The 126,359-nt window shown below is 48.7% G+C and overlaps 5 protein-coding genes across 5 annotated transcripts; all 5 read left to right on the top strand.

The window, feature by feature from the left end:
• Nucleotides 1-29,457: 29,457 nt before the first annotated feature.
• Nucleotides 29,458-36,845, top strand: KRT78 (keratin 78). The gene is made up of 9 exons (XM_044226539.1): nt 29,458-29,870; nt 30,280-30,494; nt 31,473-31,533; nt 32,013-32,108; nt 32,950-33,114; nt 33,505-33,630; nt 36,012-36,232; nt 36,467-36,501; nt 36,583-36,845. Exons 1-9 carry the CDS (start codon nt 29,502-29,504, stop codon nt 36,843-36,845), a joined length of 1,551 nt encoding a protein of 516 aa, XP_044082474.1. The 5' UTR covers nt 29,458-29,501.
• Nucleotides 36,846-42,165: 5,320 nt separating this feature from the next.
• On the top strand, nt 42,166-53,704 carry KRT79 (keratin 79). Its single transcript, XM_044227595.1, has 9 exons — nt 42,166-42,701; nt 44,899-45,119; nt 46,157-46,217; nt 46,340-46,435; nt 50,670-50,834; nt 51,033-51,158; nt 51,827-52,047; nt 52,728-52,762; nt 53,037-53,704. Exons 1-9 carry the CDS (start codon nt 42,219-42,221, stop codon nt 53,222-53,224), a joined length of 1,596 nt encoding a protein of 531 aa, XP_044083530.1. The 5' UTR covers nt 42,166-42,218; the 3' UTR covers nt 53,225-53,704.
• An 11,664-nt stretch (nt 53,705-65,368) lies between these two features.
• KRT4 (keratin 4) lies at nt 65,369-71,483 on the top strand. The gene is made up of 9 exons (XM_044229172.1): nt 65,369-65,857; nt 67,442-67,656; nt 68,605-68,665; nt 69,054-69,149; nt 69,704-69,868; nt 70,128-70,253; nt 70,685-70,905; nt 71,152-71,186; nt 71,296-71,483. Exons 1-9 carry the CDS (start codon nt 65,369-65,371, stop codon nt 71,481-71,483), a joined length of 1,596 nt encoding a protein of 531 aa, XP_044085107.1.
• Nucleotides 71,484-87,583: 16,100 nt separating this feature from the next.
• On the top strand, nt 87,584-93,291 carry KRT3 (keratin 3). The gene is made up of 11 exons (XM_044229171.1): nt 87,584-88,001; nt 88,038-88,243; nt 89,304-89,524; nt 90,093-90,153; nt 90,495-90,590; nt 90,860-91,024; nt 91,447-91,572; nt 91,875-92,095; nt 92,442-92,476; nt 92,927-93,104; nt 93,183-93,291. The coding sequence occupies exons 1-11, from the start codon at nt 87,584-87,586 to the stop codon at nt 93,289-93,291; spliced, it is 1,836 nt and encodes a 611-aa protein (XP_044085106.1).
• An 11,390-nt stretch (nt 93,292-104,681) lies between these two features.
• On the top strand, nt 104,682-112,773 carry LOC122892531 (keratin, type II cytoskeletal 2 oral-like). Its single transcript, XM_044229170.1, has 9 exons — nt 104,682-105,299; nt 106,374-106,594; nt 107,976-108,036; nt 108,711-108,806; nt 109,420-109,566; nt 109,668-109,793; nt 110,395-110,615; nt 111,915-111,949; nt 112,367-112,773. Exons 1-9 carry the CDS (start codon nt 104,682-104,684, stop codon nt 112,771-112,773), a joined length of 1,932 nt encoding a protein of 643 aa, XP_044085105.1.
• Nucleotides 112,774-126,359: the final 13,586 nt, after the last annotated feature.

The raw sequence follows: 126,359 nt of genomic DNA, 5'->3' as shown, positions 1-126,359 counted from the left end.
CCTGGGGGTGGGGGGTGTCGGGCAGTTTGGGCCTGATTGGCCTCTGCCTGCTGCTCAGGCCTCCTCCTGGCCACCCTCTCCTGTGTTCTCTTTCATTCTGTGGTGCAGGCTTTCAAGGGCTTGGCTCCCATCACATCTTTTTCTGCTCGGGCCTACTGCACAGGCTGTCCTGTCTTCTTGGAACACATTCCTTTTCTACGCACATTTAGGAGTTTCATATCGTCCTTCACAGGGCCCTCAATGCGGCATCTGCAGGAAAGCCTTCTAGACACCACAGACTGGGTGGGCTTGCCTCCTCCTACCTTCCTTCCTTCCCTCTTCCCTCCCTCTTTCTTTCTTCCTCCCTCCTTCCCTTCCTTCCTCTCTCTCTTCCCTTCCCCTCCCCCGCCCCCTCCCCTCCCTCCCTCCCTCCCTCCCTTTCTCTTTATTTATTTATTGTTAGTAATCTCTATACCTAGCCCAATGTGGGGCTTGAACTCACAACCCTAAAATCTAGAGTCACATGCTGTTTGGACTGAGCCAGCCAGGCGTACCCAGGGTGGGCTACGTCTATAATAAGTTCTCAAAGTAGCCTGTATTTTTCTCCTTGTAGAATGAAACCGTCTGTTCATCCCCAATGCTGTCTTATTCATGGGAGCCATGCCTGATGGACTGTAAACACCATAGGGACAGAGACCCCATTGCACCTGCCTAGTTTCTCATGATCTTCAGGACTGAGCAGAGTGGTAGGCACACAGCCCGTGGTCCAGGAAAAAGTTATTAAATACAAGAATAAATGAGCCATTTCATGAGTGATAGTCATCTATTTTGTATTTTATTATTATTATTATTTTTTGCCATTTCGAGACTTCAAAATTCCTTCTTCAGGGGCACCTGGCTGGCCCGATTGGCGTGGAAGGTGCAACTCTTCATTTCACATTGTGAGTTCAAGCCCTATGCGGGGTGTAGAGATCACTTAAAAATACAGTTTTAAAAAAAATATTTTATTTATTTATTTGACAGAGAGAGACACACACAGCGAGAAAGGGAACACAAGCAGGGGGAGTGGGAGAGGGAGAAGCAGGTTTCCCACCGAGCAGGGAGCCTGATGTGGGGCTCAATCCCAGGACACTGGGATCATGACTCGAGCCAAAGGCAGACGCTTAATGACTGAGCCACCCAGGCACCCTAAAAATAAAATCTTAAAAAAAAAACAACAAAACCCCAACCAAAGAGACCCCTCCTTCCTTTTGGGGAAAACCAATCAATTTTCTCATGCCTAGTCCAGAAGCTGCTGATGTACTGGCTTTTATTTTAATTTATTAAAAAAAAGAGATTTATTTATGTATTTGAGAGAGAGACACTATGAGCGGGAGGGACAGAGGGAGAGGGAGAGAAGCTCACTCTCTGCTGAGTGCAGATCCCGATGCCAGGTTCCATCTCTGACCCTGAGATCCTGAGCTGAGCCTAAACCAAGAGTCAGATGCTTAGTTGCCTGTGCCCCACAGGTGCTCTTGTATTGGTCTTTTAAGGCATCTACCTGTAAAAAGGCCTTGGCCCCACAGCAGCAATCAGGACTTCTGTAAGTGCCTGGGAAAGGAGGGAAGGCAGACTTGGGGCCAAGTTTGACGCAGATGTGCCTACCTGTGTGTGGCCGGTGCCTGGAGGATGGGAACAAGGATGGCAGGAGTGAATCCACAGACACCCAAGACAGGGTCCTTGGCCTGAAACGACTTCCAGCTTACTGGGAAAACAATGCACTACCCAGAAAAGTCAACTTCCCTTGCTCAGTCAGCAGTCACTGGTCACCTGGGATGAGGAAGACACTGTCAGGCTCGGGGTGGAAGGGGACTAGATGTTTGGCACCTGGCAAGGTGAGGAGTCGCTGTGCACGATGGACTCAGTGATGACTTAGGGCAGCATTGACAGTTGGTGGTCCCCCAATTCCTCCGTAACTAGAACTCCACTTTTAGGCTTTGGGCACTTGGTTACCTGAAATAAAAACTACATACTTTTGTTGTCCTAGTGGGTAGCTGTGGCCATGCAACAAAGGGCTAGAAGAGGAAGTATCCTAAGAGGAAGAGAGTGTGAGCTGCTTCTTTCACTCCTCCTTTCTGCTGGTGTGAATGCATATGGAATGGCTCTAGTTCAGCAGCTATCTTGGACCATGAGGTGACCTCCAGAATAAAAGCCGTTCTGGGCAGAGCAAAGGAGAGATGAGACCTGGTCCATGTACCATGGGATGCCATACTGGCCTTGGACAGATGATTTCCATGCCTGGAAATTGGGAGAGAGATAAACTTCCATCTGCACTGAGGCAGTGATCCTGGGTTTTGCTGTTACTATTAGCTGAAGCCAGTCTTTGTAGAGTCTCAGGTGCCTCGCTTCCAGAGGAGCCAAGAAGATGAGCAGAGAGAATGCTGGCTGGAGAAAGCAAACTGGCTTCTAGCCCCGTCTTGCCCTTGACTTGCTCTGGGATGTTTGGAAAAAGCTCTCTCTTTTTGGGCCTCGGTCCCCTCTTCTTGGACCGAGTTGTCGGACTCTGGTCACCAAGATATCTTCTCACCCTCCTGTTTTATCTTCTGGATATTTTGATGAGTCCTGGAAGCCCAGCATGCTAAGCTGAGAAAGTTGTACTCGATCTCAGAAACCATGGTGTCCCTGGAGAATTTTTCTGAGGAGGGGTGCAGGGACAGGAAGTGGCGGAGGTGCTGCTTTAGGAAGAGAAACCTGGCTTCTCCTGATAGGGACGCCTGGCTAAGCCGGGGTGGGTCCTGGGTGAGCGTCAGAAGACGGCTCTGTCATGCACTGGGTCTGTGACTGTGGCATACTGCCTATCCTCTCTGAACTTCAGCTTGCTGCCAGTGATGTGGGGACGATCCGCCCCGTCCTAGGGCCTTTGAGGCTGGGGCACAGTAATGTATGTGAGAGAGTTCTATGAACCCTAGGTGGTGATGCTTGCCCTTTCCCTCAGGAGTCCTTCCAGGATGAATTCTCTGTTGTCTTCCCTTCCGTGTCTGTGGCTCACCCCAGTGTGGGCACTCCCCATCAGACTGTGCCCCCCGCCCCCCGAAGCAGGTGGCTCAGGCCTTAAGGGAGTGGGGTCCTCAGGCACTTGCCTGCTCGGGCCCTACCCCTGCTCCACGCAGCTTTTTCTTCCTCTCTTGCATGTGTTAAGTGCTTACCCCACCTCGCCTACTTCTCATTGTTCTCTGTGGGAAGGAAGGTTGTCTTTCTATAGGTGAGAAACGGGGTCCGAGGCCCTGCCCAGGAGGGGAAGTCATTTTCTCAGGGTTGCCTGGCATGGGGTGGCAGCCTGTGGCTGGAAAAAGAGACTCTAAGCCTAAAGTTTTTCCCAGATTATTTGACCTGCTCAGACCCTTTGAAGCTAGGGGAAACTTGTGGGATGAGAGAGGAGAGAACTGAGGAGAGGGCCAGGCTGGTGGGCACACAACTGGGTGGGGGACAGAGGCGGGCAGTAGAGCTTCGGTCACCTGGGTCCCGTGCGTCACGTCACTCAGGCTTCAGGTGCCCCCTGGTGGACATTGTGGGGAGTGCCCAGCCCATCGCCTTCCCCACTGTAGCCCGCTTTGCACAGTTCCCTGACTCTCCCTCTCCTTGCTACCAGTCTGCCTGTGGGGCTTACTGGAACGATAAGAATGTGAGCAACTTGGAGATCTTTTATTATTATTATTTTTTTGGTTTAGGAGGTTAAAATTCAAGCACCTACAGGGGCCAGGCAGCTAAGGTAAAACAGAAAACTTGGTGTGGGGTCAGAAGTTGGGGATAGTCAACATGCCGTTGGCGCATAAAACATGCTGGGATGTTCTTCACAGTCACAGAGACTTACACTCTACCATGGTCTTTTTTTTTTTTTTTTTTAAATATTTTTAATTTATTTATTTGACAGAAAGAGATGACAAGCAGGCAGAGAGGCAGGCAGAGAGAGAGGAGGAAGCAGGCTCCCTGCTGAGCAGAGAGCCCGATGCGGGGCTCGATCCCAGGATCCTGGGATCATGACCTGAGCCAAAGGCAGCGGCTTAACCCACTGAGCCACCCAGGCGCCCCAACCATGGTCTTTTTTGAAACATGCCGGCCTTTCATCCTCCCCCTGAAGACTGAAAGATAAACAGGGTGGTTTACTTTTCTGTTCTCTGTCTCATCTTTTCTCTATTTCATCTTTATTAGGAGATAGCGTAGGTGTGGAAAAGACCTCTGACACTTGGCCTCATTGTAGGAAGAGTAAAAGGTGGTGGTGAGCACAATGGCAAACTAGAGCCACTTTGAACACCTGGGGCCCAGGCACCCCTGCTCTGTTACCCTCTGGCTGTGCCCTTGCACCCCTGCTGAGGAGCCCAAGGGGCCAAAGGGACATGGCCACCCCCAGAGCCTGCGTCTTCCCATCTTTTTCAGTCTGCCCTAAGTTCACTTCCAGGAACGGCTGGGGCTCCTTCCCTGGGTCCCACCTCCTTCACACCTCCTCCCAGCAGCTGAGGGGGGGCTGATTTTGGGGCTGGGGATCTCTAGAGCAGCCCTGCTGAGAGTTCTGAATGTGGCCAGTCTGAATTGAGATGTGCTGTGATTATAAACCCACAGCAGATCTTCAAGACAGTAGGAGATGAATATAAAATACAAATAATTTAAACACGATTTACATGTTGAAATAATATTTTGCATATGTTGGGTTAAATACATACACTATTCAAATTAGTTCTATTTCTTTGTACTTTATGAAGGTGACTACTAGAAAACTAAAAAGTATACATGGCTTGCTTTTGTAGCCCACACTGTATTTCTGTTGGGTTGGTACAGACAGCTCTTGGAAGAATTGTCCTGGTGTTCATGGAGGTCCCTCCAAATGTCGATGAAGTAGGGGATGGAGCTGGGTCAGAAGGAGAGGGAAGCTGTGGGCCTCCTTTTGCCTGTTCTGTGCCTGTCCACATGTTGGGGCCAGGCCCAGGGCAGCCTCTCTACTCAGACCCTCTCTACTCAGACCCTACCTACTGTAGATGGGCAAGGTCTAGAACTTTCACCCAGTTTCCAGAACTTTCCACTTTGCAACAGAAATTGGAAATCTGAATTTTTACATGAAATATCCTGATTTTTAAATGTTCACAGCTAATTCAAATGTTTAGAAAAAAACACACTCTTGGCCAAGATCCCACAAGCCAGGAAAAACATATCTTTGAGCTTTGGTTCAAAGTTAGGGAGACTGAGGTCAGAGAGACAAAGTTTGAATTGGTTCCCACAGCAAACGGGCACATGCCATGGTGCAAGGGACTGAGGGAAGGGGATAAAAGGAACCATAAAATCTCCAACACCAGCATCCATCCCCATTTGCCAGACTTTGAGAGTCCAGTATTGGGGTCAGGCACCAGTGCAGTGGTGGGGACCCGAGGGACACAGAAAGCCTTGGATTTTCATCTTTTCCTGAAGCATGCGGCTCAGCCTGTGTGGACTCCGCAGGACTGGGCACTAAGACTGGGCCATATCCTGAGGGAAGGTCGGGTTTGAGCGAATAGAAGTACTCCAGATGTCCACTGCGGGGCAGCAGAAGAACAGGGATGAAGCCGCTCTGCACGCTCTTTGGAGAGGACCGGGTGGGCAGGACGGGCGGCTTCCTCCCCCGTCGAGGAGCTGGATCTGGGAGGCCCCTGTGTTGCAGGCCACCACAAGCCCACAGGTGCTTGTGCCAATCGAGAAAGCTCCCATCCTCCTACAGGATACAGCCGTGGGTATGGCTCGGTGAGTGGAGCTTGGGGTGGATTTTAGTCCCCATCCACTTGTGCCTTACACATCTGACCACCCAGGGGCCAGTGCTGTGGTGGTGGGGAGCTGGGGGCACACCCAGGAGCTGAGTGGGGCAGCTCTATTTCCACACGGGTGTGTCTCCTGCTAGAGCGCCCTGGAAGTCTGAGTTCCTGCAGAGAGGTGGCAGGGTCTCCCCTAGAGGGCGCCATACTGTCAGGTGCCAGTCGGCGGGCTCTCCTCTTTCCAGCAGGTGGCAGGCTCGCCGCTCCATCAGCAAAGCAGGGGCCGGGGAGGGTGGAAGGACTATGCTAATGAAGCGTTGGCAGGTGAAGCTGGAGACAGGCCGGGAAGGATGTGCACAGCAGGGGTCAGAGGGGGTTCTTGGCTCTGAAAGAAAGGACACCTGCTTTATGAGAACATGGGTGGCACCGTGGGTCAGTAGCTCGGAGGCCGGGTGCTCTCTTGCTCTGAAGGCTCTGAGAGGGAAGTCACTGAGTGTCTCAGCAGAGCGGGGGCGAGAACTTGGGTGTCCACGTTCCCTGTCGGTCCTCCTGTCTCTGCACTCCCGGTTGATTCTGATCATGTCACACCCTGGCTAATCCCCTTCCTTAGGGGAAAACCAAGTCCCTGAGCCTGGCACTCCATGCCCTGCCTGACCTGGCTGAAGACCACCTCTGCAGCCACAACCCCCATCCCCCACCCCCTGCATCCCCCTCTCTCTGCCCATGAACTCCTTGCACATTCCTGGAGGAATCCACCCGGCACTTCCCAGCCTTAATGTACACTCTCCCCCTACCCTCAGTGTGTGTCTCCTATCTGGCCCCTCCAAGGCTGGGCTCCCCCACTTCCCTGTACTCCACTGTGGTGTCCTATCCACTGGATTGCAGCTTCCCCAAAAGACGGTGATGCTGGTGAAGGCCATCTGCCTGGAAAGCATGGTGTATCCCTGGGCCTGGCACAGAGCCAGGGGTGGGAAATATCTGTTGTTTAGATGAAAGGGAGTTCTGCCCACCTCCTGCACCCTGCCAGCTGCAGCCTTGCCAGCACAGAGGGAAAACGGTGTGTGTGTGTGTGTGTCACAGAGGTGTGTGTTTGTGAACATGTGTGCGTGTGTGAGCACGCACGTCTGTGTTGCGCACTCATACAGAGGGCCTCAGGCAGCCGCGATAAGGCCTAATTCATGGGGGTGGTTGTATGGACACAGGTGCAGACAGGCACCAACAGGCACCAACAGGCACAGACAGACTGGGTCAACCCAGAAAGACAGCATTCTGTACACAGCGGGGGATTTACTTTTCCAACAATATTTTCATTCAAGTATACTATACATGCAGAGGCACTCCGGTCCTAAGCCTATGTACGGCTTGATGCGTTTCCACAAACTGAGCACGGCAAGGTACCAGCAACCTAATCAAGAAGGAGCAGGGCCAGCTTCCCAAAACCCATGGTGGGAGCCTTCTAAGTGCCTGTTGCTTGACTCTCAAGCAAGGAGAGGGAGGAGGAGAGGGACACAGAGAGGAGCGAGTCTGGGGCTTTCAGACCTCTGCTTATCGCCCCTGTGGGGTCTGGGCCTCCCCAGTGTGGCCTGAGGAGCTTTACTGCTCTTTGGACCCCGGCCCTCTCCCTGGGGCCTCTGCCAGCAAGTTGTCATTGTCTCTCCTCCGCTAGCGCCCCATCGGCCAGGCCCTTGCAGGACTTTCTTCTTGGGCAGCAGGCCCACGGCTTACTCCTGCCTGCCCACCTCAGCTGCCAGAAGCTGCCTAGGGTTCTGTGTAAATCAGCCACTGGGCAAGTTTGCTTTTCTTCCTCACTCCTGGAGGGGGGTGTGGAGGACTGCTGTGAGAGGGCATGGCTTCTGGGGGGCCATCTCCCAGCCTCCTGGCCAGGCCAATCATACCTGCAGAATAGGAACAAAGTAGGGAGAAAATGAAGCCCACCCCAATGTCTTGGGTCTGTGAACACCAGGGGCATGTGTGGGCGGAGACCTGCACCCCGAGAACCCCTCTCTCGGGGCACAGCTGGTGTGACTGAGTGGGACAGTTATCAACCCCTGGTAAGGCTGGGCCAGTCTGTGTGACCGGCCACGCTCAGGGCACGGTTTCCTCCAGCTGTGGAGATGGCATGGAGGCCACATGACACCGTGTGTCTGTCACAAGGCTCTGTGTGACTGGCAGTACGGGGGGCACGGGGGGTAGATGCCTGAGCGGTTGCACGTGTGGGGCTGCGTGTGTGGGGCTGTGAGAAAGAGTGCTGGCCGGGTGTATGCTGGACAGCCCGCGAGGATGGCAGACGTCCGTGGGTTAGGGGACAGTGTGACAGACTCACAACTCTGGCTGTGTTTGCTCCCTGCCACCGGGAGGTCACCAGTTACTGGGGGGATATCCGGTATTGCTGGGGAGGGGTCAGTGTGAAGAGGGAGAAGGGACCAGGGGCCTCTGGATGGGCTGTGCCTTCCTCCCAGGGTCTGGCCCCTCCTCTTGGCCCCCAGCTCTGAGCGTCAGGCACCCTGCCTACTGCCTGCAGAGATGGGCGAGGTGGAGCCCCGGCTGGGGCCCAGATGCTGAGGTGGCAGGCCCAGGAGGAGGGGGTGGGGCGGGGACATGCCGGAGCGGCAGCCGGGAGCCCAGGCACCCTGCCCTGTGCTGAGTTGGCAGCTGGCTCTGGGAGCAGGTGGGGCCCCACCCGAGCAGGCTGAGGCAGGCCGGGTGGGTCTCTCCCTGGCCAGGGACAGGAGAGAGAGCTAATGGGGCAAGCCCGGGCCTTGTTTTGCCAAGACAGAAGGTGGAGGGACAGTGGTCTCTGCTGGGGGAGCTCCTTTTGTTATGGGGGTGGTGTGTGTGCACACACCCGTGCTCCTACTGTTGTGTGTCTGACTGGCGTGTGTCTTTGTAGTTTCTTCTTGGTGGAGGCACGTATCCACGGGTCTGCATGAGGGCCGTGGTGGTGGTAGTGGTGGTGGTGTGTGTGTGTGTGTGTGTCTGGCACCTGGGCATGTTTGTGGGAGGGTCTCGCTTGGAAGTGTGTGCCCACACGACTGCCGTGTGTGCGCCCTTGTTGTGAAGGCCTGCGTGGCTTCTGTGTGTCGTGTTTGTGGAACATCGGTGTCAACTTTCTCTGAGGCCTGTGTGTGTGTGCACGTGTGTTTCTTTGTGTACATGATTCATTCACGTTCTAGGTGCAGAGGGCAGAGGGGTCGTGGTGGGCAGTGGCCTGTTGGGGGTGGGGGGGGAATGGGTACAGGGGGGTGGAGGGCTCCGTGCTTCCTGGCTTGGGGTCTGGCCAGGCCCTGGAACCAATTCATTTCCACGACAAATCTACATGCCCTTCCTGTTCCCCCGTCAACCCCTTTGTGGGGGTCTGGAACAGTGTGTATGTGCGATGACCTACAAACTATTTACCGCCGTGTGTAACCATGCTGTTCCCCTAAACATCATATGTGCAGCACATGAAATATGCAGGTATAGGGTGACATGGACTCCTGTGCGTCTATGTGCCCAACCCCCACCAGGCATTAGGTATGTGCATTTGTGTGTGGGGGTTTCATGATCACTGTGCGAGTGTGTGTGTGTGTATGTGTGTGTATGTGGGTCCCACGAAGTTTATAGATCTAGCTGACAGTGTCCCCCTCAGACCTCTCCCTGCTGGGGATCTGGCATGTACATTCTGTTACCTCCAAAGCCCGCATGTCCTGACCCTCAGCATCTTTCTGTTCCCCTCCCGGGTCCCCACCCCGCTCCTTCCCACAGCCACCAAGAATCCTCCCCTGGGACAGGAAATCCTGCATAAAGTTGAGAATTGGGCCTTTTTGTGGAGTCAGTGGTTTTCCCCAAGGTTGCTGTGGTACCAAGCGGCCAAGAGGAGGCTTCCACCAGCTAGGGGTTGTGACGGGGTTGGGAGGGCAGCTCCAGCCAGGGGCAAAAGCATAGGTTTTGAAGCCAGACAGACCTGCGGTCAAATTCAGATTCTGACAAGCTACACATGTGTAACCTACATGCTTCGGTGTCTCCTCTGCTGATTTTTGGAGTTGCTAGGAGAAGGAATGGAAGAACATAAAGCTTCTAGCATAGGGCTTGGCACCCAGCGGTCTTCTGACATGGGTCCTTTCCTGCTCAAGGGATGGTTTTAAGATCACTGTGAGCTGCTGCATCTAAGGCTCAGGGCTTGGACGGGTGCTTTGAGCCTGATGCGCAGGGGAGCGTCTGGTCTCTGACCTTCGGAGGCTCTGCAGTGTGGACATGGGCAGAGTCCGGACTTGAGGACTCTCTAAATGTAGCCACTGACACACAGGTGTGGGCCTCTCTGAGCTCAGGCCTAGCATCCCTTCAAGAAAGAGGCGTGGATGTGGCATCCAGGACGTGTTTGGAGGGCATGGAGTGCGGTGGGCAGTGCAGAGATGATCTTGAAATGGTGGTCGTGGAAGGACACCCTAAATGAACCAACGTGCAGACTCTAAAAGATAACCAGAGTGCCATCAGCAGGACATGCAAAAATCCAGAAGAGGGAGGAAAAGAGACACTACCAGAAGGACAGGCAGGGCTTCCCACTTCAGAGGGACAGAAGTCCCCACCACCCCAAGGACAGACACTCAGATCCCCCGAAAAAAAGGGACACCTGACCGTACCCCCTAGAGAGCCCCCTGCCTCCCGCCTGCGCCCCTCTTTCCCGCCCTGCTCTTCCTGCTGAGTCAGGCTGTCCCAGCTTAGCGGGGCGGGTCTTAGCTGGAAGCAACTGGGCATTCGTCCAACTCCAGGGTGGTGGTGGGGGGAGGGTGAGTCACCGACAGGGGCACAGCTGGAGCCGCCCTGGGCTGACGGGCCGCCGCCGCCGTGGGAGCGCTGGGGCCCAGCCAATCGGCTGCTGCCACCCGGCCTGTCGCTCTGGCCCCGCCCCCGCCGCGGACCGTCGGCTTCCCAGTTCCCAGGGCCCTTTGCAGCTGAAGGGACCCTTGACCCGGTGGCACCCAGCCTGATCCCGTGGTCTGTGCTTCCGGAGGGAGGCTGTGGGAGACAGATATCCGCACTGGGCTTTCAGGGAAGAGAGCTCCCAGCCAGAGTCAGCTCCTCCCAGGGGCCCCCTTGCTGTCCCATTGACTGGTTAGGGGCAGGGGTGGCCTCCCAGGTGACAGGGGGGACTGCCCCCTTCTTGCTGTCCTCTGAGTCCTTCCCAGGTTGTCTCTGCAGGGCACTCTGCCTCTGTGGGAAGGGGACAGACTGCGCTGGTTTCCCAAGCTAAGGGCGTGGGCAGGCCGCCCACTGTCTGTCCTCTAACAGTCTCTGTGGCCAAAGTTCCTGGTCCTCAGTCCGGCACACCGTACGTTGTTGCCAAGGCTCTGGTGACACTAGCTACTGAGCCTGGCGGGGCCAGGGTCTGGCCCTTGACACTGACACTGGTGCAGAGATGCAGAGACTGGCCCTTGACACTGACACTGGTGCAGAGATGCAGAGACTCATCTGAGCAGGTACAAGACCGTGCAGAGGCATGGACCCATACAGGCAGGCCGGCCAGTGTCTTATCCAGATTTTCACATATATATGAGAACCCCCCCCCCCACAAACCCACACACATGTCAGTGTGAGAGGCAAGCGTCCCAGCTTGATCGCTTACTAGTTACCTGACTCTGGGTGGGTTATCAAATCTGGTTCCCTCTCTGTAAGACAGAGAGAGCTAGGATAACTTCCTGAAGGGTTGTTGGGAGAATTAAAGGCACTAACAGCTGGAAAGCGCCTGGTACACTGTAATAATTCGTAAATGGCAGCTGTGATGATCGCCCAGACCCACGTGGATGTAGCCACACAAACACACTCACGGACTCCTATCACGGCACTTGGACACACCAAACCTCAGACGGCCGTATGCGTGAAGGGACCGGGTGTGTTTGCACATAGATACACAGACACAAGCAGCACCCCCAAGGAAAACAGCCACCCCCACAATAACCATACAAGCAGGTTTTACTGCTTTGGGTGTGATGGGAACAGCAAGCCCAGCTGGGTGGGGGGGCGGAGGCCTCCGCGTCGGGCGGTGCCCGCTGTGCTCCCGCTCCCACTCAGCCCCAGGGAGAGGACGCTTTCATTCTTCCAACACGCCCCTCTTTGTCCCCCTACAGCAGTCACCCCATCCCTTCTCCACTGTCGTCTGCCATCAAACCCCACCTTTTCCTCACAGCCTGAGTCCCGGGGTGGGGCCCCCAAGGATTTGGGCTCCCTGTGGTTGGTGGCCAGGCACAATGGTCTGGCTTTCTGCGGGAGGGCTTGGGAGTCATCCTGGGGGGTGCTGTTCCCACCACTTCTCTGGGCTGGTGGATTCTGGAGGGTTGGGGTGGTGAGGATTTGGTTGCTGGGCCCAGAAAGGAGCCAGTGGGAATATTCCTGTGGGCTCAGATCCCCCTGGGCATCTGGACAGGATTCAGACAGCTTCTCTCTACTTTTTATTTTATTTTTATTGTGGTAAAAACTCTCACCATGAGATCTACCCTGTTCAATTTTATATGTCCCATATAGTGTTGCTAACTACAGGCCGAATGGTGTGCAGCAGCTCTCTAGAACTTTCTCCCTGGCACAGTGGAGCCACTCTCTGTTTTGTTTTGTGCTCCCCATCCCCAGCTCTTGTCTGACCGCCAGCCCTTCCCAGGGATGGGGACATTGGAAAATGGGTCTTTAGTCTCAGGGAAAGCTAGAAGGACTCCCTGTCCCTCAGCTTGGGAGTGAGAGTCCTTTCCTATCCGGCCATGGGCACACCAGCCCGGTTTCCACTTAGCGCTTTGCCATTTGCCTTAAAGTCCTCTCTCCTCATTCACACATTAGGATACTGGATAATTCCAGTACCATAGGCTGTCAGAGCTGGAAGGAACCCCTAGAGTTACATGAAGTCAGAACCAGAGATGGAGAGTCTCATGTCTGAGTTGACACAGTGATTCTGTAAGAAGTAGCAGTGGGGGGTGCCTGGGTGGCTCAGTGGGTTAAGCCGCTGCCTTCGGCTCAGGTCATGATCCCAGGGTCCTGGGATCGAGCCCCGCATCGGGCTCTCTGCTCAGCCAGGAGCCTGCTTCCTTCTCTCTCTCTGCCTGCTTGTGATCACTCTCTGTCAAATAAATAAATAAAATCTTAAAAAAAAAAAAAAAAAGAAGTAGCAGTGGGATCGAACTTGGGGCTCTTGCCTCCTCATCCAGAAGAGAGCCCCGTTTCTCAATTCTCCCATCTCCCCTGCCCCTTGTGTCCATTTTCACAGGGAACAGGTCTGAGCTCCTCCCGTGGCCCCCTGGTCCTAGGAGCTGGGGTTGGAGACTAGAGCAACCAGAGGACACAGGCCCTGTGCTCTGGAGCTCCAGCCTGCTCTGGGAGGAGGGAGTCCCTGATCTAGGGAGCAGAGGCCCGAGCCACAGACGGGGCCTGAACGCACATGTCTCACGGCCTTTGGGAGGTTTATCAAGCAGTTGCCTGGAGGAGGGTTTTGAGGGAGAGGAAGGACATGGACACGTCCAGGGGGTGGTCTCCAGACCGTGAGGCTGGAGGTCTTGAGGGAAGATGGATGAGGCTTGTTCTGTCCACTTCAAGGACTAAATGTACTGCTTCCACCCCGGGGGACTAGATTTGGGACGTTAGCTATGAGTGACCAGGTAACTCTTTGCTTCCAATGTTTGGCACTACTAAAATGGCCAAAGACAAGCCTGTGTGTCTCGCCTAGGCCTGGACCTGGGTGTAATGCCCTACAGTGTAAACTTCTGGCCACTTTCAGGGATGGGTCTCCCTGGGGGAGCTGGGGGCCAAGAGATGACGGCTCCCCCAATGCCCTGCCAACCTCCACTCTCCTGCTCCAGAAAAAGCCAAGCCAAACTCCTCAGAGGCCAGAGAGTCCTGGAGTGTGGCCCTGCCCTGCTGATGGGTCCCGAGAGGACTGTGAAAGCCTCCCAAACACCCAGGTGTTCAAAAGACCCCTTCCTTTCTGGCTCTCAGGTTTCCTGCCCCCTTCTGCCCCCAGGGCCTCCATGAGCCAGAAGGGTGGGGCTCTCAGTTGGCAAGACCCTATTTTGCTGGCTGGGAGTTTTTCAGGGTGCTAATTAAAAGGAGCCACCCAGAGAGAATGACTTCACTTGTTCGCACACACACCCTTCTGCCCTGCCCTCTCTTCTGCCCCCATTCACACGCCCAGTCAAGGCACGGGTGGTGGGCAGAGGGAGCCCCGCGGCAAAAGCCTGGGTTGTGAGCAGAGGTGGATATCAACAAGCAAAGTGCAGGCTCAGAGCATTTTTGACATTTTTTTGGAGAGTCAAATGTTGCAGTCACTGCATTTCTCCAAGGTTCTCCTCCCTGCTGAACTGAAAGGGCAGAGCTGACCTGGACGGGGAGTGATCTAGGTGTCTCCCAGAGGCCCCGAAATACCCCCGCTCTGGGGCGGGGAACCCTTCCCTGGCTCGACCCTAAACCAGCCAGCGGGGGGTGGGGGTTTCCTGGTGGCTTCATCCCCCGTGGCTGAGGCCTCTGCCCCTGCCCGGGAGACCTTGGCGGCTCTGTCTTTGGTACAAGCTGCGAGCTGCGTGAGGTTCTCCCACTTTGTCACAAGTCTCTATGTTCCCCCAATCCTTCCATTCTGTAGCCGGGCTCCCGATCCCTTCTGTGGCCGTGGCCGCGGGATGGGGGTGCAGTGCAGAGGTGGGCACTGGTGCGGATCCAGTGGTGTCTGGGGCAGGGGGGACCTGTGTTGCCGACAGCGGCAGAGCTCCCAAATATTTCTGCTTTGGTGCTTGCCACAGCCCCCGTTGAGCCCTTGGTCTCGGTTCAAGGTCTCGGGGGTTTGTTTCCAGACTCTCTGAGGGTCTGATAGGGGACGACCCTCAGATTCTTTGCGGCTGCAGAGCAGCAGGACGCGGGGAAGGCAGAGAAGCTGGGCGGCTGCGTCCCACGTGGAGCCGGGAGGGGTGGGGCGGAGCGGGGCGCCCGCTGTCCTCCTCCCGCTCTATTCTGGGAACGCCCTGCAGGGGTCGCCCTAAGCCAGGCTTCCTGTCGGAGGTGTGCGAACCGGCCATCTGGGGAGGCGGGGTCCTAGCTCAGCCCCCTGTCGCCAACTCGGGCTCCCATCACCTCCTAGGGTCCTCCAGCCCTCGGGAGTCTAGAAACGGCCAGAGGAAGGGCCAGAGGCAACGTGGGGCCCAGAGGCTCTGAAGCGACAGGAGTGACAAGTGTGGCTAGACAAAGTGCATGCAAATGACATGCAAATAAGCCTGATTAGCACGCCCTGGCCTGAACCAGAGGGAGTTTGGGCCCAGGTCCCTCTTCTGTACCCCGGGGGTGTGGGGAGAAGGTGCTGGCCGGCTTTCCACCCGTCTGGGGGTGTTAGGGTCCTCTCTTTGCTGTTTGCACTCACTGTTCCAGGCACGCAGGTGCTAAGTCCTTTAGCTAGTGCACTTAATCGCCACAATAACCTTGGGGAAGGGACCATCAGCCTCATTTACACACGGTCCTTATGGGGTAGGAATATTTGTGTCCAGTTTCTCCCTTTTTTCCTCACAAATCACCAGCAACCAAACCGGGTTCTCCTGGGAGATCCCTGAGGAAGGGGGCTCTGGCTCTCAGTTTGCTGCACAAAGCACAAAGTCTTCTGGGAGAGTACTCCACTGTCCCACTGGTCTTTGACCCTGATCTTTCCCCAGTGTCGTCGGTGCAGCACTAGCCCTTTACCCTGGTAGGACCGGGCTTTCCAGGGAACTGTCAAAGGGGTTTTTGATAGACTTTTCCTACTTTCCTCTCGCAAAAGGCCTTCGTGAGGCCTGGGGAGCTTGGGGTAGCACAGGTTGCTTTCCTGGAGTAGAGTCCCAGAGAGAGGGTTGAGGGGACCTGCCGCTCTGCCTCCCTGCCTCCCTGTGTTTCCCACAAGCATTCGCAACCCTCCCCCCCACCTTGGTGGGGCCTGGAGAAGCTGGGAGGGGCCTGGGGTGAGGCCAGGTGAGGTGTGCTTAACCCCTCTCTCCCCACACCAAGTGCTCTGCCCCAGCCTTGCCTCAAAAAAGAACCCGTGCCAGGCTCCTTTGGCATCCCTAATCCCCATTCCTGCCCCCCACTCACCCTGCCTTGCTGTCCCTCCAACTCCCAGTTCCTCTATGGCCCCCGTGGATCTCCTCTCTCTGGAATCTTTGCCAGGCAGCCCCTCCTCCCCATTGTCCCTCTGGGCACTTTGGCTGATTACTCTGGAGCCCCACTGAGTTTCTCTTCCCCACCAGCCCAGGGGCTCAGGGGATCCTCCCTGTTTCTGGGAATGAGGCAGCTAGAGGAATGAAGACCTGGCACATTCCAGAGTCTGAAGATGCTCAGTGGCTCAGCGCTTAGGCTCCCTGCGGTCTGAGACCCCTGGCCCAGCAGGGCTCAATAGGCAGAGAGCCCAGGCCTCCCTGGGTATAGTGATGGTGCAGGGAGACAGGTACTTTGGGGGCTCAGCACTAGGCCCCAGTTTTTACCATCTCAGTTCCTGCTCTCTGCCACCCAACAGACAGCCATGCACTTGCCCTCCCGAGTCAGGTGTCACAGAGGCCAGAGTCCCCCTTCCCATTCCTTCTTTCCTCCACTCAAGTCTTTCCCCCTTGCTTCTTGAGTTCCCGTCATGCTCCCATCCTCCGGAAGTCTTTACCAACACCTCCAGCCCACCATTCTCCCTAGCTCTTTTGTCTAGTCTGAGCATGTTTCTGTCTTTCTTTGGAAGAGGAAAAACAGAGGTGCCCATTCTGGCTAAGAACAGGCAGGGAGATGTAGGCATAGACCTAAGAAAGGGTCCAGACTTTACAGACAGACCTGGGTTCAAACCCTGACTCTGTCACCACTGGTTGTGTGATCTAGGACAAGTTATTTAACCTGACCGAGCCTCAGTTTCCCCCTCTATAAAATGGGGTTAATTAGAGGTACTGTATGTAAATCACCTGACATGTAGTGCTCTTGGATTAAGTGGTGATTATTGTTAATACACATAATGCTATTAACAACTGAGACGACTTTTGGAAGAGAGGTCTTCTCTGGAACCCCTAAATGAAAGTTAGAACCCTTCTTGACACTCAGCCTCTGCATCCAAGTGGCCCTTCTTTCTGATATATTCTCCCCACCCAGCCCTCTATCATGGTTTTGCCTTATTAGGAGACGCATGGTGGGGTGGGGTGCCTGCCTCCTGGGTGGGGGTTGGTTGTGGGCTCTGAAGTTGGTCCCCCCTCTCCAGCCCCCAGTTCCGCTCTGGCAGGGAGTTACTGGCTGCCCCTGGGTGAGGCCTGCCTGGGCAGGTAAGCAAAGTGCTCTCACAGCATGGAGAGGGGCTGAAGCTTTCAGCCAATGGCTGGGAGCTACCCCAGGTTCCCTTAGAGGGGCTCGGGAAATCAGGGAGAGCAGGGAGAGGGTAAGGGCGAGTTGTGGGTCCTGTGCCACCAAGAGCCTCCCCACCCCCCCACTGCCAGGAGCATTCCCCGGGCAGGGGTTGGGGCGCAGGGTGGGGACAGCTGGCATGATTTCCTTCCTGAGTTTCGATCAGTGGGGCGGGTTTAAGGCTGGGCTCTGTTGAGCTAGCAGCTTTTCTCTAGGAAACTCAAAAGCTCTTGAAGAGAGAAAAAACATCCAGGTTCTCCCATCAGGTCAGGGGCACCGTCGCCTCAGCCTGGGGAAATTCTGTCTCAGGTAGCCTCCTCCCTGAGAGACAAGTGCCAGGGTGGGGCTGGGGGAGCGAGGACATTCACACACCACCTTCCTGCACACGCATACTCTTACGCATTCACAACATACAACCCAGTACACATTCACACCTGGTCCCCCTGCTGGCCCCTTACACACTGATGTGCACGAGTGTCTTCTACGTTCCACATTCGTGGAGCTCCCCATCCTCATTCGCCTATATGAACTACGCTTCCATGGCCCCTACACTTGACTTGTGCACACACATCCACACTCCGCACATCTGACCTCCGCACATTCTCAATCATGCCCCCACATTCAGCTGGAAGCTTCTCACGATACACTCCCCACAGGTACCCACATGCGTGTCCGTACTCTCTCTGTCTCCTGCCCCACTCACTCAGATGACAGGGGAGGAGTAGTCCCAGGAGAGCTGGCCTTTAGCAGGCCAGGCCTGGCTGCTGAGTGGGGACCGAGAAGTTAGTAAGAATAAGAGCCAATAGTGGGTACACACTACCCTGTGTTAAGTGCTGTTCTGGGCACTATGTGTATCATCTTGCTGGAAATATACAGCAACCCTATGAAATAGGAATTATTATTCCCTTATTATAGTTGTGAACATGGAGGCTCAGAGAGGTTAGGTCACTTGCCTGAGGCCACAGAGCTTGTCTGTAGTGGAGACAGAATCTGGGAACCCAGGCAGTCTGACTCATGCTTTTAACCACCACCTATAGATCCTCTCTCCTCTTTTCTCAGTCTCACTCTTGTGCTTTGCCCCAGGCACCCTGGGACCCCAAGAGCTAGCTTCCAGGGAATCCATGTACAGTGGATTTTCCCCGCTTGGCCTAGGGCCAGCTGGGACTTCACAACATCCAGAAAAACGCCCAGGAATCACTGGTGGTTTACGTTCCCATTTGGGGGCCGGTTTGGGGGCTCTCGCCTTATAACCCCAACAGGTAGCAGGGAAGTGGTGGTAGGGGAGGGACTTCAGGGAGGTCCTGCTCACCCCTACTCCTGTTTCAGGAATTCCCAAAGGGCTGGTTCTGGCTTGGCTCCCAAGTCCTGTTCCAGTTGCAAGCCCTGGCTGCCTGCAGGGGGAGTCAAGAGCAGGAGAATCTGGGCTCCTGCTCCTTCTCCTGCTTCCGCTCCTGCTAGCAAGGTAATGCCAAAAATGGGTCTGTGCCCTGGAAATCCCTGGAAAGGTATCTGGAACCAGGACTGGATTAGACTGCCCTGTCCAGTGACCTGATGGCTGGCCCCTGTGGGAGTCAGTGGGTGCATGTGTGTTCATGTACGCATGTATACGTTTTCAGATATGTCCTCTGGGAAAGAAAGAAATCAGATGGTGGACTTGGTGAAATGCCCTGAGAATCCACGAAGAGAATATGCTGAACCATTTATAACATACCCCTTCCCTTTTAAAAAAGATCTTATTTATTTATTTGACACTGAGAGAAACTGAAAGAGGGAACACAGGCAAGGGGAGTGGGAGAGGGAGAAGCAGACTTCCTGCTGAGCAGGGAGCCCGATGTGGGGCTTGATCCCAGGGCCCTGGGATCATGCTTGAGCCGAAGGCAGAGCCTTAATGACTGAGCCACCCAGGCACCCCTGAACCATTTACAATAATCCGATCTATACTTACTGACACTGCCAGGGCGAGTGTCATACATATATATAAATCCATATATGTAATCTGATCCCATTTCAGGGAGATACATATCTATATCCATAAGGAGCACCTATGCTGAAGTAGCATCTGGCACTTTGAAACACGACTATACACATATACAGTCATATAAAATCATAAAACGCAAACTCTGTAAAGGCATGGATTTTTATCTGTTTCATTGGCTACTTTATCCCTAGTGCTTGAATGCTACCTGGCCCAGGAAACATGGGTTGAATGGATCATGAAAGATATTTACAGGTGGAGAAGTCTGGAAGGTTTTGCACCAACCTGTTGATAGTGACAGCTTTGAAGTTGTAGTTTTTGGAAGAGGTTTATTGTTCCTAATTTTATTTTATTATCTGTGGTTCTAAATTTTTCAACAATGACTTTGTTTTCTTTGTATAAAGAAAAGGAAGTGCCACGAGCCTTAGACCCTTCTTCCTCTGCATCTTTAAGTCATCAGCCTAGACTTTAAGAAGTCAGATGGCAGGTGGGATCTGCGTTTTCTTTTCCTCCGCTTCCCCACCCAACATCTTCCTGCTGGTCTTCTGCTCTCCCTGCCCCCTCCCTGCCCACGAGCTTCTGCTGGCACAGCTCCTGGGACTCTTATGCCACCTCTTATGTCCTTGTATCTGACGCACCCAGCCCAGTGCTTGGTGATGAGAAGAGCCCAGTACATGTTATGGACGCATGATAGCCTTCATGAGCTTGCTGGGATGGCGGAATGGCTAGGTGGATGGGGGCTTAGAGTCCTCTTCCATGGGTCTCTATCCTAGCCTCATGGCTCCCTATGATGCAGGATGACATGAGTCCTGGCTTAGTGGGGTCTAGTCTTATTTTTGCTGTGTGCCCTGGATAGGTTGCTTTCTTTCCCTGGGCCTGTCTCTTGTGCTGTTAGATAAGGCTGCTGAACAAGATGACCTCTTGGGTCTCTCTGCTTGGACATTCTTCGTCAACGGGCAGGGGTCGTGTGGGGTCTTTTTGCCGTCGGGTCACTCTCCGGTTGTGCATTATTGTAGCCTTGACTAAAGTCTATGATCCCCAGGGGCAGCTGCACAGTCTGACCTGGTCTGTGCAGCTCACAGAAGGGCCACCATCAGGTCTCCTGTCCTGTCTGCACTCAGCGTGCTGCTGTCTGCTCTCCCCAGCTCCACCAACCGCATTCTTCCTGGACCCAACCAGGGGTTCCTGTCCTTGTCATTGTCATGACTCAGTGGTTCCACAGAGGAGGGGCCATAGTTCTTCCCTTTCGGGAGCCACAGCCCAGAGCATGCATCAGTGGGTTTAAGGATTAGATTAGGTATTAGGAAAATTTCCTAACCCTTAGGATAGACTGGGAGAACTCCTTACCCTCAGCTTTCCCCCTTCTCAAACCTGCTTTCATTCTCTCTCTCTCCCCGAAGAGTTCCCAGAGGAAAGCTCTATTTTCCCATCCCCCAGTCTTGACAGCTAACACTGTTGCTGGTTCTGGTCTTGTTTCTTGGGTTTGTATGTGTTCAAGAGTGGGACCACTTCTTCTATTGGAGGGTTCCTTCCTTGCTTCCTTCCTTCCTTTCTTTCCTTCTTTCTCTTTCTTTCTAAAAGATTTTATTTATTTGACAGACAGAGATCACAAGCAGGCAGAGAGAGAAGCAGAGAGAGGGAGAGAGAGAGAGAGAGAGAGAGAGAGAAAGGGAAGCAGGCTCTCTGCTGAGCAGAGAGCCTGACATAGGGCTCCATCCCAGAACCCTGGAATCATGACCTGAGCCAAAGGCAGAGGCTTTAACCCACTAAGTCACCCAGATGCCCCTATTGGAGGGTTTCTTAAACTTTTTTGGACACTGATTCCTAGGAAGAAATTCATTTCTTTTTTTTTTTTTAAGATTTGATTTTTAAGTAAACTCTATACCCAGTGTGGGGCTTGAACTTACAACCCCAAGATTAAGAGTCGATTCTTCCATCAACTGAGCCATCTGGGTGCCCCAGACTCATTGTCTATCACAGTTCTGTACACACTTACACAAGCACATACATATGGAATAGAATTTTGTGGTGCAGGGGTAGGCAGTCTTACTCCCGGGGATACACGCTGATAATGCTGGTTGAAACCCATTCAGCTGGGCGCCTGGATGACTCAGTCAGTTAAGCGCCTGCCTTCTGCTCAGGTCATGATCCTGGGGTCCTGGGATTGAGCCCAGCACCTTCCTGCTCTGCAGGAAGTCTGCTTCTCCCTCTCCCTCTGCTCCTCCTCCAGCTTGTGTGCTCTCTTGCTCTCTCACTCAGTCTTTCAAATAAATAAATAAAATATCAGGGGCGCCTGGGTGGCTCAGTGGGTTAAAGCCTCTGCCTTCGGCTCAGGTCATGATCCCAGGGTCCTGGGATCAAGCCCACATCGGGCTCTCTGCTCAGCAGGGAGCCTGCTTCCTCCTCTCTCTCTGCTTGTCTCTCTGCCTACCTGTGATCTCTGTCCATCAAATAAATAAATAAAGTCTTAAAAAAAGTAAATAAAATATTAAAAAAAAAAAAAGAAAACCATTCAGCTGATTTCACAACTTGCTGCTGGGCTGTAACAGAACAGACAGAAGTCCCTCGGGAATAGGAGCAGAAGGGTCAACCCCCCCCGCCCCCAGTCACTGGCCCCAGGCCCCGGGCACTGGCCCCAGGCACCGGGCACAGCTCTTCAGATGGCCCTAGAAGGGATGCTTGTCAGAGGGGATGAAGGTCAGGGAGCTCATCCAGGTGACCCCCCCACCCCACCTCCCAGTCCGGCAGCTCCTGTGAGGACTTACTTTCCCAGCGTTGTGGGAATCCTAGGAACTTTCCCCTAGAAATTGCCCCATGGGCCTTCCACCCTCTGGGGTGTTGGGAAGCTGTCCTTAGCAACGCGTTTCCCAAATAGTTGCCACGTCAGGAGCTGTTGTTAGCAACGGGGGCACCCAACTGGCTGAACCTGATTGGGTCAGAGTGGCTACGCTGCGTGCTGGGCCCTGGCCGAACAAGTCTGAACTTTTAAAATATTTTATTTATTTATTTGACAGAGAGATAGATCACAAATAGGCAGAGTAGCAGGCAGAGAGAAGGAGAAGCAGGCTCCCCACTGAGCAGAGAGCCCAATGCGGGGCTCGATCCCAGGACCCCGGGACCATGACCCGAGCCGAAGGCAGAGGCTTTAACCCTCTGAGCCACCCAGGTGCCCCAAGTCTGGACTTTTAGTTCCGGATTTCTGGTCTGAACACTTCCCTCTTCCCTTAGCCCAGCCCCACTGCCTTCTCCCAGGCACCACTGGTTTGCTCCCAGAACTGTGCTCCCGGCTGCCACAGGCTGGGAGGGTCTCTTTCCCCAGAAAGGCCTCCACTGTCTTCACCTCCAGCTGGTGGCAGCATGCCAGTGTCTGCCGGGACAGACTAGGGGTGGGTGGGAGCCTGACTTGGGCTCTCACTGTCTTTAAGATCCCAGGCGCTTGCTTCCATTTCTGTGCCTGTAGCAAGAGAGACAGTAATACCCGCTTCTCAGATGGGGACGAGTGGATGAAGGATCAATCGGACCTTGGAGACAGACATTTAAAATTGGAACTCCTAGGCAAAGCTTTGTAAATCTCTGCTCTCAAAGGCCTCTATGTGGGAATGGCTCTCCCTGTGGGTTTTGGGGGCTCATTACCTGTGGAGGCAGTGGCAGGGCCCACCCTTTCTTGTTGCAATGAGCCCGTTCTCCCCATCTCTGGCTGGGTGCCACCTTCCTCTGCTGCCAGTGCAGGGAGGAGAACAGGGCCACCTGTCCCAGCCCAGTGGGCAGGAAGGTGCTGGGGCAAGGAACACTGGCATGTGTTCTGTGTGGCCTGGGGCTCCGCGAGGGGCCACTTTCATCTCCTCCTCCTTCTTTCCTGCCCCACAGGCTAAGAGAGATGTAGTTATAGAAATTGGCCACATTGGAAAGATGCTGCTCCCTGCTTGTCCTCACTGGCTTTGGGACAGCTTCAAGCCTTCCTGCTTGGATGCAGGAAGTAGCACCGGATTGACCCGTGTTTCTGAGATGATGCTGTGTAGGCCCTTGGCACATGGATGAACATTTGACATTCTAACAGCCATGTCTTACTTGAATATGAATTAGAAAAATTAGAACTAGCACACCAAGGCCATGATTTCAAGGACATTACTGCCTAGGGGCAGCATAAGAATAAAGTAAATTGATTTGTAGAAAATTATCAATGGGACACCTGGGTAGCTCCGTTGGTTAAGTGTCCAACTCTTGATTTCACCTTGGGTCATGACCACAGGGTCGTGAGATCCAGGCCCGGATCTGGCTCCATGCTCAGCGCCGAGGCTGCTAGTAACTCTCCCTTTGCTCCTCCCCCCCCTTCTCTCTCTAATAAATAAATAACATCCTTAAAAAGAAAAAAAGAAATCTATTAAGCACATGATGATATCCACGGGTATCCCTCCACGATGGTGAGGGTCGAATGGATGAATGACTGGTGTTTGGGATGTTCTGGGTTAGAATTTGGCACATATTTCTCAGCTGTGAAGGCTTAACTGAGGGAAAGTTCTGTGACTAGAGCAGGGATGGTCATGGGCTGTCGTGGTTGGGGTGGGGATGTAGGCTGAAGATAGGTGAGGGACAATTTTGTGTCCGGTTCCCCTCAAACAACGGGACAGTAACCAAGCCCTTCATTGCCCTATAAAAACCAGGAAAATGGAACAAATGTCGGCAGCACAGCCTCATCCTGATCCCAGGAGATGATTTTCCTTTTTTCTGAGCATGCCAAGAATAAGAACACCTGCTCCTGCTTCTAGAAGGTCCTCAGGCTCCCATGGTACCCTGTATGTGGCACCTTCAACACTTTCATTGCACTTACTGTTTTTTGCATAGGTTTCCCCCTAGATTGCAAGTTCCACCAAGACAGGGATTTCTATTGTCCTTTGTGTACCCGGGGCTAGCATGGTACCCTGTCTAGCACCTGGTAGTGCCTCGTTGATGTTGATAATGGATGCAGTTCGAGAAAAGAGTTTCACTTTTGGATCTGCTGTATGACCTTGGGCAAGTTGCTTTACCTACCTGGGTTTTGGATAGTTAAGTTGTCCTTCAACACCGATATTTCCAGGTTTCTGAAAGGAGCACTGTGTGGTGATGAAGGGCAGACTGCAGTGCCCAGTGACCCAGTGACCTGTGTTCGATTTCCTGCTCCGTAGCATACTAGCTGCATGACCTGAAGGAAATTCTTTGTTCTCCCGGCACCTCGGTTCCCTTTTCTTTTCTTTTAAATTATATATTTATGTATTTATTTATTTGAGAGAGAGAGAGAGAGAGGGAGGGAGAGAACGTGAGAGAGGTCAGTGGGAGAAGAAGACTCCCTGTTGAGCAGGGAGCCTGATATGGGATTCGATCCTGGGACTCTGGAATCATGACCTGAGCTGAAGGCAGCCGCCCAACCAACTGAGCCACCCAGGTGCCCTCGGTTCCCTTTTCTATAAATTGGTGATGCTAATAATACCCATTTCACAGAGTTGTTAGAATTACATGCTTAATACATGTAGAATTCTTAGAATGGGGCTGACATGTAGGCCATTTATTTGTTCTTATTTCTTTGTTGTTGGATAAAATAATTAACGGGCAGTATTATCTTAATAGTTTTGTAGGTCAGAGAGAGACTATCTGGGATAGTCTCTGAGATATTTGGTACATGAGATATTTGGTACATTTCTGAGGTTCTTGTGGAAAGACAGGAACATGGGGTGAGGGTACAATGGATGCAGGGGAGTGGGAGATACAGGCTTCCACTTATGGAATCCTCCACTTACGGAATTCCACTTACGGAATGGATGAGGTCTGGGAATGAAAGGCATAGCTCCCTATGTGGTCAATGGTAAGGTCATAGTGTTGTTTGGTGACAGATGGGAACTACACTGGCCAGTGAGCACAGCACAGTGTATAGACTTGTCCAATCACTATGTGTGCCCTTGAACTAATGTAACATTGTGTGTCAATTCTATTTCAATGAAGGAATTGGATGATGAATTTAAAAAAAAAAAAAAAAAGAGGCTCCTGGGTGGGTCATTCATTATGCGTCTGCCTTTGGCTCAGGTCATGATCCCAGGGTCCTGGGATGAAGCCTCGCATCAGGCTGTCTGCTCAGCAGGGAGTCTGCTTCTCTTTCCCCCACTCCCCCTGCTCATGCTCTCTCTCACCCTAATAAATAAATAAATAAAATCTTTAAAAAATGGGGTCTGAAAAAGTACAACTGTGTAGATTTCCAAAGAGCTGAGCATAGGCCCCACAGGACCTAGGCTGGGAGGATGTCAATCTGTAGAGGAAGGGTTTTCTGGCGGTGGGCCACAGGAGTCTGTCCTGTCCCCTCCAAGATCATAGCAGTGGGTCAATGTTCCTCCAAAAGAGGAATCCCCCACTATACAGCAACATGCAAACTTGTGAACGGGGGCAGTCCCTTTCAGGCTGCCCCCCGCTTCTGTATTCTGTATGTGTAGCCTCCCTGGGACTCTATATTCCTTCAGAGTGGGGATGGGGCCTTATCCATCGTGTATGTCCTGTATCACTTAGCTCAGCGCTCAGCCCACAGGAGGAGTTCAACACACACACACACACACACACACACACACACACTCACACACGTCCATATTTCTCTAATGCATGCATGCTTCCCACCTGGAGAAGGTGGATGGAGATTTGCTAACACTTCAGAGAATAGAGTTTAGAGTCACAAGGACCTCCAGAGACTGAAAGATGGAAGGAAACCAACAAGATAAAACTGACTGGGGATTCATGCACTCAAAAGATACTTATTGCTCACCTCCTGCCCGCCAGGCACAGATCTAAGCGCAGAGGATACACAAGGGAGCAAGGGGACCCCAGGTCTGCCCTCATGGGGCTCACATTCTCCTGCAGGAAGACTGATGAGTGAAATAAGGGAGTGAAATACATGCTGTTTTAGGCAGGGCAGGCCCTAAGCTGAGAGAAAGAGATGAAAAGTGTTGGAGGAGGGATGGCCCCAGGGTTGCAATTTTGGTTTTAGCCCTGTGGGTAGCTGGGGAGGAGCATTCCTGGAAGAGGGAACAGCACGTGCAAAGGCTCCGAGGTGGGAGTGTTCCTGGCACGTTCGAGAATAAATTAGGGGGTAAGCTAGGTTAGGCCTCTCTCATGCCCTATACTTTCCTCTCCTTGTTGTAATTGCAGTGAAATACTTGTCTAATGTCCTGTTCCGTGTCTCTTTCTCCACAGGACTCTGAGTTCTCTTGGTGCAGCAGCTGGGCTTACCCTAGGCTAAATTCTTGGTTCTCAGCACAGGTCCTGGCACATAGTGGGTGTCTGATCACATTTTGGTGAAAAAATGATGAATAAATGTGAGTAAATGGCATTTGGTCGAAAAATGGACTGTGCAGGGACACCTGGGTGGCTTGGTGGGTCAGTCCTCTGCCTTCGGCTCAGGTCATGATCTCAGGGCCCTGGGATGGAGCCCCGCGTTGGGCTCTCTGCTCAGCTGGGCTCTCTGTTTCCCCTGTTTTTCTGCCTGCCTCTCTGCCTGCTTGTGGTCTCTCTGTCTGTCGAGCAAATAAATAAAATCTTCAACAACAACAACAAAAATAGACTGCACAGACAGGACAGGCTTGAGGGAAAGAGGTTGGGGAATGATAGCTGTTGGTGGGGGGAGGGAGGATTTAGGGTGAGGTGGGGCGGGAAGGGGTGAGGCAGGGAGGGAAGGAGCGGCAGGGGAGCCATGAGAAGCCGTGCCAGCCTGGCGCTTTTACCAAGGTGGGCGCAGGTGGCCAGGGCCTGCCGAGAATGATGTGTGGCTGAGGATGGTTAACCGGGAGCCCTGAACATAGCCCTGAACAGAGCCTTCCCACTGTCAGGTTTCACGTGAAGTCCTGATTCCAGCCATCGGCACTTTGGCCACTGCACGACTGGACATCATTTTTTTGTGCACCTCTGTGTACCGGACAAGTCAGTCCATCGGGGGGAGTCTAGCATTCAAATCCCCAAACTGTTTCAGCCTTCTCTCCGTCACTGCGTGATTATTTATTTATGAATCATTCATTTCTTTCTAATTAAATTAGTCAATTTATTAATTTATGTATTTATTTACTTAAAAGACCACAGAATCATCATATTTATTTATTTAAAATGTCATAGAATCGTTTTCTTTCTTTCTTTCTTTCTTTCTTTCTTTCTTTCTTTCTCTCTCTCTCTCTCTCTTTCTTTCTTTCTTTCTTTCTCTCTTTCTTCCAGTAAGCTCTCTGCCCAGCATGGGGCTCAAACTCTCTAGACCCCGAGATCAAGATTCTCACGCCCTACTGACTGAGCCAGCCAGGAGCCCCTGACTTATTTATTTATTTATTTTTAATACAAGGAAACATGTTATAGCAGCATTTGAGAACCTGGTACTTTAAGAAGTTCCCTGGGTGTAACTGTCGTGGGTAAGGATTCATTTCTGAAAACAAGTATCTGTTGATGTTTGGTGTGTGTCAGACCCTGAGCTGGAGACTGTGGTGGACAAGTTATAAACAAGGGCTTAGCTGGTTGGTCTGTGGGGCAGGGGTTGGATCTGGGTTGTGGTCTTGGCTCCAGCCTGATCTGCTGGGTGGGTGGCCTCGAGCAAGTCACTCAGATTACAGGCTCAGAGGTCACCTGGTGCAATGCTTAGGTTACCCAGGGGTGCACAGTCTTGGTACCCTGCCCTACCCCCTATGGGGGCTCAGAGTCCTTAAGTGCAAAGTGGGGCATTGGACAGATGACCTTGGAGCTTGCTCCAACTTTAATATTCTGCAACGCTACAGAGATGAGGAAGTTCCAGGCAGGTGGGTTTGGTGCCATCCCACCCGTGATCTCTGTTCTCCACCCTTAATACTGGGGGGAGGGGTAGTAGAGTCCAGTCCCCAGAAATGTTTCTCAAACAGATGCATGGAAGGAAGGAAGGTACTTGGGCTTCCTTGATGCTATGAAGTGGTCCCCAGGGGCATGGTTTGGTGGTGGGCCCTCAGTGGGATCCAACCCATTTCCCAGACTTTCTTTCTAGACACTGGGGTCACTCCAGGCTGCTTCTGTCTCCTGGGTGTACTCCAGTCTCCTGTTTGGATCTTTTCTCTCTTCTTCCTCACCTGACCCCTCAGTCCCTTGATCTCTTCTATTCTTCTAGTGGAAGGCCCGACCTCTTCTTCCTCTTGAGGCCATCTGTCATTTAGCTTTGTTCAGGGGTGTGCCATGTGGGGCTGGAAGAAGGAGGAAGGGGCTTCTAATCCTCCGGAGGGAGGGGAGGCTTGCTCACCGTTGTCTGGCCTGTGGGAGCATTGCTAGGACCAACTTCCTCATAGCATGTCTCTTGAGTGTTCATGACGTTGAGTCCCTGTTTGTTCTTGCTTTGTGTTGCATTAGTAAAGGCCCAGTCTCCTGGTTCTAAGAACTAGGTTGGGAGGCAGGGAGAAATAACCCTCCCACCATGTGAAGAAGGAAATTTAGGAATTTCTAAAAAGCAGAGCTACCCCACCCTGCTTGCCAGTAGTGGGAGAGTTTCAGTGGTGGCAGCTGGACGCCTCCCCCTAAGGGTCCTGTACTGGGTGGGGGGCTCATGGACTACCAGGGGGCAGAGACAGAATCTATCCCGGGGGACATCCCAAAGTTCCTGTGTCTGCTCCCAGAACCTCAAGGCAGTCTTTGGTGCTTTGATTTGTAACCGAACATAGGCAGTGCATGACCTGAGAGGAAGGGCCTGGCACTGCGCGTCTGGGGAAGGAGCAGGGACATGGGCTGGGCTTGGAAACATGTCACTTGCCCAGATCCTGGATGGAGATGCCTGGTTGGAGTGGGGTGGTGCCTGGTGGATGATTGCTGGGTTGAGCAAGAGAAGGGACTTGGACACCCTGTTTTTTGGTTTCATTTCCAAATCCCAGAGTGTCTTTCAACCAACGACGACAATAACACCTTTATTAACCTTGTAGCTTCACCTAAGCTGCCCAGCGCCTTCCTTCTCCGGTTACTGTAGGTGGATTCTTTCTTGAGAAGTTTCACACTCCTCTGTCCAGCATGGAAAGCATGGAAAGGGCTCTCAGGTGCTCCCCTGAATCCCCTCTCTTCTTCCCCATCCCCCCATCTCCTTCTCTGGGAAGGCTTCCTTGACTGACTCTCAGTGGTGGTTCAGGGCCATCCCTACCTTACCCCCAGCACCTGGAGTCCAGGTCTCTGGCTGCTTCCTCGTCTTGGGACGTGCTCAGATCTCCTGCTGGCCTGCGAGCTCTGAGGGCAAGGTCTGGGCTTCCTCTCCCTCGGGCTCCACACATGTTGGGCGCCTGTCCTCCAGGCGTGTCAGAATAGGTCAGCCGGAGCCGGTGACAGACACAGTCAGGCCTAGAGCATCTTGCTCCCCAAGGCCCAGCCCAGGCACGGGAGGGGATAAAAGTCTCGTGCTGGGGCCTTGGGGCAGAAACTCACACACCTGGATTATCCTCCGTCTGTCTGTAGCTGTGTGACCTTCCGTCTCTACCATGTCTCGCTCAACATGCCAGGCCCGGAGGGGCTTCGGCGCTCGCTCTGCCTGTTCTGCACCCCCAGGGGGCCGTGGCAGCCGGAGCAGCTTCAGCAGCAGAAGCCTCATTTCCTTTGGGGGGTGCAGAGGATCCTCTCGTGGGAGGGCTTGGGGATCAGGGAGAGGACCACGGGTATGGTTTGGGGAGGGCCGTGGTGGGCCCGGGCTTTCCTTGTGCCCTCCGGGGGGCATCCAAGAAGTGACCATTGACAGAAGTTTGCTGACCCCACTGAAGATGGAGATTGACCCCGAGTTCCAGGTGGTGAGGACTCAGGAGACCCAAGAGATCAGAACCCTCAACAACCAGTTTGCTTCCTTCATTGACAAGGTGAGGGTCCACTCAGGTAAGCCCCTCTCCTTGCCTGCCTCAGAAGAACCATTCTCGATGGATTTGGGAATGGGGAGGTCTGCTCTGCTACCACTTTTTTAGTGCTTCTGCAGCAAAGAAGTCCTTCCTGGTCTAACTGCAGGTTCTCTGATTATGCGGAGCCCCTGCTCTTCTATGGTTGGGGCTCAGGAACAGAGAACAGTCATCCAGCAGTGGACCCTCCTCCGTTAGCCAATCCCCATCATTTTGATGTGTTCAGAGTCTCCTGGGAGGGCACAAGGCTGCCCCTGCCCAGGCTGGATTGGGAGGTAGAGGAAAGGTAGACTGAGGGTCTGTGAGGTTTTCCTTGCCAGATCCTATGGCCAGGGAGTCCCCCAGGAGCCTCAGGGATCCTCTGCTTGGGTCCCAGGTGCGCTTCCTGGAGCAGCAGAACAAGGTCCTGGAGACCAAGTGGGAGCTGCTGCAGCGGCTGGGCATGAGTGACAGCCCCCCGGACCTGGAGTCTTTCTTTGAGGGCTACCTGGCCCGGCTCCGGTGGCAACTGGAACAGCTCCAGAGCGAGCGAAGGGCTGTGGACGCCGAGCTGAAGTCCTGCCAGGACCAGGAGGAGGAGTATAAGGCCAAGTAGGCAAACCCTGGGGTCCCATAGGGTCTGGGAGGGCTTGGATCCACAGTTGGAGGGCTTCCCCCATGCTGAGCTCCCAGAGACACAGGACAGTCCTCCCTTCTGCATCCCATTCCCTCTGATTCTCAGGGCTCCCCCAACGCCTCACCGTGGTAGGTAAGGAGGCCCCCCAGTTCCTAATGCCCGGGTCTGGAGAGCCTCAGTGCCAAGAGACCCAGCTCTGAGGGCCATGATTTGGGTCAGGGCTGGGAGGGGCTTCTTTAAACAATGCCTCCCCGGGTTTTTCCTCAATAAATTCCTGTTGAGCAGGCTGTAGGCTGAGGTGACTCAGATGTTCTCTGGTCCTGGTGGTGGAAGGGAATTCATTTAGTGGGACCATCCCCTGGTGTGTGTCATGATTCACAGCAGGGCTGTGTTTCCGGGTTCCCCACCTAGGTCACCTGGTGGTGTGGAGGGAGCCCTGGACCAACAGGAGGCTTGGGTTTGGTGACTGCGAGCCAGGGGTAGCTGGGCAGCCTTTTGTCTTTGCCAACCTCAGTTTCCCATCTGTAAGATGGCATGGGAGGTGGAGCATGTCCTGGAAAGAGGTCAGGAGACCTGGTTTTAGATCTGCTTGGGTGACCTAATTATTGATGACTTGGGCAAACCATGAATCTCTCTGACAAAAGCCAAAATGCCTGCTTTACTTGATGATTGTGAGCAGCGAGTGTGAAAATGTGTTGGAATGTGCCTGATAGACGTGATGGCAAGTGGCCTCATGTGGCTAAGTGGGCATGAGCTGAAGGAATGGAGACGGATGTAGCCAGAACGTGGCAATGACTTCCTGATGGGAAGGGCAGAGGGTCGGGCTGGTTATGTGTCCTGCTTGGGAGCGTGTAAGGGCAAGGGGTGCCCTTTCAGGGAGGCTGTGCTCAGAGGAGGGCCATGGGCTCTGATCTCGCTGCCTCAGACAGCATCCTTCTGTACTTATTTGACAGGTATGAGGAAGAGTCCCGCAAGCATGCCACGGCTGAGAATGACTTTGTGGTCCTAAAAAAGGTGAGGGTAGGAGTTAGCTGCTTCACTGGGACCCTGAGCCCCCACCATGCACAAAGCCCAGTCCTGGGCTGGGACCAGAGATCCTAAGGCAGGTCAGGATCCTAATGCAGGACACAATCTCACACCACCTGCAGAGGGCCCCCAGGGAAATGGGACACCTATGTAGACACAGGGGCCCCAGAACAAGATCTGATGGAAGGACCACAGGATGAGCTCTGGGAGTCACTGTGGGAGAGGCTGGGGAGGGAATGGAAGATGCAGAACTGGTTGAGAGTAATCAGGGAAGGCTTCCTGAAGGCAGTGTGTGTCAGTGTCAGGCAAAAGGGAGAGCAGGGCGAGGGGGGCTGGAGGAGGAATGAATGGGTCTCTGGGGACAGCTGTGGGTGAGCACTGGGCAGTGTGCAAACAGAACTCCTGAGCCAGAGTGGGAGCCACAAACAGGAGATGGGAGGACACGGTTTTTGTCTTCCTGTCCCCAGGATGTGGATGGAGTTTTCCTGAGCAAGATGGAGCTGGAAGGCAAGCTGGCATCTCTCCGAGAGTACCTCTGTTTCTTGAGGCAACTCAATGAAGAAGTGAGGATCTACCAAGGGTCAGCGGGAGTGGGGAAGGGGGCAGGGCAAGCAGGCTTCCTGGCTATAGTGGAGTGGCCAGGAGGTGACGCCTGGTTAGGGTGACTTAATTCCAGTCGTTCAGTCATTTGACAAACAAATACTGAGAATGTACCATGTGCATTGGTAGGTATTGGAGATACACTAGTGAATAACCAGACAAAAATCATGATGCTTGCTTTCTGTTGGGAGATAGGCGGTCAATTATAGACCTAGTAAAGGAGTAAATTTTATAATATGTCAGAAGGTGATCAATGCTATGGAAAACAGGGACAGGAGGCTTAGGAATGTGGGGGGAGGTAGGGCAGGTGGTAATTTCAAATAGGGTGGTCAGAGTGGCCTTTATTTAGAAGATAAAGCTTGAGTAAAAATTGGAAGGAAGTGAGGAAGTTAATCAGGCAGGTGGAACCAGAGATTCCGGGCAGAGGGAAGGGCCCCCAGTGGTGAGTTGGTGGTGAGTTGGTATCCTTGTGGAAGCAAGGAGGCCATGGGGCTCAGAGTAGAAGGAGGAGAGGGAGGGGCTGTGACAAGCAGTCAGAGGAATGATGGGGACCGGGTGATTTCAAGCTTGCAGGACATTTACTTTTAATGTCCAAACTGCAATGGCATTAGACACCACCTCCTACAACCCTCGTTTTCATATGAAGAGACAGTAGGGGACAGGACATACCCAAACACCCAGTGGGATGAGGGTTGTCCCCTGATGGAGTTCATGGGCAGGAAGTCAGGCACCCTGCCCTACTGCCTGGGGCTTCGGGGGAAAGGGAGTGGAGGTAGGTGGACACTGAGTCAGTCTTTCTTGCAGGAACTGGGCCAGCTCCAGACCCAGGCCAGTGACGTGTCTGTGGTGCTGTCCATGGACAACAACCGAGGCTTGGACTTCAGTGACATCATTGCGGAGGTCCGCGCCCGGTACGAGGAGATTGCCCAGAGCAGCAAAGCTGAGGTGGAGATGCTGTACCAGACCAAGGTGCCGGAGCTGGGTGGGAAGGATGGTGGGGGTAAGCACTGGGCAGGAAAAGGCTGGGTCTCCCTGCCCACATCCCAGATGTGGTTGTCCAACTCGGTCCCACAACCATCCCAATGGTTGTCCAACTCGGTCCCCTTGGGGAACCAGAGCTCCGGGGCTGGGTGGCATGGCCCACTTCCCATCTCTAGGAGGGGGGCAGTGCAGGGAAACCATGTGAGACCAGCCTGGACTGTTGCAAGCTCATCCCACTGTACCCCTGCTTCAGCATTTAACCTACATTCCAAGTGAGGGCTTGAGGAGGCAGAGAACTGGGGACATAGTGTTTCTCATGGTCCTGGGGTCAGAGGTGAGGGTCCTCTCAACCCGTGGTGTCATCTCTGTCCCCATCAGTACCAGGAGCTTCAGGCGTCTGCCCGGCTTCATGGGGACAGCATGAAGGAAACCAAAGTCCAGATCTCTCAGCTGCAGCAGGCGAGTCAGAGGCTGCAAAGTCAGATCGAGAACCTCAAGAAGCAGGTAAGGCTCCCGGAGCTCCCCAGGACACCCTGCTTTGGACTACTTTTGTGCCAGGGTCACTGCTGGCTTGGTGTGTGGGGTTGGTAACCATCTGGAGCTTTGGATACTTCGGGTGGAGAGAGGCTCAAGCCCACTTTGGAGAAATTTGGCCTCCATCCTACGACTTCAAGCCTGTGTGCATTCCGCGTTGAACAACTCCAGGGGGCACTGCTCACCTGTCTTCCATAGGCAGACATACATCTTGCTTTTGGCTCCTTGGGGGAGAGGGTGGATCCATATTTTTGTCTTATTTTCTTGTCTTTCCTTACTTTTACTCCTCCAGCTCAGCAGACACGCTAGGGTCAGGGGCTGACGTTCTGGGTCCCGTGTTGGGGAGGGTGAAAGCCAGGACAGGGTGCAGGTGAGACTGGTGGGGGGAGTGAGCGCTCCTCAGGCAGATCTTTGCACAGGTTGGAGGTGATGTTGTTGGGGCCTGTGTGGGCTAGGGTGGGGAGAGGAGGAAGGAGAGAATGGCAAGGGCAGGGACGGGCTTCCTTGCTCATCCTGGAGCCCTCCTGTCTAGAAGTGAAGGACTGTAGACTCTTCAGCTTTCAAGTCTCTTTGCACTCACTTCTGCCAAACCCAAAAAATCGGTTTTGGGATCGGGCGGTTTCTTCAAGCATTTCAGCTTGACTCTCAGGGCGCACGCACATGGCCCGTCCTCTCCCAGGCAGGATCCTCCCAGGAAACTCTCGAAGCTCAGGTCATTCGAAGACCAGACTCAGTCTCCACCCATCCCCACCTGTTTTCCTTTGGAATGTGATGTAGGACCAAGATGAAGGGGACCCGGTCCCATTATTCAGTTGGCTGCCACAGTGTTTTTGCCCATAAATTTGCATTCCTTACTTCGGAATTCCCTGGGGTGTCTGTTAAAATGCATATTCCTGGGCCTTTGTCAGACTAAGGGACTCAACCTCTAAGGGTAGCCCAGAAACCTACTTTCTGAGCTCAGTTCACCCAGTTGGGAGCATGCAGTCTCAGCCCAGCTGCCTGTACTTAGGAGGGCTACCACGTCCCCGTAGCTGGCAGCTGCCCAGCAGGTAGCTGGTAGCAAGGTAGTTTTCTTGCGAGAATCCCTCTTGGGAATGCAGTAACCCCCCTTACTCTTCCTTTTCCTGCACAAACATGATGGACTAGACTCCTTTGTTCCAGGTCCTGGCAGAGCCCTGCAGGCTGGGAGCAGTGGACCAGCTGTTGGTTTAGGGACGAAGCTCTGCCCCTCACTACGTTTCTGAATCTCTGTTTCTTCATCTGGAGAAGAGAGCCAATATTCCACACCCACAGGGCGCTTGTGTATAGAAGAGAACAGAATAATGAGGCTAGAATGGGAATAGAATAATGAGAGCCCTTAGGGAATGCCTTATTTCCTGATCCTGAGGATCAGTCAGCTGGATGGCCAGGTAGATGGGGATGTTGCTCTTGCTCTCCTTATGCGAGTTTTCTATCAGATCAGAGAGATAAGCGCAGAGAGGGTGTTTCTCTAACCCCAAACTGAGGCATATGGTTCCATATGCTTTGATAATAGGACAAAGTTTTTGAAGTGAGGTTGTTCTAAAATGAACAAGGACCTTGGCAACCCTCAAGATGGTGCTTGTTGATAATGCATCATGCAGCGGGGCTGGAAGAACATTAAGGGTCCAGGGAGAGAGAAAGTGCCTTAAGGAATGGGCTAAAGGATAGGTTTCTGGGGCTGCTGCAACACAGCACCACAGACTTGGAGGCTTGACACACCAGACCACGTGTTTGTTCTCTCAGTTCTGGAGGCCAGACCTATGGAATCAGGTGTTGGCAGGTGCACTCCCTCTGAAGGAGTGGGGGTTGGGCGGGGGAAGCAGGGAAATCCTTCCTTGCCTTACCCTAGCCTCTGGTAGCCTGAGAATCCTTGACATTCCTTGTCTTTCGGCTGCATCACTCCATCCCTGCCTCCATGGTCACATGACATCATCACTCTGTATCTGTCTCTGTGTTCTGTCATCTTTTCTAGGGACACTACTCATGGAATTTAAGTCTCATTCTATATACAGTATGATAGTTATCTTGAGATCTTTGATGCCTTACATCTGCGAAGACCCTATTTCCAAATAGGTTCATAGTCTGAAGTTCTAGGTGGACATGACATTTTTGGGGACACTATTCAACCCACTTCAGGAGTTAAGGAAACAGAAGAGGCAATGCTTTCCCTTAGAATGTGAGGAACTGGGGGAAGGGGGAGGGCTGTGGATAATTTTGGGCTCAAAAGATTGTGGTCTACCCTGGGCTTTAAGCTCTAGCCACAGTAGGTTCCTTGGGAGGCTGTGCTGGACTTGGAGCCACCTTCTGTCTCATCTCTACTCCCCTTCCAGAATGCCGACCTGCAGGCCACCATTGCCGATGCCGAGCAGCGTGGGGAGCTGGCCCTCAAGGATGCTCAGTCCAAACTGGATGAGCTGGAGGCCGCCCTGACAGCAGCCAAGCAGGACCTGGCCCGGATGCTGCGCGACTACCAGGAGCTCATGAGTACGAAGCTGGCCCTGGACGTGGAGATCGCCACCTACCGCAGGCTCCTGGAGGTTGAGGAGAGCAGGTGGGGACCTGGGAACATGGGAGAAATGGGAGCAGAAGATGGACCACCACCGAAGTGCTCTCCTTGCTGAAGGGGATTCTGAGACTTCCTAGCACTCTGAGACACCGAGGGCAACCTATCCTGCTGGGAGGGCTTTAAACTTGGGACTGTGGATTTGATCTGTTGAGAGGCTCAAATACCTGGGGGCATACTCTTTGCAGCCTTTCTGAGCATTTCCTCTTCTTTCTCTGCCAGGATGTCTGGGAGGTGCACCAGTCAGGTCACTATCTGTGAGTATCAGGGTGCTTGGGGAGAGTGGTCCCCATGGGGAACCAAGGACCATGCTGTGACCATGGTACATTTCTTGGCAGCTGTGGGCGGAGGCAGCGTCGTGTCTGGAGGAGCGGGCAGTGGCCTGGGGGCCACTTGTGGACTTGCAGACGGGAAAGGCAGCTTTGGGTCCAGCTGCTCCAGCATCGTGACCGGAGGCTCCAATGTCATCCTGGGCTCTGGGCAGGGTCCTGTTTGCGGCTCCTGCTCTGTATCGTGCTCTAGCTCTGGCTCTAGCTCCGGCGGCCACACCATCCTGAAGAAGACAGTGGAGTCAAGTCTGAAGACGTCTGTCACTTACTGAGTGACCTTGCAGCCATTTGTTCCTTGTGCCTTCCCGAGCCCTCTTAGCACTGCTCCCGCCTCCACCACCCACCTCCCTGCAAGGCCAGCTCTGTGTCCACTGCCCACAGCCTGAGCCAGCCCACAGAGGACTCTGCAAAAGTCAATAAAACCATGTTTGCTGCTGTTCTGAGTGTGTGCCCGGTCTGGTCTGCTCCGCACAGGGGTTTGCGTTTCATTTGCCTGCTCTCTGCCCCAGGCCCTGATCCACCACGCCCTGTCCTCCAGCCAACCAGCCTCATCCTCATCCGCAGCTCTCAGGTGGAGCTGGGGAACCTCTGGTGGGCTTGGCCAGTCGAGTATTGTCCTTTGTGGGGGAGGGGAGAGGCCAGAGACCCAGTGATCAGAGCCTGGGGGCCAGAACCAAGGGTCACCACCCTCACCCTCCTTACCTGCCCCTGGACCTTCATCTTTCCAGCTCTTCTGTGAAATGAAGCAGCACCCATTTCTCCCTGAGTGGGGGTGTCTTCCTTTCTCTCTCCCCTCTCCCATTGTTTCCCTCCCACAAATTTGATTGAGTGCAAGGCATGGTGCCAGGGCTGGGTTACGCTGGCAAGCAAGATCAACCCCATCCTGCCCTCCCAATGGGGTCAGTGTCTCTCTTTTTAAAAGAGGAAGCTCCACGCCCAGTATGGGGCTCAAACTCACAACCCTGAGCTCTGGTGGACTTGGAGGTAGGAAAGGTGCCCCTGGGTTCAGTCTCTCCCATCCCTTCAGTCTTCGGGTTCTCTAGCATAATGCCTCCTACCCATGAGAGCCAGATCTTCCTTCTGTAGTCCGTGGTTACCAGTGCCAGAGGCCAGCCTCCTGTGGCTCATTCAGACAGCCTGTGTTGGGGGATGGGGATATCTCGGGGGTCATTTCTTTGTGTCTTGTCCCTTCTTCCGGTCCCTTCCCAGTGGTGTGCTGGCTCCACCCACATCCGGGGTAGCAAGCTGGGTCTTGTCACGTCAGCCTCACCTCCTCTCTGAACTTTAACCTGGCCCCTCTCCTGGACAGGGGTGCCCCCAAGCAGGTTAATCAGTCATCACTGATGCTAAGCAATAGTTTTAAATGCAGGTTCCGAGGGCGTTTAGAGGGGGGGCTAGAGGGCAGAGATGAAGGTTCCCTGTGGCACTGTGCAGCTTCTCTGCCACTCCTTCAGGCAATTCAGCTCTGCCTCAGGCTTGCATCTCACCCAGAAAAACAGAAGCAGTGTTGCTGCCCAGCCCACTCCTCCCCGAAGGCAATTTGTGGAATGTCTATTACTGTTCAGGAATAACCAATGGGCATCTCACCCCTCATCCCAATCAGATCATCAGAGGGCTTCTTCCAGGCCTTCACTCTGCTCCCCAGATGTCCTCCATTTCCTCCATCTCCACTGATGTTTCAGTAGCTCTTCCAGCTTGTTCCCTGGTAAAATAACTGTACTCCAAGCTGAAGATAGCCGCTCATTCCTGTTCCTCCTTCTTCTCACGTGTGCACCAGATTTTTCTCCTCCTGAAAACCTTCCCTAATTCCCCAAGTCTGAATGTGCCAGGTCCTTTCTCTCCCTGGCACAGTCTGGCTACACCTGTTGTTGTCCTTGTCTGGCTCTGGTCTGGGATCCAGCTTTCCTATTAGTCTGGGACCCATGGGCAGGTTGGTCTCCTGCACCCAGGATGGGGATCAGTGGCTCAGCTGATGCAGGGGGGAAGTTTGATAAGCTCTTGGGGCTGGAATTCTGCCCATCCCCTTACCTCTTGGCTCTCACCCCATCACTGGGCCTGTGTCTGAACATGAGGCTGGAAACTTCCTCCTTCTTCTGCAGGAAGCTCTATAGGAAGCCAGGAGCATGGGCATCAGGGCCAGTTGCTAGGTGGGTGAAGAGGGTCACTTTCTCCACCCCACCCCTACCCCAGCTACCCATCAGCTCCTGCACTTGCTCACTTGCTCTTCCCGTCTTCTCCCTCCTACGTGGCTCAACTCCAAACTCCATGGTCTAGGCCACAGGAGTTTATGTCATCCCTCCCCCGTGTCCACCCTGCAATCAGCTTTAAGGGGAGGTTAGCCTTTTTCTCAGACTCAAGGATCTCTCCATCAAAAGTATCTGAGAAGGAGGCTTTTTAGCCTTCTGTAAGGGAGACATGAACTGGAAAGCCTATGGCCTAGGAACCAGGATTCCTGGGCTTGTATCCCAGCTCTGCCACTTACCAATAGTGTGACTTTGACCAAGCTATGTAACCCCTCCAGTATTCTCATCTGTGAGGAGAGATAATAATGCTGACCTCACAGGGCCGTGTGGGCATGGTGCCATTCAGGATCCCAGCAAGAGACAAAATTCACCCAAGAAAGTTCATTAGATGGGCTTTTAAGCCAGGAGCTCTTATGAGGTGTGGGCGTGGCTGAGGGAATGCAGAAAGGATGGAGGGGCCCTGAGGTCAGCAGAGCTGGAGGGGAGGAGCCAACCTCGGTTTGTCCAGGGCTGAGCTGTTTTCCAGGACGTGGGCCTTCCCGTGGAAACAGGGAGAACCAGGATGAGGAGGTCACCTGTGTAGAGCTGAAAAACAAGAGGAAGAAGTGAGTGACAGATGGAAGAAGCTGTAATCATGGAGGACAGCAGGGAGGAAGCCAGGGAGAAATGCCTGCCCTTCCTTCTACCCTCCCAGATCTCCTGTCACTGCTGCCCCAGCCTTGGCAGGCCAGAGAAGCCAGAAAGCAAGGGAGCAGCCTACAGGGGTCTAGGAGGAGGGTGACTGATCTGGGGTGAAAAGGAGGCAGACGGAGCTCACCCAGCATGGACATGAGATGCATTCCCGCACCAAACGTGTCGGCCCTGTCATGAGTGTTGAGTAAAGACTGACTGTAATAGTCATCACAGTTGGCTTAGGAAGTCCTACCCCTGAAGGAGGGTGCCCAAGGGTAGCAACTCTTGTCTTCACCCCTTATCTTTGCTATGACCCCGTATCCAGCCTGGCCTTAGGTGGGTGCTGTTGGGGGCTCCCCAGTCACCATTAGTCGTCTTGCCTTGTCCCTCCCACAGCCTGATATCCCCTCGGAGCTTGTGTCCTACCATGGGGGACCTGGGGGTGGGGGGCTAGGCAGGTGAAATTCTCTAGACACAGAAGCCCTTGGTTGAAGCAGCAGTGGAGGGGAGGAAACTGCTCCTCTTTAGCCACAGAAAGAAGGTCTGAACTTGGGTGTCCTGCCTGAAAGCAGAGAGGGCCTAAGGAGGCACTGTGTCTCCTCCCGTCCCTGCTTTGTCTGGGCTGGGACCCCGGAGCCCCTGCCTGGCTGGGAGGGAGCCTGTTTCCAAGAAGGAACTCCCAGAGTGAGCCCTGGCAATCTGTGCCACTATCTGTCACCAGCTTGCCCACAAAGGCTGGCAGAGAGTGCCAGGTCAACCTGTGGGGCTGTGGAATGTGTGGAGTCGACTCTATTCCCACCTCCCTGGCTGCCCTGACTCAGAGGGTTGACATCACTCTCTTCCCCAGAAGTCCCACTCCCGACTGTCTCCCCTTCCCACACACCAGCAGGGAGCGATAAGGGAGGCTGAGAAAGCGATCACAGCTTCAGGGACAGGAGACAAAGGTCAGTGGGAAGTGACGCTGAGTCCCAGCTCTGTCCTGGGATCGCAGGCCAATGTTTTTTGAAAGCACTTCCCCTTTCATAAAGGCAGAGGAGGCCCAGAGAGGTTGCAAACAGCCCAAGGACACACAGTTCGGTGGGGATATACCTCCCAGCCTGGCTTGCCCAAATGTCTTGTATCCCAGCTCCCAGCAGAAGGGAGGATCTGCTCTTGGGCAGTAAGGGACTAATTCTGTGAGTGCCCCTCACCCCATTCCTCATGGGCGTTAGGTTCGACTTCTGTAGCAACTGGGAGACACTTACAGTCTCTCATAGTGGCCCTGGAAAAGAGTTCTGCAGCCTCTTCTACGCCCAGAGGGGGTTTGCTCTCCATCTGCCTTCCTCAGGCCTTGGGGGTGGGCCACTGTCCTCTCCTTCAGGACCCTGGGGCCTCAAGCGGCCAGAGTTCCCGCTTGGGCTCTGGCCCATGCAGAAGGAGTATGACAAGTGCTGTTGCTGCTCCTTCCCATTTGTGAGTCTTTCACCTCTCTGGGCCCATTTTCTAGTTTTCCAGCTGAAAGCTCAAGTGAGCAAGGAAGGCCAATCTCCAAAGTCATGACTGCAACACTCCCTCAGTCCTAACATCTGATTAACATCTGACATCTCCATGTCTTCCTTTGGGGCTGTGTGGTTCCCAGGAGCCTGAGGTCGGAGGTGGGGGCACAGAGGGGACTGTGTGAAGTGATTGAGGAGCTCCTGGCCCTTATGAACCAAGCACCAGGATCCTTGGGGACTGGGAAGATGGGAATGTTGGGGTGCTCCCTGGGGCTCTTGGGGTCTTTGTTGAACACATTCTTTTTAGACCTATACTTATGTCTAATCAGAATGGGATGTGTCCTCCATCCACCTCCTCCAGAGTGGCTGGGCTTTTCTAGGGGTGTCTACTGTGGGACAGAGGGCTTGGGGGGGGCGGTTCAGGTGCCAGTCAAAGTGCTCTCTTTCTCTTCAGTCCCCCAGCAAAATGTGCTTCGCCCCATGCATCTCCCTGGCCTCGGGGCAAAGCCTGAGGTGCCCAGGCTTTCCACTTCCTCCTCTAGTGGTCCAGCCCCATGGTTGGGCCGACACCCTCTTCCTGTCCTTATACCCACTTTGCTTGGCGTGGGGTCTCTGCCCTGCAGACAATCTGGCAGTGGATGATGGAAGAACAGACTGCCCCCAGCCCACTCTGTCACCTGTGTCCCCCACCCTGGACCTGTCGGGCGGCGATGAGGCCGTGGGCTGGGAGGGTGGGACTGGAGCAGGCCTGGGCACCCTCTCCACAGCCCGTTGCCCAACCCTCCCTTCCCTTACCACCTGTACAGCCCTGGGCCCTGGGGCCTTGGCTTGCGACAGGGGCCTGGGCCAAATCCCATAGAACAGAGCCCCATTGACTGTGGCCATCGGGGCTGGGTGGGAGGAGACCAAGCCAGCCACTGGGTGGTGGGGGCGGCCGTGGGAGCCTGTATCATCCCGTTCCAAGACAGGAGAGCCCCAGGGGGGAGAAGGTGGCATCCTGCCCCACACAGTCTCGGCTCAGCCCCAGCTCCAGAGCACGGATGATAACTGGGAGCAGCCCCTCCCTGCTGCTGGGGGTAAGGGGACTCCCCTGGCCCATGGGGCCCCTCCCTCTGCTCCTCGGGCAATGGGGCAGGAGTGTCTCTGGAGCCCAGGAGCCAGCCCAACTGGGAAAAGATAAAAAGCCCATTGGTGGCACAGCATTCCCATACCGCATTCCCTCTCCGCTCTCTCAGCCTGCGCTCCTGCCCCTCTGATGGTCATGAGATCCTCTGTGTCTCGACAGACATACTCCACCAAAGGGGGCTTTAGCTCCAACTCTGCAAGTGGAGGAGGTGGGTCCCGGGGCCACACCAGCTTCAGCTCAGTGACGGTGTCCCGGAGCAGTAGCAGTGGCGGGGGGACCCGCTGTGGCCCCAGCAGAGCTGGCTTTGGCAGCCGAAGCCTCTATAACCTGGGGGGCAGCAAGAGCATCTCAGTCAGTGTGGCTGGAGGGGCCTCATCAGGGCGGGCTCTGGGAGGCTTCGGCTTTGGCAGTGGGGCCTATGTGGGCCTGGGGGCTGGGCGGCAGGCATTTGGGCCAGCCTGTCCCCCTGGAGGGATTCAGGAGGTCACCGTCAACCAGAGCCTGCTGACCCCTCTCAATGTGGAGATTGACCCTGAGATCCAGCGGGTGCGCACCCAAGAGCGTGAGCAGATCAAGACGCTCAACAACAAGTTTGCCTCTTTCATCGACAAGGTGAGCCGGGGTGGAAGGAAGCAGGGAGGGAACCTTGGGAGCAGAAGCAGGGCTGCTAGGAGAAGGGGTGCTGGGCGGAGGCTGCACACTGCTGAGGGGCAATTGATGGAATGACTTTGAGCTCTCTGGCCTGGCAACATCCTTCTGGGTCTCCTTGTCCTTGCTCGGTGATTCTGGTTACAAGGGCTGTTGCTGAGCCCATCTTGACTGTGTTGTATCGTTGACATGATCATACAGCAACCTGTCCCACAATTAAGGAGTAGACAGTCCTCAGGGCTCCTCCTAATAGGGTGGTCCTCGGTGCCTCTGGTCAGCTGGGGAAACCAGCTCAAATGTTAAACAAGTTATCCAAGGAGCCCATCTGTTCCCTGTTCTCTCAGTGTTGGAGAAGGCCTGACAAAGATGTGACCAGGACACGATTGAGGTGTTGTTCTAGAAGAAGTTACCATTTTTCTTCTCTTATTCCTCCTTGTTGTTTCTGCTGTTCCCAGAAACTCAATCTGGGATGGACAGTGAAGAGGGTGGTTGCCGGGGCACCATGACCCAGGGTATAGTTTGATCTGTCCCAGACCGGGAGCATCCTGACTCCTTCCTTCCCTGGCTTCCAGACCAAAGAGATGGCTCTTGTACCTTCTGTCTGGCATTTCCAGGTCCACTCTGCTGCATTGTCAACCTCTAACACAAGTCTCCAGGCAAGGGGACCATGATGGAGAAAGTCCTGGTGGATAGCCATATGACTTCGGGGTCCCCAAAGAACATTTATGTCCTCTTTCTCTTGGGAAGCCCACAGTGTCCCATGAGGAATCAGAACTGTGATATTTGTCCATTTAAAAAAAGAGAAAACAGAAGTCTAGAAAGGACAAGTGATTTGTACAGGATCATAGAGGCACTTGGAGGCAGAGGTAGGCCTGGAGCTCAGGTTCTTGGGCCCTATGGTCCTTGGCATTAAGAGACCTTGTTGCTGTTTGTGGTGGGTGCACCTGCTTCATGGTTCCCAGGCCATGTGACTTTGGGCCTGGGGTGCTGTGGAGGTTGGACCTGGAGAAACCGGACTGCAGAAGGTGAAGCAAGCAGTTCCGCCCACCTCCTCACCTTCTCCCCTAGTGACTTTTGGTTCTCCTGTGGGACTGTCCCAGAGGTCAAACAAGAAAAACCTTTCTCTGGCTCTCAGCATCATGTTCTAGGAGCTGGGCATCTGTGAAGTTGACCCTGTCCCATGTCTTTTGCTGGGCAGAGAACCCACCAGGGGACCTGTGAAGCCCATGCCATGAGCCCCCTTTTAAGTCTTGAGAGGCAGGGCTGGGCAGCTATATTTAAAATCAAATTTATAGAAAAGTTGTTAGAACAGTACAATAGATTTCTCTATATTTTTCACCCAGATTCACCAAATTTTAAAATTTAACTTAATCTAATGCAATTTTAATTCCAAACGCAGAGTATTGTATTAGTTTCAGGCATACACCATTGCGATCCCACACTTTCATACTTGCTCATTGAGAATGCTCCCCTACAACCCCATTGCCCATGTCCCCCATCCGCCCTCTCACGTCCCTTCTGGTAACCAGTAGTGTGTTCTCTAGAGTTAAGAGTCTGTTTCTTGGTTTGTTTCTTTCTTTCTCTCTCTCTTTTTTCCTTTGTGCATTTGTATCATTGCTTAAATTTCACATCTGAGCGAAATCATGTAGTATTTGTCCTTCTCTGACTGATTTCACTTTAGATTCATGAATTTTTACATTTTGTCACATTTGCTTTCTCTTTCCTTGGGTGTGTGTGTACATGCACATATGTACATACTTTTATATATACATACATATATATACATACATTCTATATGCACCTGCATTTTGAACAGTTGATTTTGGTGCAGAATTAGGGTTCAAGAACATCGGTTTACCCAGGCCAAGGGGGAAAGGGAGACCCAGAGAGAAGTGATTTGACTGTTGCCAACTAGTAAAGGGCTGAGTTGGGGCTTTTACGGTTTATTAACTCTTTAGAGTCCTTGTCATTGGATTGGACAGTCTTTCCCAGTGAAGGCTGTTCCATGAGGAGGAGGGGCTCCTTCCCACAGCAATGCATCAGCTGTGCACCAGCCCTGTGAGGTCCTGGATGGGGATGGTGGTGACGATGGGCCCAGTCCTGGGTCCTGTCTGGAGCCAGTGGATGGTACCAGCCCACCAACCTTCTTGTCTTGGCTCAGGTCCGGTTCCTGGAACAGCAGAATAAGGTGCTGGAGACCAAGTGGGCCCTGCTGCAGGAGCAGGGCCAGAACTCGGGTGTCACCAGGAACAACCTGGAACCCCTCTTTGAGAACTACTTGGGCAACCTGCGGAGGCAGCTGGACAACCTCCAGAGCGATCGGGGGAGGCTGGACTCAGAGCTGAGGAATGTGCAGGATGTCCTTGAGGACTTCAAGAGCAAGTGAGGAGGACTGGACAGGCTGGGGCCATGGGGGTGAGGAAGGGACAGTGTGGGAAATCTCCCCAGAGAGGGCCACCATATTCCCATGTTCCTGGTTCCCACCTGGGGGAATGCACAGACAGAGCGTCTTCCCTTGGGTGCCTCCTGGAGAACTGTCCCACTTATTTGTGTATTGTTCATAATTTTAAAAACTCTAAGGGAGGGAGAATATGAAAGGAACCTCTACGTTCTTATTACTCAGCTTTAATAATTATTAACTCATAGCCAGTCTTATTCCATCTATACACCTAGTTGATTTTTCTTCTCCCTTATTGTCTTGAAACAAATCCTAGCCATCGTGTGATTTCATTCACAGATATTTACTGGCTATATTCATAAGGCTCATCAGCATAGCTTAACTTAATCAAACATAATCATAATGTCATAACCACAACTCAAATTTTTAAAACAGTAATTCCTCAATATCCTTGACTATCCATTCATTTTGAATTTTCAACTGTCCCGTAAATGTCTTAAGTTTTAAAAATATGGTTGGTTTGAATCAAGATCCAAATAAAGGTCGGAGATTATGATGAGCGATATGTATATTTATAATTTTAGGGTATAATCTTTCATAACTTTCCCAATAACTTAATACTGGCAATCTCTAATCCTTAAAATCTCAGCAAAAGCAGTTGGAGAGAAATGAGCTGCTTTAAATGACGTCCTGCCTGTCTAAAGCGAACACAAAGATAAACCACTGTTGACACAGCTTTGCCTATTCCTATAAAGCCTCCCAGGGGCTCCGATCCAAAGAGATGGCTGCTCTTGATTGCCGTATTATTGTGCAAAGTCTGGGCCCGTTCCCTCAAAGCGGGTGGGCAGGAATATTTAATGGCTGTACCCCAAGTTTCTTCACTGGTGGGCTGCATTACAGAACTGCTTCTCAAAGCTGTTCTTAGATAACGTGGGACCCAAGGAGGCGTAAAGCCAAGTGGGTTAAATGCTTTAGAAGGCAGAACTAGGCTGAGTCTGACCTGAGTCTTCCTATGTTACAGGTACGAGGATGAAATCAACAAGCGCACTGCGGCGGAGAATGAGTTTGTGCTGCTCAAGAAGGTGAGCAGGTGGAGGGGAGTTGGGGAGGTGGTTCGCGGGCTTGCCAGGGTGCCGTGGTGACTCAGAGGGAGGCGAGAGCCCTGGGGACTGAGGTGTCTGCCCTGCTGTCTCTCTTGCACCAGGATGTGGATGCTGCATACATGAGCCGAATGGATCTGACTGGCAAGGTGGGCACCTTGACTGAGGAGCTCGACTTCCTGAATCATCTCTATGAAATGGTGAGACGGCCAATGGATGGGGACAATTACATATATGTATAGCCCTGGGGATCCCCCCTGGAGGTCTGACCTGAATTCACCAGTGCAATCTAACTGATGGAAAATAGAACCTGGACCTTTTATTAACACGCGCTTCCATGCTAAGTGGTAAGGATGTGCCAGACACCCAGCCAAGTTTTACATAATCCTTTCAAGGAAGCCACAATAGAGGTACTACTATTGTCTCCATTGTATAATCAGGGACAGGGAGGCTCAGGGTAGCTTGCCCATGGTCACAGAGCTAGGTGGAGGCAGTGCTGGAATTAAAACCTGGTTCTTGGACTTCAGAGTCTGACTTGCACTCCTGTGTTAGACCTTTTCCCTTCTAGAGCAGTTTGTAATGGAGCAAGGGCCGGAGGAGCCGAGATGGCAGAGAAAGGACTGAGATTTTAGGTGGGCTTAGGAGTTGAGGTGTGGGTAGTAGGTAGATTGCAGGATCCAAGAGGGGTTCCAAGGAAACAAGGAGGTTTTGAAGACCAGGGTGAGAAGGCTGAAATTAACCTGAATTGATCCTAGCATCCTGGACTTGGACTCAGTAGGGGCCTCGTGGCCCACCTTCCCTCTGTGCTGGAGTCCTTTCTCCCTCATTGCTACTAGGAGTCATGTAGCCTGGGCTTGAATCCTCCCGGTGGCAGGGAGCTCACTGTTTTTCAGGGCAGGCATTTTCACTGTTGACCAAAAAAGAAAGCTGACTTCAATCATCTTCCCATGACTTCTGCTCTTGATTGGCCCTGAGTCTGCCCTTCAGGCAACAAAGCGAGTTGTCTTCTGTGTGGCTCATTGCCTTTCCCAGGGCAGCGTGTTAGAGGTCAGGGTGCTCTGGGGACTGACATCTGTGGCATATGAGGAAGTTGAGGAAACAGTGTTCTTAGACCAGACTTTGGGAAATGGTGGGGTAGGGAGGGAGCATACAGACTTGCATTCGCGCACATAATGTTGCATTAGTTTATGTGTCATCTTTATTTTATTTTATTTTTTTTTTTATGTGTCATCTTTAGAAGTCATTTCACAATATTTGCTCCTTAAACAGCCCCCTCCCTGGACTTTTTTACATGAATGCTTTCAAGTGAGACATGTATCCATTTGCTTCCAACTTCCTGGATTTGGGCAGTTGAATTTTTGAAACCAAATGCAAGAGTTAATGAGTCCCATTTTCCCTGTGACATGTGATTATGGTTTCATCCCGTCATCTAGATAACTGTGGGCACTTTGAAACAAATTTCCCCCATGCATATGTTGGAGATACCCCATTGGGTAATTGGATATATTCATGATGTCTCAGCCTGGGGTTCTCTGCAGACCTGGTAAACTTTCAGTTCAGTGTGAATGTTCATTTCAGTATATGTGACCAGTGAGCACATTAAAGCCAACAAGGCCAAGAACCGAGTCCTAGTGCAAGAGCTAGACTTTTGGTGGTATCTTTCTCCCAGGCTGACCTCACTCCACTCATCACTAATTTGTGGTTCAAGTGCCTCAGCTACTTGAAAATCTAGTTGATATCATCATCTGGCCCACATCTTTCTGTCTTGTGTTCAAGAATACTGTGGAAGTCTGTGCTGGTCCTTTAGCATTTTAGTAATACAACCACAGGAGAAAATGAAATCCGTTTGTCTTGGCCTTTCCTTAGGGAAGTCTTGCTGGCTCTATGCCTCTTACTTACATTTTGTGATTCTAGAGGTTTGTAGGAGGCTGTTGTTAGGTTTTACCTGAAGAAGTCTAATGACTGCATCATTTGCCTGTTTCCCATCAAGGAGAACAGTCATCAAACTAGAAAGGGCAAGATGCAGGAGAAAATGGAAAGCCAAGACAGACACAGAAAGTATAAGAGGCCTTGGCCTTGTTGGGCTTCTCAAGGGTCCAGGCCAAAGGAGCATATCCGAGGGGACCATGGGATTGCCACGGGGATGGAAACTCCTGGAGATCCATAAGAAATATAGATAGTAGGGAAGATTCCAGAGCTCCAGAAGCAGCAAATGTCTTCATTTTCAAGGGAATGATATTTAGGCTTACCTGTGCCTCTTTGGGGTTGAGAATGAAGGCGAGAGCAGCCGTTCCCTTGTTGCCTCCTGCATGAATCAACTGTGATGGCCAATAAAGCACTCGCTAATTGATTTCATGCTCTGGTTTTGGTCAAGCCAGATCTCGGGGAAATCTGGAGGGCCACTCACCAACCCCTGGCATGTCTTCCAGGGCAGAAAAGCAGCCTTGTGCCCTCCCTCTGGCCTGGATGATTCCTGTGGGATTTAGCCCCTGCTCCAGTATCAATGCTTTGGCCTCTCTGGCTCTTTCCTTCCTTGCCCAGAGGCTCTCCACGTGCTCTTCCTCTCAGGGTCGCTGGTGTCTGAGGAGACGCATATCTTTAATCTACGGAACTCTTCCTTCTCCACTCTTCCTTCTCCTTCTCCACTTGTATCAGCTCTGTTTCTTTGGAAAACCTAACGCTTTTATCATCTTAGTCTATCACTCTTGGTGGGATTTGGTAGATCTCCTTGTCTTAAAAATTCCAAGTTGATTTTCCTCAGGACTACACTCTGGCTCAGGGGCGCACAGGGACCCTGAGCGGGGGACGGTGAAAGGGTGATGCTGCAAGATGATGAAGTCAGGGTTATCACCGCTGTGGCAAGATGATGTGATCTGTAGCAAATAAGCCTCATGGACGTCTTGACCGACCTTCACAGAAGTGTGGGCACATAATGCATTTTACTGAGCACCCACCATAGGCCACAAACGGATCTGAATCCTTACATCAACCCCACGAGGAAGGATCACCACAGGCTCTTTATAGAAGAGGGGGTGGAGGCATCAGGAAGTTCCACCCCGGTCACACAGCTAGTGAATGGCAGGCTGGGGACTTGAACTTCGCTTTGCCTGTCTCCAGAGCTCATGTCTTTTCACTCAATGGCAAACGTTTCATGAGTTGGATGTTTGCCCCTTCCTCCCCACCCATTCCACCTCTCAAATGATAATGCAGCTTAGTAATCTAAATCTGTGTCAGTATGGATGGCTGTTCTGGATTTGGTCGTTCTCTTTCTCGGCTTCTATCTCTCTTTTAGTCATGCCACCTCAGGTTCTGGTGTCAGACTCCCAAGGTTTAAGACTGGGCTCCCCGCTTATTAGTGTGTGATTTGGGGCAGGTCACGTCACTCTTTGTGCTATTGGAAAAGGGCTTGTAACTAGTTGGTGTCTGTTAAGTGCTTAACACAGCGCCTGCTCACAGGAAATGCTAAGTCAGTGTGCTCTAATATTCCAGCTTTATCTGTTATAATTCCACTGGCAGCAGGAAAGCTGGGGGCAAGACCAGAGCATACAAGGTGTTGACTCTCAAACAGAAGATTCTCTCCCCTCTGGGAGCCACTGAGGTTTGGGCAGTTGGTCGACAGCTCAGGACAGGAAGGACCGTGGGAGAGATGGAGGCAGAACTCAGTTGGGAGCCCATTCAAATGAACTAGTGATAGAGCTGAACTCAAAGCCAGAGCACAGAACTGCTGAAACTGAACCTACTGCTCATGGCATCTTTAAATGCCTGTTTATATGTCAAAATCAATGGTTCTAGAAACCCAGGGAGGGTCCAAGAACATCATCATGGTCTATAAATGTCAGTATAGTCTAGAGGAAACCATCTGGGAATTTGTTGCTCAACTGACTGGTTCCAGTCTGGGCCCCAGGACTGGACTGGATGACCTTGGATCTGATGACCTTGGATGTGTCACTTCTCTTTCCCAAGCCTCTTTCCTAACCAAGGAAAGTGTCAGGACCGCTGTGAATGGTGGTGCAGGGGGTTAGCTGGCTGATTGGAGAAAGGGGTTTGAATCAGGTCTATGTTCAGTTCTTTGGATCCTACTGTCTGCCCCTGTCAGAGGGGAGACTTTTCCCAAGTTGACAAAAGTGGGCTGGCCTGCATCCCAGGGCATTCTGAGGATGACAGGGGCTGGCACTAGGTTTGGGTGCAGTAGGTACACATTCTTTCCCCTTCTGTAATCTTTTGGAAACCTGTACATCCACAACAAGGAATGATGTTTATAAAAATGAGAGCCCATTTCCCAGCTGGAGAGAATTAGGTCTTTCCTTCTAGGCTGGAGCCTGGGGTAGAGCACAAGCCTCCTCTTGCCACCTGGGGCCCCCATCCTTCATCCCTCGGTTGTCTCCTGGGGGCCTGGATGAGGGGCGCTGGTGGCAGCTATCTCTTTTTCTGCAGGAGCTGAGCCAAGTGCAGACCCACGTGTCTGACACCAATGTCATCCTTTCTATGGACAACAATCGCAGACTTGACCTGGATAGCATCATTGCTGAGGTCAAGGCCCAGTATGAGCTGATTGCCCAGAGGAGCAGGGCTGAGGCTGAGGCTTGGTACCAGACCAAGGTGAGGAGAACAGCTGGTCAGGTGTGTGGGCTGGGACAGATACAGAACTTCTGCCACTGTGAGAAGCCTGGGGCTAGACACGCCAGCTGACGGGGTAGGGACAGGGGTGGGGTTCTAGCAGTGAGGGTGGGCCTGGGGCAACTAGTTATCCAGGAAGGCCTGGAACTGACAGGTCACTGCCACTTTGTTGGTCTCCAGTATGAAGAGCTGCAGGTGACAGCTGGGAAGCATGGGGACAGCCTGCGGGACACTAAGAATGAGATTGCTGAGCTCACTCGCACTGTCCAGAGGCTGCAGGGTGAGGTGGATGCGGTTAAGAAGCAGGTGAGTCTTTGGTGAGGAGCCTGGGGGTCAGGTGGGGGTTGGCAGAGGTGAGGACCTTCTCTATTGTCACGCTGAGGGGTGAGAACTGCTCTTTTTCTGAGGGATGGGACACACTCAAACGAGCTGGACTGTTAAAATCAACACAGTCCTTTTACAGGGTAAGAAACTAAGGCCGGGAGGAGGATAGGAACTTGTTCAAGGTCTCATAGCATTTTAGTGCTGGAGCAGGTGAGAGGATCTCCTCCAGGGAGCCTGATCCCATCTCTAGGCGATCAGAGCAAGAGGCGGACAGTTCAAGTATCCAGATCATAGGTGCTGATTCCTTCTAGGATATGGCTAAAAGCTTGGGCTTTCCTCCAGATTGGAGTGAAGCATTTGGTTAATGGTGAGGTTATATTATTTATACTATCTCTTTTGAGGCACTGGGCTGAGTTGCAGCAGGAGGGACTAAGATTAGACTTCAATAAGGACTTTCTCAGTAGTGCTACATGACCCTGCTTGGGTAATAGTATCTCTTCTCTGAGAAGAATATTTCTGCTTTCCTTCTTTCTCAGTTAGTTGGGGTCTGGGGGGGATGGGTGGGGGAATGGTGGTATCTGGCTTGAGGGCAGAGAGATGGATGTGATGACCCTGGAGGATGTTCCCAACACCTCTCATCCGTTGGGCAGTGCCAGCAGCTGCAGGCTGCCATCGCAGAAGCGGAGCAGCGAGGGGATATGGCATTGAAGGATGCTCAGAAGAAGCTTGGGGACCTGGACATGGCCCTGCACCAGGCCAAGGAGGACCTGGCCCGGCTGCTGCGTGACTACCAGGCTCTCATGAATGTCAAACTGGCCTTGGACGTGGAGATCGCCACCTACCGCAAGCTGCTGGAGAGCGAGGAGAGCAGGTGGGGGCCCCTGCCTGCCCTGATTCGGAGGGCTTAATAGCCCTGCCCTGTGGGAGAGCCTGTGTCATCACTGGCTCTGTGCTAGGGCTAGGGAGAGAAGGGAGGAACCAGGAAGCTGGGCTCCTAACTCATCACCCACAGCAGACTTTCCACTTGGGTTCACTGCCTCTGCTGCACATCTCTTCAGTTGGCAGGACAATCAGTAATTCTTACAGTGGTCAGCAGCCCTACAGAAGTGAGGTTTCTTCTTCCAACACCGGATTCCACCACCTCTGAGGCTTTGAAAAAAATTTAATCATCTCTGTTCTTGGGAAGGTGTGAGATGTACAGAAAGTCATTTAAAGAGCCAGAAACTGGGAAGCTTTGTCTTGGCATGAGCTTTGTTTGCCGTCTGTGATGTGCATGCAGAAGAAGGCAGGACAGGGGAGGCTGGTGTCACTTGGCTTGCTGTGGCTCTGCTTTCTCTGTGGCACCTGCTGGAAGGGCCACAAGGCCCAGCACAGCCACATGCACCTGTTTCTCATGTCTCCTGATCTTGTCTTGTGGAACCTGGCTTGAGAGTTGACTCACTGAGTTGACCTAACATGAAGGCAGAGAGTGGGAAAGGGGAAGGAGGGAGAGGGTTTTCACCTGGGCTCTGGGGACCACTGACCCTTCTCCTGCTATTTCGGTTTCTGCAGGATGTCTGGAGAATGTCCCAGTGCCGTCAGCATTTGTGAGTATTTTGCTGCCTTCCCTGGCCTCAGGCTCAGCCCCGGTCCTCTGCTCAGTCCACTAAATCTGTCCTTGGCCAGAAGCACATTGCCCTCTACCTGAGCCACTGGAGACAAGTTTGGGGGTTCCCAAAGAATGAGTTTACTGCCCCACCTTCTCCATCAGTTTCCCAGGGCTCCACTGCCTGCTTGTTCCCATCCTTCATTGGTTTCTGCAAGTTCCTCTCCCCCTATCAGTGTGGCTGCCCTGCCTTACCCAGACCCTTTGTCTTACAGCGGTGACTGGCAACTCCACCACGGTGTGCGGAGGCGGTGCGGCCAGCTTTGGGGGTGGCATGTCCCTGGGTGGGGGTGGGGGTGCTAGCAAGGGTGGATTCAGCACTGTCAAGGGAGGGGCCGTCTCTGGGGGCACCTCCATCCTGCGGAAGACCACCACGGTCAAGACATCAAGCCGGAGGTATTAGCTTTTCAGACTTGCAAGCTGGGGCCCCTGCAGTTTCCTCCTTGCTGTACTCATCCCACCCCACCCACCTCCATAGGAAAGGGAACAGCCCCAGAACCACAGGTCCGGTGTATTTGCATGCCAGACTCTTTGCATGCGATCTGCATTTTGGGAAGGTGCAAATCTACCCACGTTTTCTCCTTGCTTCTGCAATGTGATGGGAGGGGAGATTAAGGCCACCACCCTGGGCAATGTATTTGAGTGATCTGGAGGTGACCTTTTGATCACTGAGAGGAGGTTGGATTTCCCTCAGTTCCTCTGTTCTTCTGCTCTGTGTTCAGGGCAGGCTTGCGGAGGAAGGAAGGAAGTTGTGAGTGGTCCCTGAAGGCCTTTCAACCTCCCCAGTCTCCCACCAGACCCAACCCCTCTCTGAATCTATCCATGCCTGGCTCTCCTGTCTGTGCCTGTGATGTATCTCAATAAATGATGTATCTCAACTGCAGCTAGCTGTCTGGGGCTCCAGTCTGTCCTGCCCGGGGAATGAAACTGTCAACCACACGCTCACTATGCCCCATGCTACTAACCATGCTAGAAGCACACCAACTGATAACCATCACCACTGTAGGTCTTGGCTCTTACTCTCTTCTTTGCGGAGTTCATGAGAGAAGTCTTGAAGCAATATATAAGTTGTTCAGGCAGGACCTGGTCACTGAGCAGCTGCCTATTACAGCCCATCTCCTGATGCTACTGAGTCCTCCGTCCTCTGCTAACTCTGTGGGGTAGGCAGTTCAATTGTTCAATGGCGAGATCTTGGGCTTCAGAACTGGCCAAACTTGGGTTTAAATCCTAGTTCTGCCACTTACTGTGTGATCTTGGGCAAGTCACTTAACCTCTCGGATTCCCAGTTTCCTCCTTTGTAAAAGCAAGGTGTGATGAGAACATGTGTAAAGCCCCTGGCTAACAACGGCCTTAATAGGAACCAGTGCCCTTTGCTTCCCTTCCCTCTGGCTCCTGATTTTCCACCTAACTCATCACCGAGCAGTCTGATGGCTTCTCTCTCAGCCCTCATATCTGGTCATCAATAAGAATCCACATTTTCCCAACAATAGCAGAATACATATTTTTCACAAGCACACACTGAATGTTTTCTATGGTAGATCATATGTTAGGCCACAAAACAAGTCTTAGCAAATCCAGAAAGATTGAAATAATACCAAATCTTTTCTCTGGTCTCATTGGTATGAAGTCAGAGCTTAATAACAGGAGGAAATTGGGAAATTCATGAACACATGGAAATTAAACAGCACTTTCCTCAACAATCAATGGATCAAAAAAGAAATTAAAAGAGACATATCTTGAGACAAACAGAAATGGAAAAATAAAAAACTAACCTTATGGGAACCCCCAGCAGTTCTCAGAGGGAATTTTATAGTTATGAACACTTAGAGAAAGAAAAAAGAAAGACCTCAAATAAACCACTTAATTTGACATTTTAAGGAACTAGAAGAAGAATAACAAACCAAGCTCAAATTTAGCAGAAGGAAGGAAATGATAAAGATTAGAGTGGAATTAAATGAAATAAGGAATAAGAAAGATTAACCAAACTAAGAGTTGCTTTTTTGAAGAGAAAAACAAAATAGACCAATCCTTAATTAGACTCACAAAGGAAAAGAAGGAGAAGACCCAAATTAACGAAATTATAAATGAAAAAGGAGGTACAATCACTGGTAACATAGAAATGCAAAGAAAGGATTATAAAATGCTCTTCTGAACATCTATGTGACAACCATCTAGGCATCCCACAAGAAATGGATATACTCCTAGAAACATACAACCTACTCAGACTGAATAAGAAAGAAATAGAAAATCTGAGCAGACCAATTACTGGTCAGGAGATTGAATCAGTCATCAAAAATTTCCTACAAAGAGATGTCCAGGACCAGATGGTTTCCCTTGTGAATTTTACTGAACATTTAAAAAAGAAATAATGCAATCTTTCTCAAACTCTTCTAAAAAACAGAAGAGGAAGGGTCACTCCCAAACTCATTTTACCAGGCCAGCATACCCTGATAAAAAACCAGACAAGGACATTAAAAGAAAAGGAAAGTAGAGGCCATGTCCCTGATGAATATAGATGCAAAAATCCTGGAGAAAATACTAACAACAAGTTCTTGCTAGACATGTCTCAAAAGCAATACAAACAAAATAAAAAATGAACTATTGGGACTTCATCAAGATAAAAAGCTTTTGCACAAAGGAAACAATGGACAAAACTAAAAGGCAAGCTACAGAATGAACACATAGAGATGTTTTATTTATACCCAGTGCTCCATGCAATACATGCCCTCTTTAATACCCATGTTTTATTAGATAAATACGTTTTATTAGATAAAGAGCTAGTATCCAAAATCTATAAAGAACTTATCAAACCCCACATTCAGAAAACAAAGAATCCAGTCAAGAAATGGGCAGAAGACATGAATAGACATTTCTCCAAATAAGACACACACATGAAAAAATGTTCAACATCACTTGGCATCAGGGAAATACAAATCAAAATGACAGTGAGATACCACCTCACATCAGTCAGAATGGCTAAAATTAATGAGCCAGGAAACGAAAGGTGTTGGTGAGGATGTGGGGCAAGGGGAACCCTCCTACGTTGTTGGTGGGAATGCAAGCTGGTGCAGTCACTCTGGAAAACAGTATGGAGGTTCCTCAAAATTTAAAAATAGAGACCCAGCAACTGCATTGCTAGGTATTTATTCCAAGGATACAAACATAATGATTCAAAGGGACACATGCACCCCAATATTTATAGCAGCAGTTTCCACAATAGCCAAAATATGGAATGAGCCAGATATTCATTGACAGACAAAAGGATAAAGAAGATGTGGTATACATATACAGTGGAATATTACTAAGCCATCAGTAAGGATGAATACCCAATATTTGGATCAACATGGATGGAACTGGAGGAGATTACGCTAAGTGAAATAAGTCAAGCAGAGAAAGTCAATTATTATACGGTTTCACATATTTGTGGAACATAAGGAATAGCATGGAGGATATTAGGAGAAGGAAGGGAAAAATGAAGGGGAGAAATCAGAGGGGGGAGATGAGCCATGATAGACTATGGACTCTGGGAATCAAATGGGGGGGTTTTAGAGGGGAGTGGCTTGGAAGAATGGGTTAGCATGGTGATGGTATTAATTGCATGGAGCACTGGGTATTATACGTGAACAATGAGTCATGGAACAGTCCATCAAAAACAAATGATGTTGAGTTTGAGAAGTTCTTTATAGATCCTGGATATCAACCTTTTGTCTGTACTGTCATTTGCAAATATCTTCTCCCATTCCGTGGGTTGCCTCTTTGTTTTGTTGACTGTTTCTTTTGCTGTGCAGAAGAAGCTTTTGATCTTGATGAAGTCCCAAAAGTTCATTTTCATTTTTGTTTCCTTTGCCTTTGGAGACATATTTTGAAAGTAGTTGCTGTGGCTGATATCAAAGAGATTACTGCCTATGTTCTCCTCTAGGATTCTGATGGATTCCTGTCTCACATTGAGGTCTTTTATCCATTTCGAGTTTATCTTTGTGTACGGTGTAAGAGAATGGTCGAGTTTCATTCTTCTACATATAGCTGTCCAATTTTCCCAGCACCATTTATTGAAGAGACTGTCTTTTTTTACACTGTATATATAATAATATCAAAAATGGGCAGAAGATATGAATAGACACTTCTCCAATGAAGACATACAAATGGCTAACAGACACATGAAAAATGTTCATCACCACTAGCCAGCAGGGAGATTCAAATTAAAACCACATTGAGATACCACCTTACACCAGTTAGAATGGCCAAAATTAGCAAGACAGGAAACAACTTGTGTTGGAGAGGATGTGGAGAAAGGGGAACCCTCTCACACTTTTGGTGGGAATGCAAGTTGGTGCAGCCGCTTTGGAGAACAGTGTGGAGATTCCTTAAGAAATTAAAAATAGAGCTTCCCTATGACCCTGCAATTGCACTACTGAGTATTTACCCCAAAGATACAGATGTAGTGAAAAGAAGGGCCATCTGTCCCCCAATGTTTATAGCAGCAATGGCCACGGTCGCCAAACTGTGGAAAGAACCAAGATGCCCTTCAACGGACGAATGGATAAGGAAGATGTGGTCCATATACACTATGGAGTATTATGCCTCCATCAGAAAGGATGAATACCCAACTTTTGTAGCAACATGGAGGGGACTGGAAGAGATTATGCTGAGTGAAATTAAGTCAAGCAGAGAGAGTCAAATATCATATGGTTTCACTTATTTGTGGAGCATAACAAATAACATGGAGAACATAGGGAGATGGAGAGGAGAAGGGAGTTGAGGGAAATTGGAAGAGGAGGTGAACTATGAGAGACTATGGACTCTGAAAAACAATCTGAGGGTTTTGAAGGGGCGGGAGGTGTAAGGTTGGGGGAGCCACGTGGTGGGTATTAAGGAGGGCACGTATTGCATGGAACACTGGGTGTGGTACAAAAACAATGAATTCTGTTATGCTGAAAAGAAAAAAAAAACAACAAATGATGTATTGTATGGTGACTAACATAACGTAACAAAAATTACAAAAAATAAAATAAAAAAACAGTGGAAAAAAATGAAATCTTGCCATTTGCAACGACATGGATGGAACTAGAGGGTATTATGCTAAGTGAAATAAGTAAGAGAAAAACAAATACCATATGATTTCACTCATATGTAGAATTTAAGTAACAAAACAGATGAACATAGGGGAAGGGAAGGAAAAATAAAATAAGATGAAAGTTGAGAGGGAGGTAAACCATAAGAGGTGGCAAACTCTAGGAAACAAACTGAGGGTTGCCAGAAGGGAGGTGGGTGAGAGGAAGGGATAATTGGTGGGAGGGGCATTAAGGAGCGCACTCGATGTAATGACCACTGGGTGTAATATGCTACTGATGAATCACTAAATTCTACCTCTGAAATGAATATAAAATAAATAAATAAAAAATAAAAGCAAAAACAAAAGGAAAATACTAGCAAGTTGAATTCAGCAGCACATTAAAAAGACCATACATTGTAGTCAAGTGGGATTCATCCCTGGCATATGAGTTTGGTTGAACATATGCAAATCAATAAATGTTACATATCACATTAATATGACAAAAGATAAAAATCATATGATCACCTCAATAAATGCAGAAAAAGCTTTTGAAAAAACTCAACACCATTCATGATAAAAACTATCAACAAGCATGCCCAGAGCTAACATCAAACTCAGTGGTGAAAGGTTAAAAATTTTCCTCTAAGATGGGATCAAGACAAGGGTGCCCACTCTTAGGGCTCCTATCTAACCAAGTACTAGAAGTCCTCACCTGAGAAACCAGGCAAAAAACAAAAAAATTGAAGCCATCAGAATTGGAAAAGGAAGAAGTAAGATTGTCTCTCTTTGCAGATGATATGACTTTATATGTAGAAAATCTTAAAGACACCACCAAATAACCATTAGATCTAATCAATGAATTCAGTGAAATTGTGGGATATAAAATCAACATACAAAAATCAGTAGTGTTCCTATACACTCACAATGAATTATCTAAAACAAAAATTATGCAAATGGTCTCATTAGCATCAAAGCCAACAAAATACTGAGGAATAAATTTAACCAAGGAAAAGAAAGACCTGTACACTGGAAACTGTAAGACATGGATGAAAGAAATTGGAGAAGATATAAATACATGGAAAGATATCTGTGTGCATGGATTGGAAAAATTAATATTGTTAAACTGGCCATACTACCTAAAACCATCTGTAGATTCAATGCAATCCCTATCAAGATTCCAATAGCCTTTTTTTTACAGGAGTAGAAAAAGCAATAGAAAAGTTTCCATGGAACCACAAAAGAATAGCCAAAGCAATTCTGAGGAAGAAGAACAAAGCTGAAGCCACCACACTTCCAGATTTCAAACTATATTATAAAGCTATATTAATCAAAATGGCTTGGTACCAGCATGAAAACGGACCCAGAGACCAATAGAACAGATTTAAGAGTCCAGAAATAAATTCGTTCATGCATATAGTTCATGACTATGCATATAGTCAAGTAATCTTTGACCAAGGAGCCAAGGATACTAAGTGGTGGGGGATGGGAGGTTGGGGGAACCAGTTGGTGGGATTTAGGGAGGGCACGTATTGCATGGAGCACTGGGTGTGATGCAAAAACAATGAATACTGTTACGTTGAAAAGAAATAAAAAAAATAGCGGAGAAAAGACAATCTCATCAACAAATGGTGCTGGGACAATTGGACATTCAGACATAAAAGAAGAAAACTATCTTATATTGTTCACAAAAATTAACTCTTTAATGGATGAAAGACTTAAATGTAAGACCTGAAACCATAAAACCCTTGGAAGAAAACATAGGGAAGAAGTTTCTTGACATGGGTTTTGGAAATGATCTTCTTTTTGGATATGACGCCTAAAGCATAAACAACAAAATAAAAAATAACTGGGACTATATGAAACTAAAAAGCTTCCACAGGCCAAAAAAATAATCAGCAAAATGAAAAGGCCACTATGGATTGGGTGTTAATTATTCCTATTTTGATAGTCACTTTGCAAGAGACCTATATGCCAAGTCATTCTGCTGTATACCTTAAACTTCTACAGTGTTGCGTGTCCATTATATCTAAATAAAAACTGGAAAAAATGGGGCGCTTGGGTGGCTCAGTCGTTAAGCATCTGCCTTCGGCTCAGGTCAGGATCCCAGCCTCCTGGGATTGAGCCCCCTTATCAGGCTTCCTGCTCAGTGGGAAGCCTGCTTCTCTATTTCCAGCTCCCTCTGCTTGTATTCCCTCTCTTGCGATCTCTCTCTGTCATAAATAAATAAAATCTAAAAAAAAAAACTGGAAAAAAATCCGCATTTTAATTGGACTCATGGCTTATAAATATATTACATTGCTCGTGACCTCAAGCAGTCTCAGAATTCAATAAGGGAGATGCATGTGATAGCCCATTTTACAGGTGAAGCAATTAAGGCTCACAGAAGTTAACTCTTAGACCAGCAGCCATATAGCTGCTTAGTGAAGTCAAGGGCTGCTGATTTCAAGCCCTATGCTCTTTCCTCTTAAGGCTGCCTCTGTCCCAACCATGCATCCCTTTCTCTCCAAATCTTCTGGTCCTTCCTCTATCATGTCTCTCTGAGTCCTCCCTTTTCCTCCTCACCTCTACTCTGAGCCTGGACCCCACACCTTATTCTATATCCAACTAGTCTATGCCCTCCACACCCTGAAACCCTGGTGCCAAATCAGTGTACCTGAGTTGAGGCTATCACTGCACCCGCCCCTTCCTGGGCAACCTTAGAACTCCTGTTGGAATGAACCTTTCTTGATATCCCTTGTATTCTGAGCATGGTCACCCCATCTTCCTTGGAAGAGCCCAGACATGCCCCATGAACGCTTCCTCCAGGGTTACTGGAAGGCCAGCAGAGGGATTTTGAGCCAAACCCTAAACCACAGCTTAGGAACATTAAGTCTTAGCACATAGCAAAACCAGCTCCACCTTACTGACCTGAGTGGTCTCTAGCTTAGGAGACAGTCATACCCAAGAGTGATGCTTCTGTTCTAGGAGATGGAGTGTAGCTCAACCTCCCCACCCCCTGCCATGTCCGATACCTTCTAGGAAAGACAGCTAGTGTCCACAGAGTGCTTGTTGTGGGCTGGCCCTGCTGTCAACCCTCTGATTGACTCTTCACAACAGCCTCTGATAAAAGCGCATCTTGCAGATGAGGCCATTGAGGAACAGAGTGGCTAAGTAACTCATCCAAGGTCACACCGCCAGCAAGTAGCAGAGCTGGACGTGCAACCTAATCAATCTGATTCCAGAGTCCAAGTTCGTAACAACTGGGTTATGCAGGTTTATAGAGAAAGAAACAGAGAAGCAGGGGGGTACTGGAAATGGAAGTGATTTTGTATTCAATCTAGTCCATACTTTTCATTTTATAAGTGAGAAAGCAGGCTGAGAGCTGGGGGGAGCAAAACTCCTGGTAGAGCAAAACAAGCAAATGGTTTCACTGAAATTACATTTAGAGCTTAAAACCCAATTGGAGACATTTGCATTATCATGCAATAAAACTCAGATTAAATCCCTTGTCAGGAAGGCCCACTGACAACGACATGTTCTTTAGTAATACTCATTGAAGACTGGGACTGGCCTGGACTACAGGGGCTCCCACACGGAGTTCCTGGAGCCTGAGGACCCCAGGGGCTGCTCAGGAATGCAGGCAGCAGGTGAGAAGCTCACAGGACCCTGGTCTGCACCAGTTGGAGCATGTCTCCTTTTGTCTGTTTTACAAATAGGGCTATGCATGTCTTTGATGACAAGAATGTTTTGTGGTCAAAATGTGCCAAGTAACCCCTGGTTGCTCATGCCCAGGGTGGGAAAGGGAGGACCCTGTGCACAGAACCCTCCCCCAGCCCACTGTTCTCCCTGGTCCCTTCCCAAAATGCTGACTGGTACTTTTCTACAGAGTCTCTGATCCCCAAGTTGGCTCTGACTCCCAAAAGAATGACTCAGACCCCATGGGGCAGCTGAGGTCCGGTGACAACGACGGAACGGTCAAGGGCACAGACGGGCCATGGAAGGCGCGGGGGCTTTCTGACAGCACACAGCAGGTTTGGGCTGAGTAAAAGACCGCGGGATCCCTGTAATCCCAGGCTGAAAGTGAGGGCTTACCTCCCTCACCCAGAAAGCCCAGAGCAAACACTCCCTCCTGCCCCTGCTCCACGCCCCTGTCAGCTGCTCATCCTCTTTGATAAGATCAGGAACAGCTAGTTGCCAGATGAGGAAGGGTCACGGAGGACAGTAGTGGAAGGAAGCTGTGGGGGCGGAATGAGACCAGCTTTTGGCCCTTGTGGTCTGCTAGGGTCGCCTCGTCCAGTCTCCTGACTCCAGACCAGGCGGGCAGCAGGCATTTCTCCCTTTTCTCTCATGATTGCCTCTCTCACTTGAGGGCAAAATCGCTCTTGCAGACTGAACATATGTCTGCCCTCAGTTTCTCAGGCTGCTGTTGGACGGTTGTGTGAACTTCTGAAAATTCTGACTTAATAAAGCCACAGAATATGGCTCTGGTCTAGAACTTTCTTCCTGTTTGGTTTAGATTTATTGTAGAATTTGTAAGTTAAGTTAATTTTGATTTGGTTAATTGAAGGACTTAGAATTGCCCCTTGGGATGATTTCCTACCTTACTGGATACTTGCAAAGACAGGGTCACCTACACCAAGCAACCAATCATGTGACAAAAGCAAGGACAGAAGGAACAGAGACAGTTCTGCAGAATATGCAGTGGGCTGGTCAAGACCCTGTTGCTGCTCTGGTGGATCATAAGCTACGGGTCTGTAGAAGTTGCCATATGGTTTTTTTTTTTTTGTTGTTGTTGTTATTGTTTTTTCTGAAGTTACTGTGTGGGAAAGAGTTGCTAATGTAAAGCATTGTAGTGTAGCCGTTAAGGTCACAAGCTTTGCAGTTAGACAGAGAGGTCTGGCTTTCCACTGTCACCACGTCTAGCTGTGTGAGCTCAGGCAAGTTACAAAACCTCTCTGAGCCTCAGTGTCTGCAGCTCTAAACTGAGCATAGCAACACTTCTTTTGCAGGGTTGTTGTGAGGAATGGAACTGTTCTAAGAACAGCATCCAGTGTCCAACACATAATGGCAGCTGTAAATGAGAGTCCCTTCTATCTAAAAAGCACTATGGCCTTTTCCTTATTTTTTATCTGAGCATGGTATATGCCTCGATTTAGCTTTAGCTTCATGAGAAGTACCTCAGTTGAGAAATACCCACAGGCACAAAATTAGATTGATTATATATTATATATTATCCCCACTCCCCATCCCTTCCACCCCTTCCCCCTTCCTTCCTTCCTTCCTTCCTTCCCTCCTTCTTTCCTTCCTTGATTTCTTTTTTTTTTAAAAAGACTTTATTTATTTATTTGCCAGAGAGAGCGAGAGAGCGAGAGAGCGAGCACAGGCAGGTCGGGTGGCAGCAGAGGCAGAGGGAGAAGCAGGCTCCCCGCTGAGCAAGGAGACCTATGTGGGACTTGATCCCAGGATGCTGGGATTATGACCTGAGCCGAAGGCAGCTGCTTAACCAACTTAGCCACCCAGGCACCCCCCCACATTTTTTTTTTTTTTTTAAGATTTAAAATTTATTTGGCAGAGAGACGGTGAGAGAGGGAACACAAGCAGGGGGAGTGGGAGAAGGAGAAACAGGCCTCCTGCCGAGCAGGGAGCCTGATGCGGGGCTGGATCTCAGGATCCTGGGATCATGACCCAAGCCAAAGGCAGACTCTTAACTTACTGAGCCACCCAGGCACGCCCCCCTGTTGCTTTCTGTTTTAGGCTCCTGGCCTCTCTGCCATGACTCCTCCACCTACCCTCCATCTATTTAGAGGTCTCCTGCACAGCAGAGGGTTGAGCTGAGCAGAGGCTGAGGTGGGAAGTGCGGAGGGAGGGTTGCAGACCAGAGGTAGAGGCAGGAGGGGGGCAGAGGGAGGGGGTAAGGGTTGTGGTGGGGAGTGGAGGGGGGCTCCCAGCTGGCCCAGTCTTCCCTGCAGCCCTGCCCCCAAGAACTAGATCCACTGTCCTCCCTCTTTGCATCCCATGGGCCCTGCCCTTTCTCTTTGCAGGGAGGCTGGTCTTTTCTGCCGTGGCCAGCTTTTAGTCAGTCAGGGTCAGCTCGGACCTGTGGGAATTACCCAGGCCCCGATCACTGCTCTTCCTCAGATTTGGAATCTTATCAGGGGGGATGACAATCTTATCAGGGCTTGAGAAGAGAGGCAGGGAAACAGATTTGTCTAATTTCTCATCCTAAGTGGTAATGGCAAAGTCTGGGCAGATAAGAATGAATGTCCACTGACCTACTGTGTGCCAGGCACTGTGGGGTCCCTTTATAGATGAGAGGATGGGTTGAATGAGTTCATCTAATTAGTGGCAACGGGTGGGATTTGAACACAGGTCTATGTCACTCAGTGGGGAAGAATTTAAGTTAGAACTTAACACTAGGATTTTGCATTTAAAAACATTGCACTGAGAAGGAGCTCATGGGTTTCCCTATTCTGCCAAAGGGGTCCTCTACGCCAAAAGAGTTACAGACTCCTGCCCTGAATGTTGGGACCATTATAGAAAAACAGAACATTCTCTGTCCTGGTGGAGTCTAGCAAACAACTGGGCGGAAATGGAGCAGTGGGCACACCCAATAGGAACCTAGACTGGAGAGCACTACACTCGAATCTACACTAGAATCCTACAAACAGACCCAAACGGAGGCTGGAGGAGGAATGGGAGTCTTGAGAACCTGAGGCAGAGTTGACTCTCCTCTGCCCCCAGCTCCATGGCGGGTACATAGTAGGTCCTCAACAATTGTGTCAAGTTGGGGTGAGGCTTGATCTAGGTTTGGAAGGCTCTAAGGCTGGAATATGGATTTCTTCTCTTGTAGGTGCGTGTGGGGTCGAGTGCAGATGGAGGGATTGTAATGTTGGTAATAAATACAGGTTCAGCTTCTGACAGTTCACAGTGATGACCATCTCGTATCTTGAGAGGAGATGAAGGTAAATATTTGTTTTGTCTCCAATTTCTGGGTGAAGCAACTGAGCCCCAGACGATGACCTGCTCCAGGTTTGCAGAGTGGGTAAGAGTGGGCTGTGCCCTTGAATCCAGGCCCTTGGTTTCTAAACTCTGTGGAGTGAGAGAAAGGGCAATGGGCTGGGCCATCTTATGGGGAGCTGGGGGGCCTTGGGGAGGCTGTCGAAATGGAAGTGCAGTGAGTGGCAGGCCCGAAGGGCAGGGCCTGGGCAGGGGCATGTGATTCACGAGGCCCTGGGGCACTGGTTCAAGTTCTCCCAGAGGGGAGTGTGTTGGGCTTCTGTAAATGGTGCCCTCCGAATGACATCTGTAGGTGTGTTTGTGACATACTCAGCAGGATACGAGAAGGCTGGGCCTGTGCCAAAGGCCAAGCCCAGAGATGTTTCAGATTTTTCCCTTTATGCCCCTGCAACCAAGCCCTGCTGCTCTAGCACATATAAGAGACCCAGGCTAGGGCTGCAGCATTCACAGGCCTGGCCCCTCACATTTCTGACAACTCCAAGCTCGCTCTCTCCAGCCATGATCGCCAAACAACAGTGTGTCCGAGGCGGGTCCCGGGGCTTTAGCTGTGGCTCAGCTGTTGTCGGTGGGGGCAAGAGGGCTGCATTCAGCTCAGTCTCCGTGTCTGGGGGCACTGGCCGCTGCTCCTCTGGTGGCTTTGGCAGCAGGAGCCTCTACAACCTTGGGGGGAGAAAGAGCATCGCCATCAGCATGGCTGGGTCCCGACAAGGTGCTGGTTTTGGGTCTGCTGGAGGTTTCGGCTCTGGCAGCTTTGGAGCTGGTTTTGGTGCTGGCAACTTTGGTAGTGGATTTGGGGGTTCCTTCAGTGGATGGGGTGGTCCTGCCTTCCCTGCCTGCCCTGCTGGTGGGATTCAGGAGGTCACCATCAACCAGAGCCTGCTGACCCCACTCCGTGTGGAGATCGACCCCGAGATCCAGAAGGTCCGGACTGAGGAGCGGGAGCAGATCAAGACGCTCAACAACAAGTTTGCCTCATTCATCGACAAGGTGAGCTGTCCCCTTGGCCAGACAAGGTGGTAGAAACCAGGGCTTCTGAGTCCTGGCCTCTCAGAACTGAGCCTGTTGCAGCATTAAAAACCACTGAACGCAGGGCCTCTGTGTTCCAGCTGTTAAAGGGGAATTCTTCCTCTTTTGTGCTTGGCTGGTGAGACCAATGCACAGGCTGCTCAGACCAGTGCAATGTTTGGAGTCTTCCTAGATGCGCTGTGGGATACTGGGCAGATTGGTGAACTTTTCTGAATCCAGGCATCCCACCTTTTTCTCAGATTTTGGTTTCAGAAATGACATGGTTAATAATTTAATAATTAACTAAAATGAATTATAGTTAACATAACTCTTGGCACTTCTGTTGTCAGAGCTGAAGAAAGCCAGGCTGGTTTCCCAAATGAAAAGGGGATCGATGCCAATGACAGACTCTGGGTTCCAAGGTCTGGGACCTTGGAGGGTCATCTCCTTCATCCTCCTGACCCTAGGAAAAATTGCTCATTTCTGGATCTGTTTGAAGAGAAGAGGGATGTCTCCTTTTCTTTTTGTAATCCAACTTCTTTTTCTGTGCAGGGTCTAGAGATTCAAGTTCTTTAAGCTCAATTGCTGCCAAGTATGATGGATGATAGCAAGCAGATCAGCTCAGATTGCTGAGTCAGCTAGAGGTTAATGACTGAGTGAATGAGTATAGCCACTCAGTCAAGGTTGCCCTGGCTCTCTGTACATCCCTTTTAGTCTTCTTAGATGAATGGGGCAAGACTGATCCATCTCAAAGTAGACTGAGTGGCAGTGTTTGCTCTTCTTACTCGTTGAATAAGTCATCAGTAGCTTAAAGAGGCTTTACGGTGACTCCAGAACATACAGATACAAAAGTAAGACCCAGGGTTTTGTGCTTCCTTGTCTCATCTTCCCTCATCTCACCTTTTGGGTTCAGACTGTGATCAGTCACCCTAACCTGCTTTTCTTTCAGCTCTGAAGCACATAGTGGGAATATCATGCCAAGCTGCTACCCTGGTTTATCTGGTTAGATGTCTTTGTAGAGAGAGGGAGAGTTCCAGGAAGTCCCCTTGCAGGGTAAGCCTGGCTGAAACTCAGAATGTGTCTAGGGCCTTGATCTTAACTATTCAGACTCCATTGTACACAGGTTTAAAGAGACACACTAGGTCCATTTATTTAAAAATTTGTCAGTGAATTCATCATTCCTTTGCCTTAGGTCAGGATCACTTTAAATGCAAGAGTCCCAGACTGTGGTTGTATCTCCTACTTTTGTTTATTTTATTCTTCCTAAAAGTTCAATGTTCTTTTTGGCACCTTCACCCCCAGGGCCTCTGGATCCCTGGGGTCAAGAAGTTGTACTTGCTGCATAGTCAGGCTCTGTGGCTCTGGCTATGCTCTGTTCTCCACAATGCATGTGGCCCATTTGCTGCCATGAAGCAGGGCCACCTTTTGGTACCAGTGGATGGTACCTGGAGTGGCAACACAGTGGCCCTACTTGCATGGCTCTCGAGTCACCTGGCTGGTCTTGGGCAGTCCTCCTGCCAAAGCTTCAGGCCCTCATCTGCTGGTTGGTGACTTTTTAAAATACAGGTGCGGTTCTTAGAGCAACAGAATAAAGTCTTGGAGACCAAGTGGAACCTCCTCCAGCAGCAGACGACCACTACATCCAGCAAAAACCTTGAGCCTCTCTTTGAGGCCTACATCAGTGCCCTGAGGAAGCAGTTGGATACCTTGGTCAATGACAAAGGACGCTTGCAGTCTGAGCTGAAGACCACGCAGGACAGCGTGGAGGACTTTAAGACCAAGTATGTGCAGAGGAAAGAAGGATGCTGCCTGAAAGAGTCCGCCCAGCCATGCCCCAGAATCTTGGGCTCCTGTCTAGTCATTTAGAATTCCAGCTCTGAAGAGATCCCAAAAGGGTCAGGAAGGTTCTCTAGTTTGTTCTCCTGCATCTACATGGGCCCTTTTTAATGGGGTGAGGTCTCGTAACTCTGAGTTGCCTCAAACAGAATATGAGTGATATGTTCAGGGAGTTGGCCTTGCCATATACAAGCAAGATAAAAAACCATACAGATGAGCAGAGGTGTAGCATAGTCAGAAGAATACAGGTTATAGAGACAGATGGACCTTGTTTGAATACTGAGTCCTCTAGTTACTAGTTATGTGCTCTTAGGTAACTTGCTTAACCTCTCTGAGCCTTGTTTTTCTTCATCTTTAAAATGGTGATAATAATGCTAGGTTTTGAGAATTAAGTGAAATTAAATGATATTGAGAAATCAGATAGCATAGCACTGGATATAATGAGCATTTAACACATAGTAGTTCTTAATATGCTCCTAGTATGACAGAGCTGAGATAATCCCAGCAGCCTCTCTCTATTCATTCTCACAACAAAGAAAGAGAACTGGTGTTGGCAACATTCCTAATAATTGAATCCACCAAATGGACAGCCCTTCTACAGAAATAAAACCCACCAGATTGTGGTTGTTTGTCCTCCTCCCACCTTGTATCTGGGAAACAGTCTTTATTAAGCTTGATTTTCACATCTCTGAATAAACTTGGGTTTAGACTGGTATCTCACACATGTAACTTGTAAATGTAGGTTGAATGGATATTTGTATGAAAATGGGAAAATGTAGACAATTACCTGGATATTTCCGAAGAGTTAGGTGTTTGAAACCCAGCAGCAGAGGTCCAGGAAACATCAGCTCATTGTGGGGTTTCTGTCTTCTCCTTCCCACCTCTACCCCCAGGTATGAAGATGAGATCAACAAGCGTGCAGCTGCAGAGAATGACTTCGTGGTCCTCAAGAAGGTAAGACATGAAGGAGGGGCCAAAGGGGCTGTGAGGGTACTCTTTCCCTTGGGAGTGGTCTTTGGCTTGAATCATGTGTCTGGTCCATCTTGGCCTCTCCTTTATCTCACTTGGTACTATCCAGATCTATGTAGTCAAAGGAGGGGGTAACTGAACCAGACCATAAGGAAGTGAAGTTGGGAAAAATGCCCATTTGCATCATTAACTTCCATTTCTGCAGTTGGATTTAGGGCAGAGGACATCAAATGATTAGTCCCTTGCCACTTTTCCTGGTGCTAAGATGTCTTTCCTAAATGCTGCTGAGAACACCTTTGTGTGTCACTTAACATCCCCTTGCCCCTATTGGAATTTCTGTACCTTGTCTCTTTCTTCCCTGCCTCCTCTGCAGGATGTGGATGCCGCCTATATGAGCAAGGTGGAGTTGGAGGCCAAGGTGGATGCTCTGAACGATGAGATCAACTTCTTGAGGGTCCTCTTTGCTGCGGTGAGGACTCCATCCCCCTGCATTTGAAGAAGGGAATCCCAAATCTGTGAGGCTGCCGTGGAAAGTCACAGTTCTTTGAAAGGATTCCAGCTCCCTTACTTGCTGAGGGTGCTCCCAGCAAGCTCAGAGATAGAGTTGAAGTGAGAGACTCAGCCAGGAGGTTTTTGAAACCAGATGTTGTATTAGAAGGGGTCATTAGATCTCAAGATTGCATGGGATAGAATTTCTTGCGTCTAGCATTTCCCTGGTAATATGAATTCATTCCATTCCCTTCTATTCAGTGTACTGAACATCTGCTGACCTGGGATGGCTTATGGATCCCAGAGATCCAGTGAGGACTAGAAGCATTACTTTTCTGTCTTGAAATGTCACCAATCACTTGATTTCTACATAGAAACTTACCATTCTCCCACCTCCCTACACACTGGGATGCCAGCCATCTCTGCTTCCATCTGAGCCTGTGGCATGGCCATTTCCATGACCACAGTGGATTTCTGGTGTCAGAGATTAGGGAAGACTTTCTGGGGGCCTGACATATGATATTTTCCCTGCAGGAGCTGTCCCAGATGCAGACTCATGTCTCAGACACATCTGTGGTCCTGTCCATGGACAACAACCGGGACCTGGACCTGGACAGCATCATTGCTGAGGTCCGTGCCCAGTATGAGGAGATTGCCCAGAAGAGCAAGGCTGAGGCTGAAGCCCTGTACCAGACCAAGGTCGGTGTCAGGAATCTCTCCCTGGGGCTTCTGGGGCTCTGCTTTTGATTTCTGTGAACAGGTGATCGAAGCTCAAGCCCAAATGTCAGAGATGAACTAATCACCCAGGAATCTCTGATCCTCATTTGATTTGAGATTATATTACATTTTGTATTATCCTTGCCACCATTATTGTGCCTATTCTTGCTGAGTTCACTTGAGAACAGACCCTACCCAAACACCCTTGACCCCTCATTCCCTGTGTTTTCCTGGATATTAGGTCCAGCAACTCCAGATCTCGGTTGACCAACATGGTGACAATCTGAAGAATACCAAGAGTGAGATCTCAGAGCTCAACAGGTTGATCCAGAGGCTGAGGGCTGAGATTGAGAATGTCAAGAAACAGGTAAGTGTCACCATTCTCTGGCCATGGTATGATGCTGGAGGCCTAAGATGGGTGTCTCCATAGTAGACAAGAAGATCAGGCCTCAGGCCAGAAGATCCTGAGCTTGCATGAAGGGGCTTTGTGACTCATTATATAAGCCATACCCAGGTCTTTTCAGCAATACCCTACTTAACCTGACATGACACCCTGATAAATAAGGTTTCTTGACTCTTCATTGTTTTTTTTGCTCATCTCCATCTGATCAGTCTGGTGGAGACATTGGTGGGCCTGGCTGGAATCAATGAAATGCCTAAGAGTAGAGTAGGTGGGGAGAAGGACAAACAGAATCCTGGTATCCTAACCCAAGAAAAGCTGGCACAGGACAGAAGACAGGTGGAGAGGCCTTGATAGCAGGATGCTGATGACTGCCCCTTCATTGCCATTGTCTACAGTGCCAGACTCTGCAAGCTTCTGTGGCTGATGCAGAGCAACGTGGGGAGCTGGCCCTCAAAGATGCCTACAGCAAGTGCACAGAACTGGAGACCGCCCTGCAGAAGGCCAAGGAGGAGCTGGCCCGGATGTTGCGCGAGTACCAGGAGCTCCTGAGTGTGAAGCTGGCCCTGGATGTGGAGATTGCTACCTACCGCAAGCTGCTGGAGGGCGAGGAGTGCAGGTGGGATAGGGAAGGCAGGCCAGGAATGTGAGGGAGGGAGAGACCTCAGTACCAGGAGTTTGTACCTCTGCTGGACCACCTGTTTCATTACCGCATGGGTGCATTATGAGGCAGGGCAGTAGACAACAGGTTCACTCAGTTCTTTAATCTGACTGCATAAGGATGGGATAGGTGCTTAAGACCTGTTTACTGAACTAAGCATGGTGCCAGGTTCTACTGACTCACTAATCTTTCTCTCCTTCATAGAATGTCTGGAGAACGCCAGAGTGCCATGAGCATCTGTAAGTACCTTCTGCCCCTGCTATGGCTGTTTGTTCACCCTGGTTTGGGTGGAAACCTCTGATTGACAGTATTGTTGGAATAACCGTATCCTCTGCCTCTCTCTTACAGCTGTGGTTAGTGGTGGTGCTAGCACTGGGGGCATCGGCGGAGGATTAGGAAGCTGTTCTGGATTTGGCCTGGGCAGTGGTTTTGGCTCTGGCTCTGGAAGTGGCTTTGGGTTTGGTGGTGGTGTTTGTGGCAGTTCTGGCAGCAAGATCATCTCTACCACCACTATGACCAAGAGGTCCCACCGATAGAGGAGATGAGGTCCCTGCAGTCCCTGAGCCCAGCTGGGCCCAGCCCTGGTGTCTCTGTGCTTCCTTCACCCTCACCTCCACCCTCCCTCTTTGGGGCTCATCTTACCAGTGTCACCTCAGTGTGGGCTCTGCCCTCTTGGAGTTTGGTAGTTTCTTCTCGATTTGGGCCTGGTGATCCACCTGGAATGGGAAGGGTCTGACTCTTTACCTCCCATGGTCAGAGGAGAACAAAATCAGGAGTTTCATCTCCAGAATCATCAAGGTCATGTATGGCCCCTCCCAACCCAGGTTCCCGGATATCCCTCTACATCAGGACCAAACTCCTCTGTCACTTGGCAGCAACTGGCCCTGCAAGGTCAGGACAGGAACCCCTCAGTGTCCCATCCACCCCTTCTCCTTCCTTCTATCCATCTTTGGGTGAATCTTTAATAAAACGGTTTTATCATTCACTCTGAGCCATTGTCCTTGTTCCCTGGAGAGAAGTTTCTAGAATTCAGGTGGGAGTAGAGGAGGCTGGGGCCTGAAGGATCTGTCTGCACAGATCAAGGTCATCAACTAATTTGAGGGAGAAATGCAGTGTGTGGAGCCTGAAACCTGCCTATAGAAGAGGGTCACAGACTCAAAACAACCAACAATGACATAAAGATGATAGGCTATCAGAACAGGACCATCTCAGTGCTGAGCCTGCAGTGAATCTGGAGGGAAGGAATTGAGGAGAGCCAGTTAGGGGGTCTCCACTGAATATGGAGTGGGGGTTAGGGAGCTTGTGGAGAGTTTATATTTAGCATCTAGCAAGGCCTCCCTATTTTCATGAGACTCTATGTGGAGGACTCAATCCTACTGGACCAGCAAGGCTTTCAAGAACTTGTTTCAAGAATCAACAAGGTCCCGATTGCTGGATGGAGGGCTGGAAGCATGTCATCCTCACAGAGATTTCATGCTATGTTCACTTTCCCATCTCAGGTGGTTATGTCTGGGGTTATGTCTATATTGCTGTCCCTGAGTGGTAGGGTGTGGGAGAGGGGAGGCAGGTTTGCTAGAGTGATAAGAAGCTGCCAGGTGAAGCTGCCTGATTGGGACCAGCTCTGGAGATTATGATTGAAGAAATGAAGAATGGGGTGAGGATAGTCAGAGGTGAGGATCTGTGTCCATTGTTGACACTTTGTTTCCATACTGGACCAGTTCCAAGATACCTGGAGGAACATAATTTTCCTGTACAGCTCCTCTTGTGGTCTGACCTAAATCCTTCCTACTGCAGATGAAGAATACACTCATTTCCCTGACCCAATTGGTGCTTCCTACCCTGGACTGCCAGGCAATTTATTCAGACTCCAATCCCTCTAGCACAGTGCCCATTGGGCCTTTATTCTGTACAGACAGAAGGACACACAGTTTGCCCAAGGCCAGTCCCTGCCCATATGTCCTTCACACAGACCTGGAGGCAGGCTCAGGGCAGCAGGGGCAGAGCAACAAAGGGTTAATCTCAGGGGCTCATGCTTCCTGGGCTGGAAGGCTGGTCCTTCAGAAACCCTGCCCTAATCTCCCCATTGTCTTGTCCTGGTGTCAGAGAAGGAAGTCTTTGACTTTTTCCCACCACAACAGCCCCTCCCCTGGAAAATGCTGAATTGGCTCTTTTCTGAGTTTCTTTTTTTTTTTTTTTTAAGATTTTTTATTTATTTATTTGAGAGAGAGAGAGACAGTGAGAGAGAGCATGAGCGAGGAGAAGGTCAGAGAGCGAAGCAGACTCCCCATGGAGCTGGGAGCCTGATGTGGGACTCGATCCCGGGACTCCAGGATCACGCCCTGAGCCGAAGGCAGTCGTCCAACCAACTGAGCCACCCAGGCGTCCCTTTTCTGAGTTTCTTGAGTGGGGAGGAGGAGTCAAGGGTTGGTGCCAGTGGAGAGACTTCTGAAGTTTACCTACCAGGAGGGTGCAGGTTGTGGTGGGCCACACTGGGAAGCTGGGGACAGGTTAATGAATTTCTCATGCCCTCTGAGCAAGCCAAGTGTGGAAGTAGTCAGCTCCAGTAGGGTTGAATATAATGCTTTACATAGGAAACTCAGATCGAGTGGGTGTGTATCTTAGAATAAATGTTTTTGTAGGCAAGCGGCTACGTGGGTATGTTTGTGTTTTATTTCTATAAAGAAGACTCCTGGTTTACATAAAGACAGAAAACATTCTTGTTGGTTTCTATTACCAAAACAGTCCAGGGGAGTGGATCCTGGCCATGATCCATAGGTTTGGAACTGCCTGGCTATACAAAAGGGATTATCTGAAGGGGAAAATCCACTCTTGAGATAATAAACACGGCTCTTCTCTTAGATCCTTTGAATTGGATCCTGCCAGTTCTTCGTGTTCAAGGGAACTATGGAGACACAGATTGCATTACCTGCCCCTTGGTAGGCCCCACAGGCTTAATCCCCTCCAAAATGCTTTACCTTGACGCCTACTAAAATCACTTCTCACATTGTAATGGCCCAAATGTGGGTTGGCAGATCTTTAACTCAGTTTATTTGAGTCATCTGGTCTGACCCTCACTCTCCAAGCTCTTGACTTCTAGCCTTGGCTACAACCTCACAGGTGGTTCGGCTCAGGCTCCTGGCTCCCAAGCAATAGCCTCATTTGCTTAGGTCCTTTTCCCTTTACCAAGACCTTCTGCTCTGGGTCCAGCCTTCTGGCTTGGGAAAATTCTGCCAACACTTCTGAAGTCTCTCTCCTTTGTCAGCAGTGGTACTGAAGGATACATCAAAGAGGGGTTTATTTAATGTTGCCCCATTGCAGGATTTTGATTTGGCCTACTGTTGGGACCCAGGCTTTGGATTCTAACACCAGAGGACCTCAGAATAAGGCAGATCAACTACTATATCTTGGGTGCTGGTCAAGGTTTAGTGAAATAGCTATTTAGGGAAATAACTAAGGCAGTTTTGTCCCCCCTTATTACCCCCTAGGACAAGGTAATGGTGGACATCTTGGACAAAAGGAAGGAACAAGGGCAGTGGCTGGGTGGCTCAGTGGGTTAAGTCTCTGCCTTTGGCTCAGGTCATGATCTCAGGGTCCTAGGATCCACTCAGCAGGGAGCCTGCTTCCCCCTCCGCCTCTGCTTGCCTCTCTGCCTATCTATGCTCTATGTCAAATAAATAAATAAATAAAGCATTCAAAAAAAAAAAAAGGGAAGGAACAGGCTGAGGGAAGAGGCCATTTTATTTTATTTTTTAAAAGATTATTTATTTATTTATTTGACAGACAGAGATAACAAGTAGACAGAGAGGCAAGCAGAGAGAGGAAGGGAAGCAGGCTCTCTGCTGAGCAGAGAGCCCAATGTGAGGCTTGATCCCAGGGTCCTGGGATCATGACCTGAGCCAGAGGCAGAGACTTTAACCCACTGAGCCACCCAGATGTCCCATAGGAAGAGGCCATTTTAGCATCTGCTCCATCTGTTTGCTCTGTTGAAGGCAGAGACTGACTAGTTACCTCTGTATCCCATGAGGAGAAGACTGGGAGTGTAGGGCTTTGGCCATGAAGGGTCTTGGTGGGAGCCCCAGGACTCAGTCTCCTTGTTGCCCATGGTTTCTTGCGTTGACTTGGGGGTCAATGTAAAATTGTTCTGCATCTGTAGGTTTTTTACTTGAAGTGTTGTGGATTTGGTCTTCAAAAAAATTTTTTTTAAAATTTCTTTTCAGTGTAACAGAATTCATTGTTTATGCACCACACCCAGGGCTCCATGCAATATGTGCCCTCCATAATACCCACCACATGGCTCCCCCAACCTCCCACCCCCCCCGCCCCTTCAAAACCCTCAGATTGTTTTTCAGAGTCCATAGTCTCTCATAGTTCACCTCCCCTTCCAATTTCCCTCAACTCCCTTCTCTCCATCTCCCTATGTCCTCCATGTTATTTGTTATGCTCCACAAATAAGTGAAACCATATGATACTTGACTCTCTGCTTGACTTATTTCACTCAGCATAATCTCTTCCAGTCCCCTCCATGTTGCTACAAAAGTTGGGTATTCATCCTTTCTGATGGAGGCATAATACTCCATAGTGTATATGGACCACATCTTCCTTATCCATTCGTCCGTTGAAAGGCATCTTGCTTCTTTCCACAGTTTGGCAACCGTGGCCATTGCTGCTATAAACATTGGGGGACAGATGGCCCTTCTTTTCACTACATCTGTATCTTTGGGGTAAATACTCAGGAGTGCAATTGCAGGGTCATAGGGAAGCTCTATTTTTAATTTCTTAAGGAATCTCCACACTGTTCTCCAAAGCGGCTGCACCAACTTGCATTCCCACCAACAGTGTGAAAGGGTTCCCCTTTCTCCACATCCTCTCCAACACAAGTTGTTTCCTGTCTTGCTAATTTTGGCCATTCTAACTGGTGTAAGGTGGTATCTCAATGTGGTTTTAATTTGAATCTTCCTGATGGCTAGCGATGATGAACATTTTTTCATGTGTCTGATAACCATTTGTATGTCTTCATTGGAGAAGTATCTGTTCATGTCTTCTGCCCATTTTTAAAAATTAAATTAATTTATTTTCAGCATAACAGTTTTCATTATTTTTTCACCACACCCAGTGCAATCTGTGCCCTCTATAATACCCACCACCTGGTACCCCAACCTCCCACCCCCCCACCACTTCAAACCCCTCAGATTGTTTTTCAGAGTCCATAGTCTCTCATAGTTCACCTCCCCTTCCAATTTCTCCCAACTCCCGTCTCCTCTCTAACTCCCCATGTCCTCCATGCTATTTGTTATGCTCCACAAATAAGTGAAACCATATGATACTTGACTCTCTGCTTGACTTATTTCACTCAGCATAATCTCTTCCAGTCCAGTCCATGTTGCTACAAAAGTTGGGCATTCATCCTTTCTGATGGGGGTATAATACTCCATAGTGTATATGAACCACATTTTCCTTACCCATTCGTCTGTTGAAGGGCATCTTGGTTCTTTCCACAGTTTGGTGACCATGGCCATTGCTGCTATAAACATTGGGATACAGATGGCCCTTCTTTTCACTACATCTGTATCTTTGGGGTAAATACTCAGTAGTGCAATTGCAGGGTCATAGGGAAGCTCTATTTTTAATTTCTTAAGGAATCTCCACACTGTTCTCCAAAGTGGCTGCACCAACTTGCATTCCCACCAACAGAGTGAAGGGTTCCCCTTTCTCCACATCCTCTCCAACACACGTTGTTTCCTGTCTTGCTAATTTTGGCCATTCTAACTGGTGTAAGGTGGTATCTTAGTGTGGTTTTAATTTGAATCTTCCTGATGGCTAGTGATGATGAACATTTTTTCATGTGTTTGATAACCATTTGTATGTCTTCATTGGAGAAGTATCTGTTCATGTCTTCTGCCCATTTTTTGACATGATTATCTGTTTTGTGTGTGTTGAGTTTGAGAAGTTCTTTATAGATCCTGGATATCAGCCTTTTGTCAGTACTATCATTTGCAAATATCTTCTTCCATTCCGTGGGTTGCCCCTTTGTTTTGTTGACTGTTTCCTTTGTTGTGCAGAAGAAGCTTTTGATCTTGATAAAGTCCCAAAAGTTCATTTTCATTTTTGTTTCCTTTGCCTTTGGAGACATATCTTGAAAGAAGTTGCTGTGGCTGATATCGAAGAGGTTAGTGCCCATGTTCTCCTCTAGGATTCTGATGGATTCCTGTCTCACGTTGAGGTCTTTTATCCATTTTGAGTTTATTTTTGTGTACGGTGTAAGAGAATGGTCAAGTTTCATTCTTCTACATATAGCTGTCCAATTTTCCCAGCACCATTTATTGAAGAGACTGTCTTTTTTTCCACCGTATATTTTTTCCTGCTTTGTCAAAGACTATTTTGGTCCTCAAAAATTTAAAGGAGAAGCTAAATGAGCTAGGGAGAGTTTTTTGGCGGAAAGGATTTGGATTGCCACTTACCATTCACCTATCCATCATTCACTGCCTATCAGTCTACCATCTATTTATTCATCCATCTATCTCTCCATCCATCCACCCATTCATTAGCCTTTGAATTCTGCAAGGCAAGGACCATGATTTATTCATTTTGATATTTCAAGGTCAGTGTGCTTGTCACATAGTAGATGTGTTGGTTTAATGAATGAACAAATGTCCTAGGCAATGTTCTAATAAGAATTAGAGTATTCTTCTATAGAGTTTCAACTGGGATAATAATGACTAGATAAAAACAAGAATACATGTAACTTGGCAACCCGATAGACATGTTCTTGGGAATTACAAACAAGGACTATGGAGTCTAGAAAAGGGTGAAATTACTTTCAGTCTTGGGTGAGGGTGTTGGCAATCACAGGAGGCTTCATGGAGGAGGTGACATTTAAGTTGGATGTGGAAGGACAGGTAGGCCTGGGTATTAGAGATGGGCAGAGGACAGGATTCTAATCTCCTTTAAAAGGAAATCTTTTTTTTTTTTCCAGGAAGTCCTGAGCAGCTCTACCTTATTGGCTCACCCTCTTCCTTTGATTCCCTTGAGCTTCCTCAGGCCTCATTCTGATCATACTCCCTTCCCTGTGTGGTGTCCTGAGGGGCTGGAGCATTGCACTCATTAGACTGGGCACTTGTCTGCCTGCAAATCAGCTGTCTAAGATCCTCAGCTTGACAAGCATTACAGGGGGACCATCACTCTTAAGGAGGACATATTATGTGTGTGTGTGTGTGTGTGTGTGCGCTCACGAGCCTATGGGGACTGTCAGGGAGGCAGACACATTAGACACAGATTTTCCATACTTTCAGGAGATTATTAAGAGCAACAGTAGGAGTCATGCAGGTAAAAGGGGTATGGACCTGGAGCTGGGGTGAGAGGCACAGGGTAGAAGGGTGCTCTAGGCAGCAAGAATATCAGCACAAGAGAAGGGAAGTGTGGCACAGCTAAGTATGCCAAACAGCTTAGCATCCTTAGAATTCCACTCTTAAGGACAAGAGTGGTGGGAGTGGGAGCTGGGGAGGTGGGTTGAGGCCAGACTGTGGAGGACCATGGCTTGAGCCATTGTCCAGTTTTTTGGGGCTTGGAGTTTGTGCTGTAAGACTAGACAAGCTCAGACTGAGGCATGTCTGAGAGAACAAGCTCTGGATGAGAGGAAGAGGGAACTCTGGGCCACCTGCTTTCAGGGTGTGGCCTTTAGGTTCAGGTTGTGCTTTGGACTCACGTTGGGAGCTTCAAACAGCTATAATGCTAAGCCTTGTTACAGCTCTGCCTCCTTTCCTGCTCTTCTCTACTATGAGGTATTGTTCCAGGACCCAAGAGGCTTGTCATCACTCCATTGTCTCCTGGCAAAAGCATTTTCCTCCTACTGATATCCATTCCTTCGGTATTTGTACCTTCCATATGCTGGGGGCTGTCAATCACTGAATCAGAACTTAAGTAGTATCCCATGGTCACCTTATTTCCCACTGTGATCACACCCTCTGCTTTATGTCCAACTGATTCCCTTGAAATCTGCAGCAGAGACAGTGAGAGCCCTTCTTTTCAAATCATTGCGTGGAAAAAGAAATCTAAGTTTCTTGTTAACTTTTTCTTCCCTGGGTTAAATGATCACTTGACATCTCTCCCCTTCTTCCCTTTTAGCTTTTGTTTCAAGCAATTTATTTCATAACTTCATAAGTGGTTTTTGGAATCTCCTGCTGAGGACAAGATGGGGTTTCTGCTGTAGACAACCTGCAGTTTCAGGAGCACGCTGGACAAACACGACTCAGCACCCACACGGTGGAGAGCTCCTATTGTGCAGGAAGAAGCTTACAGATAAAAGATTATTGAGGGAGAGCATATCTCTCAGTTTTCTTATCTTATTTCTCTTCTCTGTAAGTGTACTGTTCCTTCAGTTCATTCTCACTGCAGGATGTGGAAGTGAATTGTTTAAAACTGGGAGGCAAGTGCCTGTCCTGGAAGTTTAGGAAGAGGAAGCCGGTCTCAACACCTTCTCCCTTGACCCCAAAACTGAATCTCTACACAGCACTCAGACTCATTTTTTTAAAAGTCAGTTCATGTCTTGCCTTTGCTGAAACACTTCAGAGACTTCTCCTCTCAGAGTAAAAGCTGGCCTTACTCAGTGTCTCAAAGCCTCGTTGACCTGTCTCCCAGCTGCCTCAGACCTCACTGTGCTCTTCTTCCCTCACTCTGCTTCAGCTCTGCTAGACCCATACCGTTCCTCACATGGTCCTCACACTCCTGCCTCAGGGCCTTTGCATTTGTGGTTCCCTCTGCCAGGATGTTCTTTACTCACATGATTGCATGCAGATTCTTAGCTCAGGTCCCCTTAGACCACCCTCTGAGATAGCACCCCTGGTCATGTCTACTCCCCTCTCCTGCTGCATTTATTTGGTAGTTCCTTTCACAGCCTGACAAATATATATTTATTTCTTTATTGTCTGTCTCCTACTGGCACAGGGACTCTAGAAGACTAGGGATGTCATCTTTTTTTTTCACTATTGCATTCCCAGTGCCTAGAATAGTGCTTGGTAAATAGTAAGTGCTCAATAAATATTCATTTCATGAATATAGAGAGTGCGGGAAGGCTGAGCAGGGCTGATGTTTTGCATCTGTGGAGGAAGGACATTAAGTCAAGAATATGATGGACAGTGGGGTCTGGCTGGCTCAGTCCAGGATCTCAGGGTCCTGGGATCAAGCCTCAGGTTGGGCTATGTGCTCACTGGGGAGTCTGCTTGAGGATTTTCTCTCTTCCTTTGCCCCTCCTCCTGCTTGTGCTTTCTCCCTCTCTCAAATAAATAAATAAAATATTAAAAAAAAAAAGAATTCAAACCCCTCAGATTGTTTTTCAGAGTCCATATGAGGGGTTTGAAGTGGCGGGGGGGTGGGAGGTTGGGGTACCAGGTGGTGGGTATTATAGAGAGCACAGATTGCATGGAGCTCTGGGTGTGGTGAAAAAATAATGAATACTATTATGCTGAAAATAAAAAAAAATATGCCAGGGAAATATAAACATAAAGAAAGAAAAAAAAAGAATTGATGCAGAAAACAGGTGCTTGGGTCACACTGGAGCAATTAATTCACTGAATTAACCTGTGATTATTCTAGAGCAACAGAAGTACCCATGTTAGTGCTCATTCTCATGTGAGAACAGGAACACATCCCGGAGTGGCACAAAATGGCAAATACAAAATAATAGTGAACGTTTTCTGTGTATTCAGGATGTCTAGGTACCATCTTTAGTGTTTACCATGCATTATTTAACTCAATTCTCACAACAGCTAAGGAAGATTAATCTGCTATTACTTTATCTTACAGATGAGGAAGCTAAGGCTTGGAGAGGTTTGGTAACTCGCCCAAGTATACAAGTAAATGAGAGACAGAGTCAGGATTCAAGCCCAGGACTACCTGGCTTACCTGGGGGAAAGCCTGTACCTTTCCCCCAGGCAGGACCCATGTGAACCAACAGATGAAGAAGGAGACAGAACCTATACTTGCATTGAAAGAAGCATAGCGTCCACATCACAGACAGTAAGGATCCTTCTAGCAGTTTTGTCACACATTACATCACCTCTGAGTATTATACCTTAATGAGGCACCGAGATTTTAAGAGTTTCATTCACAAAATAGAGTGAAGAGTGCTGGAAACTGGGAGAAGCAGCTGGGTATATTGAACCCAGTTGAGAACAGCTTCTGGAAATTCAACAGTATTTTCTTATGTCAGAATAGGTGTCCTACTGAAGCCAGGGAGGTTTGTGAGTGTTGCTCTGGAAGGCCAGATGAGAGCAAAGTCATGTCAGTTCAGGTCACATCCGTTAAAGGCCTGCCAGGACCAGATGCTGATGGACACAAAGGCAGGGAAGATGGCAGTGCCGGCACTCAGAGGGCACAGCCTGGCAGGGAACTTCACCTGGGGACAGCGAGACCTGTCTAAGGGACAGAGCTGTCCAACAGTGGAAGAGGCTGGTTGGAAGGAGTTTGAGCCCTGAGGCTAAAGGTCTCAAGGGGCTGTTGTGTTAATTGTCAGGGTTCCAAGCATCCAAATGTGCACACATGTCTGTAGACTGAATAAATCGTATGTTTTTCATGCATGTGTATTACCATTTTGAAATGTATGCCAAACAGTGAGTCACTGTTTTACAGTGTATAAAATCAGTTTTTTATTTAAAAGCATTGTTGAGTTCACAGTAATTTTGTTTAAAAACATTGTTGAGTTCACAGTAAAAGTGTATGTTCTCCAATAATACTGAAAGTGCAAATTTTTTTTTTAAAGATTTTATTTATTTATTTGACAGATGGAGATCACAAGCAGGCAGAGGCAGGCAGAGAGAGAGGAGGAAGCAGGCTCCCTGCTGAGCAGAGAGCCCGATGTGGGGCTCGATCCCCGGACTCTGAGATCACGACCCGAGCCGAAGGCAGCGGCTTAACCCACTGAGCCACCCAGGCGCCCCAAAAGTGCAAATTTTTTTTAAAGATTTTATTTATTTATTTGACAGAGATCACAAGTAGGCAGGGAGGCAGGCAGAGAGAGAGAGAGAGAGAGAGAGGAGGAAACAGGTTCCCTGCTGAGCAGAGAGCCCGATGCCTGACTCGATCGCAGGACCCTGGGATCATGACCTGAGCCGAAGGCAGAGGCCCTAACCCACTGAGCCACGCAGGTGCCCTGAAAGTACAAATTCTAATCTATGTGAAGGTCAATATAGATTTTTGATGTGAAGAGGGGCCTTCAGATCTGGATAGGGGTGGGAGCCAAAGTGGCATCATGGTCAGGTGGGTGAGACCCCTGTAGACCCTGACTACATTGATCCCCCAAATAGGTGGTCTCCTGCTGGAGCAGAGAGTACTGAAGCTAGATCCAAGAACTTCCTCAGCTTAGGGTGGTGCCTTGATGGTCTGGGTATGCTAGAAGTTTGGATAAATAGCCTTCCATGGCGATCCTGAAGAGCAGGAGAGGCTTCGTGGAAAGACAGGGGACTGCCTCGAGGCAGAGCAGTACACTGGCCAGTCTCCTGGTTGCAGCGTCCTATGAGGCTGATTTTATACACTGTAAAACAGTGACTCACTCATTTACCTAGGGAGAAGAGCTTAGGATGCTTAATTAAGCTTCAAATAATCCAGATATACAGGGTGAGTGTAAGTCAACTGTGTTTTTTCCAAATATTTTTTGGGTCTTGCCAATCCAGAGGGCTGGGGCAGGACCATCATGAATTTAAACCCAGGGTTGCTTCCTCCGCTTCCATCACCTGTATCACTGAGGACTCTTCAGTCGGAATCAATGTTCTAGTCCTGCTAATACATTTCCAGTTCCTGGTTGGCTTCCTGTTCCTTCATGGGCAATGCCTGCTCTGAAATTGTGGCAGCAGAACAAGAATAGATTAAGCCCTTCCTTCCACTCCTTCTGCTACTGTCTGGAGAGGTCCCAGCTCTAGAAATAGGTGAAGACAATGGTGGGTTGTGACTTTGCTTCTCAAAAATTCTTCTTCAAGCTAATTCCCCCCAGAGGAATGGCAAGTATGGCTTAGAATCAGTGAGCTCTGGCCATGGCTGGAACCTCCCCCAGTTCGGGGACAGTTGGGTACCTTGATTCACTGAGGGTTTATGAATCCTAGGGATTCATACCCTAGACTTCAGGGCCCAAACCCAGCCACACAGCAACCTCATTCTATCAGGCAGTCCCTCTATCCTGTTCCACCCTCCAGTCCCTTTCTTTTCTAGCCAGGGCTACCTCATCCCTGTATTGGTCAGGGCTCATTCCTACAAATATGAACATCCATTCTGTCAAATGTAAATGAAAAATAGTGCATTAAGGGACATTGTTGCCCACGGCATCTCTGGGAGTTGGGTAGCCTGGAGTCATGCTCAGCCACACCTGGGGGCTGCTCTGGTGACAACGACGTGGCCATTGTTGTTGTGCCCATGATGTTTGGGGCAAAGTGACAACATCCCACCTCTGCCCATGGAGGCCCAGATGTGTCTGTCATTGCACTCTCTAGGAAGCCCAGTTGCTTTGTCTGTCCATGGCTATCTCCTTACATCATCTATATCAGAGTCTGAGTCTCACAAGGGCCTACGTCATTGGAAGAATCTAGGCCAGAGGCCTGGCCTTCAGCTGTAAAGGAGTCTGGGAACATCTTTTTTGGATTTTGCCCTAGGAAGGTGGGAATCACAATGTGGGAAATAGCCAAAATGTAGGAATCATGTTCACGATGTTGTGTAGCCACAAATGACAAAAGTCTGCCATGGTCATCACTTTCTGAATCCAACTATGCTTGTTTTCAACACTGAGACTTGGCTCATGACCACCTGGGCTGAAATGCTTTTCCTTGTCTCTAATCCTGCCCTTCTCAGAAGTTTTGGCCCATGTCTCTTCATGAAGCCTTCCTGTGTGATTCCCTGTTTTTCCAACTGTCCATGCCCTCACAGCACCCACTACACAACAAACAGTTTTACAGTCTTGCTTGGTTTGGCTTGTCTAGACTGTGAACTCTTTGGAAACGATTCTAACACATGGCAACCGAGAGAGTCAAGGCTCAGAAAACACTCTTCATATTTGCTCACTGGTTTTTCTGTGGAAGGCTGACAGCTGAGGCCCTCGCTTCCCCTCATCCCAAGTCATGGAGCTCGATATGGCTTCTATCTATCCAGCCCCAAGCTGTGCTCCCATTCCCTGGGGGGGGTGCTACATGGATAAATGCAAATGGAATAATCATTTTATGGAATTGATTCTTTTGACAGGCATGAAAGCTGACAAAAATAGTTAACAATGAGAGTGAACATGGCCTGAACTCAGGGGGTATGCTAGGTACTTTCCAGGCATGACAATGACCTTATGAGAAACGTATCATTAATAACTGAATCTTACAGACAAGGAAACTGAGACCTCGAGAGGTTAAACCTTGCTCAGGGATGTGCAGTGACAACACTGAGATTTAAAAACTGGGTCTGTGTACACCTGAACATACCATAATGTATGTCAGTTAGATTTCCATTTAAAAAATTTGAAAAAACTGGGTCCGTTTGGCTCTAAAGTAGTTGGTTTTTAATACTAAGAAAAATAAATATGGCCCAAATTTTGTGGCACATTTTTAAAAAGATTTATTTATTTATTTTAGAGAAAAGGAAAGAGAGAGAGAGAGAGAGAGAAAGTGTGGGGTGGGGAGGGGCAGAGGGAGAAGGAGAGAGGGAATCTTAAGCAGACTCCATACTGAGAGCCGAGCCCGAAATTGGACTCCATCTCACGACCCTGAAGTCAGGACCTGAGATCAAGACCAGAGCTGAAATCAAGAGTCACATGCTTAACCTACTGAGCCACACAGGTACCTCTGCAAAATATTTTTTGAAACACTTGACAGATCCCACTCATCTAGCTCTGTTCCTGTGAGATTCAGAGGGGCCGAGGTGATTGCCATCTTCAATGGTTAATGATGCTGAAACCCAGAGGATCTAAACAGCTTTGGTCATGTTTAGTCATGGGGTGGGGCTGGCCCACCTCTGGGTTTGGTTCATTCTTTAAAGTGTGGTTCTTCTGAGGGAGAAAAGTGAAGGAGGGTGGCTGTTGGTGGCCACCCTCTCGGCCTTGGGCCAATTTCACATGTCATGAAGTCTGGGCCAGTGGCTGGGGAAGGTCAGAGTTTCAGTTTAGACTTGCTAGGGAGGGGATCCCAGTACAAGGCAAGAGGCAGATTGTAGGATCTCAAATACCCAGTCAACTTTAAGCCGACTCTGGGACTTTATTTATTTATTTAAAATTTTATTTATTTATTTGAGAGCGAGTGAGCAAGTGAGCTGGAGAGAGAGAGAAAGAGAGAGAGAGAGCGAGAGAGCATGAGGAGGGGCAGGCAGAGGGAGAGAGAGAAGCAGACTCCCCCCTGAGCAGGGAGCCCATCTCGGAGTTCCATCCCAGGACCCTGGGATCCTGACCCCAGCGGAAGGCAGACGTTTAACCAACTGAGCCATCCAGGTGCCCCTGATTGATTCTTTTAAAATTAAAATATAATCAACATACAAAATTACATTAGTTTCAGTGTGCAAATAGTGATTCTAAAAATTACATATATTATAAAATGCTCACCAGGGTAAGTGTCTGTCACAATACAAAGTTACTATAATACCATTGACTATATTCCCTATGCAATGCTTAACATTCCTGAGATTTATTTATTTTATAAATAAATATTTTATAAACTGAAAGTTTGTGTCTCTTAATCCCGTTCATCTATTTTGCCCATCCCCCCCCACCCCTCTGATGGAGTGGTTCTCAATTGGTTGGTTCCTGAACTGTGATTCCACAACATTTTTTCTACTGGAAAGGAGGAGACATTCATTGTGCACGTATATCTGCGCACCAGATTTGAGAGGTCAGGATTCCTCATGCTAAGATAATCTCAATTAGTTTAGGTTACCTCATGTCATGGGATTTGAACCTACTTTTGACCGGTTTTATTTGGTTGTAATTCAGTAAAGCCTTAATTTATTCATGAATTTATCAGTTGATTAATTGATTGATTCATTCAACCAAACAACTTTTATGAGCATCTATCATTGGCAAAGCACAGTGCTAAGAAGCAAGGGATCCAGTACGTTAAGAAGATCGTAAACTAAAAAAAAAAAAAAAAAAAAAGAAGATCGTAAACTCCTGGAAAGCTTATGACTTTATTCTCAGGAAGGGGCCAAGATGATGGGTAGCCTGTGAGTAACAAATGGCAGAGAGAAGGACAGAATGGGAGAACCAGGTCACAGAAGAAAATTTCATTTCCTCTGTGCTTGGGCCATTCCCAGCCCCACCCAGCCCTGAACAACCCCCTGTCCTTTCCTCCCTTCTCATTGAGCCAGCTTCTGCCGGCTCTGCACAAGCCACACCCTTAGCAGGGCCTAACGTGTGGCAGAGAGAACGAAAAAAGACCTGTCCTGGAGAGATAAGCGGCTAATTTGGCAGGAAGGCTTTCCTCTTGGACATGCCAAGCCCAGTCCTAAGCCTCTGAAAAACTCCAGGCTGGCAAGTTCTCAGGCTTTCAGAGTCAGACACGTATGGCCATGCTATGGCACTGCTGGTCCGGCTTCCCGAGGCTGGGGGTGGGTCTGGATACTGAGGCTACAGACTCCTGGGAGCCTAGTCCCTTAACCTGAGAATGGTCCCTGTGTGTCCTGTTCACCACGGAGAATCTGTACCTTGCACTGTGCCTAGCACGAGTTAGAAGATCAGTAATTACTTGGTGAACAGGTGGTAGAATTGATGTTTGAATTTCCTGTCCTCTGGGACTTGGGCTGAAACCAGAGAAGTGGCAAAAATGTGGGAAGCAGGAAAGGACGCTTTCGAGATGTGCCAAGATATGGAATAATGTAGTTTCTCCGGGAAATTTTCAAAGCAAGCAAGCAAGCAAGCAAGGAAACAAACAAACATTTCTCATGTTGAATTTTGCTGATGTCTCATCAAAGTGCATAGGTGCTAACTGCCCTTTTTCTTGAAAGACTGTCACAAACCCAAATGCCATTGCCTCCTGACCTGCACCATGGGATAGGAGGAAGATTTGTCATGGCTCTGAGCTCTGTTTCCAGAAAGGGAGGAAGAGAGGTCATCATTTCATTCCCAAACCCAGCACCGAGCTGGGCACCCAGCGGGCATTCAATGGCCATGTGTTGGCTGTGGAGTGAACTGAATCATCCCTTCTGTCGAGATCCTTGCACTTAGTCTGGGTGGGCTTCACTGTTTCCACTACCCAGACAACCAGAACCTCCAGAACCCACCTTCCAGTCCAGTCATTCCACAGCGGAAGGCAGAGAGATGGCCGCTGAGCACCTGGCAGGGATGAGTGTGCCTCCTGGGTCTTGTCAGACAAAGCTAGGAGGTGGCCATGCCCAAGCATGGGGCACGCCAGGCGCCACCCCCTGCCAGGTAAGCCTGCCACCTTAGCATTTTTACCATTTCAGATTATTTTCAAGGTGTGTTTAGTAGCCTGGAACAAACTTATTGCCTTGGAGGCAAACCCCACCCATAACTGTTTGGGATTAATTATCTCTCCTTGGTTTGAGCCCAGCCACCTCCTTGAGGTATATAAAGGGATTTATTCTGCACAAGTCTTCAGTTCCCTTCCCTCTTCCTCTGACTCTCAGTGTCCTGTTTAACTCTCGTGCTCTTCCTTCATCAAGCTCTCTCACCATGAACAGACAAGTCTGCAAGACATCTGGTGGCGGCAGCCAGGGATTCTCGGGCCGCTCTGCCGTGGTCTCCGGCAGCAGCAGGATGAGCTGTGTGGCCCGCTCTGGGGGAGCTGGCGGAGGGGCCTGTGGGTTCCGGGCCGGAGCAGGCGGCTTTGGCAGTCGCAGCCTCTACAGCCTGGGTGGCAACAAGAGCATCTCCATCAGTGTGGCTGGTGGCTCCCGGGCTGGTGGCTTTGGGGGAGGGCGTAGCAGCTGTGGCAGTGGCTTTGGGGGTGGCTATGGAGGTGGCTTTGGTGGTGGCTTTGGTGGTGGCAGAGGAATGGGAGGTGGCTTTGGAGGAGCTGGTGGCTTAGGAGGGGCTGGTGGCTTTGGAGGAGCTGGTGGCTTAGGAGGGCTTGGTGGCTTTGGAGGAGTTGGTGGCTTTGGAGGAGCTGGTGGCTTAGGAGGGGCAGGTGGTTTTGGTGGACCTGGTGGCTTTGGTGTGCCTGGGGGCTTTGGTCCTGGTGGCTTCCCTGGAGGAATCCAGGAAGTGACCATAAACCAGAGCCTCCTGCAGCCCCTCAATGTGGAGATCGACCCTCAAATTGGGCAAGTAAAGACCCAGGAGCGGGAGCAGATCAAGACCCTCAACAACAAGTTTGCTTCCTTCATCGACAAGGTGATGAAGTTTGGACTGGGCCCCCATTTCTGGGCTGGGACTTTGAGTTTGACTTCTAGACAGTGTTTAGGATCAATATTGGATGAGCCAGGCTGGAGGGGGATGGTTAGGCAGAGCTCTACGGTCTGGGAAGACATTCAAGGCTGATGAGTTTGCCTACATGGCCCCTTGCGTAGGGAAGACAATGGGCTCCTCTTTGGACCTGGACATCTGCAAGTCCTGCTTCTCTGGCTCCCTGCTCTAGTCTCCTGATTGTTGTCTTATTTAGGCCTAGGCTGCAGCACTGGCAACACACAGCAAGAGCCACGACTCCTTGCAGGGACGGGTCTGACCCAGGACTGGGCATTTTTTGGACATGAGCTACCCTTTGAGGTTTTCTGGGAGGCCTGCTCCCTCCTTGCCCCTGTGCCAGACAAAGGAGGTGGATGCCCTAAAAAAGGGATTAAAGAGGCTTACCTGGAACCTTAGTCCCAACAGGTCTGCAGAGAAGCTGGCAGTGAGTCTGTATCCCTAAATTGACCTGGTCTGGAAGAGAGGGGTGCTTGGTACCCTCCAGACCAGGGTAGCTTACACTGATGGGATCCTTCCTGCCATGCTGATTATGGCATTCCAATCAGTATCAGTTCCCAGTGATTCACATCCCTTGAAGGGCTGAGTGTCAGCAGAGCTTTAGGTAGAAGCTGTGCTGCTGAGTTCAAGTACATTTCTGCAGAGCACACTGTTTGGGCTAGAGTCCTGAAGTCCCCTGGTGATGCAGAGCAGTCATCTTTAAATCTCTGCTTCCAGACAAGGGTTACTTCCAGTTGTCCCACGTGTTTTTCCTCCTTCTAGAACTTTCCAAACCATGCTGCATCTTTAACGGGCCAAATCAAGCAGTCATCTGCCCATAGCTTCTCCAACTACAGTAGGGACCTAACTTCACATCCTTTCTAGGCCTTTGTGCTGGGGGATGGGGAGATTCAGACACTTAGTCTTATCTGAACTACTGGTGGTTCAGAACCTCCCCCCACACCATGCTTCTGCCACTAGTGTTGTCTGATGGGGCTTCCCCCCGATGCAGGTGCGGTTCCTGGAGCAGCAGAACAAGGTCCTGGAGACCAAGTGGAACCTGCTCCAGCAGCATGGCACAAATTCCATGACCGGCACCAATAACCTGGAGCCCCTCTTTGAGACTTACATCAGCAACCAGCGGAGCTACCTGGACAGCATCCTGGCGGAGAGGGGCCGCCTGGACTCAGAGTTGAGGAACATGCAGGACCTAGTGGAGGACTTCAAGAAGAAGTGAGTGACAGATGCACGAACGGGAAGTTGCCATGGGCAACCAGGTTTCGAGGCCCAGCTCTTCCCGCACTCTTTCTGTCCACCTTCTCCCTGCCCCCCTCCCCCACCTAGACTGTCTTCCTCTCCTTATCTTTACAGAGGGCAGCTTGGTTCATTGGGCTCCCTGCTCACCCTCCTTCCCCAAGGACAAGGGAAGTTATGGCAAGTGGCATGAGTGTAGGCTTGAGGAAGCACTTCCTCATGGTCCGTGTTGGGGAAGATTCTGGTTCTAGGATCTGAAGAAATGCTGGCACAACTCATGATGTGCTGACCAACCGTCCCAGTTTCCCTGGCACAGAGAGGCTTCCCAGGATGTGGGACTTTCAGTGTTAGAACAAGGCCAGTGTGCTGGGGCAAACTGGAATGGCTGGTCCCCCTAACGAAGAGGGGGATGGTAAGGAGGATGTGTTCTGCTAAGAGGGGCTGCTGAGGGACAGGGATGGAGAGATGAACTTTCAGTTTCAGACGAAAGAGGTGTGTATGACTACCTCAAAACCCAAACTCAGCTATTTCTTTTTAATCCTTACAGGTATGAGGATGAAATCAATAAACGTACAGCTGCTGAGAATGAATTTGTGACCCTGAAGAAGGTAAGGGCTGTGTGTAAGGTTCCTGGGGCTTGTGGGCACAGGTTTCCAGCTGAGCTGGGAAATCTTCTTACTCCACTGCCATGGAGCTGCCAAATTCAGGCACTTAGAGCAAAAAAGAGAAGCCAGGTTCTTTGTAGTCTGGAAAGATCCCTAAAAGAGTCAGTTCGTTTGTTTTCCATTTTGAATCATCCCAGTGGCATTTGAGTTACTCCTTCACGTGCAGACCAGCCTCGGACAAGGACTGGTCAGTCACTAGCCTGTCCTGACTTTTTCCTGCTGCACATGCAGTTTGTTGTTTATTCCTTGGGGGAATGAGGCCTTTATGCTTCTGTCTTTCCCAGGACGTGGACGCCGCTTACATGAATAAGGTGGAGCTTCAGGCCAAGGTGGATGCCTTAATGGATGAAATCAACTTCCTGACGAACCTCTATGATATGGTGAGGACGTTACCTCCTAAGAGGGGAGCAAGGGAAGGTGAGATAGTCTCAAGACTGGGGCACTTTGGTATCTAGAGCCCAGGAAGAGATAGGGCCCCTTGTTGGGGTCCCACAGGGTAGACGGCAGACTTGGGGTTCTCTGAGGAGCTGCGGGGCAGGGTGGGGTAGATGTACCTTCAGTGCTGAGTCAGAGAATGGGTCTGTTGTTTCCAGGCCTCTCTATGCTTGTTGCAGAGGCCCTGAGAAATTAACAGGCTCTGTGTTGGTAGGAGCTGTCCCAGATGCAGAGCCATGTCAGTGACACATCCGTGGTCCTATCCATGGACAACAACCGCTTCCTGGACCTGGACAGCATCATCGCCGAGGTCAAGGCCCAGTATGAGGAGATTGCCCAGAGGAGCAAGGCCGAGGCAGAGGCGCTGTATCAGACCAAGGTGGGAGCTAGACACCTCTGAGAGGTGTCAGGGAGGCCATGGCCCATGGGCCTGCTGGGTAGTGAGTCCCCTGCGGTCACTGGGTGGACTCCTCTTGGTTCTACTCTCTGGGGACATCTTTCTAACGGTTGTTCAGTTGCAGAAAGTGCCGGCCCTGGTGGAAGGTGATTCCACTGTCCCCTGTCAGACCACATGGGACAGATTCTAGCTTGCTCAGGGACTGAAGGGTGGGAGAACGCTGACCATGGCAACCCAGATGGTTCTTTTCCCTGTGGCCTCCAAAGTGTCCCTGCTAAAGCATACTCAATGTCATTTGGACAAATGCTCACTGAGCACCTCAAGGATGGGTGGGTGATGTTAGGGATGGAGAAATAAGTCAGTCAAAGCTACATCAACACCTCTTCGTCTCTTCTGTTCCCCAGCTGGGAGAGCTGCAGACCACGGCCGGCAGACATGGGGATGACCTGAAGAGCACCAAGAGTGAGATCATGGAGCTCAACAGGATGCTCCAGAGGCTGCGGGCTGAGATCGAGAATGTTAAGAAGCAGGTGGGATGGCAATGGATGGGACTGGCGGGGGCTGGGGTAAGGATCTCAGAAGTCCTAGTCTGGAATGGACTTCTGGGGTCATCCCCAGTTAGCACTGGCCTCCAGGGAGTTCAAAGACCAGGCCAGTCTAGAGGGCTGGTAATTGATAGGTAAAATATCTCGGTAGATGAAGACAAGATGTAGGTGTTGGGGAGTACTGTTGCCTGGCTTGAAGATGCTTGCTATGGGATAAGCTATTGTAAGACTCAGAGAGTATGGGACCCTCCCAGGCTCATCTCTTCTCCTGCCTCTCCCTGCCCCAGAATGCCAACCTGCAGGCGGCCATCGCTGAGGCTGAGCAGCGCGGGGAGCTGGCCCTTAAGGACGCCAATGCCAAGCTCCAAGAGCTGCAGGCTGCCCTACAGCAGGCCAAGGATGACCTGGCCCGGCTGCTAAAGGAGTACCAGGAGCTGATGAACGTCAAGCTGGCCCTGGACGTGGAGATTGCCACCTACAGGAAGCTGCTGGAGGGGGAGGAGTGCAGGTGGGCTCTAATTCCATCTCCCCACCCTCCCTGACAGAAGGCACCTGCTGAGAGCCTGATAAATGACCAAGTAAATGAGAACAGAGGCCTGCTATATAGAGAGAGGCCTCCGCCTTCCACAGGCTCTGCAGAGAAGCACTTGCTTTCACCAGCCCACTCTTTCCATAGATGGCCAAAGTTCAAGTGAAACCAGTGCGCACTGTTATGGTCCACAGAAGGGTCAGAAACAGCACTGATCTGCTTGGCTTCTGAATTAGTTCTGGTTGCTGTTCAACACAAGATCCATGAAAGATTGCTGGAAATTTGCTTTGTGACAGAGCTCTCTGTCTCTTGCTTTCTCCTACAGAATGTCTGGAGAGTGCCAGAGCGCTGTCAGCATCTGTAAGTAGCCAAAGTAACTATGACAATGAGAACCGATTCTGAAATATCTACACTCACACAGGGCAGTAGCATCTTACTTAGAAAATATTTCTATGGAAGTTGGAGAGGTTTTCCATGAATGGAAGGGGGCAGCTTTTGTCATTGTTTTGGGTTCAGGGCACTATTAATTGATCTATATGGGACGGCGAATATCCAGCAGGGAGCCTGTTAATGGGCAGAGAAATTCTGGATCATCTCCAACGGTGTCATCAAGAATTGACCATAGGTAGAAGGAACCACTGGGAGGTTCATTAATGACTTAGCACTATGGGGTGAGCACCTTATGTCACTAGACTGCATCACGGTGATCAAAGCTGCCTTGGTCTCCTGCCCATCATCCCGGGCCCGTTAGTTACTACACAGGGAGGTGGGCGCTGGGCGCTAATCACTGTTCTGTCCTCTCCCCTGCAGCCGTGGTCAGCAGTGGCGGCGCGACATCAGGTTCTGCAGGTGGATTAGGCGGCGGCTTCGGCGGCGGCTTCGGTGCGGGAGGGGGCGCGGGCAGTGGCTTCGGCCGGGCAAGTGGCAGTGGCTTCGGCGGCGGCAGCGGTTTCGGCGGCGGCAGCGGCGGCTTCGGCGGCGGCCGTGGGTTCAGCGGCGGCAGCGGCTTCGGAGGCGGCAGCAGCGGCTTCGGGGCCGGCAGCAGCGGCTTCGGCGGCGGCAGCAGCTTCGGCTCCGGGGCTCGCTGTGGGGTCAGCAGCGGAGGCTTCAGCTCCGGCAGCAGCCGGGGCGGGAGCGTCAAGTTCTCGCAGTCTTCGCAGCGCTGCTCGAGATAAACGCTGCGCCTGGGCCCCCGCAGCCTCCCCGGTGCCTCATGCCCCCAGCCGCACCTTCCTTCCGCCGTCAGCGCCACGCCCCACCCCACTCTCCACACCCATCCCAGCACCGCCCCCTCCTAGCCGCTCTTTGGGGCTCGAAGACCCGGGCCTCTGGCTCTTCCCTCCGGACTCCTGGCCGAGCGCAGCCTCGAGAACTCCGGGTGCTCTCTCGGGCTCCCGTCTCTGCCTGGTTGTCCAGGAGTGGTCTGAGCCACCACCTTGTCCTGCCCTTGGGGTCCCCTCCCTGGGGGAAATGGTCACCAGTTCTGATGTATATAACACACGGACCCCTCTGCCAACCATTCTGTCGCCAATAAAGTGCATTGTGTTTCACATCAAGCCTCTGTGTCTTCCCTGGCCACCTTTCTCCCCACTGGAGACTCCCCTCTCCCAGTGCTGTCTGTCCGCAGAACTGCTGGAATGCTGATTCTTTGCCTCTAAGGCAGTCACTCCCTCCTACCCACTGTATGGGATTGAAATGGGCAAGATTGGGTGGTTTCTGTATTGTTCGAGCATGGTAGAGGCAGGGTCACACTCCGGGAGGTCCTGTTGACTCACAGTTTTTAGAGGGAAGGTGGGACCTTGTAGACTTCTATCTCCCCCTTGCCTTCTCTCATGTGGGGGAACCTAAGAGGGCCTTCAGTTGTTGAAGAGCTTGGGGATAGAGGAGTTCTTTCCTTGGCGCTGGTCCCTACTCCAGCTGATGAGCTGAAAACTTTCCACCCCATCAAGCATGAGCTGCTAGACCTCCAGGGCTGCAGGGATTTCCTGGAGCTACCTATCTCAAAGTCTGACCCCAAAACCCCACTCTGTTGAGGGAGCTCTGCAGAAAAACTTCTGTGTCTTTTAAATCTTTCCTCCTTGGAGCACATATTAGAGGTTCTGAGAAGGTTTGTAGCAAAGACTACCTGTTAGCTGTCTTTAACCCAGCATTGCCCACAGAAGCCTTCTTTCTGGGTAAACAACTATTGACACTGGTGGGAAAATGTCCTACACCTGTCTGCATGCACACTGGGTCCTTAGCTTGTGTGCCAGCCATTGAAGCTTCCAGAACCAGGAAGCCCTGATAAAGTATCAGTCAGCCATGGCAGTGCTGTCTGGAAGTGCTGGCTGGCTAGAAGAAACTCAGGCTCAAGGAGTCCAAGAGCTTTATTTGCAAAGAAGGAGACCGAGGGTCAGAGAGGTCTGGTGGTTTGCTTAGGATCCTAGAGCCTCTGAAGGTCTGAGCTGGGAGTGCACCCAAGCATCCTAAGCCTGGAGCTCCTGCCCCTGCCCCACACTGTCTCTGAGGCTATATTTGCTCCCCTCATGGCCAGCTGCCTGGGTACCCAGAGAACACGTAGGCAATGGAGTAGAAATGAAAAGCCAAGCTGGGCCAGGGATGCAATATTTCCATCTTAGGCCAGGGATGCAATATTTCCATCTTAGGCCAAAGCTGAATTTCTTCCAGAGAAGGGAAATGATAATTAAACAGAGAAAACCAGCAACTGGGGCTTGAGATTCGCATGGACATCCTATTTTCTCACTTAGCAGAGCAATCCAGGGCCAGTTCTCTCTGATCTCCCAGGAAGACTCTTTGCAGGATGTGGGATTTGGTAGCTATTGCTTCATCTTTGTGCAGGAAGGTGTCTTTTCTGGCTGACATCCTTTCATGGACAAGGCTAGTCAGATGAGACCCAGTACCTGCCCCAGCTCAGAGCTCAGAGGGCTGGGTGCACGGGAACGTGCCAGGCCAGTGATGGGACAGCTGCTTCCCCTTATGTGAAGTCTTTGTTAATGAATTTCTTTCTTCAACCAATATTCACTAAGTTAACTCTCAGGCACTGGGCTAAATGTTGGAGATACACTGGTGAGCAAAAATAAGATGTGTTGCTCTTGTTCTAATAAGGGAGCACAACAACAAAGTAAACAAACAAACAAAATAACTTCAAGCTCTGTGGTAAGTGTATGGGGAAGAGAACCTGGCGGCTGACCTGGAGAAATGGCAGGACTTGTGAACAGATTGGATGAAAGCATGTAGGAGAAGGAAGATGTGCCTGTGCTGCCTGGTTTTACAGCAGCTGATGCCGTCTGCAGAGGGGAGGGGAAGAGAGGGGCCGAAGGTAGGATGGGTCTGAGGAGGCCCTTCAGGAACTCGGCTCTAGATAAGTTTGAGCTGCTCACAAGATAGACATCTGGCCTACAGCTGGAGCAGTGAATGTGATTTCCAAAGGGACACATATCAGGACTGGAGACTCCCATTTGGACATCATCTGCATAAGGATGGTTAGGGTTGTTTCTAGAGCCATGGCAACTGCTGAGCTCTCCCAGGTGGATGGAAGAGAAGAGGGCCCAGGCTGAGCTCCAGAATCCAGAGTCAAGGAGAAGAGAACAATCAGCCAGGCAGTAGAGGCTGGGCCAAGTTTTCCAGAATACCTACCCCTGAGAAGTCAAGGGGTTTCTAAATGGGCTCCAAGGGACGCCCAGATCAGGGCTAGCTTTTTCTGGGACACTGTCCACGTCTCAAAGTTCACATTCAGCCAATGGCTTCTTTCCTTTGCTGTTCTCCCTGGACTCTAGCCACTGGACCCTGTGCATCCTGTGGGGGTTTTCAGGACACCCCAACCATCTAAGTAGCCTTTAGGTGGCAGGGGGAATCCATGCAGCTTCTTAAAGGGGAGAGTAGCCAGGGATAGGCTGGCTCAGGAGGAATGGCACCATGGAGAGGGCCATTTCTTGGAGGTGTCATTGTCCCAAAGAAATGACCAAGCAGCTGAACTCAGTGCTAAGACCTGAGACTGAAGGAATTAAATCCATGCATGGCTGGATATTCTCTACCTAGCCCTGATCATTTCTGATCCAGGCTGGAAACACTTCCAGAGAACTTTGACTGATTCTGAGGACTCCTCTTTTTTCTTCACTTCAGCTTTTACAGAATTTATTTGTGAAATTCTATGGTGATTTTTTTCAGGTGCTCTTAAGTCTCTGGGCTTGGGTTTGCTTTCTTCCACTTGACTAGACTTTTTTTTTTAAATCTTTTGAGCAAGGAGCCAATTGGTGCTGTGTTGTCCATTCTTTTCCTATCCTCTGAGGCACGTTTGTTTGCCCATAGGGGAACTCTCCATGACTGTTGAGTAATGCTGACTTGTATGCCTTAAACTGGAATTTGGGGCTCTCTTTGCTTTGGTTCACTCCTGTTTTGTTTGCTTCTTGGGTGTGGAGTGGTACACCCTCCTGTGATGCCACGGGGACCCAACTGCAGTCCCTCACCCCAATCCCATCCCCATTCATTCCTCTCTGCCTACTCCCTCCCCACACCCCATCAGGGAAGAACACACCAAACAGTTCCTTCCTGTTCCAAGAGCTTGTTGACTCATTGGTTCACGCATTCCTGCAGGTCAAGGAAACCAAAATGGGTTTTTAGATTTTGGGTTATTTCATTCTTTCTCCTTCTGGGATGTAGGCTATGGGTCAGAACAAGTATCAACAGTGATGGTGATACAGTCACAAAAGGCTCAGTTAAGGGAACCAGGGGATTGTTTTCCCCCACAAGAATCTGCCTCTGGATAATCCAGACTGCTGATGATCAGGATTTGCATAGAAAGTTCTGGGTAATTTGTAGGAAGCTCTCTGTGTGACTGTTCTCTGTTTTGCTTAGAGCTGGGTGGGGCTTGTTGGGCAAACATCAGAAATCTCATCTCTTGGAATTTGGGCTGCCCCTTCTCTGTCTTCTCAGCACTTTAGCCCCTGTGCATTCTCCCTCTGCTTCCGAGGCCAGAAATGTAGACACCCTGCAACAATTTTGGAAAGACTGAGAAAAACTCACTTGAGTTCTGAAAGTACTTCTTCACATATTTATCTATATTTCTCACAAGCCCTTTTGGGATGCAAACTGTACAATGAACATCACTGTTGTGCCTAAAATCAATCTAATCAGCCCTGATATTTCCAGCCCAGGCTGAAGGCTAGTTGGTTTTCCTAGGATACCTCTGATAGGGGTATTATGGGAGCAATCTGTTATCTTTAGAATCAGTGGTGACATCAACTTCTGGAGAAGATGGGGGCAGGAAAGGATGGTTCTAGATGGCAGTAAAGCAGAAATTTTCATAGGGGGCAATCTCCCCTCCCCCTCCAGGGAGAACATATGGCAATGTCTGGTTATATTTTTGGTTGTTGCAACAGAAGGAATTCTATGGGCATTTAGAGTGTAAGCACCTAAAAGGCACAGGACAGACCCCTGATCAAGAATTATCCAGCTGAAAGTGTCAGTAGGGCTGCTGTGGAGAAACTCGGAAACCAGGTAAGAGGTCATCTCATTCACCCCTCTCTTTAGGAAAGGATCCTTGGTTACACTGATCTTGGTTATAGCTGAGCTAAATAGAGACAATTTTCCCTTTGAGGGAAGTAGATATTTTTAGGAGTTTGTTTTAAAACAGAAATGTCCCTCTACTCTGGACAAAGTCACAGGAAAGAAGCCAGTCAAGCAGTGTGGCCCTACGTGGGCATTTGCAAGACTTCTGTGCCAATGAACTGCAAAGTATTGCAGTTCTGGAATAAACCTGGCCATTTTATGCCCTGTGCCTTTGACAGTCTTCCCCTTTGCTAGGAATACTCATTCCATCTTCAGTTACTTGACTAGCTCTTACTATCATTGATGATCATTCAGGTTCCACCTCCTACAGGATTTGCCGGACCGCCACATGGCCCTGAGGTCTGCCTGTGCTCCCATGGGACCTGTTATCCCCCTTTCCTCCCTTGCCCTTTTGTATTATGATGACCAGTTTCATGTCTGTTCTTCATACTAGCATGGAAGGAACTCGAAGGGATGGATGTGTCTTCTTCGTCTTTGTGTGTCCCCATGCTCACAGTGTCTCTCACGTGACACTGTGAATTTTACTGAGCTAATGAGGTACTCGAAAAGGATAGGGTGGGCTCTTCAATGCAATGCTGTCCTGACATATTTCACAAAAACAACACGATTAAACAACTCATTGTTGTTCTGTACTTACTGGCGCAAGTCGTACGCCAGGTAATTTGCACCTGTCATTTCATTTAATCCTTACCATAGGAGGCAGGTGGTTATTATCCTCATTTTCTAGATGAGGAACCTGGGGCTTAGAGAGGCAGAGTAACACGCCTGGTATCAGCAATGGAAGTGGTAGATCTGAGCCTCTAATCCAAAGCCTACACTTGCAACCACTGGAGTGAATGGGGCTGGATGACTTTGCCCTGTCTGGGATGCCCTCTTTTGTACTAGCTCCGGAGCGTGGTGCTAACAGTTCTCTGGAGTCTCGAGGAGCCAGAAGCTCCAAACCTGGTTTGGTTCCAAACCAAACCTGAAGTTCCTAGGCAAGCAGGAGAGGTTTTTTTCGGGTTTCTGAGGCCCCGTGAGGGGGGCAGGTCCACCTTCAACTCTAGAGAGTTCTGATCTCCAGTACAGAAGCCAGAGATCAACCGGGGGAAATAACCTTGATAATGATGGGTGTTTCTCTTTGATGCCAAAGAGGAATTAGCAAGGTTTCAAACTATTTTCATTCATACAAGTGGATACTTCCGGGCATGTCTGTCCATCACTTTCTGTGGGTGGGTTCTTTAAATGTCCAAGTGGACATTTCACTTTTCAGTCTGGGTGGTGTGATTTGACTTGCTGCAGCCCACATGAATTCATGACAGGATTTGGATAGCCTAATTAAAACCCTAGGTCTCGGACACCTGGGTGGCTCAGTCAGGTAAGCATTTGGCTCAGGTTATGATTCCAGGGTCCTGGGATGGAGTCCCACTTTGGGCTCCTGGCTCAGCAGGGAGCCGGGTTCTTCCTCTGCCTGCCCCTTCCCCTGTTTGTGCTCTCTCCCACTCTCTCTGACAAATAAATAAATAAAATCTTAAAAAAAAAAAACCCTAGGTCAGTCAGCTAATGGATTTGGGGCAAGTTAATTGACCTCACAAAGCTCGTGTCCTTATGAAATGAGAGTGAAAATTCTGACTTTGTGGCGTTAGAAATGTGACCATTAGAAATTATACTCATAAACAGCTTAATTTCTTGCCTGGTGTATGGCAGGCACTCAGTCCACATTAGCTATTTTTATATTCTTTTTATAGATGTGTAAAAAGAGCAAAGATTAGAAAGAGGACATTCTTGTCACTAAAGCATAGCCCCCACAATTCTTGGAAGTATGCAGTAGCCCAATGAATATTTGTTGACTGATGGACGGACGGCATTACTGATGATCCCCTGTAGTGGGAAACTGGCTTGGCCAGGCATGGAAGACTGGCTTTTATGGAACTCGCCATGCTGACACTGTGATTCCTTGCAATTTGATACAAAAATCATCAGACTTCAGTGCTTCATTGACCCTAAACTGGGCTACCCTTTAACATTCCTCCCTCTTTTAGCCTCTAGACTGGTATTTTCTAGGAAGGCTCTTACATCAACATCATCATCATCACAGGAGCTACCATATGCTGACCACTTGCCCTGTGGAGGGGCTTCTAATGCTACTTCCTCTAGTCCTCACAACAAACTAATGAGGTGGTTATGCCAACACAAATTTAGAAAACAGAAAACCGAGGGCAGAGAGTAAAATGACTCACTGGAGGCATTGTTACTGGAAAACGGCAAGGCTGGGATTTGAGCACCTGCCTAACTCCAAGGTCTCCATGTTTTCCACCCCTCCACCCTGCAAAGAAAGAGAAAGAGAAGAGGTCATTTGAAGTCCAGAATATTCAGAATGCCAATGAAAAGGGACGAGGCCTTTCCCCCATGGTGCTTCCTGAGGGAAGGTCAAGGCAGCAAGACCATGGCTGGTGAGAGATCTGTGTAGACAGGAGAATTGGTCCTTGGGGACCTACTCCATTTTCCAGCATCCCAGAGCTCTTCTCCTAACTTCATCTACCTTCAGGCTCTAGTCTGCTCTCAGCTTCCTCTCTCATGCATGGAGCTTTCTCTTTGAGCATAAGGCCGGTTTCTTTAACTTTATGCCTTAACCCCTTGGCTGCCCTATGTGCCCATTCTCATCCATTCCAGATGCATAGCTGGACTAGTGCTTCTCTAAGTGTGTACTGATAAGGGTTAAAATAGAAAGGTTTTGTTGTTAAGTTTGTTTGGGAAACTCTAATATAGTAAAAGTAAATTATTTTTTTCTATGTGACTTCTTAGGGCTTTTAAATGTGCTTTATTAAAACCCCAAGGGAAAGCTATAGAATTTTCATTTTCCAAACTTATTTGGCCAAAGAACTTTTTTTTTTTTTTTTTTAAATCAAGGCTATCTTGGGGGATAGTATTTGGCCCTAAATAAGCCCTGGGAGAGAATCCAGTATGAGATAAAGATTTAGGGGTGAGTTGAAGAGCACTGTAATCGAGTCTGGAGAGAAGACCAGAATTAGACTGAATTATGATTGCTAATGTTACTAAGACTTAGTAACATAAGGATTTACCCATACTTAGATTTTTTTTTCTTTTTTAATCAAACTTCAGCTATAAAGGGAGCTAACCCTATGTGGTAATATATATTTTTTGTTCATTTGTTAAATAAAGTTATTTCAGTAGTGATATTTCAATTTAATTATATTTTTTAAAGGTTTTAAATTTAATTTCATTTGGTTAATATGTAGTGTAATATTAGATCCTAGTGTGCAATATAGTGATTCAACATTTACATACAACACCACCCAGTGCTCATCACAACAAGTGCTCTCCTTCACCCCCATCACTTGTTTAAAAAACTGTGTATCTTACTGAAAGAAGATGTTACTTGAATGATGGTTCACACACTGTGTAGTGTCCAATATAAGTTTTTATTTTAACATAGTAGAAAGTAGAACACGATGATAATTCTTAGTCCAGGGGCAGTATACCCAGAATGACTGTTCATTTTTCTTTTTTGGGGGAAGACAATTTAATGATTATCTTGGAAATTTGATCTGTGAATCTGCATATACAAAGTTCACATAACGATCACCCCTTCATCTTCAGCTCCCAAGTAGAGAGGGATGTCTGCATACTTTGACCTAGAGGTAGTGACTGCTGTCTCAGGATTCGTTCCTCTACTCCCAATTATATTATGGGCAACTAATTCTTAAGCATTCTCATTGCAGTTGAACACTAGAGAACAATCTGTCTAGAGGAAATAACTCTGCTTGGTGACAATTCCCCCTAATTTATAGGTGAGGAAATAAGGATCCAGAGCACTCAGCCACTTGGCAACCTTGACACGGAAGGTTCTGCAAGGCAAGGGATTAGAAGAACTCAGATAGTTGGCAGCAGGCAGCACATTTAGACGCCACTGCTCTAAAAGATCTTGCAGTGAATAAGAGAAATATTGCCGAGGATGCTAACTAGTTATTTCCAGAAGCTTCAGTCAACTGCTGAGAAAACAATCTCAACTGGCTAAATAGAGTGATGCTTTGGCAGGCTCGCGATATGGATTAGGCAACCCAACCCAAACCTGTGTTTTTGTGACCTGCCCATTCCTCTCTCTATCCCTCTTCTCCAGCATATGCCAGGATGGAAGAGGTGAGCCACATTTAGGAGACTGCCACCCGCTGCCTCAGCACTAGAGCCAAGGGAGGAGAAGGAAATCAGAGTCACTGATGTCTGTTCTTGTTTACTTTGGGCTCTCACCTGGGGATTCAGGAGAGCCTGTCTCAGCTTTCTTCTCAGGGAGGTATTTGATCTTCTGCTTTTAAGGGAGTTCCAGAGAATATGAATAAAAACCTCACCAAGGAGGACTGACATTCAACTGACAGGTGGAGTAAGTGTCTCAAAGAAGAACCCAACAGAGATCCCCTTCATGGATTTTCTATAGAAAGATAACGTTGATTTAAAAATCCAAATATTTGTTTCTGGGCCCCATTTAAATCTCCAAACAATCCCGCAAGTGAGGTAGAATCCTCATTTTACAAATAAGGAAAGAGTGACTCAAAGAAGTCAAGTACCTTGTCCAAGGTCACTAATTAGTGCAAGGTAGACAAGGGAATTGAACCAGGTCTTCTGAAGTTCGTGATGAAAGGTCTTCTGTTAGTCCACAATTACCTTACTCTTGTGTGGCATTTTATAATTTTCAAGGGACTTTCACTTATGTTATATCCTGTGAGGCTCCCTACAAACTACTGAGGTAGGAAAGGATTTGACAGATTAGAACACAGACTTACTATGTTAAATCACAACCCAAGGTCATCGACACTAATCCCTCCTAGCAGAGGTCTTGTCCTCCATATCCTGACTTGGGTTTCTTACTCTTTACCCTCCGTCAGCTTTCTTTTCTTACTATCCTTTGGTGGGTTTCTCAGGGGTACAAAGTTGTTTTTGAGAACAGCCAAGGTTAAACTTATTTCCTTTCCCTGTGTCCCCAAGTAGGGTACTAGCAATAGTTTAGTGTACAGCCTCTTATTTGGAGTAAAAAATCATACTACACATTATATATATATATAAATATATATAATTTATTTATTATAATACATTATAATATGTAAATAATATATTTACATATTTATATTTATATATTTATTTATATATATATTTGTATATTTATATATACTTAACAACAGCCCATGGAGTACTTGTTAATATAGTTGAGGAAAACAAAGCACATAAAAGTTAAGTAATTTGTCCAAGGTTAAAGAGCTGGTGAGTGGTGAAGCTGGGATTCTAACCAGGCAGATGGGCCCTAGACAAACCTGCAGAACAGAAAATTAAGAATTGGCTACAGAACAGTTAAAATTGCTTGACTTCAGGATCTTCAGACCTATCCTCTGCCCTAGAATGTTTTGTCTTAAAATCACCCCAGAAAGACAGTGTTCACTATTGATTTGATTGGAAATCTGGAGATATACCAGAGATACACCAAGCACCTATTTCTTGGGGAGTCTAGAATCATCTCCTCCTACTCTGTCATATTTTATAGAGTCCTGAATGTGAATAGAAACCTGAGAACATATTCTTGCCATGTGTGGTGTGGTTGTGTGTGGAGGGGGGATAATTGAGCTGTCAGAAGTTAGAGCAATAATGTACCAGCATACCTATTCTACCACCAAGGGTCCTCCATCCTTCCTTCTCCTAAATCCCTGGGCTCAGATTAAATACCCATAGTCAGCCAGTGCATCCCAAACTTCCTTGGTCATAAGGATTACCTGAAGGGTTTGTTAAAAAATGTAGGCACTCAAGCCCTTCCTCTGAAGATTTGTATTCCATAAGACTGGGGTGAGACCTCAGTCTAGATATTTATATTCTTAGGCACTGGTTATGGGTCAGTTAATACAAGTCAATGCTTACCCTATGCAAGAAGTTGGTGATTCAAAACGAGTAGGACTCATTCCCTTTCCTTGATGAGCTCAGGAGCCTACAGGCTGTACTGAAAATTAACATATAAGTTTAAGACATAGTGGGAAAAGTATAGGGTGTGGTGGGAAAACAAGGTGATGGAGGGGTTGGCAGATCCTAAGGCCATCAAATCTAACATAGCATGCACTCTTATCCTGAGATGAATGGGATCTTTCATTTTACTCTATCAGCCAACTGGAGGGTCCCCATATTGTGTCCTCTCTTTCTTCTGGATCCAGAAATCACCTACTGTGGGTCAAGGATGGTGGTGGGTCAAGGATGGTGGCAAAAGGGTAGGGATCGTAGGTCAAAGATGGAGACTCCTCCCTATACCTGTCCTTTTCCACTTTCCAAGTCTCATACTTGTTTGCTTCATATATGACCCCCCACTTTTCCCAAGGTCAGACATTTTATTTTGTTTTATTTCCCATGAACAGCACTGCTCAGCTCAAATGGCAGGCTGGCTCGAATGGATGCCCTTGGCTGAGGTGGTGCCAGACTGGACCTTTGCTTTCCCATTCCCCCACCCCAAGCCCTCCTCTGGACATTTCTTTGCAGCAATGGGCATAGATGATATGTCACTGGGCTGTGGTACTCTGGCATTGCAGGGAGGGATCAGCTCACATGGAAGAATTTGTCTGGTCTTCACCCCTGTGTCATGGAGTTCCATGGGTCCTGAGACCCTGGTGTCAAAACCCAATTCATTCTGCTGGATCAGGTGCTGTCTGAGTTCCCTAAGCCCCCTGAGGAAGAAGGGAGGAGAGTTCCAGTCTTTTGTCAACTGTGGCAAGTTTGGGTGATTAAGCTAAAAAAGCAAAGTCATTTTGGTCCAGAGGATTAGTTTGGAGGTGTGTTGCAAGTCTACAAGTAACTTATTGCCTGGGAGGCAAACCAAACCCAAGATGACTCTCAGCTAATTGCTTGCCTTTCCTTGTGCCAAGCCTAGCTCTCTGATATATAAAGGCCACCCTCCTCTTTGTCCCCATCCTCTGCCTTCACCCCTCTCAGCCCTTGCTAAGTGATTGCTAGCTGACCTCCAAGCTCTCTCACCATGAACAGACAAGTCTGCAAGACATCTGGTGGCGGCAGCCAGGGATTCTCGGGCCGCTCTGCCGTGGTCTCCGGCAGCAGCAGGATGAGCTGTGTGGCCCGCTCTGGGGGAGCTGGCGGAGGGGCCTGTGGGTTCCAGGCCAGAGCAGGCGGCTTTGGCAGTCGCAGCCTCTACAGCCTGGGTGGCAACAAGAGCATATCCATCAGTGTGGCTGGTGGCTCCCGGGCTGGTGGCTTTGGCGGAGGGCGTAGCAGCTGTGGCAGTGGCTTTGGGGGTGGCTTTGGAGGTGGCTATGGAGGTGGCTATGGTGGTGGCTTTGGTGGTGGCAGAGGAATGGGAGGTGGCTTTGGAGGAGCTGGTGGCTTAGGAGGGGCTGGTGGCTTTGGTGGAGCCGGTGGTTTTGGTGGGCCTGGTGGCTTTGGTGGGCTTGGTGGCTTTGGTGGGCCTGGTGGCTTTGGTCCTGGTGGCTTCCCCGGAGGAATCCAGGAAGTGACTGTCAACCAGAGCCTCCTGCAGCCCCTCAATGTGGAGATTGACCCCCAGATTGGACAAATAAAGACCCAGGAGCGGGAGCAGATCAAGACCCTCAACAACAAGTTTGCCTCCTTCATCGACAAGGTGAGGGCAAAGCTCAGAGGTGCCACGGAAGGTTTTGGCTGCCTAGGGTGTTGGTGTATGAAGATGCCAGGGGGATCTGCTAGGCTTATAGGCAGGGGTATTAGCTTCCTGTCCTGGTTTTGCCTTGGGCCCTTCAGGAGAGCAGGCATGCTCTTGCTCTTCAGGCCCTATTTTCCCCGCTGTGAAATAGGGAAAGGATTCTAGCTTCTGATTCTCTTCTAGGGATAGGACTAGGGAAAATGAAGTGAGGGTCCAAAGTTGTTTGTTGTCATTTGAAGAACAGGGCATTAGTCATGAAATTATTATAGTTAACATTCAATTTCTCTTGAAAAGCAACTTCCTGATAATATAAACTAGCTGGTAATCAAACTTGCATTAGTAAGAATCTTGGGACTGCCTCTCAGTGATGAGTGTTGGCAACTAATTTATCATCTGAATGGTCCTGCATTTTAACTGATATTAATTTGTGTTGTCTATGCTGGGGCAAGGAAGGGTGTGCTGGGTCTGGGGTAATAATCCTGGGGTTTGAAGTTAAACCCAGATCAGCTATATGCTGAGTAACTGAAGGGGAAAAAAACTAGAGGAAATATGAAACAACTTAGGAAAAGTTAGACCCTGTTGACTGTTTTCACTGCCTATAGGATGGTAAAATTTTCACTTAAAAACAATTATAAGTAACTTTATTTGTGCCTATCTTCTGTACTTGTGTTCTGAAGGATCACCATAGACTAGGGCAGTGATGGCTGTGACTCTTAGCTTGGTCACTTAGTAGTCAGGTCAGTTTGGGCAACTTAAACTGTTTAAGATTCCATTTACTGTGTACAAAGGGATAGTAACACTTCCTTTTTAGGTGGTGGTGAGGATTAAATGAGATAGAATAAGTGAAAATGGTAGGTACAGAGTAAACAACACATTGTGTCTCTCCCTTGTCTAAATTCTCATTCTTCTCAGTTAAAAAAACCCCAGAGGCTACTGCAGATTGGAGAACTGGGTTCATTTCCACATCTCCACTCTTTGGGATGCATGCATGGTCTAATGCAGAGGCTAATTCCTTTTCTTTTTCACCTGATACAGGTGCGGTTCTTGGAACAGCAGAACAAGGTCCTGGAGACCAAGTGGGAGCTGCTCCAGCAACAGACCACAGGCTCTGGCTCAGGACCCAACAACTTGGAGCCTTTCTTTGATTCCTACATCAGCTTCCTGCGCAGGCAGTTGGATTTGGCTCTGGGGGAGAGAGGGAACTTGGAAGGAGAGCTGAAGAACATGCAGGACCTTGTGGAAGACTTCAAAAAGAAGTAAGGGCCTCAACTGGGGAGTTACCCCTTATGGGGGATTAGCAGGGAGTTGTAGCCCCAGCTTGAGATTTTAACTGTTCCAGATTATACCTTCAGTCAATACTCTTAGATGGACTTGCTGAGTGAGGCATGACCAAGCGGAAGGGGATAAGAGGGTGGGGACTGAGACTTCAAGGTGGTTGATTATGACAGATTTTTCAGGCTCCAGGGACCCCTCCTGCACTAGCCTAGTTGGGTAAGAGAATCTACCCAGAGAAAGTCTGCCCTTCACACTTACTGTACATAGGGATCACCTTGGAAGCTTGTCAGAAATGCACATTCCTGTGCTCTGGTCCTAGATATTCTGAATCAGTAGGTGTGGGGCAGGTCCCAGGGGTCTGAGTGCCCCACAGCTGCCAGGAGTTCCTGGCAGATGCTCTAGGGCCACACTTTGTAAAGTACTCTTTCAATGTGCCCAATACCCTGTCTCTGGAGCTTCAATCAGCCCCCTTCTGCATGTTTGGGGTTGTAGTTGACACCATCTGAGGTCTGTAAGAGGTAAATTTGGCCTCTCAAGGTGGGGAGGGAGCTCTGGACATACCCAGGGTCAGGACCCAAGGGGTGGGCACACCTGTTCTGAGGAGGCCCCATTCCGGTTTAACTGCACAAACCTGGTGGACACCCAGGCTCTGTGCTGAGCACTGGGAATCCAGTGGCAACTCAGATTGACATTGCTCAGAAATCTCTTCTCCTGGAACCATTCCATTTTTCAATCTTCATGAGATCTAGACCCTTGGTGGGAGATTATAGTCATGAATAAGCAGGAATCTCATAACCTTGATGCATTCAGAAGACATGAATTTATTCTTAACCCAAATTCCATAAGAAGCAACTCTAATTAATGAAAAGAAGCAGAACAGAGGCAGAAAACCTGGTCTGAGCAAATACCTCTCTGGGTCTCATACACACATCTTACGCTTTGTAATGTCTGCCAGAGCCAGACAAGTAGTCAGGCTCCTTGAAGTCTTCTCCCACTCTGTCTACCCACACTTCAGCCTGTCACCAGGACTTGGGGGGAGAGGGGTGAGGCAGTGGCCTCAGCTCTGAGAGGCCTCTAAGCCAGACTGGCTACATAATACTGGGGGCTCAGTGCAAAATGAAAATGCAGGGCCCTTGTTAAAAAAATTACTAAGAATTTCAAGATGGCCCTAGCAGAGCATTAGACTGAATGAATGTGAGGACCTTCTGAACCTAGTGCCCTGTGTAACTGCACAGGTCACATGCCCATGAAGCTTGTCTTGACTCTGGGTGAGTGGATTCTGTGTGAGTACTTGGGATCCTCTCTCTCTCTCTTTTGCTTTGGGAATGTCACTGTCCAAATGTGTGCTTCTTTCTGTACCAGGTATGAAGATGAGATTAACAAGCGCAATGCGGCTGAGAATGAGTTTGTGGGGCTCAAGAAGGTAAGAGAGCTGGGAAGAAAATGATGAGGATTTATTTCTGAGTACTAACCCATGGAGTCAGCTGCTCTGGAGCATACGGACCCTATGCTGTGTGTGGGGTTTACATTTCTCCTTACATTTTGGAAACAAAGGAACCTGCTCTAAATACATTACTGGTGAGGGAGACATCTTACAATGTTACTGTGATTAATGAATTGATTAGTAATGTGAACTAATAATGAAGGTTTTATGTGTAGCATTAATCAAGGTCTTCAGCCTACCAGTGCACCTTGGATGTTATTAATAATAACAATCATCCAGTACTTGTAGCTTACTTAACTGATCATCATAAAGATGAGGTAGTGAGAAGAATATCCTCATTTCTATTCAGAAGGTTGGTTATATAGCACTCCAAACCCAAAGTCACAGTTAGATAAACGTGATTTTTCTACCCTTACTCCAGTGTCTTGCTAGTGGTTTATATCTTATTAAAGCATTGGGGTTTAACTGGTCAAGGCAACTAAAGGGAAGAAAACCACTTTGATCTTCTTTTAGAAGGGAAAGTGAGGAGTGGAAATTAGGAGAACAGGGGAAGGACAAGGAGGAGGAACAAAGGCTTAGGAAAGAGATGTGGTGTTTGGGGTAGAGTGGATCATCCTGCTGGGTTTCTAATTTCCTGCCTTCACACCCTGTAGGATGTGGATGCGGCGTACATGAACAAGGTGGAGCTGCAGGCCAAGGTGGACAGCCTGACAGATGAACTGAACTTCTTGAGGACCCTCTATGAGATGGTGATTTTTTGATTCCTTGGTTTGCCAAGGTCCAGAGCCTTCCTGTCTGCATCTTCCCAGACATGCTTCCTGAGTAGGATTTTAGGGGATAGTCAAGTGGCAGAACTTGCCTAAAACAAGCAACAGGGCTCGGAACTCAGCTATGCTCCACCCAGAAAATGCTAACTTTGCTTTCCCAGCCTGCATAGACCTGAACCATAGGGCCAAGATCCCTCTTTGTCTTTGTTTTCCCTCTGTTCTCAGTCTATTTTGCTCTATACTTTCCCTCTGGTCCTATACCAGTATCATAGATAGCTCCTTCAGAGTACTCCTTCCTACTGTAGTCCCATGGAAATCCACACAGTCGGGCTCACTGCCTGATACTCTCAGGCTGACAACATGATTGTATTTGCACATTTGCCTTTCTCTTTAACTTTGTTGTCTGGGATCACTTAGGCTATAGCCAGGCCTGGAACGCGAGCTTAGTTTTCTAACTGTCCCATTCCTGGCCCCACTGTTGGAATATGTTTGCTGGCAAAAGATTCTTGGACTTCTTCATTCCCAGCATCTTCTGGGACCAAGGGGTGGTGAAAATGACCATCCATGTTCCCCATAGGAACTGTCTCAGATGCAGAGTCATGTCAGTGATACGTCCGTTGTCCTGTCCATGGACAACAACCGCTGCCTGGACCTGGACAGCATCATTGCCGAAGTCAAGGCCCAGTATGAGGACATTGCCCAAAGGAGCAAGGCAGAGGCTGAGGCACTGTACCAGACCAAGGTGGGAGCCTTCTCCTTGCCCTCATAGTCTAGGTTTAGGTCTTGCTGACCAAGAATGTTCTAACCCTGCAAAACTTTGTTGATTGGTTTCCCCTCTGTCAGCTTGGGGAACTGCAGACCACCGCCGGCAGGCATGGGGATGACCTGAAGAACACTAAGAGTGAGATCATGGAACTCAACAGGGTGATCCAGAGGCTGCGGGCTGAGATTGAGAATGTTAAGAAGCAGGTGGGTCCGGACCTAATGGAGAGATCCTGGAGGTCCTCTGGGTCTTGAAGAGAAAGAGAAGCAATGATTATGCCTCTGCCACATGCTTTCTCTGTCCTTTCATATGTGTCATATGTGGGGTACCTGGGAGAGTCCATCCTCCCAGAGATTCTTTCTTGAATCTGAGCTTCTTGGAAAGCTCCCTAAGGAGAGATGGTTGCTCATTCTGGTTTTCCCAGCAAATCTTGCAACTGTAGGGATGGCCTTAAACACTTGGTTTCAGTAGGATCTGCCTTCAGTGAACTATTTATCATGCACTTCACATAACCTCATTGGCTAATTTGTATTACTGGACCAAAGTGGTTAATTAGGCAAGGGAGTTTTTAACAGTCTTGCAAAAAACAAAAAGCCAAAAAAAAAAACAACCCAAAAAAACCACCCAGTTACTAGACCATTACTCCCTTTACCAGCAAATCAATGTTCCTCTGCTTGATGAGACATGAGTTAATTTCAGTGGGGTGTGGGATGGGGGTGTGGGACAGGGAAGAGAACTTTCAGGAAGGATCAGCTTTTTGTTTCTTGGTCACTATGCTAATTGGTCTCCTACTTCTTCCTGTCCTAGAATGCCAACCTGCAGGCGGCCATTGCTGAAGCTGAGCAGCGTGGGGAGATGGCCCTCAAGGATGCCAATGCAAAGCTCCAAGGCTTGAAGACTGCCCTACAGAAGGCCAAGGATGACCTGGCCCGGCTGCTGAAAGAATACCAGGAGTTGATGAATGTAAAGCTAGCACTGGATGTGGAAATTGCCACCTACAGGAAGCTGTTGGAGGGCGAGGAGTGCAGGTGAGGTGCTGTGGGGTCAGCATTCTCCTGAAAGGATTTTAGAGTGACCTTTTATAACAAAGAAAGAGAGAAAGATGCTTGGAGAGGACAACCCAAACAAAGGGTAAGGAATCTCCTGAATGACAGAATTTAGAATTCAAGTGCCCCCATTTTTTGTCAATCAAGATCATCCAGTTCTCCAGTTTACCGTGGCCAACGTGTTGTATTACATAGCTCTGTTGATCTTCTTTATGAGCAATGAGTAAGGAGGAGTGCTTTGGGGTTATAACAAAAGTTACAGTGCTGTCCACTGAACTTCCTGAGATGACAGAAATGTTCTATGTGCTATCTAATACAGTATCTATTACTCATTTGAGTATTGAAATGTGGCTAGTGAAACTGAGGAATTGAGTTTTACACTTAATTTAATTTTAATAAAGTTGGCTAGCTTTAAGTGGCCAGCAGTTACCATATTGGACAGCACAGTACAGACAGTCCTGTAGCCCTCCACCCCGAGACGGAATCCATAGGGAAAGTGGCTGATGCACACACACTCTGGAAAAAATAGCACAGTATCAAGTAGCAGATAAGGGTTTAGTGAATGGATATCAAATGCCAAAGGACTGTCGAGAGATCTTTCTGCTGAAAGCTGCTCTATGTATCCTGTCCTCAGACAGCTTCCAATTTGATGGAAGAAGCAGAACTCAGGTGTGAGAAGGAAACTTAAGGATTTTTAAAAATAAGTTTCTATGAAAAGGAGTGGGAGTGATGATGGTGCTATGTGTACTGGGAATTGTGGGATGAGGGTGAAGTGGTCAACAACAGTAGGTCCCACACTGGTAAGGTGTGCAAACATGCTCCATGTCTTCTCAGATATGTGGACATGCCTTCTCCATGAAAAAGAACAAGGCATAGAAAGATGGGTTGTGTGGGCAGGACATTTTCAAACTCATCATGTGTTGAGTGTCAGCCCCTCTCACATTTTACTCATCTGAACCACTAAAGGGCTAACCAACTGGGAGTTGGGTGTTGAGCAGCTGACCTGGAACAGATGCTCTGGAAACTAAGGGAAAGAGGATAGACAGATGGAGAAATAGAGGGTGGCTGGTGAAGCTCCTGAACACCTCAACTCCCCAGAAGCAGGCTCTTTTCTTGGGGATACTGGGTCATAGAGACACTTGGAATAGCCTTTCTTCCCCTGGGGGCTTGGCCCCTCATAGGGCAAATGGGGGTGTGTGACTCCCAAGGTTATGAACCCTCAGCTTTGTGGCTAATGACTCATGGCAGAAATAATGCATGTTTCCTTCTTTTCCTTTTTAGGATGTCCGGGGAGTGTCAGAGTGCTGTGAGCATTTGTAAGTAGCCCTTCAAAACTTTCTCCCTGGGTTGCAAAAAGGGTGACCAGGAACTCCTTCACTGCCAGCCTACAGCAGGACAGCTTGACCCCTGCAAGGAGGCCAGGCCACCAAAGAGTGCCAGAGTCTCAGGCTATGGCCACACAATCCCCTGCTAGCATAAGCAGGGAAATGCTAAGGCCAAAGCTAAAATGCCTGTGGTCTTGGAGAGTTTCCAAGATTGGAGAACCAGAAATTTCTGTGGATGCTGCTGGCTCTTGTTCTTGGGGGATACCAGAGGGCCAGGCTCACTCTTATCATTTACCAGCTTAGCCCTCAGAGAAGTTGAGTATCTTTCTCAAATTTGCACAGCTAAGCAGGGTAGAGCTGTGATCCAGACCCAGGCCTTTGCCTGAACTGAGTACCTCTTCTCCACAGCAGTGGTCAGCAATGTCACCAGCACAAGCAGCAGCTCTGGTGGAAGCCGTGGAGGGTTCAGTGGCAGCAGCAGCGGTGGCTACAGAGGCAGCAGCAGCAGCAGCAGCAGCAGCAGAGGCAACAGTGGTGGCTACGGAGGGGTCAGTGGCAGCAGTGGCAGCGGCTACGGGGTCAGCAGTGGCAGCAGTGGGGGCTACCAGAGTGGCAGCAGTGGGGGCTACCAGAGTGGTAGCAGTGGGAGCAGGCTTAGCAGCGGAAGCAGCACCTCTGTGAGTCAGAGTGGAATTGGCTCCAGCTCTGGTGGCATCCACACCTCAGGAGGCAGCAGCTATAAGTCTGGCAGTGGAGGCAGCACTGGGATCCGCTTCTCCCAGACTACCAGCTCGAGTCAGCACTGCTCCAAGTGATCCTCTGGAGTTAAGTGTCTGTGCCCACTTGCAACCCTCTCAGCCTGCCCACAGCACTTCCCACTCTGCTTGGCATCAACAGATGCCAAACTCAACCTCGCTTTTCTTCAAGTTCCCTGGAGAAAGGGCTGAACTTCTTGGCTCCTCCATCCTCAGATCTCTCCTAAGCCAGGAAGGTCCAGCTGCTCATCTCAGATGACGATGCCCCTGATGATGGTAATGATACCTGAGCCCAAACTCCTGTGGGCCTTCCCAGCCTGGCCTGTTCTACCCTGGCCCATCTGCCTCTCTCACTGGGAGCTGATGGCCTGAAGCAGGCATATATCAGCTCCGCTGAGGAGGGCAGTGCTGGAGGGTGAATGGTTAAGTTCTCTGGACTGTTGGTTTGCAGGGTGCCCTCCCACATTTGGGCATCATGTCCTAAATTATCTCTGTCCCTTTAATTCCCCCAGCTGTGGATCCTCTGGTGATGATCCTGTTGCATTTTCTTTTCTCAATAAATTGCACTGTATTTCACATTCTGGTGTTTGGCTTTCATTCAAGGGGTCATAGAATAGACCAAGATCCAAGAGTGGAGAGAAATCAGGTGTGGATGGTGGTCTTCCAAAGTTCAGTGGTGGGTATAAAGGATACTCAGTAGTTTTGGCTTCTCCTTTATCAGTTTAGCCAGGTTCTTGTGATAGGTCTGCCCAAGAGTATTTATGTTGCTTAAGTGGGGGCCCCCATTCCCAAGTAGGTCTTCCCATTCATCCTCCCTGCCTCTGAGCAGGCCTCTGGGATCCAGTTTTGGAAAAAATAGTTTTACAGTTCATCAAGGGAATAGATTCTACTGGGAGTGCAGCCCCTTTTCTTCAACTCTCATGCCAGCCAGACACAGCACATTCTCGTTTATTTATTTAATTTCTTTTCAGTGTAACAGAATTCATTGTTTATGCACCACACCCAGTGCTCCATGCAATATGTCCCCTCCATAATACCCACCACCAGGCTCCCCCAACCTTACAGCCCCCGCCCCTTCAAAACCCTCAGATTGTTTTTCAGAGTCCATAGTCTCTCATGGCTCATCTCCCCTTCCAATTTCCCTCAACTCCCTACTCCTCTCCATTTCCCCATGTCCTCCGTGTTATCTCTTCTGCTCCACAAATAAGTGAAACAATATGATAATTGACTCTCTCTGCTTGACTTATTTCACTCAGCATAACATGGACGAACTGGAAGAGATTATGCTGAGTGCAATAAGCACAGCACATTCTCTTGCTGAAAACCCAGCTCCTGGAGTCTGGAGGGGTCAATACATAAACACCCTCTTTTCTCTGGCCAGGTTCTGAGCCAGTTAAAAAACAAAACAAAGGAATGAGCAAATGGAGACCCAATATTGCTTTTACTACCAACAAAGAAGATACTGGAGAATATAGTTTATACCTCTGATGGAATGGGTTTCCTAATACAGGACCTCAGGATTAGGTCAGATTTCCCACCTGGGCAGACATAATATAGGGCCTTTATTGCCTTCCCTGAAATATAACAGCCCTGGTCTCAAGACTTGGAGGAGACTAATTTTAAAGCTCCCACTTGAGAGTGTAATAAATCCTTGCTGATTTTTTTCAAGGCCTGCTGGCAGGAGGTAGCCCCTTCCCCATTTACTCGTGGCACAGTTCTGGGTACTGTGGGAGCAGGACAGGCCACCTGGTTTGTTGCTCTTACTGGTCTTTTGGAGACCTTACAAGAAGCATCACCAATTCCTAGGAAGACATCCCAGATACTCTGCTCCTTGTGTTGCCTAACTTCCTGGGTAGAGGCTGACGGCACTGCACTAACCCAGCTCTCATCAGACTGAAGAAGCAGGGTTCGGGGATGGTTGCGCAGACCCTTATCCATCATTCCATGTGTGGAGAGTTTGTTCCTGAGTGTTGTCTTAGGACTCTGCACAGCATGTGGGACATGCAGTGAACATTTCAGGGGTTAACTGAAAGAATGAGGAGAGTGATAAGAGCAGGACTTTCCTTCCCTCAGCCTGGAATAAGTCACACCCCAAGCAGGATGAAGCCGAAAGTTGACAGTGAGAGCCTGGCACCTTCTTTTGAGGAGAGATAGTGGAGAGGGTAACAGAGGGAGGAGGTAGTGAGAGACTACGGGATGCTTGGAGTTGAGAGATGGGGATGATCAGGTGTGTTGGAGAAGAAGCCTGGAGCGGCCTGGGAAGGAGAATCTGGGCGACATGCAGGAAGGGGAAGGTTATAGAGTAGATATCCAGACCAAAGCCCAGGAGAATCTAGGACTAGCATCATGTTTCATGTTCTTGACACAGGCTGGGACTAAGCCACATGCTAGTGGAACAGGGAAGCTTCCAAGATGAGGCCATCATGTCTGAGGCTAGGCTAGGCTAGGGGCTGGAGAAAATCAATTATCCCTAAGTGTCTGGGAAGGTGGCAATCCTGAGCTTTTGGAGCCATGAAGAATCCCTGAAATTCATCTCCCATGTGAAGACACAGCTGCTTTTGAAGGCAGCCAGGGTACATAGAGTAGGTATTCACTTTTAGGAATGGTCAGAGGGGTGACAGGAGTCTACCCAAATGGAAGCTTGAAATCCTACCAGTTATGTCCTTAGGATTAAACAATCTGTCTCCTAGAGACAACTGTTTCTTTGTTCTCCATCCTTTAACTTTCCTCCTCCTCCTTTTTTTTTTCCCCTAAGATTTATTTATTTGAGAGAGAAGCAGAGAGGAAGAGAGAGGCATGGGAGAGGAAGAGAGAGAATTTTGAATAAACTCTGAACTGAGCGGAGCCTAACACAGGGCTCAATCCTATGACCCTGAGATCATGACCTGAGCTGAAATCAAGAGTCAGATGCTTAACCAACTGAGTCACCAAAGCACACCTGTCTTTTATTCTTTATCCCTAGTCTCTCCTTCTTCTTCTAAAAATCTTCCTCTAGATTTTAAAAACAACACATACTTGTATGAAATACATAAAATTTAGGAAAGTAGAAAAAAGAAAGATGGTCTATAATTCCACCTCCCTATGAGATTTTCCTATGTGTACACATGTGCATGCACATACATGGAGATAGGTATGTGTAAATGTATCATTTTTTACAGAATAGGGTCTTAAAAATACATACTGTTTTACAACCTGATTTTTTACTTTGTTGTGGAATTTATCCATTTAGTCATTCAACAACTAGACTGAGTGCCTATCATTTTCCAGACATTGTGCCGGGATTAGGAATGGAATGGGGACCACAGGTAATCTCTGCTCTCAAGAGTTTACAGTATAGCTGGGAAGAAACTTACCAAATAATATTTCCTATAACAACGAATATAGATGGAGATCATTATTTTCTTTTTCAATGCAGATTCTTATTTTTTCTTAAGTAGATTCCATGCCTGGGGTGCCTGGGTGGCTTAACTGGTTAAGTGTCTGCCTTCAGCTCAGGTCATGATCTCAGGGTTGTGAGAATGAGCTCCGCATCAGGCTCCGTGCCTGTTCAGCTGGGAGCCTGCTTCTCTCTCTCCAAAAATAAATAAATAAATCTTTAAAAAAAAAAGTAGGCTCAATACCTAATCTGGGGATTAAAATCACAACCCTGAGATCAAGAGTTGAATGTTCTATTGACTGAGCCAGCCAGGTATCCCTCGGATTCTTATTTTTACTTAAAAAACCCCCACAGAAGTACACATTGGGAATTCAGCATTTTTTTCTTCTTTCTAACGGTGTGACATATGTGTTTTCTGGTCATTAATACTCTACCAAACATTTTATTAAACCCAAGCCAGATAGAGGATCATTAAAGCTCTTTTGTATCCCCCTCTATTCAGGCTGAGTTAGACCAGTGAACATCCCTTTGGCAGGGAGAAGAATAGAGTTGGAAGAGCAGAGCTTGAAGAATCACATTTTTACCAAATGCGTCTTAATCCCAACCCAAAACCTAACAAACTGATTTATACATACAGAATTTTAAGCAAATCTGCCTAAATACTCAATGTGCCATAAGAAAAGGATAACTTTAGTCTATTTCCAGCATACAGTATATATTCCTTCGTGTCTAGTAAAATAGTAACTCCAATGAACAACGTATTTGCCTTCACAGAGCTGACAGCTAAAAATTATAGTCATTTAATACTTAGATCTTTAAGGGGGTAATCACAGAAATTCTAAGACTAAACCTACAGAATTAGTCTGAGCATTCATCTACAAAAATATTTTTTCAGGGGCACCTGGCTGGCTCAGTTGGTAGAGCATGCGACTCTTGACCTCAGGGTTGTGAGATCAAGTCCCACATTGGATGTGAAGCCTACTTAAAAAAAAAGATAAAATTTCTCCCCTGCCCCAAAATGATTCTTATTAAAAAAACAGATTTCTTTTGCAGCAGGGGGACTACATCAGGACTAGAAGAAGACAGTGATAGAAGAACTGCAAACCCAAGACTGGAAGTTGATTTTTACATGTAGCTTTTGGGTAAAAGACATCCTTTTTTTAGTTTATTCCCATAGTCAAGACTAGTTCTAATTTTCCCTTAATGGTGGGCTGAAAATAGAGGCATTTCATTAATCTGAAGATAGGGGCAGCTATATTTTAAATTAATTTTTAATTTTTTATTAACATATCACAACACCCACCATAGCACATACTGGGGCAGCTATTTCAACACCATAAATAAACATTCCTAAATAGTCAAAAACTCCACACAGGTGGGACATTGGGTTTGACGAACTGAAACTCTAAACCAAGTGAAAGAACTGTGAGCACCAAGGAAGTTTTATGCAAAGCCTATCTGTGGTATTTCGGACAGGGAGAGTATGTGATGGTGTTGTTCCACTTGTCACTGGAACATGTATTCTGGGGTCAGGGATCTTCCAGGTGGAATGCCTGACATAGTCTTGTTCCAGAGCAGTCTGACTCTCCGAAGCACCTGAGAGAGGTGTCTGCTTTGGCAGGAATACTAGGGGTTATTGAATAGAAGAAGGTGTTTCAGGAAAAGCAGAAGTCCTGGGAAATTCAGGTAATTATTGTTCTGACCAATCAATACCTAACAATAAACCTTGTAGAACAGAACCATTCTTTCCAGGGTGTATTCTGCAGTCATCCCAAGCAGAAGCCTCTCCTGGCCTATTGGGCCCATGTTGTCCAGGAGGCCGCGGTTGGCTGCAGGCGGGAGCTAGTGCCAGGGATTTTCAGGAAGCTGCCACGGGAGATGATTTGCACAATGAAGTCACTACTAAATCACTACTCAAAGCCAGTCTTTGGCCTTCTTTTTCTTCTCTGTAGTCCAGAAACATCTGTTTAAATGCCAGAACGTCTGTAAATGTGAGTGGCATGTTGTGGTCATGAAACCACCTCATCTTTGCGGTGCTTTTCTATTGCTATGGGAGCCACCATGTTGAATCCGGGAATCTGCGTCAGCAGCTGTTCTTCAGTATACTTTTCTACCAAAGAGAGGTATTCGTTAAAATTGGTGCGTAGGCGAGTCTATACTCTTCTGTGTCTTCAAATTCCTGGTATTATTTGTCCATGAAACTTCTCAGCAGTATGTAGAACTCTCCATCCATGACAACGTCCTCCATAAATCCAACCCTAGCATCAAATTCAGCTTCAGAGACAGAAGAGATAGTGCGATACTCTCTTCTTCAGAGACTTCTGCAGCTCCCACCCAGTCCCGGCAAGTGGAGGACAGGCTTCCTTCCCTCCGAGCCCAGGAGCCCACAAGTCTGCGCCTGTGCACTTGTGTGTGTGGGGGATGGGGGGTGTGGGGGTGTGGGGGGTGGATGCTAACAGGATTGCAGGGAAGTTGGGCCAAGTTCCAAGTGGGGAGGAGCCAACTCAAAATCTTGTCTGCAGTGGTAGATGAGATAATGGAGTTGGGGAGGATGGTGCTAAGAGAGAAACAATCCTGCTTCATTTATTCCCCTTTAGCATTAGTCCTAAGATTACTCCAGCACATTTTCTGACCACTATTTCCATCTCAGAATCTGTTTCCTGGGAATCTGACCTGAGAAGGGCAGAAGAAGCAGCCAGGTGGTTGCTTGACTGGGATTTGAATGAGGAGGATGCCTCTCTTCAAGTAAAAGTCAGTTCCCCGAGGGAGAGTGGAGAAGATCCTAAGATCCTTGAAGCCCCTGGAAGTGAAGAACCAGGGGCAGTGGGCAGCCCATGGCTTATACCAAAGATGTCATTACAAAATTCTTCAGGGATTTCGAGGGAAGTGGGCTTGCCTGGCTTGCTATCATCTGATTAGTTGTAAACCTTGCCTGGGACATTCAGAAAAGCTGAGCTGGGGCTGGGGCAGGAGCTGATGTGCTAACTGGGTCAGTCTCCCCAGCCCACTTCCTAACTTGTCTGTCCATTCTGGACATCCCCTTCCTTCCCCTTAGCTGGGTTTCTGAGGATTCCACTGTGGTGCCCAAGGTCAATGAAGTCAAGACTCTTATTAACTGTATATAGAGAGCCTTTTAATCAAGCCCTTCAGTATAATTTATATGTTTTTATAATTTCCATACTGATACAGATGTTTCATATTTGAAAAAGTGATATGGGGTCGTATGTGGAAGACTTGCTTAACCTTATAAAGTTAAATTATAATCATTGAATTTTAGGAAGGATTAATGGTTAAGCTTAAATAAAACACTAGGATTTAAGGAAACTTCGTACTGGCCAACACCAGGGTGTAGCCCATGAATGTAATTTTTAATTAGAAATTAGTGTTTAACATTCTCAAATTATGTTTTAAGTGATATAATTTGTAAGAAGAGTTTATTTTTTGTTTTTCTTTAAATTTAAAGTATAGCCTCTATTTAAAGTGTCTGTTATGATGGCAGTGTCACTGATTACCTAACATTTTTAAGCTCTTTGAGAATGTTCTTTATTGTGTGTGTTTTTCTAAGAGACTTTCAGTGTCTTTGATTATATTTAGAAAAATAGAAATTATAAAAAGAAAGTCTCTTATTATACTCCCTTTTCCCCTTTGACAATAATTGCTTTTTTCCTGTGCTTATAGTGGTATTTACCATTTTTATTAAAGTATCCTTATTATGCAAAAAAAAAGACTCTTATTAACTGATCTCTGGCTGATGGAAATAAACTTCTAAGCATTTTCCCTGGCTCCAGGGTGTCGGGGGCTAACCTCCTCCAATCTATCCTTTACTGGTATCTGGGGAGAGCAGTGGGCAAAAAGTGTGCATTAGAGCTCCTTTCTCATGCTACTGTTTAGACTAGTCTTTTGGTTGTTTCAAGCCAGGTTCTGACTTATTAAGGATGCAGTTATTCAGTCAAAGCCTATGTAGTCCACATTTGAAAGCCCATAACTTTTTTTCATATACCCTTTGCCCAGAGAAACTGGTAATTAAGATGCAGGGTCTTAGCTGTCCAACAATTATCCGTGGGACGAGGTGCTTTTAACAGTTGTTTTCAGCTTTGCATAATTATTGTTATTCAGTTAGAATTAAGTACAAATTTCTTTTTGAGAGAGAGAGATGAGGGTTAGAGGATGGGAAGGAATCCCAAGTAGGCTTCACACCTAGTGGGCCTTGATCTCATGACCCTGATATTATGACCCGAGCTGAAATCAAGAGTCAGATGCTCAACCACTTGAGCCACCCAGGTGCCCCAAGTACACATTTTAACAGAGTTGAGTGGGTCTATCCAATCTCTCCACCCATACATGACTACTACATCTGCTTCTTCTGACTGTAATCCCTGCTTCACCCACCATATACCTACACACACAGAGACACACACACTCACACCCACATGCTTGCCTTTTTGAAATAGAGAAGCACTTGTTAAAAAACAAAACTCAGTTGAAGAAGTCCCAAAAGTTCATTTTTGCTTTTGTTTCCTTTGCCTTTGGAGACATATCTTGAAAGAAGTTGCTGTGGCTGATATCCAAGAGGTTACTGCCTATGTTCTCCTCTAGGATTCTGATGGATTCCTGTCTCACATTGAGGTTTTTAATCCATTTTGAGTTTATCTTTGTGTATGATGTAAGAGAATGGTCAAGTTTCATTCTTCTACATATAGTTGTCCAGTTTTCTCAGCACCATTTATTGAAGAGACTGTCTTTTTTCCACTGTATATTTTTTCCTGTTTTGTCGAAGATTATTTGCCCATAGAGTTGAGGGTCCATATCTGGGCTCTCTACTCTGTTCTACTGGTCTATGTGTCTGTTTTTATGCCAGTACCATGCTGTCTTGGTGATCACAGCTTTGTAGTAAAGCTTGAAATCAGGTAATGTGATGCCCCCAGCTTTATTTTTGTTTTTCAACATTTCCTTAGCGATTCAGGGTCTCTTCTGATTCCATACAAATTTTAGGATTATTTGCTCCAGCTCTTTGAAAAATACCGGTGGAATTTTGATCGGAATGGAATTAAAAGTATAGATTGCTCTAGGCAGTATAGACATTTTAACAATGTTTATTCTTCCGATCCAAGAGCATGGAATGGTTTTCCATCTTTTTGTGTCTTCTTCAATTTCTTTCATGAGTATTCTGTAGTTCCTTGAGTACAGATCCTTTACCTCTTTGGTTAGGCTTATTCCCAGGTATCTTATGGTTCTTGGTGCTATAGTAAATGGAATTGATTCTCTAATTTCCCTTTCTATATTTTCATTGTTAGTGTATAAGAAAGCCATTGAATTCTGTACATTGACCTTGTATCCTGCCACGTTACTGAATTGCTGTCTGAGTTCTTGTAGTTTGGGAGTAGAGTCTTTTGGGTTTTCCATATAAAGAATCATGTCATCTGCGGAGAGGGAGGTTGACTTCTTCATTGCCAATTTGAATACCTTTTATTTCTCTTTGTCGTCTGATTGCTGTTGCTAGGACTTCTAATACTATGTTGAACAAGAGTGGTGAGAGTGGGCATCCTTGTCATGTTCCTGATCGCAACGGGAAGGCTGCAAGCTTTTTCCCATTGAGGATGATATTTGCTATGGGTCTTTCATAGATAGATTTTATGAAGTTCAGGAATGTTCCCTCTATCCCTATACTTTGAAGCATTTTAATCAGGAACGGATGCTGGATTTTGTCAAATGCATCAGTTGACAAATGCATCAGCATTTTTCTGCATCAGTTGAGAGGACCATATGGTTCTTCTCTCTAGCCCTCTCTTCTGTTATTAATTTGTTCTATCACATTGATTGATTTGCGAATGTTGAACCATCCTTGTAGCCCAGGAATGAATCCCACCTGATCATGGTGGATAATCATTTTAATGTGCTGTTGGATCCTGTTTGCTAGGATCTTGTTGAGAATCTTAACATCCATATTCATCAGTGATATTGGTCTGAAATTCTCCTTTTTGGTAGGGTCTTTGCCTGGTTTGGGGATCAGGGTAATGCTGGCTTCATAGAAAGAGACTGGAAGTTTTCCTTCTGCTTCAATTTTTTGAAACAGCTTCAGGAGAATATGTGTTATTTCTTCTTTGAAAGTTTGATAGAATTCCCCAGGGAATCCATCCGGTCCTGAGCTCTTGTTTTTTGGGAGGTTTTTGATCACTGCTTCAATCTCATTACTAGATATTGGTCTATTCAGGTTGTCAACTTCTTAGTTGAGTAAATGTGAAGATCTAATTGGCTTTATTAAATGATTCAAGAATTGGGCAGTATTCCCTCTAGCAAGTATAAGGGAACTCCACTGAACTAAATGAAAGGATTTTAAAGGCAGAGAGAGGGCGTAAGAAAAAAAAATAGAGAGAAAGGAATTTATTAGCAAGAAACGCATTTTCTAGGCAAGGTGACCTAGAAATGGAAGAGGGGGTGGTCTGTCAGTAAATTTCCTAGTATTGACCAGGAAATTATGCATTGACTGGCTAAAGGTTATACTCCTGGGAAGGGGGCAGTTAAAAATTGCAGTTAGTTTAGGTACTAAGTCTTGGTTTGCTGTCTTGTCCTAAATGATACTATTTTGGGGCCTGTAGTTTTTTTTTTTTAACACAATAAACAGCAATAGGCCATCCCTTCCTCCACCCCACACCCCTGCAAACACAGACACACCCCTAATGAGGACTCTGGTGAGAGGCAGTTATGTTTGGTTGATATTCAAGAGAAGATTATCTGTCATTGTACATAGGATGACACAATTAGCTAAGAGCTAATGTGTACTGAGTGCTTATTATGCCCCAGGACCTGTTCTAAAATAATCCCTGCAACCACACTATGAGGTAGATCATATTGTTATCTTTATCTTTTTTTTTTTAAATCTTTTTTTTTTCCAATTTATTTATTTTCAGAAAAACAGTATTCATTATTTTTTCACCACACCCAGTGCTCCATGCAAGCTGTGCCCTCTATAATACCCACCACCTGGTACCCCAACCTCCCACCCCCCCACCATTGCAAACCCCTCAGATTGTTTTTCAGAGTCCATAGTCTCTCATGGTTCATCTCCCCTTGGGAGAAGGGGGTTTTCATAGATTTTATGAAGCTGAGGAAAGTTCCCTCTATCCCTATACTTTGAATCGTTATAATCAGGGATGGATGCTCTATCTTGTCAAATGCTTGTTTCTGCATCAACTGAGAGGACCATGTGGTTCTTCTCTCTTCTCTAACTGATTTGTTCTGTCACACTGATTGATTTGTGAATGTTGAACCACGCTTGCATCCCATGGATAAATCCCACCTGGTCATGGTGGATAATCTCTTTAATGTACTGTTGGTCCTATTAGCTAGGATCTTGTTGAGAATCTTGACATCATATTCATCAGGGATATTGGTCTGAAATTCTCCTTTTTGGTGGGGTCTTTGCCTGGTGTGGGGATCAGGGTAATGCTGGTTTCATAAAAGAGTCTGGAGGTTTTCCTGCTGTTTCTATTTTTTGAAACAGCCTCAGGAGAATAGGTATTATTTCTTCTTTGAATGTTTGGTAGAATTCTCCAGGGAATCCATCAGGTCCTGGGCTCTTCTTTTTTGGGAGGTTTTTGATCACTGCTTTAATCTCATTACTAAATATTGATCTATTCAGGTTGTCAATTTCTTCCTGATTCTGTTTTGGAAGCTTATAGGTTTCCAGGAATGCATCCATTTCATCTAGGTTTCTTAACTTACTGGCGTATAACTGTTGATAATAATTTCTGATGATTGTTTCTATTTCCTTGGTGTTGCTCATGATTTCTTCCTTTTCATTCATAGTTTTATTAATTTGGGTCTTCCCTCTTTTCTTTTGGATTAGTTTGTCCCATGGTTTATTGATTTTTTTAAAGATTTTATTTGTTTATTTGACAGACAGAAATCACAAGTAGTCAGAGAGGCAGGCAGAGAGAGGTGGGGGAGGCAGGTTCCCCACTGAGCAGACAGCCCGATTTTGGGGCTTGATCCCAGGACCCTGAGATCATGACCTGAGCTGAAAGCAGAGGCTTTAACCCACTGAGCCACCCAGGTGCCCTTGGTTTATCGATCTAATAGATTCTTTCAGAAAACCAGCTCCTAGTTTTGTTGATGCGTTCTACTGTGTCTCTAGTTTCTATCTTATTGATCTCTGCTCTAATCTTGATTATTTCCCTTCTTGTGTTGGGGTTGGCTTAATTTATTGTTGATTATCCAGTTCTTTAAGGTGTAAAGATATCTGGTGTATTCTGGATTTTTCTGTGTGTGTGTGTGTGTGGTTTTTTTTTTTTTTTTTTGAGGGAGGTTTGAATGGCTATGTATTCCCCTTAGGATCGCCTTTGCTGTATCCCATAGGTTTGGGACTGAAGTGTCTTCATTCTCATTGGTTTCTATGAATTGTTTAGTACTAGAAGTCCTAGCAACAACAATCAGACAACAAAAAGAAATAAAAGGTATTCAAATTGGCAAAGGAAAAGTCAACCTCCCTCTCTTCGCAGATGACATGATACTTTACATGGAAAACCCAAAGGACTCCATCCCCAAACTACTAGAACTCATACAGCAATTCAGTAATGTGGCAGGATACAAAATCAATGTAGAGAAATCAGTTGCTTTCTTATACACTAACAATGAAAATATAGAAAGGGAAATTAGAGAATTGATTCCATTTATTATAGCATCAAGAACCGTAAGATACCTGGGAATAAACCTAACCAAAGAGGTAAAGGATCTATACTCAAGGAACTACAGAACACTCATGAAAGAAATTGTAGAAGACGTAAAAAGATGGAAGAGCATTCCATGCTCATGGATCAGAAGAATAAACATTGTTAAAATGTCTATACTGCCTAGAGCCTTCTATACTTTCAATGCCATCTTGACCAAAATTCCACCAGGATTTTTCAAAGAGCTGGAGCAAATAATCCTAAAATTTGTATGGAACCAGAAGAGACCCCAAGTTGCTAAGGAAATGTTGAAAAAACAAACAAACAAACCAAAACTGGGGGCATCATGTTGTCTGATTTCAAGCTTTACTACAAAGGTGTGATCACCAAGATAGCATGGTATTGGCACAAAAACAGACACATAGACCAGCGGAACAGAGTAGAGAGCCCAGATATGGATCCTCAACTCTATGGACAAATAATCTTCGACAAAACAGGAAAAAATATACAGTGGAAAAAAGACAGTCTCTTCAATAAATGGTGCTGGGAAAATTGGACAGCTATGTGTAGAAGAATGAAACTCGACCATTCTCTTACACCATACGCAAAAATAAACTCGAAATGGATAAAATACTTCAATGTGAGGCAGGTATCTATCAAAATCCTAGAGGAGAACATAGGCAGTAACCTCTTTGACATCGGCCACAGCAAGTTCTTTCAAGATATGTCTCCAAAGGCAAAGGAAACAAAAGTGAAAATGAACTTTTAGGACTTCATTAAGATCAAAAGCTTCTGCACAGCAAAGGAGAAAGTCAACAAAACAAAGAGGCAACCCACGGAATGGGAGAAGATAATTGCAAATGACACTACAGACAAAAGGCTGATATCCAAGATCTATAAAGAACTCCTCGAACACAGCACACACAAAACAGATAATCACATCAAAAAATGGGCAGAAGACATGAACAGACACTTCTCCAAAGAAGACATACGAATGGCTGACAGACACATGAAAAAGTATTCATCATCATTAGCAATCAGGGAGATTCAAATCAAAACCACATTGAGATACCACCTTACACTAGTTAGAATGGCCAGAATTAACAAGACAGTAAACAACAAGTGTTGGAGAAGATATGGAGAAAGGGCAACACTCTTACACTGCTGGTTGGAATGCAAGTTGGAAAACAGTGTGTAGGTTCCTTAAGAAATTAAAAATAGAGCTACCCTATTACCCTGCAATTGCACTACTGGGTATTTACCCCAAAGATACAGATGTAGTAAAAAGAAAGGCCATCTGTATCCCAGTGTTCATAGCAGCAATGGCCACAGTTGCCAAACTGTGGAAAGAACCAAGATGCCCTTCAATGGACAAATGGATAAAGAAGATATGGTCCATACATACAATAGAGTATTATGCCTCCATCAGAAAGGATGAATACCCAACTTTTGTATCAACATGGATGGGACTGGAAGAGATTATGCTGAGTGAAATAAGTCAGTAGAGAGCTTCAATTATCATATGGTTTCCTTACTTGTGGAGCATAAGGAATAACATGGAGGGCATTAGGAAATGGGGAGGAGAAGTGATTTGGGGGAAATCA

The sequence above is a fragment of the Neovison vison genome, chromosome 12 (genome assembly GCF_020171115.1).
Source record: "Neovison vison isolate M4711 chromosome 12, ASM_NN_V1, whole genome shotgun sequence".
Taxonomy (NCBI): domain Eukaryota; kingdom Metazoa; phylum Chordata; class Mammalia; order Carnivora; family Mustelidae; genus Neogale; species Neogale vison.
This window is presented reverse-complemented; position numbering and strand designations above follow the sequence as displayed.

What these genes read in the sequence shown, in the direction of transcription:
- LOC122892531 (XM_044229170.1), top strand. Translation starts at nt 104,682, where the DNA reads ATGAACAGACAAGTCTGCAAGACATCTGGTGGCGGCAGCCAGGGATTC. An exon ending in GTGGAAGACTTCAAAAAGAA is followed by an intron (nt 106,595 to 107,975) that starts GTAAGGGCCTCA and finishes TTTCTGTACCAG; the next exon opens with GTATGAAGATGAGATTAACA. An exon ending in AGGCACTGTACCAGACCAAG is followed by an intron (nt 109,567 to 109,667) that starts GTGGGAGCCTTC and finishes CCCCTCTGTCAG; the next exon opens with CTTGGGGAACTGCAGACCAC.
- KRT79 (XM_044227595.1), top strand. Translation starts at nt 42,219, where the DNA reads ATGGTCATGAGATCCTCTGTGTCTCGACAGACATACTCCACCAAAGGG. An exon ending in AGTTTGTGCTGCTCAAGAAG is followed by an intron (nt 46,218 to 46,339) that starts GTGAGCAGGTGG and finishes CTCTTGCACCAG; the next exon opens with GATGTGGATGCTGCATACAT. An exon ending in TCCCAGTGCCGTCAGCATTT is followed by an intron (nt 52,763 to 53,036) that starts GTGAGTATTTTG and finishes TTTGTCTTACAG; the next exon opens with CGGTGACTGGCAACTCCACC.
- KRT4 (XM_044229172.1), top strand. Translation starts at nt 65,369, where the DNA reads ATGATCGCCAAACAACAGTGTGTCCGAGGCGGGTCCCGGGGCTTTAGC. An exon ending in TTGCCTCATTCATCGACAAG is followed by an intron (nt 65,858 to 67,441) that starts GTGAGCTGTCCC and finishes TTTAAAATACAG; the next exon opens with GTGCGGTTCTTAGAGCAACA. An exon ending in AAGCCCTGTACCAGACCAAG is followed by an intron (nt 69,869 to 70,127) that starts GTCGGTGTCAGG and finishes CCTGGATATTAG; the next exon opens with GTCCAGCAACTCCAGATCTC.
- KRT3 (XM_044229171.1), top strand. Translation starts at nt 87,584, where the DNA reads ATGAACAGACAAGTCTGCAAGACATCTGGTGGCGGCAGCCAGGGATTC. An exon ending in TGGTGGCTTTGGAGGAGTTG is followed by an intron (nt 88,002 to 88,037) that starts GTGGCTTTGGAG and finishes TAGGAGGGGCAG; the next exon opens with GTGGTTTTGGTGGACCTGGT. An exon ending in TCGAGAATGTTAAGAAGCAG is followed by an intron (nt 91,573 to 91,874) that starts GTGGGATGGCAA and finishes TCCCTGCCCCAG; the next exon opens with AATGCCAACCTGCAGGCGGC.
- KRT78 (XM_044226539.1), top strand. Translation starts at nt 29,502, where the DNA reads ATGTCTCGCTCAACATGCCAGGCCCGGAGGGGCTTCGGCGCTCGCTCT. An exon ending in GAGGAGGAGTATAAGGCCAA is followed by an intron (nt 30,495 to 31,472) that starts GTAGGCAAACCC and finishes CTTATTTGACAG; the next exon opens with GTATGAGGAAGAGTCCCGCA. An exon ending in TCGAGAACCTCAAGAAGCAG is followed by an intron (nt 33,631 to 36,011) that starts GTAAGGCTCCCG and finishes CTCCCCTTCCAG; the next exon opens with AATGCCGACCTGCAGGCCAC.